This window comes from Xenopus laevis, chromosome 3L, assembly GCF_017654675.1.
Source record: "Xenopus laevis strain J_2021 chromosome 3L, Xenopus_laevis_v10.1, whole genome shotgun sequence".
Classification (NCBI taxonomy): domain Eukaryota; kingdom Metazoa; phylum Chordata; class Amphibia; order Anura; family Pipidae; genus Xenopus; species Xenopus laevis.
The window spans coordinates 122,354,361-122,491,686 of NC_054375.1; the positions used below are offsets into that span (position 1 = coordinate 122,354,361).

General features: G+C 39.2%; 3 protein-coding genes across 3 annotated transcripts; all 3 read right to left on the reverse strand.

Annotated features, from left to right (window-relative positions):
* Positions 1-1,707: 1,707 nt before the first annotated feature.
* Positions 1,708-8,971, reverse strand: selenos.L (selenoprotein S L homeolog). Its single transcript, NM_001093656.2, has 6 exons — positions 8,837-8,971; positions 6,823-6,948; positions 6,586-6,692; positions 4,745-4,834; positions 2,594-2,687; positions 1,708-2,192 (listed from the first exon to the last, which is right to left on the reverse strand). Exons 1-6 carry the CDS (start codon positions 8,913-8,915, stop codon positions 2,107-2,109), a joined length of 582 nt encoding a protein of 193 aa, NP_001087125.2. The 5' UTR covers positions 8,916-8,971; the 3' UTR covers positions 1,708-2,106.
* Positions 8,972-12,757: 3,786 nt separating this feature from the next.
* On the reverse strand, positions 12,758-22,846 carry snrpa1.L (U2 small nuclear ribonucleoprotein A'-like). The gene is made up of 9 exons (XM_018253274.2): positions 22,637-22,846; positions 20,375-20,522; positions 17,555-17,633; positions 16,556-16,602; positions 16,204-16,306; positions 15,788-15,867; positions 14,408-14,483; positions 13,350-13,443; positions 12,758-12,919 (listed from the first exon to the last, which is right to left on the reverse strand). Exons 1-9 carry the CDS (start codon positions 22,716-22,718, stop codon positions 12,861-12,863), a joined length of 768 nt encoding a protein of 255 aa, XP_018108763.1. The 5' UTR covers positions 22,719-22,846; the 3' UTR covers positions 12,758-12,860.
* Positions 22,847-33,598: 10,752 nt separating this feature from the next.
* pcsk6.L (proprotein convertase subtilisin/kexin type 6 L homeolog) lies at positions 33,599-119,078 on the reverse strand (the record flags this gene model as incomplete). The annotated part of the gene is given in 21 exon segments (NM_001092998.1): positions 33,599-34,991; positions 35,397-35,509; positions 37,267-37,396; positions 38,028-38,131; positions 42,128-42,215; positions 46,923-47,119; positions 48,138-48,240; positions 48,981-49,160; positions 56,766-56,902; positions 60,676-60,864; positions 64,896-65,013; positions 67,396-67,499; positions 68,349-68,449; positions 71,623-71,835; positions 74,733-74,905; positions 80,179-80,267; positions 81,322-81,398; positions 81,605-81,748; positions 84,996-85,106; positions 89,785-89,889; positions 118,822-119,078. Coding segments are annotated over 21 exon segments (2,736 nt in total).
* Positions 119,079-137,326: the final 18,248 nt, after the last annotated feature.

The following is a 137,326-nucleotide window of genomic DNA, read 5'->3' on the forward strand; positions in this document are numbered from 1 at the left end:
TTTTTTATGTTTATTTTATACCTGACGTATGAAATATCTCAATTCTAATATGCATGGGAAAATGTCATTTATATGATGGGGCTGATTTATTTCCATAAGTGCTCTATTGGTGTTGACTGTAGCACCACATATGCACTTAGATAATGAAGAACAGCACAAATACAATTCAAAGTAAAATGCTCAGTTGGGCGTTGTTAAAGGAAATGTAACCCCCCCCCCCAAAAAAAAATTTGATTAAAGGAAATGTCTTTTTGAAGAACTTTCTACATTGATTACACATTTCCAGCGATTTTAAAATTATTTGTAAATATAACTAACTGTAAAGCAGACCGGTCTGTCCCTTTCTTTTCCTTGCACTGGTGGCTCTGACTTTTGAAACAATGTAGCAGAAGGCAGCTGATTAAGACCTATGGCGATGCCTACGAGACTGATGTGCTCTATGCTTTTTCAAGAGACCAGGGCAGAGAATAGTATGGGACGGACAAAACAAATACAGGTATGGGACCTGTTATCCAGAATGTTCGGGACCTGGGACTTTCCAGATAATGGATTTTTATGTCATTTGGATTTTCGTACCTTAAGTCTACTTGAAAATCATGTAAACATTAAATAAACCCAATAGGCTGGTTTTGCTTCCAATAAGGATTAATTATATCTTAGTTTGGATCAAGTACAAACTACAGTTTTATTGTTATCATTAATTTAAATGCAGGACATTTCAGAAGTAGAGAGTGAGCGAGTGGGGATAGAAATCGCAGCATCTGACATTTTGTGGCATGACAGGTGCTACTTTGCCCATGTTCTTGTTATGATAAATGTACATCCGTTAATTATATCATTTTGAAGGTTATTTATGATGACATATTAAAGGACCAGCATACCCTCACCTATTTTTGTACAATGGTGCTTAAAGGAGAAGGAAAGGCTAAAATTAAGTAAGCTTTATCAGAAAGGTCTATATAAATACACCAGTAAACCCTCAGTAATGCTGTGTCCTCTGTCAAAAGAAACACCACATTTCTTTCCTTCTATTGTGTACACATGGGCTTCTGTATCAGAATTTCAGCTCAAACCTCCAGGGCTAGGGCTTGAGCATGCTCAGTTTGCTCCTCTCTCCCCTCCCTCTCTGCTGTTATCTGAGCAGAAAGATATGAGTGAGCAGAAAGAGACTCAAGCAGGAAGTGATGTCACACCAAGCTAATATGGCAGCTGCTATCCTAAACAACCAGATAGTTTACTCAGGTATGGTAAAGCATTCTGCAGAATAAATAAAGTGTTATAGCTTGCACTATTGTGGCTAATCTATTGGCAATTCTGCTTCGGTAGCTTTCCTTCTCCATTATAGCAAGGATATGCCTGTGCTGTTATAAACATAGTCCATAGTCGCCATGTCCAAATCAAATGGCTCCCTGCTTCCAAATTCTCACTTGATTCTGCAATTCAACTGGTTTGGATATGATGAATTGTGTGTTTGCTTGTGTGCAAGAAAGACAACTTTGCGAGGGTGATAAGGAACACCCATTGGTATCAAGGAGCTGTCAAATATTTTTGCACACCTGCTAGCTAGCCTGGCTCACGCAGTTGTGACTACTACTGATATTCTGGGCAAATAAACACTTGGAAGCATAAAGTGAAAATCACCATATTGATACAATTAGCTCTGAGAATATTTCCCATTCCTTAGAAAATAAATATAGACACAAGAGCAGTGGTGCAAAGCATCTATTAAAGCAGCAGACACAAAGAAAAAAAAACAAACAAAGTGCATACCACCAAACAACATCAGTCATCCCTATTGGCTACTGTGCCATTTGTAAGGATGACATCATGTAAAGTGCCAGATTGCAGTGACAAAATTCCCCAGCCCGATCTGATCTGACAGAATTCCAGCTTCTTCTTCCCAAGAGTTCCTTCACAGTCATCAAGTGATGACTTCCCCCATAAAAATCAGAGACAGTGTGAGCAGACAGACAGTACATGGTATATCCAAGCTCTAGTTCTAAATAATCACGGACGGAGGGCCTTTGGAATCGACACTATTACTGCAGGTGGTGCATTATTTTCATCTTGCTGATATTCCCAGGGGGTAATATACCAGCAAGAGGCTTAACCTCATCCTCCTGAAGAAGGACCCCTTCGGCCTGGTCGCCAAGCACATGTACTGCCTCCATCTCCTGTCAGAGGATTGTATCCTGTCAGGACAAAGCAGTTTTAAAGATAGAATCGTATTAGGAAACGTAAGCATCTGATCAGTGGGTTGAGGCGACACTTACATATTTAAATAAATATATATGCAATGATTAAATCAAGAAAAATGGTGTATATGAATAAAACAGGCATGTATCAAATCCACCATGATTGGATATAACTCAAATTCTGAATAGTCCATAAAATATCGAGCCAAATACCATCTGAATTGCAACAGTTTTTTCTATGACTCTCTATATGAGTATTATGCTATGATGAATTAAAGCTAAAAGGCATTAAATATTGGTGGAGAGATGGTTATTGCTCAGATTGAATAGCAGCTGCAAGGCTGGAAATGTAGAGAGTTTAAACCTGTCATTGGCTTACAGGCTGACATTATACCTACCACTGCCACGCAATGGTTTCCTCTCTGGCTTGGGCTTTGGGGCAGATGATGAAGTGGAGGGGGATGATGAAGCGGAGGTGCTAGGAGATGCATCCTAAGGAGAAGAAAACAGCATTGCATTGATAAGTAGCCTTTGATCTTTGCTGCGTGCCTCAAAAAGTTGAATGAGAATTATGCTGGCTATCTTTGTAAAGATTTTTAAAAGATCTTTTCATTATCGTGAGACCACGATTATCTCGAAATGATCGTTTAAATGTTCGATTTGTCCATCAACTAAAAAGACCATTTCAAGCGATATTGCCAGGAAAACTGAGGGTAGCGGCCTGCTTGGCCCTGCAAACATAGATAGATTGCACTGTGGCCGATAACATTTTTTAAACCTGGCCGATCAATTTTCTGACAGATTGTAAAATGTACGATCGTTCAATTCCCACTAACTTCACGATTTGACGGATTGGTCAGACTTCGCTAAAATCAGTCGTTCACCAAAGAAAAATCTTTGCATCTATGGGGACCTTTACTCTATGTTAGCCCCATTGTATCCAGTTAGAGCTCAGTAAGCCTGCTCACTAATTATCCAAATAATTGGCTACATTTGTTGCTGGAAATCCTCAGCCACTAACTCAGCATGCTCACAGCAACTACAGTGTCTGTATCTAATTGTATCATGCGCCCTGTAGCTTAAAAGAAAAGTAACACTAAATAATTAAGTAAAAACCAGTTCTACCCTGCATCAATACAAGCTCTATCCTACACAAAGTTTGTTCTTTTTAATACTTTATTAAAAATACCATGTTAAAACTCTGCTTCCAGTCAACTCGGAAAGGCAAAAGGGCGACATTCATTGAGCAGGATCCAACACACGGCGCTCAACTTCTCCTCCTAGCCCGAGCAAGTAGAGAAAAACCAGAAGTCAGCTGTTGCGGCTGAACGGAGGATCTTTCATCCTGCCAGACTTATCTATGATTTATCTATGTAAGAGTTGTGAGCAGTAAAGGCAGCATGCAGATCAGCTATAAATTTAAGGACTAAAGAAGAAGACTTCATAAAGTCAGCGCGTTCTTTACTGCTCACAGCTCTTACATAGTCGCAACAGTCGACTTCCGGGTTTTTCTTTACTCGCTCAGACTAGGAGAAGTTAAGGATCCTGCACAGTGAATGTTGCCCTTGTGCCTTTCTGAGTAGACCGAAAGCAGGGTTTTATCAAGGTATTAAATAATAAAGTATTTAAAATAATACACTTTGTGCAGGATAGAGCTAGTATTAGTGCAGGGTAGAACTTGTTTTTACTTAAATTTTTTAGTGTTACTTTCCTTTAAGAAAAATGAAAACTATTGTATCAAATCGATTCAGACGTCAACAAACTTGTGTCTCAAAACCTCAACATGTGTTCAAATGAGATGCTGATCAGTATAACTTAAAGGGGTTGTTCAGCTTTAAGATAACTTTTCATATGTTATAGAATGGCCAATTCTAAGCAACTTTTCAATTGGTCTTCATTATCTAGTTTTTATAGTTTTTTCACTATTTGCCTTCTTCTTCTGATTCTTTCCAGCTTTTACATGGGGGGGGCACTGACCCAATTTAAAAACAAATGCTCTGTAAAGCTACAAATTTTTTTTTATTGCTAGTTTTTATCACTCATCTTTCTATTCGGGCCTCTCCTATTTGTATTCCAGTCTCTTATTCAAATCAATGCATGGTTGCTATGGTAATGTGGACCCTAGCAACCAGATTGCCGAAACTGCAAACTGGAGACATGCTGAATAAAAAGCTAAATAACTCAAAAACCACAAATAGTTAAAAATTAAAGCCAATTGCAAATTGTCTCAGAAAATCGCTCTCTACTTCATGCTAAAAGTTAACTCAAAGGTGAACAACCCTTTTAAGGGAAGATTAATATTATGTGAGGTTTAAAAAAAGACACACATCCATCAAGTTCAACCTTTTATGTTTAAATATAACCTGTCTAACTGCTAGTTGGGTACTGTATTGTATTGTGGTTGCATTAAACAGTCAGCAGGGTAAGGAAATGGATTCAGTCATAATATGAGATACACGTTATACAAGGTGATTGCAGTTTTGGGAGCCAGCAACTGGACAGGCTGTAGTTGGGGAGATTATATAAATCTCATTCCATTTTATTCTCACCTGGCCAAGACGGCAGGCCACCTTGGAACTCTTCCCTTCTTGCATACGATCCCAGGTCTCTATGTTCCGCCGCCGCTTTTCTTCTTGCAACTGAGACAAAAACAATTAGGAAAACATGTAGTGAGCAATAGGCCAGCCTCATTAGATACATTAGGTTTTTTTTTTTTGTACTAATATAGGGGCACTTTCACTATTCTGACTGCACCAGGTACAACTATCACCCCAAAGATGCATTTCCCATAGATTATTATGGAAAGGGATTTGAAACCATTTCTGCAATTCACCTGAGAAAATGAAACAATGCTACAAAATGCAAAAGAATGGAAAGGCGGCACTGGTTAAAAAGAAAAAGGTGGTTTAATACAACAGGTCACAGACTGACATCACCTGGCGTGTTTCGGGAGCAACTTCCTGCTTTTCAGATCAGAGTTAGTCGGCGATTTGAAGGGGGGGCCACATGGGACATAACTGTTCAGTGAGTTTGCAATTGATCCTCAGCATTCAGCTCAGATTCAAAAGCAACAGTTATGACCCATATGGCCCCCCCCATCAAGTCACTGATTGGTTACTGCCTGGTAACCAATCAGTGGAAACCAAGAGAGTTGAAAAGCAGGAAGTGGTGTTCTGACTATTATGTTAGACATCCAGTCACTCCAGCCTTTATACATTACATTTTTGGCTAACTAACTATATTAGAATTTTTTTTTTATTTTGCGCAGCCTATTTACCCAGTTTCTATTTTTATACTGAACAATTCCTTTAACCTTGATATGAAATCAGATTATAAATAAGAATGGAGAATAGACTTGAATGTCTGGGAGACATTGAGGCAGATTATAACACAACTTGTACTTGTTGCTTTTGAGTTATCGACTCCTATTTAGAGAGAGAGAGTAATAACAGGAACATGCTTTACATGAGGTTCTTCATTTTCAGATTGAGGGAACATGTTGCACTTTTCCCATTACATAAAAAGAACTGGATCAGGCAAAGTGGATACAAGCCTAACAGTAGCACAGTCTGTCTGAAATCGCTGATTAATATGGTGTATAGAAACAGATTTTGGGGCAAAATGTTACTTTACTGCTGGAAATGATTGCCACTTTCCATGTTTACATGAGGAATCCATTTACTGGTGATTATTACAAGTTCCTTTCTGGCAAATAACAGATGACTTGTCTTGCAGGATCCTTTTATCTAATTAACTCATATTTATGCAGTAAATACACATTTACTGCAGTACTGCTTCTTGGAAGGCCTGTGAAACAAACCATTTACCAAGGCTTACAGTTCACTTGCTTTGAAGCTATTCATTTTTGCAATGCAGTTGGATATCTATATAAGAGAATTTGTCAGCAAAAATTAACATTTTGTAGGGAACATTTTATAAAACATTAAGCAACAGTAGTGGTTTTTTTTTGTAAACTAAACCCAAGTCAGGACAATTAACAAACAATTCCGTTCCAGGTTTTACTGCCTTAAGGTGGCAATACATGGACAGATTTTATCGAAATCGCCTACTTATTGTTACTTTGATAGGGTGCAAACAATCACATAATTTACAATCTTTGTCGGACAGGTTTAAATTTTTTTTTTTGTGAATGAAAATCGATCAAAGGATTGGACAGTCAGATAATCATCGTTAAAAGATCGTTCACTGTGAACCCGAAAGAAAACAAAGGAACAGACAGTCATTAATATATGCCAGATCTTGCAGCCTACATATAGTTAACCGCTGATGGATGAATAGTTTGTGAAAGCGATTCTTTAGCGATAAGATCATTCAATAAAATCTGCCTGTGTATGGCCAGCTTTATTGATTATCAGCTGTAGATCCCTACCTGAACCTGCTTCTGTTTGTATAATTCAGCCTGAGCGTTTAACTCCTCCTGCATTCGCATCCGGGCGGCTGTCACTGCTTCTTGTCTTCTGACAATCTCATCAGGGTCTGTACAGTACAAACAACTGGATTCAAATACAAGGACAGAACAGGACACTTTCTTTTTTTAAGACCATCTTAAAGACTACAGGTTCATGTCCGGAGACATCCCCAAGATGGAGTCAGTCGATGTATTTACCTGTCACAGTGGTGTGAGTAGACGCGCCAGCTCGTGTGAAGTTTGCAGACAACTTCTGAATCAAGAAATATAGAATGATGCAGCCAAATAAAATGTACCAGCCATAGCTTGCAAGAGCCCAGCCAACTAGAAACAGAAAAGCACAATATTAGAAATGTCTTTTGTCTGGATAATTAGTAATGATGGCCAATGGCAGCCAGGGAAATGTCACCAGGGAAACTCTGAATCTAGTGTATTGATGGTGAGACATAATTAATAAAAATTTTGAAGTGCCCTTGAGGCCCTCCAAGATGTACTTTAATGTTAAATGTTGCCTTCTAGCCTAAATCCCCACGTGGCAATTGCACATAGGCTAATGCACACATAAACACATTATTTCACACTCTGAGTGTTGTTATATCATAGCAACTCCCCTGTTGCCCATTGAGACCACTGAGCACACTGTTTAATTCCTTTTTTTTTTTTTATTTGTTTTTGCTGAAAAATGTTCATTGTACAGCAAGACTAGTGGAACTGAGATTTTGACCACAGATCTCTCTTTTTTTATTTTATTGTTGGATTATAAGCCAACATGCACAACTCTCTAAAGGAGACATTAGACAGTTTCAGGCTGTTTTATTGAATATTTCTGCAAAAACCCTATTAATCCCTCCCTTCTCTTCCTGCTTCCTGAATTCCCAGGCTGTGCAGGGGAGCCGGTGGCTCTCAGCTCACTGCACTGTAGGACAGGAACCAATCAGCCAGTGGCGGAACTACTGGGGGAGCAAAGGGTGCAGTCAGGGCAGCCATCGGGGGGGGGGGACAGGGGGGAGAGTTGTAGGGGGCCCGGCCACGCCACACTTACTTGATTAGCCGGGCCCCCTATCTTTCTGAGAGCTGCTGACTTCGGGAAGGCATGAACGTTTAAGGGGCCCTGGCCACCAATTTTCTTCTAATGTGGGGGGGGGGCCCTAGCCACCAATTTTATTTCTCATGTGGGGTCCTAGCCACCAATATTTTTTAATGGGGGGGGGCCTGGCCACAAATGTTTTTTTATGGGGGGCCCTGACCACTAATATCTTTTTATTAACATGTGGGAACTCTAGCCACCAATATTTTTTTTGTTTTTTTACTGTGTGGTGGGGAGGGCGGACCTGTAGGTGGGGCTTGCAGTGGGCACAGCCCAGGGGGCCCAGGAAATGTTGTCGTATGGGGCCCTGTGATTTCTGATGTTGGTCCTGGGTGCAGTTGCACCATGGGCCGCACCCCCTGTGAGTCCACCGGCAGTCTGCGCGAGCGTGAAAAGGCTGAAAAAACTGCTTCCAGAGGGGGTGGGCGGACGGTTTGCACCCAGGCCTGCCTCCCCATAGTTCCGTTACTGCAATCAGCAGCTAGCAGGACCTGATAGGGAACTGAAGCCCTGTTTGTGCTTGTTTCACTGCAGGGCTGTGATTGGCTGTCCCTCTCCTACTGTGCTTCTGGCAGGGACCGTTAGGCCACGCCCACCCCTCATTGTGATTGGCTGTCCCCCTCCTACTGTGCTTCTGGCAGGGACTGTTAGGCTACGCCCACCCCTCATTTAAACTACAGACAGGGACCAGAGAACATCTATAGGGAGCTCAAATATCTATTTTTAAAGATAAAATTAATTATTAGCACCATGTAAAAGCAACACTTTATATATTACTTATAATTTCCTACAAAATGTTCCACTTAGTCTCCTTTAAAACAGAACACACTGCATAGCAGCTTAGAAACCAGTGCAGTCGAGCATATTAATTGCCAGGGGCGTTTGGGACACTTTTGTGACAATAAGGTTTATTATTATTATTATTATTATTATTATTTCTGCATGGGCTACTGAATAGCTATGCACCTCAGTGACACACACACACACACTGCTTCTAGCCCTGTATTTCAGTACAGATAGTTGTTGTGTGCCAGGGATAATGGCTACAGATGAATACGCAGCAATAAGAGAGAAATAGTGATGAGACAATGCGCAGTTGTACTGCAATACGAGCCCTGGCATTACCTGTGTTCTGAACATACTGGTACCACTCCAGTTCTATTTCGGGACGATTCCCCGGCCCCGGTTGGTTTCCCAGCTCCATGTTGAGGATCCCCACAAGACAAGATCCGGTTTCTATGTTTATTCTCGGACCGACCAATCCTAACACAAGATGACGTGTCAAACCATCGAGCCAGCGGCTGGAAACGGAAGCGGCCAATCAGTAGCCGAAATGACTTTGCGTTCCAAGCCTCTAAATGGCCTGCAGCAACCAATGCTGTGTAGTGGGTCTGGAGCTGGGAGAGATAGTGCGCGTTGTTAGAGTAATAAAACACATAGCTCAGGCACGCGACCGTTATGGGATTTGCACACATGGACTAGAATCTCTGTTTCCGTCAAATTGTTTTTTTATCTTTTGTTTCTTTAGTATAATGGAAGTCCTCCCCCCACCCAATTAACATTATGGGGACTATTTATTATTCTTTGTAAAAAGCAGAATATCAGCAATTCGATTAGATTTAGATTTCAGCAGTTACAAAATAAAAGCAAAGATCTGATTCTACTTTTTAAACAGCATGATAAATAAATAGACCCAGGGAGTAACTAGAGGAAGCAGACCCTGCGACCCAGGGGGTATAGGATCCCCATACGGTTGCCACCTTTTCTGGAACAAAATACCAGCATTCCTATATATTTATATGTTTTCCCTATTAATAACATTGGAATCAACCATCATTTTTATCAGCCAGGCCTGTAAAATATCAGTCAGGTGGCAACTCTAGCCCCATGAGGCCTTAATTATATTGGTAAAACAACTCAACCACTAAACATTTGGGGGGCCTGAAAAATAATATGCTATGGGGCCCAGTAATATCCAGTTACACCACTGAATAGCCCCCTAAAAGTGCTTACATTTAAAGATGTGGAGCTTTCCGGAGCTCTGTCTACTGGGGGATCACTGAAGGACTGCCTCTTAACTCCCACAGTTTAATTATGCCTCCTACAACTCCATTTTGCTAAAAAAAGGCCATGCAAAGTGACATCCAAAAGGGACCCTATCTTCTCTACTTTAGCACTACCTTCAGGACTCTCCCAAAACACTGACTCCTGATTTCTTTTTCTCTTCCTCAGTTTCATTATTTGATCATTTATCATTCATATTAATCATTGGAGCACCTCATGGTAAGGAAGAGAGAAAGTTGCAGGCAAGGCACATGAGCGCAATCAGTAGGGCTTGTGTTGATCATGCTTTTTCCCTATTGTTTTAATCACAAAACATCAAAATCACAAATTATTTTTTATGGTTAGTTTACCAGCACACAAACAGGAGTCCATTATGCAGGGGGATTAGCTGTGGTCTGGTAATCTAATCACAAGGAACAAACGTGAAGTAGCTTCAATTTCCTGTTTTACTCAGAAATAACTAGGGTTGCCACATGGCTGGTATTTTACCTGCCTGGCTGGTAAAAATTATGGTTGATCCCAATGTTATTAATAGGGAAAAAAGAAAAATATATAGGAAGGCCAGTATTTTTTTTCAGAAAAGGTGGCAACCCTAGAAATAACAGAAAACATAAATAGTCCCTTGACATACTACTATATCTAATTAGGGATAGATAACCATAAAGTAATTATTTGGATGCACTTGATTAATACAGTAGCTTCCATTAGCCACAGATTCCTACAGGTATTCCTCATTTCAGGGCTTAAAGGACCAGTAACATGAAAATTTTTTTTAAAAAAATTAGTTTCTACTTAATGAAAAAAAAACCCACCAAGGAAGTTTTAACTTTCAATTTGCAAAGTCTTTATTAAGAAATTAACTACCGATTCTCTGCTTGCGCTTCTCTTCAGAAACGGCAACAGGGCAATGTTCCATTGTGTGGCTCTCGCAGGGAGGAGAAATCGAGCACCGCACAATAGATCATCACCCTGTCACCGTTTCTAAAGAGGAGTGCAAGCAAAGAATCATTAAGTAATTTCTTAATAAAGACTTTGTGAATTTTTTATTAGTTAAGCAGAAACAATTTAAAAAAAAAAAAAAATATTATGTTACTGGTCTTTTAATTCTTCCTCTAGTGTGGGGGTCCCTAACACTTTTTCCATGTGAGATTCAAAATTCAGAAGTAAAAAGAATTGGGGAGTAACACAAGCATGCATAAAGTTCCTGGGGGAGGGGTACCGAATAAGTGCTGTGATTGGCTATTTGGTAGTCCCTAAGAGGACTCGTGTCCTATAGGAGAGTCTGTTTGGCAGTACACCTGTTTTTTATACAACCAAAATTAACCTCCAAGGAATAAGGAATTCTAAAATAAGCACCTGCTTTGTGGCCAGGAGGAGCAACATCCAAGGGGTTGGTAACATGTTGCTCATGAGTCACTGGTTGGGAATGACTGCTCTAGTAGGTATGCCAACAGTATAAAAAGTGGGCTTAAATACGTGTGATAAGGGTGTTTTACAAACAAAAATAAATCTATCTGGGGAGGGTTGCGATGCACGTATACGTTCCTTGACAGATAAATTGAATGCGATTACATTTTTCCGATCACCCCCATAGCTGTTTGCATCATCTCCTCCATGTCCCTTCTCCAAACCCGTTTCTATAGCCAAGAATGTCCATGTCCAGTACCGGTCTCCTACCGAGCTGCCTTTAAAGTGATACTGACACTAAAAAACTACTTTTTAAAATATGAATGCACATTAAAAGTTACCTATAGGTCATGTTGATCGTTTTTTTGCAGAAGTTTGTTTTTGTAAGTTATTGTTAGTTGAAGTTTCTAAATCTGACTTGTCAACAGCCCCATCTCAGCCTGTCAGTCAAAGTTTCTAATGCTAATGGACTCCTGCTGCACAAATATGGCAGCCCCCTCATATAGGAACATGGGCCATCAGACAGGTAATGTAAAAGCATTGTGCTAATACTTTATGGCAAAGTTATATGTTGTTTTCAAAGGCAATATTAGGATAGATATACAAAAAGTGTACATTTCTGGTGTCAGTATCACTAAGATTTTAGATGGCGTCTTTCCCGGATTCTTTTCTGCATCAGGAACTTATTTACCAGCAGCACAGAAGGCTTGAAGGATTACCCAGTAAAAAAAGTTTTGTATGCATTTAAGGAGGGAGTATACAGGGTTTCTGAAAATCACTCATCATGAAAGTAGTGAGGAATTATATCTACATTTTAATCTGGATTAAAAATGTTTCCTTGAAATTGAGCCTTTACTGGAGCTCCTCATAGACCCTCTCTGGTGTCAGAACGGTTTGTGGAGCCTGGTTGAAAGCTTGGTAGTTGAATGTAAGATTAACCTGTAATGGTGGTGTGTAGCATTTTTAAGCCAGAATAAACCTAATAAAGATGAGACTGCATATGAGGGAATCTCTTCTTACTAGGTATGCATAGAATCCACTATTTTGGATTCAGCCGAATCCCCAAATCCTAATTTGCATATGCAAATTAGAGGTGGGAAGCGAAAACATTTTTTACTTCATTGTTTTGTGACAAAGTCACACAATTTACCTCCCAGCCCCCAATATGCATATGCAAATTAGGATTTGGTTTGGCCGGGCAGAAGGATTTAGACGAATCCTGCTGAAAAAACCCAAATCCTGGATTCGGCGCATCCCTACTTCTTACAGATCTCTTCTGTCACTCTCTCATGTTACACAGCAGTATGTGCCAATCACTTATTGCACTAGTAGCTTAAAGGGGTTTCCTTACATTTAGGAGAATGGAAAACAACTGCTAGGCTTGTTAATCAAAAGGGTTCCAGCTCCACCAGCCCCTGAAAACCCAGTAGAAGTGTGTGATCTAAACAGACCAGCTGCAACGTAACTAAAGATGCAGCAGATTTCCTAATATTTGTAAATCTAATTCATAAAGAGCACAGACACACATCCAGTTTAAAGCAAAAATATACATATTTAAACATATCTCCAGTAAAATTAAAATACAAAACAGACTTTTATTGGATTTACATTTACAGGAGAACATTTACAATGAAAATCTCAAAAGAACAAAATCAACATTAGCAACTCAAACTTAAGCTCAGGATCCATTTGTAACAACATCTTCATCCATTTCCTCTTCAGCTTCTTCGGATGTCGCTGTAAGAAAATGTGAAAATAGTTGAATGAATAAGTCTCCTTGGAAAATTGGAGAGCACCTGTGACTAATGTAGCAATAAGCCTTAAAGGGCTACTAAAGCCTGGCAATATATTAAGAACTAGTAACTGTGTGGGAGGTACATTATCCATAGGAATGAACTTTACCAGTTGGAACAAATCGTACCATTGGGCAGTCACTACATTGTGATCTAAGTTTTCTCCCTGTTGCTGACAACACAGCAGACATTCAGTGTGCACATACCGGAAAGGCAGTGATATTGTTCAGCATACTCTTTACCTACAGGTTGGCTGTAGTGGCATTCAACTATACCAAAATAAGTTAGTGTGGGTAACGCTGGAGTAGTAGAGCGTATGGACAATGAACAGCAGTCTGCAAATTTGTAAGGCACCACTCTAGACACAAACTTACCCAACATATGATCTTTGCCAGGTATCTGACCAGACTGCAGCAAACCTTTGAGTCTCTCCACCTCTGCTAGAGTAGTTGCATTAGCAATGGCATTCTGCAGAACACATGGAATTTGGTTATTATTATCTTTAGGATGAAGACAGAGTATTAGTGGAATAACCTTATGAAAGGAGCTTGAAACTTTTAAAATACAGTAGCACACACAAGTTCTCCATGCTAGGAGATGTGTAATGTCCCAGAATTATATATAATTATAATACAGACATAGGTGGGTGTGTGTGTGTGTGTGTGTGTGTGTGTGTGTGTTCTTAACATTGCTTTGTTTTTTGTAGGTAATAGAAAAACTGGCAGGCAGAAATGGCCAAAAACCACCATTATACACCATGGTTATTAATTGGCAAGCCTAAATAAATCTGTCACCGGTGTAAATGGCCAACATATCGCTCTCAAGATGGAGCTAAACAACTGCCAGCACCATTAAAGGACAAGGAAAGTCTAAAATAGAATAAGGCTATAAATGATGTATTTTGTATACTAAACAAACTTACTGCACCACAAAGCCTAATCAAACAAATGATTTATGCTTTCAAAGTTGGCCACAGGGGGGTTGTCATCTTGTAACTTTGTTAAACATCTTTGCCTGACCCTGCACATGCTCAGTGTGGTCTGGGCTGCTTAGGGATCGTCATAAACAAAGCTGCTTGAGTTCTGCATGGCTGGGAAGTAAGGCGGGGGCTCCCCCTGCTGTTCATAAGTATGATTGTTTCCCTGATCAGCAGTTAGGGACCATCTGACAATTCCTATCCACAGCAGTAAATGAAGGGAGAATTTCACTGCATTCAGTCAGGTTTCTTATAAAAATGGTACATATTTTTTTAATTAAAAGTATATTGGAGATAGGTTTCTTTTTCATTAGAGAAAGTAAAAAAAGGATTTTATTTTTTTGCCTTTCCTTGTCCTTTAACAACCAAAGAGCTGGTTCAATTGTAGCTTAGTAGCAAATTGGCTGCAGGTTGGATATACAAAAACACTTACTGAACAGCAGAAATTTACTGTACCTTAATGGCTTCAACATCCCCTGGCGAGGGACCAGCTTTCTTCTTTTCTGTCGGCAAACCAGCACCTGGAACAAATCTGAAGTACAGAGTGGGATTACATTAGTGCTTCCATTCCCAGCTAATCGCTATGTGCTTCTCTATTCTTTCATATGAAAGAGAATTAAGACCAGTGTAGTATCTCATCTTAGTTAACAACTGATACAGAGAAATTCACCTTCACAAATACTTTGTTTTAGCTATTTTGCACCAATCATGTTCTTTGCTGATTGCACCAATGGTAATAAATAAAAAGGCAAGACTTTAGATTTTTTTTCCCTTTAAGTGTTGCACACAAGTCTGTCAGTTAAGGGATAAGATCATCAAGTAAAGTTCCCATTTACTAAAAAATACAAAGTATAAATTGCAGAAAATTCTAAAGAAAATATGTTTGTTTAAAGACACGTGCCATATGGTCACCCTATAAAATGCATCAGCACCAATCACTGCACATACTTCCCTTTAGATAACTAAATCAGCTGCATTGATAGTGTATTGGTGCCACAATACAAAACTCAAAGAAGTTCACATTCCTGGTTGATAGCTAAGGCTTAAAGGAGAAGGAAAGCTACGGAGGCATTTTATTGCCAATAGATTAGCTGCAATAGTGCAAGCTAGAATGCTAAATTTATTTTGTAGAATGATTTACCATACTGGAGTAAAAAGCTCTAGAAGCTCTGTTTGTTTAGGATAGCAGCTGCAGTATTAGCTTGGTGTGACATCACTTCCTGCCTGAGTCTTTCCCTGCTCACTTATAGCTCTGAGCTCAGATTACAGCAGAGAAGGGGGGGAAGCAAACTGAGCATGCTCAGGCCCGGGGCAAGGAGATTTAAGCTGAAGGCAGGAAGTCTGATACAGAAGCCCATATGTACACAATAGAAGGAAAGAAATGCTGTGTTTCTTTTGACAGGGGTCTCAGAGCAGCATTACTTTGAGGGTTTACTGGTATATTTAGGTGGATCTTTCTGAGAAGGCTTACTTAGTTTTAACCTTTCCTTCTCCTTTAATCAGCCCCAGCAATAATGATGTACGCAAAATATTCTCAGTTTTAGTGCCGTTACAAAACAACGTGTAATGTTACCATTGTGGTAGAACAAACCATGGCAAATTTTGCTGTTTCTGAAGAAGAGCATCACACAATACTAATTATTCTATTTTTATACAGGACACGTATATAGGAAGACTTTATTTTGATGATAATGTCCCTTTAAAAAGCAGACACTCATGTGCATATTGACCGATACTCTGCTTCTGAGAGATTCCTTGCCATATTAATACACCCCCCACCCACCCGAGTGCTTGTGAAGGAGAATTCCATTTTACAGATGAAAATTCGTATCTTACGTTTTTGATCTCTTGGCAATATCCTTTGCAAGCTGTGCACCCCGCTTGCCCTTGAACATATTCGCTGCCTCCTCTCGCTCCTGAAGTGATACCACATACAGAGTTAAGGGAGAACAAGAGCAAATGCAATGGGACTGAGCGCACAGTAGTCTTCTTAGTTCAGGGGAACAGTGTTTACACTTTAAACCCCTGAACTGAAATACCTCACAGCAGCTACCATAGGATCTGAGGCCTCAACAGCCCAGGGACTTGTGATAAAAGACATGCTCAGTTGTAAGAAAACTTGTGAGTCTATCATTATCAGATAAAAACTAAAGAACTATTAGACTCGTTTTCCTCCAGAGATGAATTTAACAAAACCCAAATCCAACAGATAAAAAAAAAACCAAACTAAGTGCAATTCCCCATTAACGTACCGTCTGCTTTACTTTCTGGAAATCCAGGACCCGAATCTGTGGGATTTTGTAAATGACGTACATTCTGTAATGTCGCTTGCTTGTTACTGGGTTCCTCAGAAGGCTGTAGGGAAAAATACATTCCTAAATGAGCCAGACATATGCAACTACAATGAGCTCTGATGTACATAGCTTCATCTATAAGCAATATTATTTTGCGTTTCTTTATCCATGCAAAGCTAACCCTCCTTATATTGAACTAAAAACACATAGGACCGCATCAAAACCTACCAAAAAGAATCTGCACTTTATATATTAACATATATGTGAGTGTGAAAAGAAAATAGAAACGAGAAGCACGCAGGTCACTTACCTGACGTATGTGAGTTGTTTACAAGGTGCTAGATTGTCCAGGTCACCCTAAAGAAATACAATTGTATAATCAATAAAAGCTCAGTTCTTGCAGCTATTGCATTCCAGGGGGACAAACATATGACACTGCAACTGTACCTAGACAAGAGCACATTCTAGATTCTTCCACCGTGAGACTGGCAAAGAATTACTGAAGAACCACGAAACAGAAAATGGAACTGGCTTTATGGAGATGTGAGTTAAAGGAATTGTTCAGTATAAAAATAAAACTTGGTAAATAGATAGGCTGTGCAAAATAAAAACATGTTTCTAATATAGTTAGCCAAAAATGTAATGTATAAAGGCTGGAGTGACTGGATGTCTAACATAACAGAACACTACTTCCTGCTTTGTAGCTCTCTTGGTTTCCACTGATTGGTTACCAGGCAGTAACCAATCAGTGACTTCAGGGATCACATGGGTCATAACTGTTGCTTTTTAATCTGAGCTGCAGCTAAGGATCAATTGCAAACTCACTGAACAGTTATGTCCCATGTGGCCCCCCTTAAAGTCAGGAAGTAGTATTCTTTTCTGTTCCGACATCTGCACACTCCAGCCTTTATAGATTACATTTTTGGCTGACTAATTATATTAGAAACATTTATTATTTTGCACAGCCCCAGTTTTTATTTTTACACTGAACTGTTCCTTTAAGGCCTATGGCACACAGCCACTCTCAAAACTGTGGCAGTAAAGTCAACTTTCCCTACTTTCAGTCCCTTGCCCTTTAAATGATGAATGGGAAATATTCTGCTGACAGATGGCAGCAATGGAAGGTGGAGGGATTGCTTGAGATTCTACGTGCCCAAAAGTGCAAAGAGACTTTCACACTTAAATAAAAGGAGTCATAAACAGGCTGGAGAAGATCATTTTGCAATATAAATATTAATATTTGAAAAAACCTCTAGATAAAGAGTAAGGTGCTTGTGTAAAATGGCCCAAATGCACATGTAGTACTTACCAGTTCTGTAATACTGTTGTTTGTGAGAATCAGTTCTGTTAAATTAGGTAAAACATGTTCTACACCTTCCCCAATGCGGCTGTGGGAAAAAAAAAAAAATCTAAGATCAAACATTTTAAAAAAAACTTTCTATCATTTATTTTTGTAATAAACATTTTCTTTCACTGGTATTTACATAAAGGGTAGGGATATATTCAATACAACCAACATTGATGTAAATCTGTATGTTTTGTTTAAACATTTACGCTGCACAATGAGGTCGCACTAAAATTTTAATAATGTAATATTTGGAGCTAATGGATGCCACACAGTAAATGCAGATAAAGATTGTGCTAGTATGACCCAAAAATATGAATTGTTTCAGTGAGCAGGCTGTCCCCAAGGGCCACAATGGGAACATAGAGAAATGTTATACAGATATGGACAAGTTATCCAGAAACCAGTTATCCAGAAAGCTCAGAATTATGGAAAAGCTGTCTCCCATAGACTCCCAATTTTTAAAAATGATTTCCTTTGTCTCTAATAATAAAACAGTACCTTGTACTTGATCCAAACCAAGATATAATTATAAAAATTGGCCAAACAGTCAAGAGAACTCTGCGTGAGCATAAGGAGCTATATGATTCAGCTCATGATAAATAAATGTTTATAGAGATACGCTTCATTACTAATTTCGTTGATACTGATGTTAAAATTCACCCAACGCCTCGAGAAAGTACAGTGCTAAACGGAGTACAAGCCAAGCCATGCTGTGGACTTAATGCAGGACTCGTAGTACCTTTACTTGTCATTAGCAGGTTATGTGTGCAGTGGGAATAAAAATGCTTTTTTCAACCAGAGCATAAGGCACCTCTGTCAGTTTTATTTTTAAAAAAACCCAATGAATCAATCAACTTTGCAGCTCACTGAGATACTTATTTTGCTTCTAGAAAGGCCCTCGATCATTCAATTCAACCCTTTATAAAACACTGTCCTAAGGGAGCCACTCCATACTGAGAAGGACTTGCACTGCCTGTTTCTACATGTGGTTTGGCTGCATTTAAATGTGAATGGAATTTTGTTTTTCAGGTTGATGTTATTGCTCTTTATTGCGGTCTCTCCAGATGTGCACTAGCTATAAATAAGATACGCTGATGATTCCAAACAGTATGCAGCATATGTTTTGTTAGGTGATTGAGATTCAATTTCATCCGCCGCTCAAGAAATCTGTTGCTTTCTTTCTTCTCATTAGGATTATAAGGAATCTATGCCCGAAGCGGGAAGATTAAAGGAGACATTGCACACTCTTAACATGCTCCGTTTTGTTTAGATTGTAATCACAGGAGTTGGGTGATCTCTTTAACTTGAAGTACAGTTTATCTGAGCACAAGTCACATGACTGGTGGCTCTGGGTAAATTGACAATATGTCTAACCGCATATCAGATTTCTAAATTAAATATAAAAAAAAATCTGTTTGCTCTTTTGAAAAATGGATTTTAGTGCAGGAATCTGCTGGAGATGCACTATTAACTGATGTGCTTTGAAAAAAACATGTTTTCCCATGACAGAATCCCATTAAAAATATAGAAGAATTGTATTGCGCTTTCACCATTAAGCGACAAGTCTGGATGACTGTGTTGCACATGCAGCTATAAAACCGAAGGAGAAACAATACGAATATTGTAATGGATTAACAGATATAAGCAAGATATTAGATTCATAGAATTTGGCGATTTTGATGCCATTTCACTTTAAGATGCCCGAATACTAAGCGCTCATACTACTGACTTATCTACTGACCCTATCATTTTCACTGCAACATATTTCAGGAATAACGTGAAAAGCAAAATGATGTGGCCTCCGGTATGCACGAGGACCCTTGCCCTCTCCTAAATCCTACTTATTATTAGTATGATTATTATATATTAGTATTGAGTAGCACTGTGATGCACTAGGTAGCACTGCTGAGGTCCTGGGTATGATTTTAATCGAGTGTGTTCTCCTTGTATCTGCATGATTTTTATTCAAGTAATCTGGTGTCTTCTCACACAAAAATACATATACTGGTTTCTGATGAAAGTCACCATAGTGGACTGTAAGCTCCACTGGAGCAGAACATGAATTGACGAATGAACAATTTCTAAAACTCCCTGTGAAAAGTCTATGCTATAGAACCAAAGGATTATAATAAACACTGGCCACAAAATGGCATTTAAATTTAAGCAAAACCCCACATAAAATACTTTAGCTGGAAACACTTTCTTGCCTTAAGAATGTCTGGAGCTTTTAAATGACAAGATTTAGGGGGTTATTTAGTAAACCTCGATTTTTTTTCTGGTCTAAGTATTTTGGGCAAAAACTAATTTTTAGAGGAATTTTTTTCCCCGCTATTTATTATACCACGGAGCTGCTTAAAGTCCGAATCTTAAAATCCTGACGAGGTCATGTAGAAGTCAATGGCAGATGTCCCTTTTACAATTTAAAGATATTGTGATCTGCAGTGGGTTTCATCAGATAACCCAAAAAAAAGTTGAGCAATTTGGGCGTCAAACCTGAAAAACTCATATGATTTGAGTTGCTAGATTTTATAGAGTTTTTTCCGACCCTACTTTTTCCAGTTGTTTTATTGATAAATAAGATAAAATCATGGATGGGAGTTTGCCTGAGCTTGGTTTAATAAAAATAGGAGATAAATTTGAGTTTTAGTAAATAACACCTAAGACTTCTGATTTGTGTGGGCTGATACGGAGGATTCCAAATCGCTGTCAAATAAGTTATATGTACAGATAATCACAGCATAAGAACCAATAGTGGATAGCTAGAATAAAAGCAAAACTCACCATATTCGGTTATTGTTTACTAGGAGGGTTTTGAGTCTTTTCAATAGGGGAAATCCATCCAGTTTCCTAATCTCATTATCTGAACAATCAATTGTATCAAACTGGTCCAGGGTTGCCCCAAGATTCTCAATCACTGGGATTTTGTAGCCTGTGTGAGAGAACAGACAAGGGCATTATGTATGACATATGATGACACTTAATTCTACATTACATTTGAATCTGGAGCCATTGACACTATTAGCAGCAAAGCCTGACAGTGGCTGTAAAGTTTGTATCATAAACTGCCTTGCTCTGTAGCCAGAATACTTTCAGCTTGCGACTGTAATGAGTTCCTGAATATGGTTCCTAAATAAACAAAAAACTGTAATCTCCAAGTAGGTTTGCGCAACTAGGCTGCATTTAGCACTACATTCCAAATTCTATCACGTTATATTCAGTGATGTCCCAGAGACGAGTAAACAAAAAATAAAAAGCCCAGCAAATACTACACCTGGTATAGTTGCGTGGCCGGGAGGCAAAGAAGTATACACGGATATGTTCAAATATCCTCTAAGTTTACACTTATGCTTAAAGGTATAGTGACAAATTCCAGGTTTTAACAGGAACATGTCACTATGTCTTTACCATCAATATACAATATCAAAAGCTTTCCTAGGGCAACCCCCAACACAATTCTTTTGTGTCAACTTCAAATACAGACCAGAATTTCTTTACTTCTTGGGCCAAGGAACGGTGCCTTTAAGTCCTCCTATCTTGACCCCTGCCCAGGGGTTAGCAAATTAAGTCACTTTGATTTTTGTCTAAGCACCAAATTTACACAAAAACTACTGTAAATGTGTCAAGGCCCCATGCGCGGACAGATATAAAATGCCAGATTAAGTCGGGCAGTGTATGGGGGCCCTACAATGGGCTTTCCTGATCAAAAGTCAGGCAGATGTTGATTGGACGGGTTTAAAATTCTTCATCGAGGGCTGCATTGGTTTGTTGATGGGGTCCTTGATCCAACCGCCCGTATTATTCTTGTTGTTATCTGATCATTGGGCCCTAGGACCCACGATCAGACCAATGTCGCCAAACGTGCGGATCCCCCTATGTATAACCAGCTTTAGCCTTACAGACAACCCAGGGAAATGTCCACTTTACAGAGAACTGCTTAAAGGGGTGCTTGAATTTGAATTAACTTTTAGTAAGTTATAGAATTGCTAATTAAAGCATTTTTGTAGTTATTTGCCTTTCTCTTCGACTCTTTCCAGCTTTCAAATGGAGGTCACTACCCCCATCTAAAAAACAAATGCTCTGTAAGGCTGTATGTGTATTGTTATTGCTACTTTTTATTACGCCTCTTTCTATTCAGGCCTCCCCTATTCATATCCCAACCTAGACTGGGGTTGGCCTGAACCTGTGAGGGTATCGGACACATCACTATGAAGAACCCCTTTAAACGGCATTACTATGATTTCCTAACAATGATATTCTATGCATTGATCAGGTATAGGAAGCATTCAGCCTAGCTGTAATAAAACTACCCCTCCTAAAAAACAAATGCTCAGGGCACACGTGCAGATTCAGGGAGATTAGTCGCCCGGGGACAAATCTCTTCTTCGGAGTTTCTAATCTCCCCGAACTACCTCCCCGACGGCTAAAATGTAAATCGCCGGCAGGATGGCACTCTGAGCGATTCGTTTTCGAAGTCGCCTGATGAGATAACTTTGGACGACTTCGGAAAACAAATCGCTCTGAGTGCCATTCTGCTGGCGATTTACATTTTAGCCGACGGAGAGGCAGTTTGGGGAGATTAGTTGCCCAGAAGAAGCAATTTGTCGCCGGGGCCTGACCCCAAGGCAACAAATATATTGTTATTGCTACTTTTTATTACTGATCCTTCTATTCAGGCTTCTCCTATTCCAGTCTCTTATTCAAATCAATGCATGGTTGCTAGGGTAATTTGGACCCTAGCAACCAAATTGCAAACTGGAGAGCTGCTGAATAAAAAGCTAAATAACTCAAAAACCACAAATAACAAAAAATGAAAACCAATTGCAAATTGTCTCTGAATATCAGTCTCTACATCATATTAAAAGTTATCTCAAAGGTGAACAACCCCTTTAAGCCGTAATAACCAGTTTTCAGAAATGATTACAAACAAAATAAAACACATTTAAAAAGGAGAAAAAAAATAAAGCTCTCTGGAAACGAGAACAATTGGCAGCTGTGCGTCTCCCAAGCAGATCAACAAAAGCCGCCATTCTCTTCTCTCCTCACCCCTGAGGTCCAGCTCCCGGTCTCGCACCGCGTTCGTGTACTGCGCAGCCTGCTCGATTAAATCAGCCGTGAGTTTCACCATGATGCCCGCGAAATCTACAAACTAGATCCGAAGACAACGCGCGGCTCCACACGACAGGAAGTCCGGTGGAAATTCACTTCCGCCGAGGCTGGGCGTTCTAGTAAGGCCAATCGACGATAAAAACTTTGAAAAGGGGCGGGGCGCATGCGTAGCGCTTCGGCGAGTGACCACGACGCTCTATAAGAGGCAGGAGAAAGTAGATGATTACAGAGAAGGATGGATAATCGAGCGCAAAGAATTTCAGCGAACCATAGAATCGCTGAAATAGGTTCTGTACCAAACGGGCCGGAAGAAGCAGTTTCCCCGTCTAATTATCTACCCTGGCATATTGGCTGTTTTTAAACCATGTTTTGAAAATGTAGTTTATTATGCACAGTTTTCTTGGTCTCTTTGACCATAAGGCGATTCAGAGAAATGTGAGCCAGTGTAGGACAGAGTAATAGCTATTGTAGGTTCAACTAATAAGAAATGGTAATTCAGGCCCTGCTCTGTCTCTGTAGTTATGGCGAAAGTTACTATCTAAAGGTGGCCGTACACTATAAAGGCCCCATACACTGGCCTATAAAAGCTGCTGACAGACCAAGTCGGCAGTTTATTGACCCATGTGGCTTCCAAAATGGTTTCCATCCTGTATGCATTTATAAATGTTCACCAGTCCAAATTCTCCTCAGCCTTAACATTATGGAGAAGAGATATTCCTGCCCTTAGCAATTTCTGATCTGTGCTAGAGACAAGCTGATCCAACACAAATTTATACTGAGGACTTACCTCACCTGTAATAGACTACACTTACTGTATGGGCAAAATTCCCTCCCCAACATGCAAAATATGTGGAGATCATGACAGGTCCTATTGGCACATGATATGGACTTGTCCATCATTCATTGCTACTCACCCAACCACTATCTACACTCCTCTACTGACCTGCTCCTCAACTCTTTTCTCATTACCTCCTCACATTCAAGACATTGCAAGGGCTGTGCCCCTCCTCTGGAATTCTCTCCCACAGTCAGTCCAACTGTCTCCCAACCATTCTGCTTTCAAAAGATCTCTTAAAAAACACTTAAGCTCCCCATAGATGCGACGATTCTTCTTGCCGAACGACCGATTTTAGGGAAGTCCGACCAATCCTTCTAAATTATCGTGCGGTTAGTGGGATTGGAACGATCGTACATCTTACAGTTTTTCGTCCGACATTTGTCAGGAAATTGATCGGCCAGGTCAAAAAATCTTTGTCGGCCCCAGTGCAATCTATCTATGTTTGCAGGGCCAAGCAGGCAGATCCCCTTTGTTTTCCTGGCAAATTGGTCTTTTTAGTTGATGGTCAATTCGTATGATCGTTCCGAGAAAATCGTGGTTTCACGATGAGGATTGGATCTTTTAAAAATCTCAACATCTATGGCCAGCTCTATTTAGAGAAGCCTACCCTCACTCTGTTTAGATAAGATTTACATCTCTTACCAGCTTATTTCTGATCTTGCCACTCCCACACCTTGTGTCTCATTCCCTTCCCTTTAGATTGTAAGCTCTTTTGCACAGGACCATCCTCATCTATTGTACCTGTACTGGTTGTTATGTATGGTACTCTGTATGTTCTATGTATGTAATTCGTCTGATTTCTTTGTATAGGCACATTCATTTTATATGTTGGTGCTCTAAAAATACATGTTAATAATAATAATCGGTACTGGTCGGCTGTTACCAAACATATTGTGGAAATGTTAGCCCTTCCCCCGATCCTCTCTCATAAAAATATGCTTACTGAGCCTGGTAGCCTCATTCCCACAAATAGAGTAAAATCATTAGTAAGATCCCTCCTTTATTACTCCAGGAGAATAATAATCATGAGATGGATGGCCTCTCTCCCTCCAAAGAAAGGCAAATATGTTGATTATGTAAATGGAATTCTTCCATTGATAAAGTCAACATATGAAGCTCAGGGTTGCCCTGACAAATTTGGTACCATATGGAACCCCTGGCTAGATGTGCAGTACTGTAGTAACCAATCAGGAGAAAGCATTTACCGGTTACCTATTTAAAAGAAACCATCTTATTGGTTGCTATGGGTTGGGCAAGCTTTGTGTCTTTTATTACATATGGGGGAAAGTGTAAGTAAAATAGTCACAGAAGGAGTAAATGTTGCACAAATTAGTGGGTTGGGCATAAGACTCTGTCACAGATTTTACTGCATATTTTCAAAGAAAATCCTTTGATTAATCAAGTAAATGTATGACTGTGCAGCTAGCAGTCTATACATCTCAGGTCTGGTGTATGAGAGCTCATTTGGTATTAAGTCTTTATAAAGAGGCTACATTGGATCATACCGTGTGTAGCATTGTTTGGCCAAATATATGCATTAAAATGGAACAAGGAGCCCAGATATGCTTCACTTTGTGCCCATATCACAGGGAAAGTCCACTGGGCCCAGGCTAGGATTGTGTGACTGACAACACTTCCAATCCCCAAACTGGGGATAACTTTGGTTATTTGTGAGTATTTGATGGGCTGAATATTACCAAAAGCTGGCTGTTTCGGCATTAGCTGAATGATTAAAGATTCTATATACTGCAAAGTTTATTCTTTTCCTTTTTTTAAATTGAATTTCTGGAAATTATACATTAATGAACTCCATGTAAAGCAGTTTAAAGGACATGCAACCCCCCCACACACAAAAATGTAATCAGTGAACAGCCTCTTTGAAATCTTTAGATAACTACCACTCTGGTTGTTAAATGGTTAACAGTAAGGCTGCAGCATCCACAAATTCCTTCTCTAATTCACTCCGCCCCCCCTTCAGGAATTTGCTTTGGCTGTTGGTTTATGAGCATGCTCAGTTCTTCTCAGCGCAGATTACTAAACATACCCTCCAGTTTAACAGCCAATGAAGAGATGGCATTGCTGGCCCCCATAGAAACTCTGATCCAGCTGTCTGATCCTATTTTTTTTCTCCTAACCACGTCCCCTGAGCTCAGTTTAAACATTGCACTGTTCAACCCCAGCAGAACGTTTTATCATAGTATGTTGTGCCTGAGTAAATCTGCATTACATGAACTTTACATCATACATGTCCTCTTTGCAGATGCCAATCTTACTGATGATGTGACAGAGGGAAAATGGCCGCTGGGTGAAAGCTGCTATTTGTTATAGAAAAATGTGATTGCGCTGGCAAATGGATGGGTTATATCCAGTACAAATGATGTGGCATAGGTGTGGAAGATATGTCCAATTTATATACATGGTAGGAAAATGTAGGCTTCACATGTTCTTGAATTTAAATATCCAGAAGTGGTTAGATTGTCTCTTCCAAGGAGGAAATCTTTGAGTCTAAGTAAGAGTGAGACTGAAACAATTGTGATGGGGTGAGATGTGCACACTGCAGATTCTTGATGCACACTTAAATTGTGAGCAAAGCCTAAAATAAATATGACTTTCACAATGATGTATAATTTCAACATAACAGTTTATTTCTTTATTCTTTGACTTTGCAGGGTTCTGTTGGCAAGACTCAATTGGTAATTTAAATATACATATATGTAGATGTGATGAAGGACCATCATTTCATTACTTGATTAGGGGTTGTCCACCTTTAAATTAACTTTTAGTATGATGTAGAGAGTGATATTTGCAAATTTGCAATTGGTTTTCATTTTGTATTATTTGTGTTTTGTGAGTTATTTAGCTTTTTATTCAGCAGCTCTCTAGTTTGTAATTTTGGCAATCTGGTTGCTATGGTCCAAATTACCCTAGCAACCACGCACTTATTTTTTATAAGAGACTGGAGTATGAATAGGACAGGGCCAGAATAGAAAGATGAGTAATAAAAAGTAGCCATAACAATACATTTGTAGCCTTACAGAGCATTTGTTTTTAGATGGGGGTCGGTGAGTCCAGCTAAAAGTTAACCACCCCCTTTAAAGGGCATCTGTCACCTAGACATAAAAAGCTGTATAATAAAAGCCCATTTCAAATTAAACATGAATAAAACACCCATAACTATAAACCATAGTTATAAACTGGTTTAAAAGTCTGAGCTGTCAATCATATATTGTCTGTCCCACCTCTATGCCTTAAAGGTGTTCTTCACCTTCTTACAACTAGTTGTTTTGAGATAGATCACCAGAAATAACGACTTTTTTCAATTACTTTCTTTTTTCTACGTGTCAACGTTTTTCTAATATTGAAGTTTAATTTTTCGCCTTCTAAAGCAGCTCGGGGGGGGTCGTCGACCCTGTAAACTGTTCTAAATTGATACATCTAGTTGAAACATTTACAGTATCTTTGTCCCTTCTGAGTAGAATCTATAGGTTTTATTACAGACAGCTGTTAGAATTGATACAATAGTTGCTAATACTCCAGAGATGCTGCTGAGAAATGTATCAATTAATGTAGCAAAATTGTAACAGTTCAGAATCTGCACCTGAATTACTGAGCTGCCAGACTCAAACACCAGAGATAGGAACATTCAACTTTAAACTAAGATTTTGGGAAAACAGTAAAAAATAAATAATGGAAAGTAATTGAAAAAAGTCTTTAATTCTGGGGAACAATCTGAAAACAACTGAATTGAAAAAAGTGTTTGGAAGGTGAACAACCCCTTTTCACTTTTCAGTCTGCACTTCCTAGATGTTACTGCCATCCCCACATTCCCCCTTTCTCCTCATCATCTAATTGTGTAGCCAGCGCATGGACATCAGGTCCCTTATTTTGGCAAGATTTTGGGGAGATACAATGCTTGCCTCAATAACACCACAAAAATGGCTGCTACCTGCTTGCTATGATTGTGAATTCCAAGACTAAAAGAAACAAGATTTAAATCATTTATATAGTGTGAGTGAAGTTTATTTTACTTGACTAACACCATAAAATCAGATTTGGAATTATTTCTTAGGGTGACCGGCCATCATTTAAAATGAAAGCTATAGTCAAATGGAACCAGCAGAGGGCAGCAAACTCAATAGTATTTGTATTTTTAACCAGTTTCTGCAATCTAAATTAACTTTCTAACTCATTCCTAGAGAGTGTGTGTGTGTATATATATATATACAATTTGACGTAGTTGGCCAGCTTAAATATATTGCAATATATGGACAAACAATCCCTGTTTTGTTTAAAGGGTAAGGCATTTTTCAGTAGCAGTATGCACAAAATGTCTCTGTCTTAAATATATTGATAATGGGTTGAGTGCAGAGGAATCTTGTATTTGTCTATGTATATATATATATATATTTATTTATTTATTCGTATTGCTGGGTCTTAGATAAGCCTACAGACATATTATGTAAATACAGGGCAGTGCTCTATGGACATAGTGTCTATACATCTACGATATGGGAACAAGGCATGGGATGCAATATCTAAGCAACGATGTTTCTGTCATCGGCCTCGTGTTTTTATATGGTCATGAAACGGCTTGGTAACTTATAATATCCTTATATTTTACAATAGGGGGTACTTTATTCACTATATATGCCCGTAGGCTTATCTGAGACCCAGCAATGATCAGTTCAATACCCGGCCCGTAAAGAGCATACCACAAATTACTGTGCTAATGGAGTGACGAATAACTATTTAACCAATGTTATTTAAGTATTTTAATACAGGTTAAATATAGAGGGCTCTTAATTAAGTGGTATGGTGAACGGGGTAATATAGAACTATCCGATAATAATAAACTAGCTATGGATCTGAGCACCCATTAAAGTAAGCTAGGGATACATTGTGATATTTACTTTCTAGTTCATTCTAAGGTCTGAGTAACTAAACATAGAGAATACAAGGTTACAAATTGTCTTGTTTTTAATGTGTGTGTGCGGGATGCATTGTCAATAGTTTGTGACATGAACTATGGGATATATTGTACGTTTTTAACTTGTGTTTAAATAGAAAATTGTGGATTATGAAAGTATTTAATGTGCCATTAGTGATTGATAATAATGCTGATCATGTGACACTCTTCAGCTGTTTTTTCCCGCCTACATGTTTATTTAAGGCGGTTTTGTGATCAGTTTGTTACTTTGAGAAAGGCCTTGGGGAGGCCGAAACATTAGTCCCATGCAATATGTTATTTTATTATTTATAAGTCCTGAGAATGCGAATCTTCGTGCAGTGGATATTGATATTTATTGACTCTGCACCCATGCATATTGAACAACTTAATCGAGAGTGCCAGCAACGTTCGGATCTATCTATCTATATATAAATGAATATATTATACATCTGTGTATACTTTATAAACCACAACCAGATACTATGGGGTTGTTTTATCATTTTGCCATTTGAATTTTTTGCAGCAATTCAAGTTTTTTTTGTGCCCACAAACTTGATTTGTTTTTGTTTGCAAAGGAGTAGTAAATCCTACTACACTGCACTTCCCAACCAAATTTTACTCAGTTGTTACTGGACTAAAATCCCAGAATAATGTAATTTATAAGGATGCCTTATTTGAATTGCCTCCATTGCAACACAGCAGCTAGTTTATATAAACTATAGTAGTGTTTCTGAAGCAATTACTCTAAAACACTTTTTTTTGTTACTGTTCCTGTGAGCTCAAAACACTCAAATGTAAAAATTTAGCATCTAAAAGCTGGTGAATTCACATAGTAGTCAATAGAAGCTGTCTTATGTCCTAGGCAAAATTCAAATTTTGATAAATAAGCCTCCCCAACTAAAATCATGGCAATTTTTAATTATAACTCCCCCGCCCCCCTGAATCCCAGAAATGCTTTTTTTACATCTTTGCCAAAGCCAGATAGGTTTCAGCAAATACATTCACATGGGAAAGTTGTTGTTTCCATTGAGATCCCTCACACCCTTTTTTGGGAACAGCAATTCTTGATGTCCATCGTGAGACACTGAACACATTGCTATGTGACAGCGCTGCAGACATTGGTGGGCAACCTACCTGTGAAGCCTATGATTAAGTGTCCGCACAGGCAGCATAGGGCAGGCAGAGTATGGCACATACAGGCAGCATAGGGCAGGTACAGGTCTGCAAGATTTATGTGTGGTAAAAACTCCAAAAAAGTGCAGTGATCCCTGAAAACCATATATGTTTTTCTGCTTCAAAGTATCAAACTGCAAAATTCTCCTAAAGTTTTTATGAAATCTCTAAAAACAAAAATAAATAATTACCTGAAAATGTAGCAATTTGCCACATTTATCTCTCAGAATTTTTTTATATGCAAAGGCAAATCACCTTAAAGGAGAATTCTTCCTGGGGCAAATTCCCCTAACACTTTACTTACCCCTCGGTGCAGATTCTGTCCAGCGGAGTTAACGGCAGCCAACTTCTTCTCTTAAGTAATCTTCAAAAAGTGCCGTATCGGCGCAAGCACAGTTGGATCAATTTTCTGTTGCGCAACAACTGCACATGCGCAGAGTGTCACGGACATTGTAGCATCACCGCTCTCATTACTGAAGAGTCAGAAGATGGCTGCCGCGGTGAACTCCGCTGGAAGGGGTAAGTACAGTGGCGTAACTACCGGGGGAGCAGAGGGTGCAACTGGGCCAGGACCTGCACCCCCCCCAGCAGATCGCTGCAGTCACAAAGAAAATGCGCACAGGCGGGGGGCCCGGCCCACCCCCACCTAGTTCCGTTACTGGGTAAGTAAAGAGTTAGAGGGGTAACACTTGGGCTGGGGGGTCTATGTAGGGTAGGGTTTTTTTACTTTAAGGTTGAATTTATATACCAGGGGTCTGCCGAACAGTTTGATGCCCAATGTACATAGATTTACCAAAGTATGTAGTATGTATGGACCCCAGGTACATATGAATTTTCTCGCCTGCCAACTCAGCTCTCTGACTGCATATCATATGTTCTAACACTCCCTAACTGTACAAAGACCCCCCAGAAAACCATATATTTTTGGAAAGTACACATTCTGGCGAATCCAACATGGGAATATGTCTTTCTACACCAAATTAACGAACTGCAACGTTTTCTTAAACTCAGTGGGGCTCATTTATAAACACCCATAGCAACCAATCAGTGATTAGCTTTTTTCAACCAGCTGCAGGTTGAACTGTGAAAGCAATCTTCTGATTGGTTGCCATGGGTAACTGCCCAGGTGCAAATTTGCCCAGTCTTTATAAATGAACCTCACTGAAACTTTGCAATTTGTCACCTTTATCTCACACAAATCACCCAAATATGAACACCAGAGGTCTACCGGACACTTCAAGGTCCAATATGCATAGATTTACCAAAGTATGTGGTTATGTACAGACCCCAAATGGAAATATACGAGTATATGAATTTTTGAACCTGCCAACTCAGCTGCTGCAAATAGAGCCCCTGGCTGTGTATTATGTGTTACAAGACCCCCTAATGCACAAACACCCCCAGAAACCCATATATTTTTGGAAAGTAAACATTCTGACTAATCAAAAATAGGTAAAATATTGTTCACACCTGTCAGACCCTGCACAAATCACACCTCAGACTGTCAGTGCCCACACTGTTCACATGTTCAGACACAATGAAAACAAAGCTTTGGGTTTGGTATTTGGAGTAGAAATACATATTTACCCATTTTTGGATTCATCAGAATTGTTTCCTTGCAAAAATGTATGGTTTGCTAGTGTAAGCCTACTATTAGTGACATTTTTGTACTTGAAATTTGAAGTATGCAGTTTTTTGGAGAAGCACTTTGGAATTTTGGTAGAGTACTGCTGGGAGTTTTTGAACTATACAAGTCAGAAATCTCCATAAAATTACACAGATTTAGTATTGGCACATTCAGGAGATATATGACCTTTTAAACCAGTTGTATTTTCATAAAATAAAGTAGGTGCCTACTATATATATATATGTTTATATTAAGGAAAAACTTTTTTTTATTCATTTTTTGGCATTTAGAAGCCTATATCTTGTTACAGAAGTAGCATTACATCAAAATTCTAGCATATTTTGAAAGCTTAGGTTGTCCTGAAAAACACACAATATATTGATCTGTTCTGGCAATACAAGTTTGACCAAAATGGCCGGCAGCGAAAGGGTTAATGTACAACTTTACCGCGCCTTTAGTAACAAAAAACACAAATTATACATGTTTACATGAAACGGACCTTGTAAAAGAAGGTCATGAATCTCTACACACAGCTCTCTTTCAGACAAAACTTTTTTTCCCCACCATGCCTTGCACACACTATTGTGATCAGGGTTGGAGTGGGCGGCATCTGCTCCCACCTGCCTGGCGATCTCTCCCCGCTCCGACCGATAGAAAAAAATCGCAGGTAAACACTGGTCTGGAAGCGGGGTAGAGGTAGAGGCGCTGAAGGGGGGCTGAAGTTGGCAGGGGAGTTGGGGGTCCAAAGTAGGTGCATGCAGGCCCGTGATAAGGCAGCCCCAGTGGGTCCAGACCCCCTAGTCTGACTGTGATTCTTCTTAATAACGCTTCACAAGGAAACTTGGGGCAACTTCGGAATTCAGAAGCAATACATATGCCATCCCGCTGGCAATTCCCATTTTTGCCAGCAGGAAGGCATTTTGGGGAGATTAGTCGTGCACATTAGAGAAGATTTGTTGCTGGGCGACTAATCTCCCCATCTGCCACTGCCCTAAGGGTAAGGGCAGCTGTGGCCCCCTGCTGATTGGAGATAGGAGTCAAAGAATAGGGTGTTGATTTTGGCCTTTTAGGGTCAGGGCACACAGGCAGATTAGTTTTCGGAGCGATTTGTTTTCTGAAGTCGCCCGAAGTTTCGGCAGGCAATTTCGGACAAAGAACCGCTCCGAGTGCCATCCCGTCGGCGATATACATTTTAGCCGATGTTGGAGGAGATTAGTCACCCCCGAAGAAGAGGAGATTTGTTGCCGGGCCACTAATCTCCCTGAACCTGCCTGTGTACTCTGACCCCAAAATGAACACCTTATTCTTTGACCAATCGGCTCCCCAATCAGCAGGGGACCACAGCTGCCCTAATATACAATTAACATGAAAATATCTACACTGCTTTTCACTGTGCTCTTTTCTCCATCCTGGCAGAAGATGGCCATTATAAACACAAGACAAAAAAATAAATGGTATACAAAATGGCATTTATGAAAAATAATAAAACACAATGATCTTATAAGTTAAGAAAAAAAAAAGTGCTGCGTAATTTAAATCATTACATTAAAACTGAAGTTTAACTTCTTTTTTACGGTCTCGGTGGGCTGCAAGATTGCAGGGAAATGGCTACTGGCAAATATGTTATACAAAACAAGAACCAGAGTTTCAATGTACAAAGGAAACAGGGATATTTAGGGTGAAATTACATAACAATTTGGTATTCATCTAAACCCAGCAGGACACCCCAGTACCCCGCAGATTACAGGCAAGACAGAAGACTCTAGCTTTAAAGTAAATCTGTACATATATTATACATATTTTCGCTAGCCCACATTTCTTAAAACCAAAAATTCTCAAACATACAGTGCCAATGTATTCATTGTAATGGAAATTATTATACTTTACACCCCTCAGATTCAGCCCCCATTTCCCACTGCAGGTTATTACAACTCTAAAAAAAAAAAAAAAAATCTGCCATGGCGGGTTAAAACTAATGTTTGAGAAATGCAGCTGTGTTCTCTCCCACTTCCAGCCTACGGATCATAACCTTGTGTACCACAGCAGATGTTGCATAAAAAGCCTTTCTTTTAGAGGAAAAAAAAGTTCAATTAACACAACATTTTATTCCAGAACGTGTAAGTGTATAATATATGTGTGTGTTGCACTTTCCAGTTGCTGCGGGTGCAATTAAACAAAATCCTTTTAAAGAATAAACTGATCACAGGCAACGGAGCATGGATCCTAGAGGGCTTCCCATTGGCCAAGGCTTGATAGGCATGATTGAAAGTAACAGCATTTTAAGTATCCAAACCAAAATGTGATTTCTTGTACTATTTTCTTTCATTGATTGAGAAGTGATATGCGTTTTAAAAACACCCTGACTTTAGAATTGACTACGTGTGATAGGCGACGTGTGCATTTTCTTAAATAAAAAGCAAGTGCTCTGAATAGATTAGGTCTGTTAGTGGCTACATTCTACACTGAAATAGTGAATGAAAATTAGCAATAATACATTTAAACTATGTACTGTATATAGGCGCTGCATTTGGGCTTTCTAATTTAATGTGATCAGCCCAAAGAATGGTTCCATGCATCGAGTAGTTTTTCGTGATTGGAAGCATTTGGCTACATGTTAATATGCCTATGATTGCCCCAAGCTCCCATATAGGAAAATATTCAAGGCTTTCCAAGTTACCAGTGACATGGGTCCCTTTCAGGTGTTCTTTGCCCACTAAAGTTGAAATTAAAGGATTGTTCATGGACATCCATCATGGGATGGCAGCAAGGTGGCCAATGCAGTGGAAAATATTCAAGCAAGTAAAGCTTAAACCCTAGAATGCTTTCCATTGGCCAAGGCTTTATAGACGTGATAGAAAGTGACGGCATTTAAGAATCCCAACCAAAATGTGATTTCTTTTACTCTTTTCTTTCCTTTGTGGAGAAGTGAAATCTGCTTTACAAACACCCTGAATTTACTATGTGTGATAGGTGATGCGTGCATTACTGTTTAAAGTTTAAACTATGTGTTGCATTCATGCTTTCTAACTGAATGTGATTGGCTTTTTTAAAAATAGATTGGTTCCATGTATGGAGTCGTTTTTGTGACTAACTCCTGGAAGCATTTGGCCACATGTTAATATGCCTATCTAGCATTGCCCCAAGCTCCCATATAGGAAAATATTCATGGCTTTCCAAGTTACCAGTGACATGGGTCCCTTTCAGGTGTCCTTTGCCCACTAAAGTTGAAATTAAAGGATTGCCCATGGACATCCATCATGTGATGGCAGCAAGGTGGCCAATGCAGTGGGTTCTAGAGGTAATAGGCGAGATGGTGTTATGTTATAATACTTTCTTTAGAATGAAATCACTCCAAGTCTGTCTTGACATATTTAGTCATAAGAGAGAATGGCGCTAATAAAAGCAAAGAGGTGACATACACAAACTTAAAATAAAGATGACGAGTTCTTTCATCACCAGAGATATGCCTGGCGCAGAAAATGTAGGTTTAGTCAAGCTTTGCACCATTTGTAAATAGAGTGGGTGTGTTGTACATTCTGGGCTAATCAAATGTTGAGAACAGCCACCCAACATAGTAAGCTGCAAGCAGTCTGTCGTGGTGCCAAGAGTCATCCCGCTAGGAGACAAGTTCTGCAGCAAAACTGGATGAACAGCTTCCGCTCGCAGAGTTTGCTCGACTTCACCATCTCACAGAACATCTCGTCAGCTGCTCCCAGGAGAGAAGGTGCCAAACAAAAACCAAGGGTTAGTAAAGTCCTGCTCTCATGTTGTATTTCAGAAAATGTACAGTATTAGGCTTTCTTCACATCTGCTTTACTTAGTCCCACTTGAATATATCCATTACATTTTCGCATTGGTGCAAATATAACGATAGGATGCCTTTGTAAATATCTAATCTGTAGAACTCGGTTCACAATGACAACAAGCTGAAATTTCTGGCTGCCTTTATAAATGCCGGATCACCTTTGCATTGGTAGAGAACACTTGATACTGCCCAATTTGTTGAATGTCTTATAGAAATCACATAAAATTGCTATTTCTGATCTTCTCTTTAAAGGGGACTTAAGGATTTTTATATTTTGTGTACTTTACCAAAGAGGCACAAACTTACCATTGTTGCAAGTGTTATTAGAGACGCAAGATCCACTGAGGAGGCTATAACCTTCTCTGCACCTCACACAGTTCCTTCCACTTGCCTCACAGCTTAGGCAGTTATCTTCACACCTAAAAGTCAGATCCAGTTATTACCACAGCAATTATAAAGTAGAAAAGTTAAACACAGAAACAGCTGTCCCCCTGAGTGATAAAACTTAAAGCACAATTATTAGCCCATAATATTGGCTATATTTATTGGAGGCAGGGCCGGAACTAGGGGTAGGCAGAAGAGACAGCTGCCTAGGGCGCAACGACTTGGGTGGAGCTGGGCAGCTACCCCTTCTACCAACCCCTAGACCGGACTTGGCACTGGATTTGCACCGGTAAATGGTGCTGTGTGGGTGGTTTTGAAAAGAGCCTTTGGGTGCGAGTGGATCAGTAGCCGGGGGGAGGGAGAGGAGCAGATTCAGTCGCCGAAGCAAGAGAGTGCGGACCTGGTGCTTCAGAGCCTACACGACATACATGGAGCTAACTGGACTTGCACCGGAGTGCTGCTGCACACAAGAACGCCACTGCGTGCACACACAAACGCCGCTGGCACCGCACATGCACAAGAGACTGGGATGAGGGGCGAGCTGAATGACTGGGCTACCTAGGGCGGCCGGCTGGCAAGGCCCGCCCCTGATTGGAGGCCTTCAGGGTTAGCTCACACGAGGAGATTCGGGTGAATGCCTTGAGAGGCAACTTTGGGTGACATCAGAAAACAAAGCTTTGCATGTGCTTTAGCACAGGCGACTTTTCATTATAGCGGATGGGAAGACATGGGGAGGTAGTTCAGGGAGATTGTCGCCCACAAGAAGAGGCGATTAGTAGCCAGGCGACAAAATCTCCCAGAATCTCCTCGTGTGAACTAACCCGTAGTTATATCAGTTCTATAATACTCATTATGTGACAGACATAATATCAAAGGCTATTGTGATACTAAACTCTATAGTTTGTATAAGTATGGATATATATAATTTATGAGAAGGTATGGAGGGGTGTGTGTATGGATGCTGGGTTTACATTTGGAGGAGTTGAACTTGATGGACTGTCTTTTTTTCAACCCAATTTAACCATGTAACTATGTAAATAATGGTGAGCTGTATTATAACCTTTCACAACATGCACCAGGTGTACCACTTAACTTACAGGTAATCACCCCTTAGCCAAGCACAATCCACTGCATATAAATACTGAAACACATTTCTAGGCAATCAAATCTTTTCACTCCTATTTCAGCAAATCCATTCCATATGGACCTAACTTTCGGCATGGGGGCATTACTGTGCTTAAACAGGAAAGGGCATTTCTCAAATGTTTGTATCAAAGTACAAAGCATGTAATGGTCAAGAATGGCATTGTACAGTGCAGTGTTAAGATTTGCTTTCACTGGAGCCAGGGGCCTTAGATCAAATGATGAAAAATATCCTTAGATCATTATTCATTCGACTATAAAGCTTGTATACTAATATGTGTATAATATGTGTTTGCATTGCACATTCCGGCAGGTAGGGTTTTCCTGACTTACCCTGAATTGTCTCAAACTGCAAGATGGAGAAGTGTGATTTATGATTCTATAGAATGTGTTTCCATTGATCCAGAATCCAGTAGCACCATCCAGCAGATGCTTGGCCTTATGCTTAGTGATGGTAGGACCTGTGTGCAGCTGCTTACCCATAAAATCAGCATGTTCCCGACATAGCCTTGACCGGACATTGCTTCCAGGCACCATTTGAAATATGCCATTTTATATGGAGTGTCTGGATACTTTTGTCCATATAGTGTAAACATGCAGTAAACATGCTTGCAGCTGATAATGCGATATTTGCATTAGGATAACTTACCGTCTGCACACCTTGTGGGAAAGCCCAGGAACATCCTCGGAATAGAAGCCTGGGCTGCAGGCAGGGACACATCGCCACTCATGTAGGTGAAAGTCTCTTGCACACTGTGTGCACTGCTCCTTTCCGGAACCTAAACAAGAGGATTAAAAATAAACCATGTTTGGTATGCATCAGATGATCTAGCACGGTTTACATACCAATCCCACCTGGAACCAACTCAATACATGTCCTGAGGAGTGCTAGCATTTTTATTATAGACCAAGCAACAGTTTCATTAGAGTATCTAATAATTAACCTCCTAGTACTGAATGTTCATATGTATTTGAGAGATTGCAACCGCAAGAAGACACCCATAAGCGGTCGTCTTGTCTTATAGTATCTGAATTCACAGGAATCACTCTGGTATTCCAGCACTAAATCATGCCACAGGCCCACCCAGCTATTTTCCCAACAGTGTGTGTGGCAAAGCCACAGAGCAGACAAGCTTCTTCAGCTACAAGGGATTCGTCACAGAATCATTCGCAAAGACCCATGTTGGGAAAACAAACCGGACAGAGCAAAATATTTATGTTCATTATGCAGCTTTCTGCCAAGTTACTCTTTTTCATCAGCAGCATCCCACTGCAAGTAGTACATCTTCATTTATGGACATAAAGAGGAGAACAGAAACCTGCATTCTTCCTATAATAAGATAATCACCAAGTTCAACGTGTACTAGTGTAAATATTTTCATCAACTCTAAAGATTAATATTGCTCTTACCCATGCATGTATGACACGACGAGTGGCACTTTTCACATTTCATTGGAACTGTATTGTAGAAGGTCCCTTGCTCACATTCTGGCACACACAGGGATCCTGTAAGACTAAAACAGTAACACATTTAAAAAAAAAAAAAAACACATTCAGGGGGCTGCCTTGTTCTAAATCATCTTGATTCCTCCTAGATGTTGTTCAGCTATAGCTCACAAAAGACTGATTGGAAAGTATGGAGGATATTGTAGTTGACAAACATTTCTCACAAGGTGTCCATATTTATCCCAAATGCATGGAAGGCAGAATTTACCATCTAACTACAACCCCCTCCCCCACAACAATTACATTTCTGACTCTGAATGAAAATGATGACCCTCAATTAATACAAGTTCTGATCCAGTTCTGCTGTCCTGGCTATGGGACTGTGAGTGTAGGCTTGTTTGTACATTAGAGGATGTCTGGCACCTGCTTACTTCTCAGTGCTCAATGTCATAATGGGAACTCATGAGTTACTTTGAATTATAAACAGATCTGCTTTTTTGACAGCCCTTACCAACTAACAGATTTCTTATTGTGTCCGTAAGAATAAATCAGATCCAGATGCCAGTGAGAATGGACAGAAGTGAAAATCTCATTACTTGTAGGGGAGGCAAGTTTAAGGGAAATACTGTGTAATTAGGGGAGGCAGTATAATGGAAATACCGTGTAATTAAAGAATGAACCCAGGTAAGAAATGTTATTCCAGGTGGACATAAGGGTTTAACAATAAATAGAATAAATATATAGATCCCAAACGGTCATGCCAGCTAAACAAGGTGGTTGTTTCATGTAGTTGGGCCAGAATAAAATAATGGGAATCTTAACAATTCCATCCCACATTCACCTGTCTGCACCTTAGGTAATCTCACTTAGACTGATGCATCTCTTCCAATTAGAAGTGCAACTAGTGCAAATGCTACAATCCAACTGGAAGGAAGCTGCATTAAATATATTTTATCTGGAAAGATTTTAAAATACACGTTATCATTTATCCAGAAACCCATTATCCAGAAAGCTCCGAATTACTGAAAGGCAGTCTCCATAGACTCCATTTTGTCCAAACCTTTCAAATTTTTAAAAATTTTCTTTTTCTTAATAATAATAAAAATAAAACAGTAGCTTGTACTTGATCCCAACTAAGATATAATTAATCCTTGGACTGGAAGCAAAACCAGCCTATTGGGTTTGTTTAATGTTTACAATTTGTAGCAGACGTAACGATCCAAATTATGGAAAGATCCATTAACCAAAAGCCCCAAGTCCCGAGCATTCTGGATAACAGGTCCCATACCTGTACATCTGCATTGTGGTGAATTTTAAGATTTTAGTAACCCTTAAAAGCATGGTTTCAATTATTATAGGAGAGTTTATAGGAGGGTTCCTTGATATGTTTCTGATGTTTTTGCTTGTACAGGTATGGGACCTATTATCCAGAATGCTCGGGACCTGGGTTTTTCCGGATAATGGGTCTTTCCGTAATTTGGATCTTCACACCTTACGTCTACTAGAAAATCATGTAAACATTAAATAAACCCAATAGGCTGGTATTGCTTCCAATAAGGATTAATTATATCTTACTTTCGATCAAGTACAAGGAACTGTTTTATTATTACAGAGAAAAGGGAAATCTTTTTTTTAATTTTGGATTATTTGATTATAATGGAGCCTATGGGAGATAGCCTTTCCGTAATTCAGAACTTTCTGGATAACTGGTTTCCGGATAATGAATCCCATACCTGAACTGCTACTATGACAGCCTTTTCATGCAGTGAAGGCTTTTTAATTAAGTGCAGTTTACCAAGTTATCCCTTGTTGGGTATTTTCCTTTTTCTAGATCAGACTCTTAAGAAATTTCTGTAAAGTAAATCCCAATATCCAAGATAAACAGAGGGCCAGAAAATCAAAGATGGCCCATGTGATCGCCATTTCTGGGAACACCATTATGCTGATCCACCACCTGACTGATATCTATAGCACATGTGTATCTGAGATATTGTTGGCCTGCCATACACGTAGTGAAAATTGTATATATATATATATATATATATATATATATATATATAATATATATATATATATATTATATATATATATATATATATATATATATATATATATATATATATATATATATATATATATTATATATGTGCATAGGAGGCCAACAATCCCAGCAGATATCTATGTGTAAAGGATATCATGCTCAGGCGTCATGTTTGAAAATCTACTCTTCTTCTGTATCATATTAGGAAGTACATGGTGCATCTGCAGATGAGGAAGTGGAGTTGCAGCTTCTAGTTACTTCCTGCTGTTTCTGTCGTTTGGGGTCTCACTGTAAACACAAGGAACAAATGCAAGATGTGGTCGTTAGGTGGCCATACAGTAGACACACAGATCCTATCGTACGAATCGAGGATTCGTACAATTTTCGGATCGTGTGTGGCGTGTGCCGGCATCTTTCGTCCGGCGGAGATCGGTCGTTTGGTCGATCGGTCAGGTTTGATTTTGACCCGACCGATCCCGCCGGAACCCAGGACACATCGTAATCGGATCGGATCATTCGCCATACGGCTGAACAATCAGATTAACCCCCATATAGCCATGTTTGTTAATGGCATATCGGGGAAAGATCCGCTCGTTTGGAGATGTTGCCAAACAAGCGGATCTTTGCATCTATGGCCACCTTTATTCTTGCAACTATTGTTGTATGTGCAGACAGTTTTTCTTTCTTTCTTCAGGCTATTGGAGGAGGCATGGGTAGTTACAGGTATATCTTGGTCAGTGTAAATTTGATTCTGCCTTTTTAAAAAGCTTCCTGTCCCTTTACACACCCTATTTGCATATCCTGCCCTTTTTTATCTGGCTTGACAAAGGGGCGTGACCCCGAAACGTTGCTTACTTCCGCAATAAACGTGAAAGGGGTTCCTTGCTTGCAGCAGCCTGTGTGCTGTGGATATTTTTCTAATTGACTTTTTTATCAGCAGCAATTAGTATATTTGCAATGATTACACAATAAATGTAATCAATGAAGATTCTTTTGCCACAGACCTGAAAGGGTCCCTGTGTCATTAAATGAAAAGATAAGCTGCCTCTTCATTTCTTCACACACAATAACCCTTTTAAACTGGCTACTCTGTCACCTATTTACACAGCTCCAAACAAATATTTGCACAAGCCAAGGTGAGAATTCAGTTCTTTGAAAGTAAGAGCTCTTCTCATTCATGGTGCCCAAAAATAACAGTGCCAAGAGATTTCTGAATAAAACGAATGGCTTAATGGTACCTTTACCAATCCCTCGGCACTCGCATTTACTCACTGCCCTTTGCACATTAAAACTATTTGAAAGCAGTAATTAAAATGGTATATGAATGGGAATGAAAGGCTGTCAAGTCCACTGGTGGCCGTTAAACTTTTTTTGGATATTAATCAGATGACACCAGTATATGCTCTGCTGTATATTAGTATTACCTAAATTACAGAGTACTCTTCGCTGAACTGATAATCACGTGTAGTACTGAACGCCTGAATTTAAACAAGAATTAAAGTAGCCCCTTTATAATTGTGCATATTGTATACCGTCCTACAGATGGCTTATTATAATGTTGTGGAGTCCTATATATCTTATTGTTAAAGCCATTACAACAGGGTCAAAATCACAGACCTTAAAGGGATACTGTCATGGGACACATTTCGTTACATTGAGTAGGAGAAACAACAGCCTGCCAAAAAGTAGTTCCATCCTAGTGCTGGCTCTTTCTGAAAGCACATGACCAGGCAAAATGACCCAAGATGGCGCCTACACACACCAATATTATAACTAAAAAAATACACTTGTTGGTTAAGGAATGAAATTTTATATTGTAGAGTGAATTATAATTCAGTGTAAACAATGTAATTTAGAAATAAAAACGACATCATAAAAATCATGACAGAATCCCTTTAACCATGGCTTACCAAAAACTGTGCAAAACACCGAGGAACCAGTATTTATTACACAATGTCCATTTCTGCCATTACTGCTAGTGCTCCTTAAATATTATTAAACATATTGGACACACAGGACTCACCTGAACCCATCCTTGCAAAATGTGCATTTTTCTGAGCTCCCAACACATTTCTTACAGTTTTGTTGACATCTGATGCATTTCTTTAGATCTTAAGTAAAGAAAATATATTAAGTAAAGAAAAGATATTTACAACCAAACAATAACAAGCAGAAAGATCGCAAGTGCCTCTTCCCAGCTTCTAGAAAATCATTAAAGCTTTGTTCTCATAAAAGATCAAAAAAGTAAAAATGAAGTACCAGTGAAAGTGAATAGCCAGAGTGGTTATGTGCGGGCTTCAGCACACCATTTATGGGCGGGTTCGGTTGAGCTCTTCACGCCCGGCAACCTTACACTGCCAGATTCCCGATTCTGGTTTTATAGGCACGTGTTCGCCCCACCCCTTTTGTGACATCATCAGCGGCAGTTGGCACGGGCCAATAAATAGAGGGGAGGAGGCGGGTGTTAGCAGGCTTGGGTCAGATTGGGGTTGAGAGGAACTTAACCTGTACAACACTAAGCCAGGGCATTCACTGCAATATTCTTATGAAATCAGAAACACCAATGAAACACTTTGTGGATAAAAATAATAACTCTAGGTAGTGTCATTCATGACTACTAAAGCAAATAAAGTTATGTCTTCAATAAAATGATGGCATTAACAGGAGGGTTGAAAATAAGCAATAGTTTTGCCTCTTTATAGGTCTCCTGTAAGACCTTGAGTATGCAGTGCAGTTTTGGGTTCGGGTCCTTAAGAGGGATATTAATCAGATGGAAGGAGTGCAGACGTGCAACTGAACTGGTGAATGGGATGGGGGATTTAAATTACAAGGAAAGGCCATCAAGGTTGAGGTTGTTTTCTCTGGAGAAATGGCACTTGCAAGTACATTACAGGGCATTATAGACAAATAGCGGGGGGATGTTTTTTCTATAAAAAGGATCAATACACCAGAATCCACCCCTGTAGATTAGAGGAACGGAACTTTCATTTGAAGCAACGTAGGGGGTTCTTCACAGTCAGGACAGTGAGGTTGTGGAATGCACTGCCGGGTGATGTTGTGATGGCTGATTCAGTTAATGCCTTTAAGAGTGGCTTGGATGATTTATTAAACAAGCATAATATCGAAGACTATTTGGATCTAAGATCTACAATTAGTTTAGTGTAGGTATTGTTATAGTTAGACACGTGAGGGTTAAGATAGGTCTGTATAAGTATTTGGAGGGGTTGAACTTGATGGACTTTGCTATTTATATCAGACATTACATAGTTTCATAGTTAATTTGAATGGAAAAAGACCAAAGAACTAGAAAGGTGATGGCAAAGTTAGGTTAAAAGCCCAGATGGGCTCCCCCTAGCTCATTGTAGTCGCACATTTCTAGTTGTGCTTGGTTACTCTATATTGGTTACTCTATAGTCCTACAGTGCTGTGTCGCAACTTGGTAAACTACACAGTCCAAGCTACAAAAACAGATGTTTAAACAAGAGTAACAAGATTCTGGTAGAATGTTAGGGACTACAAATATAGATGTGAGAAAAACATAAGGATGAAAATACACAACGGTACATAACGGAGTGAACAAGGGATGGCGTGAACTCTAGTTTACATGCTGTAAAGCACAGTACAGCAGGCCAATTAAGTGAATGTCAAAGGACAAGTAACGTTAACATCAAGGTTACCAGTTTGTTTTTTCCCTCTTTCCAGGTAAAAAACGATTTCCCTATTTTACATATATGGTAATAAAAAATGCAATGGAAGTAAAATAAGTGCAATATTAAAGGCAATATATACTGTTTGTAAGTAGACGACATCATGGGGGGGGTTATATACTAAAATCTGAATTTATCTCCTAATAATAAAAAAAAAAAGCTTGACCAAACTCCCATGCCCGATTTAAGGCTGTTTATTAATAAATAAAACTATTTAAAGGAACAGTAACACCAAAAAATAAAAAAGTTTTAAAACTAATTAAAATATAATGTACTGTTGCGCTGCACTGATAAAATTTGTGTATTTGCTTCAGAAACACTACTATAGTTTATATAAACAAGCTGCTGTGTATCTATGGGGGCAATGTGTTGTAGCCCACTCGCACATCCCTGGCCTTCAGCAATTCAGCGCCTGGTGCACGGTGTTGGGAGGGATCGGCACCCTCCTCAGCAAACTATCCAAGAAAACACTGGCACTCAAAGGCAAGTAACAGCAGGGTTATACCCTTGCGTATTTATTCTGCAAACGTGCAACGTTTCGGGGTCAGACCCCTTTGTCAAGCATAGAAAAAAATGTGCAAGTGCAAACAATTTAACACCCCTCACATGACTTGATTAGTTTATATAAACAAGCTGCTGTGTATCTATGGGGGCAGCCATTCAAAGCTTAAAAAAGAGAAAAGGCACAGGATACACAGCAAATAACAGATAAGAATAAAATGTATACAACCGGCTCCAATCAAACTATAAATTAATGATCAAGTAATAAATAGCACGGAACCATATATCTCCGAGCATTACAATTAGCTGCAAAGTTGAACTGCAGCTCACCCAATGGAGAAAGTGATCTGGTTGTTGAACCCCAGTTCCATCGCCTTCGGACTCAATCTATACACTGTGTAAAAAAAAATAATATCAGCTTCTATCGCACTCACCAAGGTACGGCAAATGGCTTGGGTGCCGCACCCTGAACCCGTAGCTTGAGGTGAGGATACAACTAGAAAAAAAAAAGTACACACTACTGGAGCCAGCCGATGAAGTAAAATCAAAGTTTGTAAGGCTGTGAACAAAATGTGTGTTCAGAATGATAAGTGTAATGTGGGTCCATGGCCACTAGATGGCAGTCAAGTGTAACAAAATTACAAGTGTCATTATTTCCCCTGCCACTAGAGGATTCTTCCTAGGGGTATAAAAGGGAGCCACACCCAGGGTTAAAGGAACAGTAACGTCAAAAAATAAAAGTGTTTTAAAGTAATGAAAATATAATGCAGTGTTGCCCTGCACTGGTCAAACTGATGTGTTTGCTTCAGAAACACTACTATTGTTTATATAAATAAGCTGCTGTGTAGCAATGGGGGCAGCCATTCAAAGGAGAAAAGGCTCAGGTTACACAGCAGATAGCAAATAAGTCCTGTCTGTCTAATGGTTTATCCATTCGTTAAGCTGTGCCATATAGCCGTTTTTCAATTTCCGCCATTGCTCCACAGCAGCTTGATTATATGAACTATAGTAGTGTTTCTGAAGCAAACACATCAGTTTTACCAATGCAGGGTAACACTACATGATATTTTCATTACTTTAAAACGCTTTAATTTTTTGGTGTTACTGTTCCTTTAAGGGTCTGATGATGGAAAAGAACTGTCAAGGGTGAAAGGTCCGGATAGAAGAGGCCCGGTAAGAACAAAAGACAGACCATAGTGATAGGCTAAGTTAGTAAGATTTAAGTTGAGCAGGCACTAGGTGCGTGAGACAGGTAATTAAGTAAGGGCCGCTCAATGCCCCCAAGGGATAGTGCCCCCGTGGATACCCCACGAGCTAGGAATCCTAGAGGTTAGAAAGGAGAAGAGAGGGTATGAGGGCCTTGGGCCAGGAAGCTGCCAGCAAAGGAACCCCCCGACTAGAATAGCAAAGGGGTGCTGAAGGAGCACCGGATTACTGAAGTGGGTGAGTCTGTGAGAGTGGCAAAGAGGTGCAGTGCAAGCACCGGATTGTCGAAGCAGGTAGGCTGGAGCGGTCTGTGAATGCCCTTCTCCAGTATTCCGGGTGGATCCCTTTGGGAAGTAGGAAACCCGTGATGTAAGTGGGATCCTCCTATGACAGAGTGAATGCCTGTTTGTATGTGAATTTGCCTGGGGTGTGAGGAATTGGGACAAATAAAAGTCAGAGTGTTTGCACCAAGTAACGTCTGGATTGTCTTTAATGTAAGGGGATCGACAGTTGGTAATTCCCCCTTACAAGTTTATTCCATGAAACTAAAAGTTACACTTCCTAACGTGTTTCGTATCCACCAATATATAATCATAGGCATATCATGGAATAAACTTAGATAACATAAGCTCTGTAGTATACAATGTGATTCTTTAGAACTTATCTGTTATCAATGAGTGTCCTGTGCTTGAATGGCTGCCCCCATGGCTAAACAGCAGCTTGTTTATTTAAACTATTGTAGCGTTTCTGAAGCAAACATGCCGGGGCAGCACTACAGTACATTATATTTTCATTACTTTAAACACTTTCTTTAGTTTCTTTAACTGGATTATGAAAAAATTTGAAAAACTGATTTGCGAAAACCGAACCACTTGTTTTTGTTTTTTTTAAATTTTTGCCAGAAAAGGTCGGATTTCCAGGCTTAACCCAGCACAGACCATGATAAATTTAAATTGGAATAGGTGCCTCTCCCATTTTCTTATACAGAACCTCGACAAGTCTGAGATGGCGGATTTTCAGATTCTGGCTTTTTGCAGCATCGGGGTATAATACAAAAAAGGTTTTTTTTTCCACAAAAAGTAAAAAAAAAAAAATAGTTTTTGCCACAAAAAAACCCAACTAGGTTTTGCACAAACAGCTTTATCTCCATATGATTATTTTTTTTTTAATGACTAGGAACTACCATGCTCACCCTGACAAGGTAGCTTCATTCAAAAATGGAACTGCTCAAACGAACTTAATAATTGGGTTGAAAATATAGTTTAATGAAGTAATCCGCTTTGTTGGGAGCATGGGACATGGACTCTTTAGCACAGGCCACAGAAAAGGAGCAGTGGGAAAGGTAAGAAGAGAACCTGAGTAAGATGAGAGAAGGCAATCCCATTCCAGGGCTGGCATCCTTACTTTCATCAGCATAAGTCCCTAGTGGGCAGGAGAAGGCACAGGAGCTACTATCCAGTTGGAGGTAGAAACCTCGCTTACAGGAGCTACACTGGTTGTGTCCTCGTCCGTAACATGCCTCACATCCTCTAAAACAGCGCCGGCATCTGCGGCCAGCCACATCTGCCATGAAGCCAGAGGGACAGGAACTGACACACCTCCTGCACCACAACAAAGAGAATGCTATTACATAATGAATGAGCAGGGTTCTCAATATCACATCCGCACCTACTGCTCTAACGGGCATGTAAAGGCAAAAATAACATCCCATTTTTATTTTCTTTACTTGAAAACTAAACCTATCCCCAAAATACTTCAATCAAAAAATCTACCGTTTTTATGAAAAAAATCGGATTGTATGCAATGATATTCCCCCTTAGCTTGACTTGCTCAGGCAGCTGTGGATACGAATCTCTACACGGTTGCCAACTGCTCTACAGGGAAACAAACTAGAGATGCACCAAATCCACTATTTTAGGATTCCCAAATCCTTTGTAAAAGATTCGTCCGAAAAACAAACCAAATACGAATATATAAATTAGGGAACCTAGGGGGAAAGAGAACCATAATCACCATGCAGTAAAAATTTTTTTGATTTCCTTGTTTGGGTGATGAAAAGTCACAATTTTTTGGATTTGGCTTGGCCAGGAAGGTAGATGGGGGGGGGGGGTCTTTTTCATTAAAGAAATTAAAAATTGAATTTTTTGCCTTTACATCCCCTTTAACAGTCTAAATGGTCTTACTTAAGGCAGAAGAACATAAGCCTAGTTTCCTATGCCGTTGAACGGTCTCGGACAGCAATATTTACAAAGTAATTCTAGAGTTGTGATGCTCCGATAACAATAGGAATGGAGACCATCATAAATTGGGATGTTTCACCCCTTTATTGCGTTAAAGTCTAGTAATTACAAGTATGCCAAAATAATTCATATTATTCTCCTTATGCTAATTTGTTTGCAAATTGATGCAGCATGCGTATGGAAATTTAAGTTATTTTGGTTTAAAAACATCATATGAAAGGTTAAATATCTCAATGCTTCTCCTGAGGTTTCAGTCATTCAATCTTTATGCTATAATATTGACCATTTTTGCACAAAATTATTTCTTTCCACCATTAAAACAAATCCAGTCTGTCTTATTAAACGAATGCTGAAGTGACATTTGACTTTAGCGCAATACCTGCCAGCTTTGACACTTCCGAGGCTATAGTGAACACAGTTAAGACACTGCTCAGCGGTCGGCCCGTCACACCCTCTGTCACCGCACTCCGGGTGGCAAGGACCTTCAAGACAATAAAAAGAGTACAGCAATGGTTTACACAAAGGTCACAGATAAGATGAGCACTGCAGTTTCTGAAAGGGTTTTTTTTTTTGAATATATATAAAATATATGTTAAAATGTCTTGCTCTCTGAAGCAGCAGTTTATATCTGAATAATGAACATTACAAAGAGAGAAATACTCAAATGAGTAGTTCACCTTTTAGTGTGTGTTATAGAACGGCCTAATCTTGGCAACATTTCATTTGGTCTTCATTTTTATAGTTGTTGAATCAATTACTTCCTCTTCTGCCTCTTTCCAGCTTTCAAATGGGGGTCTTTGCCCCAGATAGCAAAAATTGTATTCTTTCTACTAGGCATGAGCTGGCCCAGGGCCATTGAACACAATGAACACCTTATGGTGGTCACTCAAAAGTACCATTTTCTGCTAACAGGAGCACTGGCCTGGGGTATCAGGTAAGTGATTGATAATAGGTAGCACATTTGGCACCCCCAGTGATTTTACCTTTACTTGTCCTTTAACATTACTCAAATGACGTGTCCCTTCCAAACTGCTTACTATTTTTACAGTACTATAGACACTGGTTTCCAGACATTTAGTGCAAACCTCCCTCTAAGGTGCCATGTTCACAACAATTTTTAAAATGTGAAGCCATGCTGTATCAGACATTCCAGAATATCTAAAGCAAATAATTGTTGGGCCCAACCCAATCTGATCCTAAATGCCCTTCAAACTTCAGTTACCTGAATACTCTTCCTCCTCCTCTATGATTTCCAGGTGACTCTGGATCACAGTCGATTTAGATGGTTCCAAGTCAGTGGCAGAAATGTCCAATGTTCTTGTTCTTGAGTGTTGTGCACTAATTGGATTGTAGGGGTGTTCAGATGTCCCATAAAGTATCAAAGTCCATTCTTTCAACTTCCCTAAAAAACATTTACAAAAATATATAGAAAGTAGGAGCTTTACTGTCAATACTTACATATGCCCTCTCTAAATTGATGAAAATGGAAGAGCAGTATATTCTTATAACCTAGTTACTTCAAGCAAGACACAAAAAATAACAAGTAAGACCAGAACAGGATAATATTTTTCAAACCTGGGCACTGCCCCCCATTGCAGCTATTTGAGCTCAGATCATTCTAGGGGTTGTAATTGAATAATAAACAGCTGAAATGTCAATGCTTGTTACAGGAGAAGAAAGGGCATTTTTACTTACTCTCTTTAAAGGTTGGCCTTTCACTCTACTGCGCATGCACAGCCACAAAAAGAAAGAATAAGCAGGAAGAGGAGCGCTCCGTGGTGCTCCCTGGAATAACCCCTGGCCGATTCAGTTTTCTCCTGGTAGGAGAACCGGCCCGGGGTTTCAGGCAAGTAAATACAATCACCTGGGATGCCTAACTTTTGGCACCCCCAAGTATAACATGATTTTCCTTCTGTATTGTATCTAGTAACCTTTTGTTTTGAAAATGAAGTTTGAATGAGGATAATTTATAGTCACCCAAGACAACTAGTTCACTCAAAGGAGAATTCAACCGTTTTCCAAAAACCCTTCTCCCCACCCCACGTAGACCCCCTCCTCCCCATCTTAGCTGGCCCCTGGGGAAATGCCCCTAACTTTATACTTACCCCTTGGTGCAGATTCAGGCATCTAAGTTCACCGCAGCCATCTTCTATGTCTTCGGTAAGCTGAGTGGGAGACCGGTGAAGCGGCGCATGCGTAGTTGGAGCAATTCGCCGGTTTGAGACAACTGCACATGGGCCGAAAAGGACAGAAATTGCTGAACGCCGGAAGAAGACACGAAGACCCCGGAAGATGGCTGCAGTGAACTCAGATGCCTAAATCTGCGCAGAGGGGTAAGTATAACATTATGGGCATTTCCCCGGGGGGCAGCTAGGCTGGGGGGGAATGAAAGAGGGGGTCTTCGTGGGGTGGGGGTAGGGTTTTTTGGAAAACGGTTGAATTCTACTTTAATGGTTAATTCACCTTTAAGTTACATGGGGAGGCACATTTATCTAGGGTCAAATTTCGAATTCATGCAAGTTTTTTTCTTAACTCACATGAATTAGATTTTACTTGAAATTTGAATATTCATTAATAAAAATGAATATGTATAACTCTCGAAAATTAAAATCGAATTTGGCTAAACTTGATTCGATTCGAGGCTACAAACATCTCCAAATTGGTCACTGCACCTCTCCTATTGAATATCGATACAGTAATTCGGCAGGTTTTAGGTGGCGAATAGTCAAATTCTTAAAGGGCCAGAGTATGATAAATCTCAAAAATCAAATTTGGATCACGTTTGGATAATTCCCAAGTCAAATTTGACAGTTTTAACCATTAAAAAACAAAAAGGAAATTCGAATTTGACCCTTAATAAATCTGCCCCTTGATGTTTTAGAATTCTGTGTTCTCAGCAACTTAAATTGGTCTTCATTTTCTAAAGTTTATTTGCCTTCTTTCCAGCCTTCAAACTGTGATCACGGACCCTGGCAGCCAAAATACTATTGCCTATGAGGCTAAAATGTTGTAATTGTTACTTTTTATTTCATTTCTATTCAGGTCCCTCTCCTATTAATCCTCCAGTCTTGTTCAAAATGTTTTAGTGGGACAGCCCCGCTATATTTATGTAGATATATTTGTAACACACTTGCATTGTGTTCTAATTGTAAAGTGATGTTTTAAAGTCGTGCAGGGCAAGAATTTCCCACGTTACATTATATTATAAGCTCTACCCGGGGCAAAAGGGTGAAAATAATGGCTGTATGATGAAAACGCCAACATTTCTAAATATACCTGTGTGGCAGTTCATCTGTTAATTAAACTGTGGTCAGAATGGGAAACTACACATAAACGATTCATCTGTTTTCTCATTGCAAACACTATTTTGTTGCATTTGAAAAACGTATTTGTGACTTCCCAAGGGATAAAGTAAACGTGTGACTGAGTCGTGCGAGTGACAGACGTGCAAGTGATGCCAGGGTTCCTCTACAAGAAGCCCCTTTAAAATGGACTGAGCTTTATTAAAATGCCCCATGTCAATATTATCTGGGAGGGACTTCTTATACATATGGAATCAAAACAGACGAGCGGAAAGGGGAAAAAAAAAAAACCAACAGGGAGCAGAAAAACAAGTTTCCAACCTCATATAACCCAGAGATCAGGGATGATACAGGGAGTTGGAGGGAAATTAATAATTTCCAAGTATGGAATCTCTCAGCAATATAATCCAAGTCATCAGATAAAAAAAAAAACCCTTCTGTTGGAATGTGAAGAATATGCCTGTTATGAATGGAATCAGGAAACTGCAAATTCACAGTTACACAAACTATTTAGTCAGGCAGTGTGGCACAACAAATGTGGTATTTTAAAACTATGCAGTTCATGAGAATTTTAGTTCATATTTGTTTTGACAACGCCATACACGGAATGCCACAGATGTCCAACCTGCAGTCCTAGCGGTCAGGGATTTCTGGGAACAAGAAAGGTATGCAATTGTATGTAAAGCTTACTCTTCTTACACACTGGATTGGCCAACTCTTCCATGGCAATGTGTAGTGGCGTAACGACAAGAGACCAGCCCTCCTGCGACAAAAAACTTTGAAAGGCCTGAACTTGCCAAGTTGAGTTTTTGCGCCAGTGCCTCACTCCCACCCCTGCTGTTGGTTCCTCCACTAACACCACTTGTTTGTTTGTAGCAGCTGGAGAAGGCAGATCAACCAGAAGTAGAAAATTCCATACAGTGTCTGTGCCTCCTTGTTCCCCAGGTCTGTATGGTAGTTATGCTACTGCCAAAATATTTATATCTACTACAGCCAAATCTCAGTTTTTTATACGTTTCTTGTGGTCACAACAATTTAGAAAGCATTTCAACAGTTGCATTTCCCCGATTTTACATTATGTTTCCCCAGTTCTTTCACCAACATTTTGTCCTGATGTTCCCAAAAATGGCTGTTTGTCCGCTGTGAATGTTATTAGTGAACTTAAGAGGTTTAAAAGAACACACCGGCACACGAGACTTGTATCTGCAGGGCAAGCCCTTGCAAAAGTTTTTACTGCGGTGGTGCAACGTTTCAGGGCTCCGCCCCTTTGTCAAGCATACTACATAGTGCAGATGAACATTATAAAGGCAAACCAATTAGTGCATCATTATGCAAAATATGTGAAGAATCAATTTCCATACAAAAAATTTTTCAATATAAAAATTACCATATTATCAAAGATACATGAAATGCATTTATATTAGAAAAAAGATTATTATAAAATTACTTTGGTGCTTTTCACAATTATTACATAGGTGTGTTCTTTTGTTCCAGTTACCGGGAGGTTACCGTATCCTCCATCCATTGAGCACCGAGCTAATCTATATAGCTGCACAACGGGTGTGCGAGGGTCTACTCCAATTGAAGTAACTTAAGAGGTTTAAAACATTATTAAAAGTATTGACGGCCCGCCTCCCTTACATTATTCCCATTACAGCCAAAACCTGCCTTTCTACGATGGGAACAAATGGGCGCATAGGTGGATGGTGGCGAGATCAGCTCCTACTGTTCCCATTGTAGACAGGCAGGTTTTGGCTGTAAAGCTGGCCATAGATGTTGAGATTTTTAAAAGATCAGATCCTGATCGTGAGACCAAGATCTTCTCAGAACGATCGTACGAATTGACCATCAACTAAAAAGACCAATTTGCCAGGAAAACAAAGGGGAGCTGCCTGCTTGGCCCTGCAAACATAGATAGATTGCACTGGGACCGACAAAGATTTTTTGACCTGGCCGATCAATTTCCCAACAGATGTCACCTTTTTGTATTTTTTTTTTTTTTTAATATAAATGTTTTTATGGACATGGTCCAGCGCTGCACACGAGTTTGGTATGCAGTACATGGACTATTTTAGCAACTATTTTATATTTTCAGTATATATTATTATATAAAATTATATTTTTTCAGTAGTTTTTAAATGAAATTGGGATTGACAGCAGCTTTTGCCACCTCTGGTAAAATGTCACCAGGTTGGATAAACCTCCAAATCCCAGAAACATGAGGCAATGTATAATTGCATCTTGTGAAATAATTATTGCACTCATAAGAATAAAACCATCACAAATGTATTGTATTATAAAAAGCTTTGAAGCGCACCCATTTTCACATGTCCTTTCAATGCAAATCATCTTAGTGAAATTAATTTTGAAATCACAATCTGTTCCTTGAATTCCTTTATTTTGATTGAATACGTTCACAAAAATTGCCCTTCACTTGGACTTTAATGAGAATCTTAACTACTTGTTTTGCCTAGAATACCAAGCCAGGAAGAATGGTTTCCTCTGTAATGAAGGCCCCAGCTTTAATTTTAACAAATTTGCCAACTGTGTAAGCTTTGGTGCCTTCTTTTAGTAAAACTGAAGAAAAAAATAGTATCAAAGGGTAACAATGCATGGGGCCCACAACAATACCCCTAGACCCAATGGGGGAACACAGTATATATTTAGGGAAGTAGATCAATACACAGTAACACCGGAGATCTAAAAAGGTCAGAACATTTAACAATTTTATTAAAAAATACTCCTAGCTCCAGAGACCAATAGCTACGAACAACAACAACCTTTTGACACCTGCCTTCATCAGTTGCTTCAATGACTTAATATAGCATTTCTGCAAAGTGTTATACTTCAGCAATTGGAAGATTTAAGGTGGAGAGAGACAAACATTAACATATTATTGCTAAAATGCAGGAAAATCACTTACATTTATCTGCCTTAATTCTGAAGGGAGGGTTTTCCCTTCTTCACTTAAAGGGCAACTAAAGTCTAAAATAGAATAAGGTTAGAAATGCTGCCTTTTGTATACTGAATATAAACATGAACTGACTGCACCAGCAGCCTAATAAGACAAATTATTTATGCTTTCAAAGTTGGTGCAGGGGGCTGTCATCTTGTAACTTTGTTAGACATTTCTGCAATATCAAGACTCGCACATGCTCAGTGTGGTCTGGGCTTCAGTTGGGCGGTTAAGCTTAGGGATCGTCATAAATTATCAAAACAGCACAAGTCAAATAATATTTGCCATAGAAGCCAATACAGTAAGACTGATTAATAATCAGAATATAAAGACTGCACTGAGTCTCTGGATACAAATCTCTACAGGGAATCCAACTATGCTGCTCGAGTTCTGGAAAGTAAGGTGGGGGGGCTCCCCCTGCCATTTGAAAGTATGATCGTTTACCTGCACAGCAGTTGGGGACCGTCCTATCCACAGCAGTAAAAGAAGGGAGATTTTCACTGCTTACAGTAAGATTTATTATAAAAACACAGTAGATTTTTTTTAATTAAAGTATATTGGAGATAGATTTCTTTTTCATTAAAGAAAGTAAAAATGGGATTTTATATTTTTGCCTTTACATCCCCTTTAAAGACAAAGTGGAAAAAGATATACGAGCACTGTTGTCCAGCCAGAAACCAAGTGTATCAAGGCACCACGAAAATGGGAGTGACTATTAAGCTGGCCATAGATGCAAAGATCCGATCGTACGAATCATTGTACGATCGGACTTTCCCATCTCCCGACCCGCCACTAACCATTCAGATCAAAGTCTTACCAGTCAGATTAGTTAAAGAACAGATCAGCAATGTTCTGCCCCTGACAGCAATCGTACGATATCTATGTCCAACCAAAGCTAGTGACAGTCTCCCACTGAAAATCGTACGATCGGCAATACACGCAGAGATATTATCGGCAGCCGACAGAAATTTTCTAACCTGTCCGATCGACCAAACGACCGATCTCCGCCGGACGAAAAATGTCAGGACTCTCCACACACGTTCCGAAAATCGTACGAATCCTCGATTCGTACGATCAGATCTTTGCGTCTATGGCCAGCTTTATACACGAATATCATTGCTAGCCATGTTTTAGTCATCTTTGTTACCTTTATCGCTCATACATAAGTCTGGACTTTAGGTCAGCAAACGAGGAGCATCATTTTGGAGAAAATGATGAAGGTTGTGAGAAACAAAGATGAGAATATCATTGCTAGCCTCATTTTGTTCTGATCTTTGTCTTCAACTTTATCTACGCAGGGGTGTAACTAGAGGGGGCAGAAGTATATGGGGCCCCATGAGGCCCTAATTCATATACAGTTTCAATAAATGTTTGTAAAACAGTTCTAGACATTTTGAGGGCCTGAAAAATAATTTGCATTGGGGCCCAGTAATATCTAGTTATGCCACTGCATCAACGTCTCACCTTACACCCATTTATTTGATGAACCTATCTATAGATGTGTCAATGTGAAAGTGACATATTAATGAATATGTTATTATTGAGGGGATATGGATAGTTTGTGGTTTGCTTTCCACTAAACCAACCAAGATAAAAGAGCAAAGGATAAAAAGTTAAAATCGACCACAAGGCAACATTTTTGTGATACTTTCAAGATCTAAAAGAAGATATTACAAGGGATCATAAAGCACTGTCAGGTTAAAGAGAACTAAACCGATACAAGCATTTTGTCTGCACAAAGAATTCTTTGACTATAAAACAGTTCAATATACTGATGACAACTAAGGGTGGATTTCATGAAGGCCAAATTAAATCTTCTGCCAAGGAATGCAATACGCAGCTTCCAGTTATTTAATAATACACATATGCAGATAAAGAATGTTCTGTGCACACAACACTATGCTCCTACCTCCACATTCTAATTGAGGGCAGGGAATCAAACATAGGTTATATCCTATATTTTATGAAGACAGATATATTAAAATTGGGCAAGAGAAAAATGTGCCATGTATTTAGAATACAAGCGGTTGTCTGATTAAGTTACTTTACCTGTGACACTTAAGTTAGTCTGAAATGTCATTTTCCAAAAGGTCAATATAAAAGCATGCTAAGGTGTATGGCCAGTGACTCAATGTCCTTACCAGGTATCTATATATAACAAGATCAGTTTGGCAATGTATATTATAGCAATAGGGTAGGTATAGGAAATGGTTGCTTCGTGGGAAAACTTTTTTTTTTTCAATTTTGAAGTCTGACATGGGGCTAGACATGTTGTCAGTTTCCCACCTGCCGCCAGTCATGTGACTTGTGCTCTGATATAATTCAGTCACTCCTTACTGCTGCATTGCAAGTTGAAGTGATATCATGCCCCCTCACCCCCCCCCCCATCAGCCTGTCAACAGAACAATTGGAATGAAACAAGTTAACAGCTCCATTGTAGATATGAGAATAGCACTCAATAGTAAAAAGCCCCACTGCAGCTCCTTCAGTCACATTAAGTTGGAGTCACACATACATGTACATCTAAGCCTCATATGAAGCTTCAACATGCACTACATGCTGCTAAATGCAAAGCCACATCTCTCACTTTGATGACTCCTGATCATTCCCTCCCCCACACCTTGCATCTCAAGGCAGGACCCACTTTACCTCTTGTATCTGTTATTAGACGCTTTGTATGTAAATCTGTAAGTTCAATGGGTACACCCATGTATTGTAAAGCATTGCTTTATGTGATAATACTAATTACCTTGTATTTCTGGATTGCGCAGCTGCGATGATGAATCATGAATTTCCAAAGTCCATTCCCCTTCTGCCTTTTCACCCCAACAATGCACAGTCATGAACTCCCAGTTTTTGAAGCCTTCATTTGAAGAATCAAACGTTCTGTAATATACACTAGACATTCACTGCAGGCTCAATGTGTCAAGCAAATTGCATTATCTAGTTAATAAATGTTTCAAGCCCTTTCCTCATGCAACAATTCTTATTCAACAACACAATTGGATCAGTCCTAGATCCATCCATTATTTATCTACGAAATATACAATGCAGGTGGCGCAGAATGACAGGTTTGAGTACCCATGGTCTACATTAAACCTTTTTCATTTTGGGGCCATAAATATTGGCCGTTGTGTTAAGCATTTTTTGCTTTTTCAAACACAGCATGCACAGTTTCATAGCACTTGCGTTTATTACGTTTGAAAAAATAAAAAGAACAGATTTTAGTACTAGTGCTCACTAGTATGACTTTTATATATTTGATGAAGGCTATAATTAAATTCTTCTATTTACTTTCATGATCGTGATGGCTGTACAGGATGACTGAAACTCTTATTAGGCTGTTGATTGGAGCAAGTACAGTATATTCAATCTCAATATGAATATACATAACCAAACTGCACTAATACACTTTATTAAGCTCAAATCAGTGGATTAAAATGGAAGAGTGGTGGAGATGTGGCCATGGTTATTTCCAGGCCACTGTTTAGACCACAAAAGCACCAGCTTTGTTAAAAAAGCCTGCTGAGATAATGGGTTTATAAAATAATCTGTTCAAACAGATAGAAACATACTATTACTACAGACAAATGGAATGGTGTGTGATTAAAAGTTCCATTGGCAAAATATCTAGGAAAAATGGCTAGCTAATGATTATTTTCTGTAAACTGGTTCAACCAGTTTGTATAGTTTATATAAATGATGACAGTATCTGCAGTACTGCATTAAAACTGGGGATTCTGACCAAATATAATAAAGGAAGATACAACTATCCTTTAGTACAGAGTGCTGTTGCTATGGTAATACTTGATAATATAGATTTTTACAGCCATAAAAAGTTAACACATTTAAGAAAAGCCAAAATAAGAAAGGTGATACAAGTATCTTTGGACACTGTTGAAGCTAAAAATGGCTTTTTGGGGAAGGATTACATTTGCAATGTGGAACATTTATCTACACTACCATCATGACAATAACAGTGGGACTCAAATCAGATTTTAAGACAGATGTGACTATCTAGTAAACAAACTGGTCTCGTTACAGTGAGAGGAGAAAGCCCCCGGCTCAGTGTCCATAGCGTAAAGTGCATCTCCATCAACCATACCAAGCACCACTTTCCTTTCTTTGTGATTTTAAACCAATTTGTAGACATGTTCTAACTAGCTCGATCTTGTTCATGCAATGGGTTGGCATCTGTTATGCTGGGGTTATACATCAGTTATTAGTTCTCTATGTGCATTTGTTTCCATGGCTATGAGGAGATCAGTCTCTGTAACAGGCAGCATTACTATCTCAGGGGATTATGGATTTAGAAACACTTGCTTCCAAGAAAAATCCATCTTTAATGAAGGGATACCTTCAGTAAAATATATTATCTGCACTGTTTAATAAAGAAAACGAGTGTTGTAAAAAGTGAATAAATGATGTGCTTGAACCTGGCTGGGTTATTTGTGGTTATTCACGGCTGTCTAATTTCAGGCTTTATATTCTGGCTTTCTTTATAAAAGCATTCTGTTATGGTTTTCACTGCAGACTTAAAAGCCACCAGGAACTGTAGGGCACTGGGGCTAGTCATTAACAGTGATGCTCATTAAAACAGGACTGTCCCAGAGCAGTCCAGAAAGTTCAGTGGAGGTTGTACAGGGTAGCTCTAATATAAAACATGGCTATAATTACTCTGGGCTTTAGTTGCTGTCTCAAAGTAAATAATGGCACACAGCACAACATGTCTGCACAAAAATATAGACGTTGTTGGGACCAGTCACAATATTATTTTTTTAAAAGAGCACTTCAGTATATAAATAAAACTGTGTAAATAGGCTGTGTGAAATTAAAAAATGTTTCTATAATAGTTCTATAATCTATAAAGGCTGGAGTGAACGGATATCTAATGCCATATCCAGAGCACGACTTCCTCCTTTGCAGCTCTCTAACCTCTTCGTTAGCAAGTGACTTGAGGGGGGCCACATGGGACACAACAGTTAGTTTGCTTCTGATCTTTAGTATGCAGGTCAGATGTCCAAAGTGGCCCCCCTTTAAGTCACTGATTGGCTACGGACTGGTAATGGTAAAGAGCTGAAAGGAGGAAGTTGTGTTCTGGATATTACAATATCCAATCACTCCAGCCTCTAGATCACATTTTTGGCTAACTATATTGAAAAGGTTTTTTTTATTATTATTATTTTTTACAAGCTATTTGCCCAGTTTCATTATTACACTGAACAATTCATTAAATAAATAAATCCTGCACAGCAAAGTTAGCAGACATTATAACCCTTGCCAACAATTGCTTTACACTGGCTTCTATAACTCGAAATTGGGGTTCATTTATCAACACTTTGCTAATCACTTATTGATTGCTATGAGTTACTGAGGCAGTTTGTCCCTCTCTTTTTCCAAAAAAGAGATAATATATACGAGCCAATCAGTTCTAATTAGCATTCATTATGCAAACATCCAATTGCTTGCAGAGGGATACTGCCCTAATCTTAGATTTCTTCAACTTGGATACATGGAAATACCTTTTAGCCAGTAGTTGTGACTTTGTTCCTGAGGGAGAAATGAGGTAGATCTGCAGGTCTAGTGTTTAGAGGACAGAAAAGAATGACCCACAATTTGCACCATCCCATTAGTCATTCAGTGAATCCCATGACAGGAAGTGAAACATAAAACGTAACCTTTATTGAATTACTTAAAAGTGACCAAGGTGAAAAATTCACAAACAATTAAAAATACAAAAAGGAGGAGCCCATCAAAAGCTTCATGTAGTCTCATACCCCCAAAGCTCTAATAATCGATCGTGTTCAATCTATCACAGTGTCGGACTGGGAAACCAGGGGCCCACCCAAAAATCTTAGACCAGGGGCCCACCAAAAGACCTTAGATCAGGGGCCCACTATTATAATTCCTTTCCTCATGCAACCTCTATTCTGCCAGTCTCTTTTCTTTACATGGTATAATATATTATTCAATCTATTTAGTCTCTTTGTTCTCATAGAAATAGGGAATGGCCATGAAATAGGCCAAATGTTTTGAAGCAGAAGGGCCCACTTACACCTGGGCCCACCGGGAGTTTTCCTGGTATCCCTGTGGGCCAGTCCGACACTGATCTATCAGGATCACATAGAGCACATCCTTCATGGGGTAGACTGTTTTAAGTCCTGTGCATGATAGCTAAAGGCAACTTCAGTGGTATTAGGTACCCAAAGGGTTACTACACTTGTATGTGCAGATGTATATAAAAGAGCCGATAGCTGTGGGCAATGCTACTATTGCACCCACATCGTAACCGCAACCCCTCTATGTGACAGATATGTAGTGGCAAAAGATCTGTCTTCGAGGGTTACGTGCTCGGCATTGACCCAGTCTGATCACTGTATTGTCTTAAGCCTGTCCTTTCACCGTACACCCCCAGCGTTCCTGGCGGGTCTTGTGAAAACATATATATATATTTATTGCGGCGCTAGTATCATTAAACTATCCCTTCTCGGTATGCCCCCAGCGTTCCTGGCGGGTCCGAGGTAAGGTAAATTACGGCGCAAAAAGACTTTTAATAGAGCTGATGTTCTACCTGCCTAATTGAGCTAAAATAATTGAGAGGCGCCTAGAGGGATACTGCCCTAATCTTAGATTTCTTCAACTTGGATACATGGAAATACCTTTTAGCCAGTAGTTGTGACTTTGTTCCTGAGGGAGAAATGAGGTAGATCTGCAGGTCCCCTCTCCGTGGATGAGATATGGTGACCCTGACAACCACATGTTCTAGATTGGTCACATAGTGCCCAGCATTATCTACACAAGCGTTGGTTTGAGTGGTAGTACGGATCAGCTGGTCAGCTCGGATAAACCTTGAATAAGAAAGACAACATTAAATATGTATCAGCTTTTCTGCCCTGTGAATTGCCTGGTGTGCAAGATACAGTCCTGTCGCATTTGAGTACCTAAAAAAAAAAAAACTGCAGATAAAGGGTGGTTAGTAGTAGGTAAATTCAGATATGAGTTGTGCTGTGGGTTGGCAGGTCACAAAAAAAACCTTATTCATGTCCAGGCCATCCTCAAATTACATTACTTCTGGTTTTAGGCGGACATAACTTAAAGCAGGTAGTAGATCAAGAAGTTGGTCCAAACAAACAAAAATGTAATTTGCCATGGGTTACTTCTTCAAGTATAAAATTAACTTTTAACCACTTTTCAACCACACCTGGCCCTGTATCTATTATTATTATTATTATTATAAAACAATGGTGACATTCCCATCACCACACAATTCAGCAACATTTAGGGTCAGATTTACTAAGCTCGAGTGAATGGTTTGAATTTCAAAAAGTTCGAATTTCGAAGTAAATTTTTGGGTTCTTCGACCATTGAATAGGCTGTATTCGACTTCGATTTGAACGATTCGAAGTAAAAATCGTTTGACTATTCGATAATCGAACTTAGACTTCATACTTCGCCAAATTAAAGCTACCGAAGTGCAATGTTAGCCTATGGGACCTTCCAGAGTACTTTTCTAAGTTTTTTTTTTTTTTTTTTTTGGTCGAATAGAAATCCTTCGATCAATCGATAAAAATTGGTCGAATCGGTCGATCGATCAAATATGCTAAAAATCCCTCGACTTCGATATTCGAAGTCGAGGGATTTCAATTCGATGGTTGAATTTCGAGGGTTTTAACCCTTGATAAATACCCCCCGTACTGTATGTCCTGCTGGGTGTACCTCCATAGATGTTGTGAAAATTATGAGAGCATAGGATAACATTCTGGGAACGAAGCATAAAAACGGACAATAGTAAATTTAGAGATTAGACTAGAAGAATGCCAGAAAGTTACAGAATTGTTTATTTTCATCACTATATTGATGAGCACAGTTTTCTTACATAGCAAGGCTAGTGCATCTCTATATGAAGTTTTGAGCAGTGAAACTCTGTATATGGCAATCAATCCTACTCTTTTAAACATTTCTGATGTTGTTGTGAGAAAACATTTAACCAATAGAGAATGGTCATTTTACTACAATGTACTGTAATTCTCACATCTGTTTTTAAATGTTTTTTTTTTTTGTTTTTTTTTTAATATTTGATCCTTGTTTTATCTGTGAGCTCCTCAACCTTTCCTGATCTAATGTGTTGATTCCAGTGTAAGCCTGTATTACATTTAGCTATGCACATAATATACACAATAAGACTGATTTACATGGCAGAGAAAAAGTGTGAAAAAGAAGTAGGACCATAAAACAGTCGGGAAAGTTATACATTAAAGATTGTAAAGAAGCACTCTAAATTCTTCCAGAAATGAGGCAAAACTCTGCACTCCCAGATGTTTGGTGACCAGTGCATTTAGCAATAAGTCAGAACCTTTAAATAAAATAAAAAAATTAAAAAAAAAAAAATCTACGTATGACATGACTGCATATTCTTCGCTGCTAGGCCAGAATATACATTGCTATCTATTTCATAGAGCTGCTTCTCTGTATGCAGGATTAGAAAATGACTTTGCATGCATATTCAAGCAATTGATCAGCACTGCAATCCTATAGGAAAGAACTGATTTGCTGCTCAGCCATGACTGTGCCACTTGTTATAAAACAATTTCCTTATGGTCAGGATAAATAGGTTAGTGCTGATAGTTGGGATAACATTCAAACAACTGGAAATCCACGAGAAATCCCCCAGTTCAAAATGCATTAACTGCCCCTATGTTTGGCACTGGAAAATGAATCACCTAATGAACACAATCTTACAATAACGAATAAAATACAATAATTTTCTACAGTACCTGACATGTTGCCATAAAATTCTATACAGTATAACAGAGGTGCACACAAAGCAATGAGACATGCACAGCTTTCATAAGAGCCTATCTCACCAATCCCTAAACCTACAGAACTGTAACTGTTGAACACTCCAGATGTAAAATGAAGCAATAATGCAGATGGTTTTAAATTCGGTTTAGAAAACCACCAGTAAAGAAAAGTGCCATGAGGTGCAGAAGATGGCAGGAGAAGGAGATGAAAGTTCATTATTTTCCAGTTAAACTTCAAATGAGATATAGAGCTCAGTCATAAAATAATCCACATTAAAATATAAATATTTCATTAATTTCCTATAAGAAATTACCACAGAACTAGAGCTGATTGCCCCTTCACATACACCCTCCAAAAAGAAATGAAAACCTCTAGGCAGCTAAATTCTACATCTCCACTGACAGAAGCTCAGATCTATCTGCTTCCCCCATGGTCATAATAAATATCAGCTGGCCTCACGTAGCAGGCAGCAACCATGGAACTAAGATGGATAAATAACATCCCCCAAGCTTTTATACAACAAACTCCTAATTTTGAAAGAATGATCTGAATCTCTGCCTGAGAAAAGGTGCATTTAGGGTATTTGGAGCCTGCACAGAGGAATATGAGATCAAACCACAAACGACAATTGTGTGTATCTGTGCATTTGTATAGAAATGCCAGTACTAAAAATTGTATGTGGCATTACCCATTGAAATCAACGACACTTATGCAATCTCCACCTGGATGAATCGACACCAACAAAAACTAAACTGATCACCCTTCCACCTAGACCTGGTCCTTCTCCCCTTTTACCATTTCTACTGATGGCATGCTCATTAACCCTGTCAACTCGGCACATTTTCTGGGGGTAATCTCTCCTTCTCTGACCATATCACCATTGTCAAAACAGATTTTGTAGTAGTACTTAGGCAATAGTGCCAAAATCTGCACTTTTCTTTCTCAAGCAGCAGTGAAGAACCATCTAGACTACTGCAATCTTCTAATAACTAGCCTGCCTAACTCCCATCTATCCCCACTATAGTCTGTATTTAATAGTGCTGCCAGAATTCTCCTTTTGTCCAGGTCCCTCCCATGCTGCAGTCCTTGTTATGGCTTCCTCACAGCCCTTCATTCCTCTGCACCTCACTACATCTCTTCTCATGTCTCCATATGTTCCTGGCTACGCCTCTGCTCTTCTCAGAATAACTGCTTGGTCACTTCACCCACTACTGATGCCATTTCCTAGATTAAACCTTTCCACTAGCTCCTCCATAAATTTAGACCTCTTGGGCAAACATGCAAAACATTTGACTAGTTCTGGTTCTTATAGTGCAGTGTCGGTGTAACCTGCAGCACTTATCCTTTGTGTCTGTACATTACCCACACACTTACTGTAAGCTGAGCTCTATGGGGAAGGGACCTCCTTCATCTCATGTCTAACTTTACTTCCTATTTATTATTGCAATGTTTGTTCTTTTAACGGATACATACAAACGTAGCTTTATATAAATGCATACATGCCCTTGATAAATATGCCCCTAAGTGCCAGTTTTAAGTTGCACACTGGGTGTAATTGTACAGTGACTGGCAGAGGTTATTCCTGTCACTATGAGACATAGGGCAGCATCGGGCAATATCAATGTTTTCTCTGTTGGTATTTTTCCGCTTATAGTCTGTCTTTAGCCTTAATTCTTGCTCGGATGTCCTAAAGGCAGGATAAACCCCCTCCAAATTTAGTTTTAGTTTCTCATAGTTCACATGAAGCAGGGTTACCTACCCTAGTCTATTTAGCATGATAGTTCCCCTTTAATAGTTGAACTTTTAATAGTAAAAGTTAATAAAACATAACGGGAGATAACTCAATCCATTTCTTAACTAGCTCATGGAAATCTGTTTTCACATATTTTCGCGCACATTTATATAAAATACAGATGACAATGGTTAGCTTTCCTATTTGTCAAATCACCCTGTTCCTCAGGTCAGCGTATACAACATTGTCAAACAATATAAATTAAGCGGTAAACCCTATATAAAACTAGCATGTGAGCAATTAACCTCTTAATTTCTATTTTTTGTATACAAACAGTTCACTCACCTGGGCCGCCTGTCAGACGCGCCTATACAGACATGTTGAGGAGGGACTGTTCTCCACCTTTTGGCTTCCACCACCATAGCATCGGCATCAACCAAACCAAAGCCATACAGATGGCTGACTGCAAAAAATAGAGAGCTGACAATTCTGGAAAGATTTATATATGATCACACAGAGAACTGAAGTACACAGATTCATGTTTACATCAGGCATTTTTTCATTCATGTGAAGGGAGGCGGCATGAGTACAGTACTTTAGATGAAACCATTTGGGAGGAGAATGATATTTTGCTCTGGGTTTGATGGGAAATAATACCAGACATAGGAGAAATGGCATATCCAGTTCTACACACTAAAGTAAGCCTAGCACTGCAATGCCAAATGTAGCCTCCCATGTTTATTGTCTAGAGCACCTGTAACAGTGCCAGGAATGTGTGTGTTCTAAGCTTTAAGTAATCAAAGTTGAAATCATCAGCACTTGACCTGTTCCAAGGCCACACACTGTGCTCCGGAAATGCTTATGTTTAATCAGCTGAAGCCCAGGGACAAAAGAAACATTAAATGATGCACTTTATGTAAATGTATTCTTCTTACAGTGAAAATATGCATCATGTCCATGGCATTTTATTTTTATGATGGAAAGCATTACAGATCAGGGGCTCTCAGGAATAATGTTCCTGTGGCTTCAATTGTGGCCATAGCCAAAATTTGCTGGGGGACACTGCTGAGCAAAGCTCTGATGGCTCCATGATCAGTTGAAAAATACAGTACATCATTTCAAGCTATTAATATGAAATGTATGTTTCTTCAGTCACATAGCTTATGACAACACATTGCCTGCACCTTATCGTTGTCCGAAATCCCACAGCCCTAACACAGTGCACAACACAGCCAGGTTGGTCACCAAACCTGCATGAAAGCACAGATTAGTTGAACTACACGTGTACTGTGAAAGTGTGCCGAGATATAGTTCAACAGGTGCTAGAGGTTGCAGTTGGGAAATCACAGGTTCAAATTTAACACCACTGGCTTTGTATCAAATTTACACACTGGTGGCGGTGCCACAGGTTAAACAATTCTTGAAAGAATCCAATTAGAATTGATCAGTGTGTGGTGGGTTAGGAGGAGTTATAGGGGCAAATTCACTAAAATCCGAAGTTGCACACAGGGGTGGCATAAGGTTGCGGAGTTGCGCTAGCGTTGATTCGCTATATAAAGCGAAGTTACGCTAGCGAAGGCTAATTTGCATACGGCGCGAAATTCAAATTTCAATGGAGGAACACGTATCTGCACTACAAATGCCTAGAAAACCTTCAAATCAGCAAATGAAAATTTTTACACATGTTCCCACTGTCTAGGTAAGTTGCCATGAGTCAGGAAATGTAGGGGGGAGGAAGGGGAGCCCCAAAATTTTTTCGATCTTTTTCAGCCTATCAGCCATCATGTAGAAAACACGCCAGCGTTTTTTGCGACTTAAAAAAAAAATTTACTTTTTTTTTTAAACAATCCCTATCTACTCTATTGCGCTTCGCCAGGTCTGAGGTGGCGAAGGAAGTCTAGCGTAAAAGGTAGCGTTCAGTACACTGCGCAAGTTAGTGAATTTGCGTAGTTTCGTCGCTAGCGAAAATTCGCCTGGCGTAAGGTTGCGAAGTAACACTAGCGAAACTACGCCAGCGTTCGTTAGTGAATTTGCGCAGTAGCGAAAATGCCAAATGCTAGCGAATTAACACTAGCGTTCGGCGCTTCGCGGCTTAGTGAATTTGCCCCATAGAGTGAAGGGCATTAAGGCTGATGGCACAAATGGGGGCTTTTCAGCCTTGCCAGCTGTTAAGGGCAGCTATTTACTTGAATGGGAACTGCCTGAAACCTTCTGACAAAATAAAACTTACAAACTAAAAGAAAAAAAAAATAACCTACAGCTACATTTTATTACTTTGAAATTGTGTGACCTGTTTGAAATAGATCATTGGAAAGCAGTGTTCTCAAACCACACTGATGTGTCTGGTAGAGTCTTGCGTGGAACCAATTTATAAGACCCGGACCTGTCCCGAACCCACAGCCAGAACCATGACCCGCATATTTACTCAATTTGAACAGCTACCCGACCAGGACTTGCAACTGCCTTATCCGCAACCCGACCCCCAACCTGCCGACCACCATAAAACTGGAAGTGATGTCCCATCATCAAACGTGGGACAGAAGTGCGCTGTGTGATGTAAGAGAGCTGTACCTGAAGTCAAATGGGAGGGCGGGGGCGAGTGGAGGGAAAGCTGCAGCAGGAAGAGACCCGCATCTATACCCGCACCTGAAAAGTCTACCCTTGTTCCGCAGGGTACCCGCTTTTTTTGTGGGTAACCCGCGGGTACCCCACCCGCTGCAGGTGTCTGGCATGCACAGGTATGTGGCCAGTATATGGAAGCTGCTATATGGTCTGATTGGCCTTATCTGAATGTTTTTTCTTTTATATATTTTACTTATATACATACACCACATTATTTTCTGACCTTTGCGCCCAGCTCCATTTGTTCTCCAGTCAGGGGCACGGAGATGGACAGAGCGTGAGGTTTTCACAAGCAAATGCTGAACATCCCGCCAGTTGAGCATTGGGCTGAGAAAGAGGAGATAAAACCACTGAAAGAGTACATGCAGGCATATTTTTTTTTCAGAGAAGTGCCCAAAAAGACTGCTGTCCAAAGACAAGTATTTTCAAGTCTAAAACTAAGCAGTTTGGAGGGGGGCTGTGGTGCACTGCAATGGTGTTTTAATATAATGCACTACAAGATTGAGCACTGTTCACACTCCATGCTACAGACACAGGAAACTGGACTTTAGCAAGCAATGGGTGAAGTCAGCTCAAGTACAAGAGTCTTTAATAGAACTATAATATTAAAGGAACAGTAACACCAAAAAATGCAAACAATGCAGTGTTGCCCTGCATTGTTAAAACTGGTGTATTTGCTACAGAAACTCTACTATAGTTTATATAAACAAGCTGCTTTGCCGCCATGGGGGCAGCCATTCAAGCAAAGGGGACACAGTAGATACAGATAAGTTCTGAAGAATCCCATTGTATACTACAGGGCTTTTATGCTATCTACTGTATATCTGGTGCCCTTTCTCATTTTCCAGCTTTGAATGGCTGCCCACATGGCTACACAGCAGCTTGTTTATAAAAAAAAATATTGTATCTGAACCAAACTCAGTTTTACTTGTGCTTGCCAAAAGTACTTTAAAACACAATTTTTTTGGTGTTATTGTTCCTTTAATGCTGCTGTAGAGGAATAGGGAAAAATGCACACTATGTATTAGGATTGGGCGGAGTTATACAAAATATATTTGTTGATGGCCAGATACCTTTTAAGATTTACCTGCAGGCAAATTGGCTCTTGACAGAATCTCACCTTGGTGCCTAAACAAGCCTTAGACTCAAATAATCCAGCAAAATATTTTAACTCACTTGGCTTCCAGTGCTAAAGCAATGACACCAGCTACCATGGGTGCTGAAACAGAAGTGCCAGTGTGGTCGTCTGTACAGCCCTGTCTGAGGTCCGTGGTGACCTGCAAATAGTGAATGCTACAGTTTATAAACCAGAATCAGAATATCAAGAATCGCAACTGCTATCAAAGACTTTTGCATCCTTTCCACTTGCCATTCCAAAGTACATAGAATCCTTCTTAGCAGAAACCCCAATCATTTGGCTTCAGTAAAATGACAACCATTAACGTTCCAGTTTATTTCCGATGGATTACTATTCCTTTTTAATGAGGTTTCAAGCTCTTAAATAGGGCTACGTAGTTTTGTTATAATAAAAAATTAGTATGTACTTTTTAACAGTACAACTATGGCTTATCTGGATACCCAATATCCGAGTTATGGGAAGGCCATCTCCCACAGGGACAATTTTAAGCAAATAATTAAATTGTTTTTTAATTATTTCCTTTTTCTGTGCAATACAACAGTACCTTGTATTTGACCCTAACTAAGATGCATGAATCAATATTGTTGGCAAAATAATCCAATAGGGTTTATTTAATGTTTAAATGTTTTTTAGTAAACTTAAATTATGGGGATTTAAATTACGGAAAAAACTCCAGGTCCCAAACATTCTAGGTAACAGATCACATACATGTAAAGAGATTTGTATGCTGCATGGATTTAGCTCATGAGGCTACTTTATCCTATTGTGTACACTGATCAGCAATACAAGTAATAAGGCCTAATAAGAGTAAAGTACCATTAATGTTTAGTAATTCAAATTCATAACAACCAATCCCAATGTAGTTTTTATGGATTGACACGATTAATGGAATAATGCTTTTCTTCACTTTTTGTAAGTGGACATAACAATGGCGGACATCATTTACAGAACGGAGAATATTATAAACAACTACTTTTCTTAGCAAAGTGACCTTTAGGTACCATTAATGCATAGTTTAAGACACAAGACAAATTAAAAAAGGTAATTTCTGACTGCAGGTGCAATTTCAGACAACTCGCCAGGTTTTCACTTTTGATGCAGTTTCCCCCCCCCAGAATTTCAGCATAAAAACTGTGCATGTGCTGGGAGATGTACCTGTCGCAGCTGAACGCTGAAATTAACACAATTTTACATGGTGGCAAATCTAGACTGGGATCGAGTCACTTCTGGGGCTTTTGCACCTATTCACACAATGTTGTGTGGGACCCTGGAATTACTGCTGGGTGGCAAAGCATTTTTACATCAGTGCATTCTTAAGATGGGACAAAATTCGTATTTGCTCCGCCAGCATAACAAATGCACAGGGTCGAACTGGGTTTGCAGGACACTGGGGAAAAACCCCTTGGGCCCCATCAACCCAGACCCACTCCCTGCACTGCTCCGTGACCTCCCCTAATGGCCCATTTGATGCTGTTGGGGGTCCTGACCTGGCAACCCTGGTGGGCCCAGAACCCCTTGTATGATAATGTGAATGTGTGATACTAGCCTTAGAGACATACTTATCAAAAAGTGAAAGTTGGTTCATCCTTTGGGTCTTATAGCAGGACAATGGCCAGAAGCACACTTCAAAAATCACCCAGGAATGGTTAAAAACATGAAATCTCCTAAAGTGACCAGTAATGGGTCCAGATCTAAATCCCATTGAACCATTGTGGAAAGACCTGTAAGCAACAATTGATAGAAGGAATCGGTCTAATCTTGAGAACTGGAGCAGTTTGCAAATGAAGAGTAGTCCAAACTGTCATTACACTGTCATTCATGGCTATAGGAAGTGCTTGCTTTCAGCTTATGCTTTGCAAAGGGTGCAATACCAAATATTTGTTAAAATAGGTTAAATTTGTAGTTCTGAGTAACAAAGTTCTGTAACCAATATTTCCAGCCACACTTGTAAATTCAACATTCACAAAACCATTATCCAAATGTGAAAAGCCTGCAGTATTGAAGAAAGTATTAAATGGCTGAATGCTTTAATTTTATTAGCTCTGAAGTGTATGCTACACATTTAAGGACAAAACATTTTGGGCAATTTATCTTTACACATAAATAGATCTCATGCTGTGCCATTGCTTGATCCTAAAATATCAGGTACATTAATTAGCACAAGCATTAAGCATCCTTTCAGTCAATTAGTGAGGCAGAGAGTCAGGGGAAGTAGAGGTTTAGTATTTAAATGACGTTCTCAAGCAATGCTGTGAAAATAGGCTCCAGAAATAGGAGGTTTAGTAATTGGATGCTAGATCTATTGTTTGGGCTTAGCAGACTGTAGGGGATAGATGGGAGGTTTCTGAAACAGTGAGACGAAAATAAATAAAATAGGTAAAGGTTTATTCTTTGTTGGATAATGCTACATTAGGAACTGCCCTGATTTATGCTTATTATCACAGTGGGATTTTGAACAGTGAAACTTTTCTCCTTTTTAATATTTCAGTCATGCAATAGGCAGAACTACAAAACCTCCATGTTAATCATAAATGCATTATTACATATCACCAGCATTATAAATACTGGCCATGAACAATGGGGAATTGGCCTTACAATTATGCAATCTGCAGGCATGTGAGTATATCGGCACACACACACACACACACACACGTATGAGACCTGTTACCCAGAAGGCTCTGGATCTTTCCATGATATGGATCTTCATACCTTATCTATACTAGAAAAAAAATAATCACGTAAATATTAAATAAACCCAATAGGCTGGTTTTAATTCCAATAAGGATTAATTATATCCTAGTTTGGATGAAATACAAGGTGCTGTTTGATTACAGAGAAATTTTTATTAAAAAATTTGGATTTTGATAAAATGTCTACAGGAGACAGCCTTTCTGTAATTCTGAGTTTTCTGGATAATTGGTTCCAGATAACAGATCCCATACCTGTATATAAAAATAAAAGCAACAGGATTAATGCAATGCTATTGTCAAGCTATTTTGATTGATCACAACACAGAGGGAGTAGAAAATATGAATATGTTGATTAAGGAGGAAGAAGTAAAAACAGAAAAAAAGGGGTTAGGAAAAAGACAAGGAACTAGGTAATTATGTATTACTACCTTAAGACTTAAAGCCACAGAACAATTGCAGATTGTAAGAAGGGAACATTTGCCTCTGCTGCAAATCATGTACAAAATTAAACTGTAAACTACAAGTTACCTTCATATAACTCCACCTTCTGAATAGATTTCTAAACTCATCGCAGTACTTATATAAGAGGAAATCCGTAATGCACCACCATAATATAACTTACAATTTTCCTCTCGTAGAATGCTCCACTGCTGTAAGTTGTTGCTAGGGTAGATGCACATTCCTCCAAGTACCAGGGTTTATACCCATTTTCTGTTGTACTACTAATGGAAATAGTATATATGCTGTTGGTATATCCATCGCAGGAACAGTAATCTCCTTCTCTACCACCATTGCCAGATGCCCAAACAAAGATGGAGCCCAATCCTTTTCTGCCCTGTAAGGCACAAAATACAGAAGAAAATTAGCATAGTTATACTGGCAAATGCTTAGACTTTAGTCATCTTAGTTTTCTTCCCATGGTAAGATTTATGGAGATTTTACACAAAACAAATAAATCTGCAAGAACTGGTGCAGTTAATTTATTTATAATGGGAGGCTACGTGCATTAGTAGCTACCGTACCTGCTTATTGGCTGGTAAAGCTTACCAGACTGACGCATGTTTTAGCTCATGTTACTACACTATGCACACATAAGGTTATTTACAAACAGGGGACACATGAGTATTAGTGCAGTAGCCATCCGCAACCAGCTCTTGGACTCTGCTAACTTTGGTGCTTTTTACAGAACAGTCACTACAAAACTGAATGTAGTACCACTATGTAGTGATCCTTGTAAAAAGTGGGTGGTGAGAGCAAATTTCAGAAAGCAGTATTGGTACATATACATTCTGAGAAATAATGAAACAATGCTAGTCCCATATGGGGAACAAGAAGGACCATAAGACCCCTCTTATCCTTGTCCAGGTATGGTAGCAACCTTCATAACCCATTGCCATCTTTAAAGAAGAACTAAAGCCTAACAAAGAAGTAGATAGAAATGTTGAACATTATGTTTTGGGTTTTTGTACCAGCCCAAGGCAACCACAACCCTTTAACGAGGAAGATTTGTGTCTCCAAAGATGCCACAGTAGCTCCCCATCGTCTTTTCTGCTGATTCACTGCACATGCTCTGTGCTGCTGTCACTTACTGAGCTTATACAATACACAAAGAATATAAAAGTCACAATATAAGGCTGATTAGTAATTAATACAGATAATTACTACATGGCAACACAGAAGCCAGTGCAATTAGCATCAGAATTTAATAATCAGCCATGTAGCATCAACTTATATTACAGGACAACCTCATTTTCTGATGACTAATTTGCTAATACCCCTAAACTCAGCTTCTCAACAGCGCTCAGATTAGACACTTTACAAGATGGTGACCCCCTGTGACAAGGTTGAAGTCCTGGATCTTTGCCGCTATTGATAATCTGAAACTTTAGTCTGGTGCAACAAGTTTATTATATAAAATATGGCATTTTAAACCATTTACTTTTAGGGTTTAGTTCTCCTTTAAAGTCTATAAAGGCACTAACTGTTTTACACATCTAACAGTTTTGTTATTTTCTTACATACATACAAGTAGTTTAGTGACTCTTAAGGTGATGTAGAGTGAAATTCTGAGACAATTTGCAATTGCTTTTAATTTTTTATCTGTGGTTTCTGAGTTTAGCTTTTTATTTGGGAACTCTCCAATTTCCATAATCTGGTTGCTAGGGTCCACAATACCCTAGCAAGCATGCATTGATTGAAATAAGAGACTGGAATATGAATAGGAGAGGGCAAGCATGGGTAGATGAGTAATAAAAAGTAGCAATGACAATACATTTGTAGCCTGACAGAGCATTTGTTTTAGATGGGGTCAGTGACCCCCATTTGAAAGCAAGTAAGAGTCAGAAGAAGGCAAATTATTCAAAAACTATAAAGAATAAATAATGAAGACCAATTGAAAGGCTGCTTAGAATTTGTCATTCTATTACATACTAAAAGGCGACAAAAAGGTGACCCACCCCTTTCAATGTGCTGAAGGGAATCCATCAAACCGTTTGCTTACAAAATAATTTGATGCCAGACAGATAGAAGACATGTTGGAAACTCTACTTTGACAGAAATGCAGAGGAGACAAAACGCTTGCTAATGCATTGACGACATTTTATAATAAACCAAAAGAGCGATAACATGCAAGGAGCACTTTACACATGTAACTCACGCTGTATTCGGCTTTAGCCAATCAAAGAACTTTCGTTTTTATCCCCCAAGCCATCCCAAAGTTTTAATTTTAATGTCCCCAAGAATAAGAGCAAAAGGAGGGGAAGGAGTAGGAAAGTCAATGCCTTGTGGCTCCAGGCCAGGACATCACTGACAGCTCTGGAAGAATACCAGCCTTTCACAGCTGCATCTGTTTGTTTTCCTTTGAGAATGGACGGCTTGGGAATATTCAAGTGGTTCCTCCAGTACTTTGACTCATAACTGGAGAGGGCAGCTCCCTCCATGCCTTATCACATTGCAGCATGTGACAAATGTGTCAGCTGTATTCACACCCCAACCATATGGATGCATGTAATGGAAAATAGGTTATATTACATCAGAATATCTCTGTGGCAAAGAACAAATTAAACAAACCTTTTCTACAAGAAAAACAGACCTTGCAATGGATAATTTTGAATATTTTCTTGGTTTTGACTTAAGCAGAACATGATATCATAACAGTAGGCGGTGAAAGTGCTTTAAGTAAAGCAACGTAAAGGTCATGTATTTAACGTCTTCTTTTATGCAAATATTTAAATGCTTTACATTGTCAGTTTGTACTCCTCTGGTAATTACTCTTATACGGTATTAGTAGATCATATGACTGAATTTTGGTAAAGCAGTCAGCACATCAATTTTCTCTCCTTTGGAGAATTGGTGCACGTTCCTCAGTGGCCACTTACCACGGATATCACAAAGGCAATTTTTTGTAGAACAGCACCAAACTGAAAGTCTTCTTATTTAAAAAGCCTTTATTTCAGCTAAGGGCATCACAACAACGTTTCAGGCCATGCAGCCTTTTATCAAGCATTGATAAAAGCTTGATAAAAGGCTGCATGGCCTGAAACGTTGCTGTGATGCGCTTAGCTGAAATAAAGGCTTTTTAAATAAGAAGACTTTCAGTTTGGTGCTGTTCTAAAACAATTGGTCATATTACTGAATACATGACTCACACATAAGGAAGATGGTACCATCAACAAGGGTTAAATGAAGTTGAATTCATGCAGAGGAAGTGTTAAAGATGCAGAATTCTGTTACCTTCTTAATGCCATCCTCAAAAGCTTTTCTGGCCAGCGGTCCAGGGCCATCCACAGTCTTTCCATCATCGTCAGGGCCCCAGCTTGAACTATAAATGTCAATGTAGTCTGGTCGGACGCCCAGAGACTTTGCCTCTACAACATCTGTTACATCACCGTCAAGCATGCGGATTCCTTAAAAAAAAAATAAAAAAAAATTAAGCAACAAGCCAATAATGTTTATTTTTTTATTGTTAAGAATCTAGAAAGCCAAAGGGAATCTGGGCATTGGCTTCACCAACAACAGTATTATTATTAAGCTGTGGGCCAGATGTGTTTGATTGTTCCCACATGATAAAATTATTGTGAATATTATGTTAAAATATTAAAACAATTAAAGGGTATTTGTATGTAGGGCCCTGTATGGGAGCCTCCACTGTTAACAGCAACGATCATATACATTTTATTAGCACTTCTGAAGCAAACATACTATTTTTAGTTCTGGGATACATATTTAAATGTATATGCAGCCCTTTTATGTTTCGGGGTTACTGGCAGACCATCACAGGGACGCATCTGACTCTGATGACCGGGCCAAATTATAATTCAGATTATGTGCGAAGCCAGAAATTTACTTTTTCTACAGAAGGCTAAGAAAGAAGAGATTAATTCAATAAATTGTTTTAGGAATAAGGCTAGCTTGTTAAAGTAAGGTCTAAACAAGTATGTTGTTCTACTTATCAGAACATATATGGAATATATAAGTGACTTTTTATATAATGAACATTAAAAAAAAATCCTTTAACCATCCTTAAATGTGCACACATGAAAACACTTCTGCAGGGAAATATAATGTTGTGTATAAATGGCCCTCTACCATTAATACATTGTTCCACAACTAGTTACATGCAGGTACATATAGACGCATATTGTTCAGGTCTTGCTTTGGCTATGACCTCTACAAGTAACAAGACCAGGCAAGGTGAGATCAGAAGAGGATTAAAAAGGGGGACAAAAGCAATGTTAAACCAAAATATAGAAAATTGGAAATGGAAAACAAGAACGTACTGTAGCAGGTTTACAAGGGGAGAAAGAGAAATGAAACTAAGGTCAATTTAACAAACAAGTCACAATTTGAAAGAAAAACCAATGCATATAGATGTTGTGTATAGTAACAAAAATTTTCCCCCCCCCCAGGTGCCACCTTGCTTTCTGCAATACTACCATATCAACCAGAAACAAAAAGATTATAAAGTATTTGATCCTTATGTCTCACCTTAGACATTAGGTTTGTTCATCTGTAAAATACGAGCCACGTTTATGGCTTCTGGAGAGTTCATTCCCAGTCTAGCATTAAATTGAGTGTATCGTTGTGTGACCCAGCAGTAAGAACACATTCAGACTGAAATTTGGTGCAGTGCATTCCACTGACATTTAATGCTCCAAAAATATGTGAAGCGGCCTTAAAGGGGACATAAACCTTTCAGATTTAAAATATATTTTAACTCTATGTAAAATTTTTGTGATACAGGTATGGTATCCATTATCCAAAAATCCATTATCCTTAAAGCTACAAATTAAGGCAAGGCCATCTCCCATATAGTCCAATTTAATCAAACAAGTCTAATTTTTAAAAAGGATCTCCTCTGGAATTAAAAAAAAAAAACAAACATAGTAGCTTGTACTTGATGGTAACTAAGTTGCATATATCCATATTGGTGGCAAAGAAAACAGGATAAATGGAAAAAGCCTAATTTTGTAGGCAATTCTGAATAATATGTGGGGGCCCATTTACTTAGTTCGAGTGAAGGAATAGAATAAAAAAAAAAACTTAGAATTTCGAATGGTTTTTTGGCTACTTCGACCATCGACTACGACTTCGAATCGGAGGTTTGAACTAAAAATCGTTCGACTATTCGAAAATTCGATAGTCAAAGTACTGTTTCTTTAAAAAAAAAACTTCGACCCCCTAGTTCGCCACCTAAAACCTACCGAAGTCAATGTTAGCCTATGAGGAAGGTCCCCATAGGCTTTGGAACAATTTTTAGGTTGAAGAAAAATCGTTTGATCGATGGATTAAAATCCTTCGAATCGATTTTTCGTTCGATCGAACTATTTGCGGTAAATCCTTCGACTTCGATATTCGAAGTCGAAGGATTTCAATTCAGCAGTCGAATATCGATGGTTAATTAACCCTCGATGTTCGACCATAAGTAAATTTGCCCTGTGTTGTTGGTCTCAGATTGTGCTACAAAGTAATTTTATCTTTAAAATTAGCCCCTTTATTTGAGCTCCCTATAGATGTTCTCTGGTCCTCGTCTGTGTTTCAAATGAGGGGTGGGCGGGTCATAACAGTCCCTGCCAGAAGCACAGAAGAAGGGGAACAGCCAATCACAGCCGTGCAGTCACACAAGCACAGATAGGCTTCAGTTCCCTATCAGGTCCTGTTAGCTGATGATTGGTTCCTGTCATACAGTGCAGTGAGCTGAGTGTCAACTGCTCCCCTGCACAACCTGGGAATTCAGGGAGTAGAAGTGGAACAGATGGGTGAGTAACCAGAAATACTTCTTTATAAAGCACATTCCTTCTATATACAAGAGTTTAATGGACTTGGTACCTTGTTTTTTTACATAAAATGTCTCCTTTAAGGTGTGGTTTTCCCTTGAAGAAAACCGGAGGTCCCAAGCACTCCGGATAATAGATTGTGTGGGATGTTTCGTTCAGAAAATGTTCATGGATAAACTTCTGTCTGTGGGTCCTTGTATGGCTCATATTTCCTTGATGTGATTGTCTGAGCCCTGCTTGATGCATATTCATGAGCTGGTTTCTTTTTGTGCTCAAGAAAATCCTACTTGTACACTTTTTTTTTTACTACCGCATACCTTGTGTGTGAAAAAAATATATATTTCTCTGTAGAACTATCAATGCAGTGAATAATTTCACACTTATTTCACAGGTGTGCTGCTTGTTTCAGCTGCAGTCATTGCAGTTCTACCATAAAATGTGTTTACTAAAAATTTATTTTAAAAAAGCAAAAATATTCTGCAGTGCTGTACAATAGAAGGATGCCATCATACATACATTTTTTTTTTTTTTTTACAAGCTGTGCTCATTAGAGCCTAGTCACAGATGCTTTTTGTGAATTATAATTGTATCCAAAGTTTGTATAATCACTATTATAATTATGCCTGTTTTTACAAACCATTTTGGCAACTGATGCAGTAGCACCCAGTAGCATAACTATAGTGCACCGGGCCCCATTGCAAAAAAATCAGAGGGGCCTGGTGTACTTCCCTTTTACTTCCCGTCTCTCCCAACTTGCGTCCCCCCTTACTTGCTGCAGGTAAGAGAGCGGCTAGGGGGAGGGTTTTTTTTTTATTTTTATTAGCTATAGAGGAAGCAGACCCCATAGTCTGGGCCCCCATGCAACTGTGGGGTCAGCTTCCTCTATAGTTACGCCACTGGAAGCACCTTATTTTGAATGGATTATCAATGGGCATTGTTGGGATTACTACAGGTGTAGTTTCTAATGGTTCTATTTATAATGCACTATTCCTAATCAAATATACATGTATATATTTGGTTAGTTTAACATATGACCAGGCCCCTAAAAGGGGCTTGTAATGCATTGTGTGTGAAAGTATAGGGGCGATAAATAGGACCTCAACAACATCATATGCAATTTGTAATGCAAATATGTTATACAGCACAATTCCACTCTCTGACCTAGCACTGCTTTTGTGGTTTTTCAAGTTCAAGCCCATGGACTTCTGCTTCCATAGCAATGATACGCATCCTTACTTTGCCTATCTAGGACAACTGAAATTCTGGTAACTGTCCTTTCACTAGTCTAAAATAAGTGATATTGTCAAGATTATAGATGATCTTGTTTTTTTTTTTTTTTCAACCAACTATTGGCAAATAATTTTGCCCTGCTACCTGGCTGCTATACTATTTGCCAATGCCATTTACTACATTACAACATTAAAGGGGTGAAGAAATTATGTCAGTGGGCAGGGGTCATGATGTTTGGGGCGGCCTGATGACATCAAAAGGTTGGATTAGTGACATGATTGCTGCTGGGGCTTGCCAAATCCTATGGAGTCAGACAGCTAGTTTTGAACTGAACAGCCCAAGTTCTAACCTTCCTGCTTAAAACAAGGTTAAACTAAGTATGGAAAACACAGTGAAATAGCTCTAGTATTACAAAAGTATCCAGGGAAGCAGGTATACTTTTGCCTAAAATAAATGCCCTGCTATCAAGGCTGGACCCAACATGTTTTTTTTTTTAACAAACTTTTGGATCTCACTGTTATGCCTTAAGTGCTGCATTTGAAAAATGTTATCTTACTCATGTATTTCTTTGTATTGTAAAGACAGCTGACCACCAATGACATTTATTTTTTGAAAAATTCTACAGAAAAATGAATATAATTTCCCTTAGGTCATATGAAACGGTGCTGTGCAGATTTTTCTAAACCAGTCTTCTGCACATCTATCAACTTCCAGCTGAAATATGTTTGCACAGGCTGCATATCTGGGTTGACAACGCTGATGAACTATACGAGAAATCTTGGTTGCTGCTCAGCATGTAACAAAGCAAAATCATGTAGCTGTGAGAAATTGTATCTGGCCCCCAGCTACCCAGAATGATCCAGGATGTACTGAGAATACTGCAGCCTGAGAGTGACTAACGAGAACTTTCCCCTGTTACACGTTCCAGCTCATTGCCCAGGAGCAGGCAACGCACAATAGACATTCCCAGCTGCATGTCCTTATACTCAGGGACTTACTGTTTTTGTGAATACACGCGCTATGAATATATGAAAAGGCCAGAAAAGTAAACGTGCCAAGTCATACTCAAACTAGAAACTGAAGCCAGTCTTGTAAAAAGTTGTTCTGATAGATAAAGGCTGATAACTGCGTTTCTAAGCTATTCTTTATAACTGGTCACACACATATGGTTCTTGGGGGCTTGACTCTGTCCATATCCAGCTTACTTAATTAAGGGCTGTATAGTAGGAATGGTAAAGCCAGGTTAGCGACTTGCAGAAACTTGTAAAAGCACTATCATAAAGGTCCAAGCAGGGGACCGAAACGCTGGCCTGTTTTCTTTTAATGCTTTATTAAATAAAAGTGAAGATTTTCCCTACTAAAATCCCAATGTGCATTCCTACTCTCAGATATATATAATTTTATTTTTTCCAGTGAGTGCCTTGCTTTACATGATATTATATATATATATATATATATATATATATATATATATATATATATATATATATATATATATATATATATATATATATATATATTATAAGGCCCTCTGAAGTGTAAGGTTTGTGTATACATGATGCAATATGTCTATCATTTATCTAGGTAATGATATAGTCGGTAACTAGTAGAATTTAGTCAAATGCCAATCTCAGGTGGTATTAGGCCTCATGTATAGATAGACTAAAACGTACCTCCTATCCTGGCATTGTATGCAATGCCAACAATGCAGTGTGAGTTATTGGCTGAGGCGGCTACTTCCCCAGCACATCGAGTACCATGTCTAGAAAGAGAAGAAAAGCAGAGAATAAAAGTTACTGCATTTACTCATGTACATATACACTAATTGCATCCTTCATCTGAAAACTTATTACACAGAAAGCTACAAAATATGGTAACATCGTTCCCCATCATGGTGTCCCATTTAATGATTTTCCTCTAACCAATTAGCCATTTCCCTGTAATATGACAGTACCCTATTTTTATAAATATAAATTCAAGTTCAGGGTATAATAATCCTACAGAATTTTTCATGTTAGCTTTTAGTAGCCTTAGGGTATGGTATTTCACAAAATTGTTTCTAAAATCCTAGTGTCTCAATTGTACCCTAACCTTTAGTTTGTAAACTTTAAGCTGTAGGGCCCTCTAATCATATTGTATTCTGTAAACCCTTGTTTGTTATCCACCATTTATTCCCTGTTTGTTATAACCAAGCTAAAGAACTGCATTTCTTGTCTGCGCTGTATAAATGATGATGATGATTTACCTCCATTTATCTTATGTGCAGTCAGGGGCGATCTGCTCGCCACCTGAGGCAGCAGCAGTTGCTGCTGCCCCCCCCTCCCCTGGAATTTCACTCTTAAAGTACCAGGAGCAGCATTTTTGCTGCCCCTGGTACCTAGTGGGGCACTGCCGCCTGAGGCCTCAACTCGCCTCATTGGCGAAACACCCCTGTGTGCAGTCATGCACTGCTAATGCACTAGTGCAAATCCAACAGTTCATGTGGGTAATGTAACAAGAGGTGCCAAACTTACTGTAGGTCTAATCCCCTACAACAACCCATACATTTACCGCCCATGTTTGAAAGCCATGGGTTACTACATCTGGGCAAAAGTTACACCGTTTTATCACTTTACCATAACCATACATGTGTTGAATTTTCTGCATATTAAAGTTCATATTGTTCAGAGGGCTGGAATATAAATACTGTAGACAGTTACCAATCTTGTTGGGCTAAGTGCATTGCTTTAAAAGTTGGATTTGTCCGCATCCTGCTGAAAAAGGCTTGGATTTGGTGCATCTCTAGCAAAAACTATAAAAATCAAGGCAAAACATACTTGTTTTCGTTGCTGGAATCATATCGGGGACTTGGGTCCTGATCATTTCCGTTAACATCGTGGCTCGCATGAGGATCCTAAAGAGAAATGGTCAGTGAGATTCATGCTCTGTGTATTTTATTAAAAAAGTCATTGCTAGAATAAAATATACTGTATTCAGGTGGAAAATCAATGTCATATTATATAATATGCAAAAACTGGAGAAAGTCAAAGGTAGGTGAAAATACACCCATTATGCAACATTTAATATTACCCCAATAGACAGTGAACCAAACATACTCACATAATTCTGTACAAGATCTGGGTGGTTCTTCTCCACCCCATCATCCAAGATGCTAACAACAACATTTTTGCCTGTGTAGCCTCTTTGCCAGGCAGCCATGACATTCATTTCTGACCTGCACCGGCTGCTTTCATCACTACAGTGCTGAAAGAAAAACATTCAATAAATGACCAATGGGCTAAAGGCTATATTAAATGCAGTTCCCCAAAATTGAATGCTATTTTACTCCTCAAAGCAAGTTTTTCCACACTAAATGTAGACAGGACATCCCAGGGTTTTCCTAGAGAGATGTAACATTAAAGGAGAACTAAAGCCGAACTAAAGAGGTAGGCTAGAAATGTTGTACATTATGTCTTGGGCTTCTGTGCCAGTCTAAGGCCGCCATAGCAGTAAAGATGTGTCTCCAAAGTTCCCCTAGCAACCCATCTTCTTTTCTGCTGATTCACTGCACATGCTCTGTGCTGCTGTCACTCACCGAGTTAAGGGACCCACTCACAATATACAGTACACATAGAATATAAATGTCACAATATAAGGTTGATTAGTAATTAATATAGATAACCACATGGCAGCACAGAAACAGTGCAACGACAATCAGAATCTAATAATCAGGCTTGTAGCAACAGTTTATAGGACAGGCCATCCTCATTTTTTGCTTGATAATTTGTGACAACCCCTAAGCTTAGCTTCTCAACAGCTGCTCAGAGCCCACTGAGCATGTGAGTGTTGCAGACACTTTCCAATATGGTGACCCCCTGTGACAAGTTTGAGGTCCTGGATCATTGCTGCTATTGAGAAGTTTAAACTTTAGGCTGGTATAGTTCAGTATATAAAATATTGCATTTTTAGCCATTCATTTTTAGGGTTTCCTTCTCCTTTAAGGGCCCACTGCCACAAAATGTAAATGTAGTGCAAATCGTCATAGGTTTTTTATAGGCCTATGGTGGGTTAAGAAAAGTTAGCTGGTAGTGGTCTGTGGCCCACTGGCAGATCCCCTAGTATTCTGGTTAATACAGTTGATCCTTGTGGTCCAAAGTGGAACACTGCATATGAAAAATGACCCAGATTGATAGAAAACATTAAATATATTAAAGAGGTTTTAATGCTCATCCGTATTTCCTCACAAACCAAGCAGCACAGGGGACAGTGTTCTTCCCCTATGGGAGGCAGGATGACAACGTTTTCCAAACATAACACCTCTATCCATTTTGAAATTCAGGTTGTTAAAAAATGTATTTATGTTACTAAATTTGAACATCTGAAATATATTTCAGAACTCTCTCTCTTTGTGGGAGCTACTGTGATGATTGATTTGTAGGCAAGGATATATGACTGCTTTTCTCAAGGCAGTTGTGTCTGAAAAAAAAAATACCTAATTAGGAACGTAGCTTGGTGAGGACATGAAGAATTCTGCATAGTAAGTTGGTACCAATGTCTTTAAAGGAGAACTAAACCCCATACCAAAAAGCTCCCCTTAACTGCCTGGCATTGGCTCCCCTCTCCCTTCCCGCACAGTAACATAGTAACATAGTAAGTAAGGTTGAAAAAAAGACACACGTCCATCAAGTTCAACCTTTATTTTTTTTTATCTCTGCCTAACTGCCAGTTGATCCAGAGGAAGGCAAAAAACCCATCTGAAGCCTCACCAATTTGCCTCAGAGGGGGAAAAAATTCCTTCCCGACTCCAAAATGGCAATCTGACTAGTGCCTGAATCAACTTGTACTATGAGCTATCTCCCATAACCCTGTATTCACTCACTTGCTATAAAGCTATCCAACCCCTTCTTAAAGCTATCTAATGTATCAGCCTGTACCAACTGATTCAGGGAGAGAATTCCACATCTTCACAGCACTCACTGTAAAAAATCCCTTCCCAATATTTAGGCGGAACCTCTATTCTTCTAATCGGAATGGGTGACCTCATGTCAGCTGGAAAGACCTGTGCATTCGTTAAACTAAAAAAATAAAAAATAAATTTTTTGAACTGCTAATTGCAGACTTTTAGCTCAACTGAGACAGCAACCTGATGTTGAATCAAGGATGCGCATAGATAGTACAGACATTTAGGGTCACTGGGCCTTCAAAACGACCTGCCTAGCAGTATAAAAAAGGTCTAAAACTGCCAATATCTCAGAAACCACTTCAAACATAATATTAACGTAAATTATAACGGTGCTTAGAGGAACACTATGAATATGTTTACACAAATTAATATTTCTTGGTTTTGATTTCCTCTTAGAGTAAGAGGCAATCTTCTCCCAGTCTATGATAACTAGTAAGATAGTGATAAGTAGTGATCAAAATTTAAATTAGGTCTAAATTAAAAAAAAAAAAAAAAAGCAGGATGGAAAGAATGGTGTAGTAATGTTAGGAAGAGGGTTGCATGGGTGGAGCATCATTCCATTGTTTTTGCTATGCTGTCTCCTAAAGAGATTAACCCAGCTGTCCCCTTTGCTGCCTAGGGATGCATCATATAATAGGAACCAAAATCAGTGTTTAGTGTTGGTGCCAAATAAAAATTAAATGCATAATATAAAGGGAAACACTAAACTTGCCATTAAACATCATGCGAGACCCACATGGTGATGGGATTTCAGTCCATCACCATGTAGCATATTAGCTAAACAAGGAGAGTGCTAGCAACCAGTAGTAAATCAGTAGTTAGGTACCTTAAGACCTCTACTAACTTTGTACCATCCTGCTAAATGTATAAAATCCCAGTGCACAATGAAGAGTGAAAGCAATTTTAAAAAAACTGGATAAAAACAGTGTACAGGTAAATAAAAACAGGTGGTCTACTAAAGACTCAACTAAATTATTTGCCGTACTAAAATCAATAGAAGCAGTCTGTAGAAGACTAATAATTGAACTGGTTTGAAGAGGACAACTGTGTGGACAGAATGTACTTACCAACTAGGTACAAATGCTGAGCAGCAGATCTACCAAATCAAGAATGAAGAATCCCGTATACCCTTTACCATTTTACAGATGAGTCCCAGACACGCTCAAAACAGCTGTCTAAGATATGGCTTTCCTAAATCTGTCTCAAACCAGTCTGAATGTCTACAGAATCCATATTAATAAAAGGATGGCAACAAACAGTCAAGAAAGCCTTTATATGCGATTCCTCATGCACTGAGCAGTGGATGGTTTCAGTCAACACAACACATTTGTGTAACGACACAGGTTTCAACAGCTTTTAATTCAGGCCAACTGGCTGCTAAAGTCACCCAATGTCTTTGCAGTTATTTTCTTTGTGGCTGCCACTGTTTTAGGGCCAATTACTTATTTCAAGGTACACTGCACACTTGGGACTCCGCCAATCAGTCATTACAGGGATTTTGGCAGGTTTATCCTGCTATTCCTTCATAGCAAACAGGTCAGTACTTACCAGATACCACATGTTTGGCCATATGGGGTCATTAAAGTTTACAGGGTTTGGATCTGTTCGCACATGCCTCTTAACCCTTCTCTTTACTTCCTGCTGCTGCATCCACTCAACCTGCAGGGAAAGGAATCAATAAACACCTCTCGTTTCTAAACATGAATATGCTGTATAACATGTGTCTACAACCTGGAGATCTCCAGCGAAAGCTACACTAATGAATGACCCTTGGCTGTTGGTGGACACTAATCTCTGTAGCTCAGGAACAGCTAGAGGGTCATACACTTAGTAGATTGTCGCATAGACCTGCAGTGCCTATATAACATGAAATATAAAGACTACATTTTCATGAATACAAATGTTCGTCTAATATATGTAAAGGTTATTATAAAACAAGAAAGCACCTCTATTCAAACATAACAGATACAAAGCAGAAATATCAGACATGGTAAGCATAGGGATTGTACCCACCAATGCAGAACCCGCTTAGGAGGATTAGCAGGGACATCAGATAGAACATAAGTGTAGTCAATGTTTAGGTAGAAAATGGTCATTCGAGTGTTATACTAGACAGGGGTGCAGAGGTCAGCAATAATTCCTGGTACGTAATATCAAAATATAAATGTTCTAAAAGGCACTGAAAACCGGCAGCACTTGAGGAGCAAAATACTGAAAAGGTACTCGTACATCAGACACTGTACCCATTAGTCCGATAGGACCATCGGTGGACCAAAAGACGCTTCAAGCAAGTATTTAGACTGCCACTTAGGTCACAAATGAATACACCAGGAAACAAAACAAGAACTGAATAAGGCATGTGTAACAAGCAGCACTTTAGATGTCAATCCATAATTTAAATGGAACAGCTGAAGGCTGTTGGAGGGTTCTGGGCGTTGTAGTTCAATAGCTGTATATAAACAAGTTGAAGAAGCCAGATTTAAGCAGTTATGTTTGTAGCTCTGGTATATTACATTGCCCTAGGCCTAACTTTCTATTAAAGGGGTTGTTCACCTTTGAGTTAGCCATTGGTGTGATGTACTGAGTAATATTCTGAGACAATTTGCAACCGGTTTTAATTTTTCATTCTTTGAGTTATTTAGCTTTTTATTCAGCAGCTCTCCAGTTTGCTATTTCAGCAATCTGGTTGCTAGGGTCCAAAGTACCCTAGCAACCATGCATTGATTTCAATAAGAGACTGGAATATGAATAGGAGAAGGCTCGATACAAATGAGCGCAATAAAAAGTAGCGGTTACAATACATGTATAGCCTTACAGAGCATTTGTGTTTTTAGATGGGGTAAGCGACCTCCATTTGAAAGCTGAAAAGTCAGAAGAAAGGCAAATAATTCAAAACTATAAATAAAAATAGATAATGAAGACCAAAAACAAGTTGCTTGGAATTGGCCATTCTATGACATACTAAAAGTTAACTTAAAGGTGAATCACCCCTTTAATCCATATCTTAGAACATTCAAAAGGTTGTGGCTGTTAGAACTGTATTAATGTATAGTGCTGCAAGATAAGAAAAAAAAGCAAAGTTAACTGAATTTATTAAATATAGCAAATGCAGAATAATATGTATTTGTGCAAAACAAGATATATGCTTTTATATTTGCATAGCAAAAATGATCTTAAACTACATCCTCACTTGTCAAGTTAATCAACCTTAGAAGGAACAGTACCCTTTGAGCTTGCTACATGCCGTGAGCTAGGCTCCCACTTGAATTTTCAGGCACATGGGACAATTAGCAACCATCAGACTGTGTCCCTCCCCACAGCTAAGCTTGTTGTAACACGCAGGGATGAGAAGAAAGTGACATATGGCCCAGAGGTTTTTTATTATTGAATCTTAACACCTGACAGTACATGCCATGTATATACAGTAGCACTGGAAAAGGAAGGCTGCATCCCAACTCAAAGTAAAGGCATGCAGCTTTAAATTATTGAAGACTATATTTAGGCTTATGACACATAGGGCATTTTGTCTACAACAGGTAGACAGAGACACTTTGTCTGTTACTTGCGCTGCTCCTGATTTAATTAAATGGAAATTAATATCATTAGATGGAAATTTCTGTGCTGCTAATATTTCCTGGATAGCCAACATTGTCAAGAAAAAAAAAAAAAACTGGGTGCAGTTCCTGACACTGTTTTGAGACACCAGAATGACTGACATCTAAGTTCACTACTGATGAAATGCACTTTATTAATCCTTTCTTCCGAATCATATGAATCTATTCATCACCTATGTTTGCAGCCATCATGCAATCCAGAACTGCATGAGCTTGCACTTCTATGTAGTGAAGCACAACAGTTAAATAATCAGATATCTTCAAGGTCAATAAAGTGTGTTTCTGGATTCCAAGAAGGTTCTTCTCGAGTAAGAGAATATTATACATTGTTTTAATGGTCTGATCATCAAGGCTTCTCTAAAGTGGATGATTCATTTAATCCTAGCTGACCTGCAGAGGCACACACAAACTCACACTTTCAATTTCCCGAAAAGCAAATTAGTTTTTAATGCTTAAAATACAAGATCTGTTTTCACTGGTGTATATGAAATGTTTATTTTTTTATAGAAGTAACAATGGGACCACACCCAATCTATACGTTTTATATACATCGAATAAAGTAAAGTTTAGATCTATCATATGTATATCTAAAAGTGTTAAAATAATTATCTGAATGATTCTATTGCAAGCAAAATTCCGGAGGACACTGGACTTTGTGTTTAGGTACAAACAAAAATCAATCCTATTACACCTCATACGTTCTGAGGGGCCGGAACAATGTTTCCAGGAGTAGGATGAGAGGCAGATGAGGAAATTAGTAAACGTAAAAAAATGAGGCAATACAGCCTGCATTAGTTTTGGAAAGGGGACTACAAAAAAAAAAAGTGTGTTATGGCAATAACAAACAAAATGATACTTTCAGTAAACACTTAATTTTATGGTTTCATCTTGGCAAGTCTAAATGCCAGAGCTTAATCATTTGTCAAGTATTTTGCTCTCGGCCTCTGGCAGAAGAGATTATCGTTTTAATTACCTCTTTTTCTGGAAAGCAGGTTGTACTTCAGGCCACTCCAGTGATGCAGAGGTTCTCAAGTGCAAGATTTTTCTGTGTAATTCCAAATAATCATGCCTGTATATGTGCATTATGTCCATTGATCAATCCAGTCTCTTTTGTTTGCTTTTAGCTAATTTGGCCAGATCAGATTATCTGATTACTTAGTAATACTTAGCCCCACTTTTTGTATTTTTTTTTGTAATTATTCTGTTGGAAATTTAGCAGTTATTCTGCAGGCCAGGCTTCCATGTGGTTGTAGCACCCCCATGCCCTTCCCTTTAAATGGTGGTCTCATGTCTTTAAAAAATTGGATTTGAAAATTGGTTTTGCCAATCTTTCTTTCAAAAGCTGCAAACAGGGGAGGATTACGCTTGTGGGACCAAAGTTGTGGTGTTTGCATTCCTCTAAAAGCTAATAGCAGGGGAGAATCAAGACTGCTGACTGAAACCAATGCCTAGTTCAGGAGACACTTATCTCAACAATGCTATGATGCAGGGAGGTGCCAGCCTTTGAATACTATGACCAGAGGTAAATAGTCAGGGAACACGATATGCGGTTTCATGCAATATATTTTTTATAGAGACCTACACATTGTTCGGGGGTATAGTTTTCCTTAAGTCTACACACAGTAGGAAGGAAGGAAGGAAGGAAGGAAGAGTCACACGTAACTTCTGGTAAAATTGGATAATAGAATGCACAGGTTAGCTTGCCGTATTACTGCAACTTTAAATGCAGTTACATTATGCAGAATTGTTTAATGCACTACAATAAGACCTCTGAGTTTACCCATCAAAAAACTTTGTGATGTTGTCAATTAGGTGACTGTTCATGAAAAGTTCCCTAGGCTCAATTTCCTAATGGATCAGAGTAACGGTAGCAAGATTAGTGGTTGATATAAAATGTGTATATCTACTCCATTATATACAGCCAAAATGGTATGCCATTTACAATTCAGAAGTTAACTTGGGTTCGCTAATGCATCTGCCCAAGGGACTTCAACCTACACTGAAGTATTTGAACAATTTGTAATGGTCCAAAAATAACTACTAAGAAATTGCACATTTCCAAACTTGCAGATTTGTTTCGGAGCCATGTTAATGTAACTATTTCAAGTCTGTTACCACTACAGGAATGGCATAATACCACATAACATGGACAACCTTTCATCCAAAACCAGCCACCTCACTGTAGAACTCACTTTGAAAGAGGAGCCCCAAATTCAACAACACATTGCCAATTGAAATACTAACTTTAGCTGCACATGTATAAAGCCATGTTTTAACCAAACCACATCTAAAAGTTCACACACCGTGCAAATTAGATTTAAAAAACTTTGGCTGTTACTTGACAGTTTACTCCTGGATGGCATTGAAGACCAAAATTCCATCCTCTTTGAGTTATAAATAGTTTAAGCTCAATCAAGGAAACCTATACTTCCTGAAAGTAATAAGAAGATCATATAAGAGAGGTCATGAAATATTGCATGAAAGTTAGTGCAATATAAGTAAAAATATATATGTTTCGATACATACACACCATACATATATAGTATATACCTAAATACATAATATATCAAATGCATTTGTGTAGCCTGATGGGCTCTCTAGAAGCGGATGGGTCTGCTGCTTCTATACTTTATACACCAGGTTCTGAATTATTCTGATTATACTGATGTTTCTGCAGATACAAATTTCCTTTGCCCTGTTGGTATATATACAGATACACTTGCCTTTGGATCCATCCTGAGGAAGTTGTGCGTGCCACGACTGGCGTATGTGGAGCGTTTTATGGTCTTGCTGTGATAAAAATGGTAGTAATTCTCCAGATTTCCAATCTATGAAAAGATCAACAGGAAAACAATGATAAATAAAAATAAAAAATAAACATAGCTTTTCTGAACCTGGGCAGATGAAGTGTTATACCAGTGCAGCAGACAAGTGCAGGGTGTATACAGGTAGCAAAAAATGTTATAGACCACAAATATGAATCAAAATATTAATGTAATAAACTTGTAAACCACCATGAGCCGTGCTTATTAGAAGGCAAAAGTTAGATAAGTGATAAATTCGTAGGTTTACATATGCCCAGAGAAGAAACCTGGTAAATGCATTGGCAAAGTTCCCCTCTGAAAATCCTAAGCATGTCCCAGAATTTATAAGATGCTAGCAGATAAGGACACTAAGATGTGTTTTATGTTGGAAGGCACATTCTACTGTCCAGCAATAGCTGTGACATAACTGTCTGGAAATAATCTAGAGACTTTTTGGTACCCATGGATACAAGCTTCTACAGAGTCCTAAGAAAGCACACTGATAATTGTACCAATGGCTGAACAATAACATTAAAACGAACAGACATTAAGGGCAGAATTTATTCATTATCACACATTGCTGAAAAATATTTTTCCACCACAAATGGTTCCATCTTGGCAGGGCTTCTCTACGGCAGTTGTGAAACATTAAAACACACACCATATGCCCCATTTATCTATAGCTTGTGCTTCTACCTAATTATCTCCATAAAGTTACAATATTACTTGTGCTTCTACCTAATTATCTCCATAAAGTTACAATATCAATGCACAGCTTGTTGTTATTTCTACTTACATTTATAAAGCCACAATGATCTTCTGGGACCAAAATAGTGTCAACAAATGTCACGCAAGAACTACCCTTCTGTACGCAACTAGAACACACAAAGTCAAGGCTTCACAAAAAAAAAAAAAAAAAAAAAAAAGCCCAATTGAACTCACAGCCTGGCCAACTAAATGCCTGCTACATAAACATTAAGTACAATTTGTATATCATCCTGATTCTATCAATCAACATTCCACTCCACTGCATTACTATCATTACACAAATTTTAAAGGGGGAGTAAAGCCCACAAAACGTTTGCCTACTGAAAGAATGGTAGAAAGTTAGTGGTTGGGGACCCATATAACTGCACCTACCCATCACAAATACAAAACTCCAGTGAAGCAAATTATTAAAACTTAACCTTTAATAAATCGTTTAAAAACCAAGTCTAGAAAGCACACTTAAAAATGAGGTTAGGTATAGGAGGCTGATTGACACGGCAACAACGGGTTTTAGGGGAAATGTGCCAATCGCACTTGAGTCGGTTCAAGGTTGCGGTTGGGATCCCAATGGTAGTAATTTGGCACATGGGCCACGTTATGCTTCTATCAGGTACAGCCAAGGATTACCCTGCACCAAAACAACCCCTTCACCCACTTGAGGATCCCTCCCTTGTGGTATTTGGTTGAAGGAGTGAGAACCAAGCTAGCAACAACGCTGAGGCACTTAAATTAATTAGAAGCAACAATGTAACAGTATCCGACCCACGGATCACTGGTTTCCCCACACCAAACCAACCCCTTCACCCACTTGAAGATCCCTCCCTTGTGGTATTAAGTTGGTTGAGTGAGAACCAGGTTAACAGCAGCACCGAGGCGCTTAATTACTTCAGAACCTAAATGGTATCAGAAAGTATCAGACCCGCGGATCATTCCATTGTTCAACCCCTTCGCCCACAAAGATCCCCTCCCGATCCGTTCACCCAGTTCAGCCGATTCTATGTCCCTCAGACGCCTGCCTACGGAACGGATCGGGAGGGGATCTTTGTGGGCGAAGGGGTTGGACAACCTGGTGCTGCTGTTAACCTGGTTCTCACTCAACCAACTTGATACCACAAGGGAGGGATCTTCATGTGGGTGAAGGGGTTGGTTTGGTGTGGGGAAACCAGTGATCCGTGGGTCGGATACTATCTGTTACATTGTTGCTTCTAATTAATTTAAGTGCCTCAGCGTTGTTGCTACCTTGGCTCTCACTCCTTCAACCAAATACCACAAGGGAGGGATCCTCAAGTGGGTGAAGGGGTTGTTTTTGTGCAGGGTAATCCTTGGCATAACGTGGCCCATGTGCCAAATTACTACCATTGGGATCCCAACCGCAACCTTGAACCGACTCAAGTGCGATTGGCACATTTCCCAAACCCGTTGTTCCCGTGTCAATCAGCCTCCTATACCTAACCTCATTTTTAAGTGTGCTTTCTAGACTTGGTTTTTAAACGATTTATTAAAGGTTAAGTTTTAATAATTTGCTTCACTGGAGTTTTGTATTTGTGATGGGTAGGTGCAGTTATATGGGTCAGCTCTTTTTTCTCTCTTTTTCACTACTGAAAGAATGTCATTCAAAGCATCTCTCCAATATATACTATATGGCCAAAATTCAGAATACGCTATTGAGGCAACACCAATCATTGAAGCCACAGGTGCCAAAACTTACAATGACATTATTGACATTTTCATGCTTCCAAATTTGTGGCAAGACTTTCATGTTGCAGCAGGATAATAACCATATGCACATAGTAAGGTCCATACAGATGTGGTTTGCCAGGATGGGTGTAAATAATTTGATTGGCCTGCCCTGATTTCAACCCAACACCTGGGACAAATTGGAATGTGGATGCAAGTTAGACCTGATTGCCCAGCATCAGTGCCCAACAATTTCATAGCATCTAGATCAATGATCCCCAACCAGTGGCTCGTGAACAACATGTTGCTCACCAACCTCTTGGATGTTGCTCCCAGTGGCCTCAAAGAAGGTGCTTATTTTTTAATTCCTGGCTTGGTGGCATGTATTGTTGCATATAAAACAAGTTTAGAGACCCCTGTAGGCTGCCAGTCCACATAGAGCAACTAAATAGCCAATCTTATGCTTTATTTGGCACCCCCTGATGAATTTCTTTGCTGATCTTGCCTCAAAGCAAAGTAGAAGCTAGGTCTCCTCCAGCCAAGACACCATATATCACAATGCCTTGCTTCTTCACAGGTCTGTTAATCATCTGGTTTCTGCTATACAGATGCTGCTTTTCTGCATCGGGTCAAGTACCCACGGAATACCCGCACAGTGGTCGGGCAGAAAGAACCCCGTTCCCGGACTATGCGGCTGTTTGCGGGTACCCTACTTGGGTACCCAGGCCAATTGCAGACTTGCATTCCCCCACCTCCTCAAGTTAAAACTAGTGTTTCCCCATGACCTAGTTGATCCGCCTCCAGAGTGATGTCACATCCGCCCACAAGTGATGTCACTTCTGGTTTGCATGGGTCCTGGAATGGCCTGAACTTTGGAGCAGTTGCAGGTAGGTTCCAGCAGAGGAGACTGGGCACATAAGAGTGCCAACGGGTCAAAGTTGGGAACAATTGCATTTTTAAACAACTTTAAAAAAAAAATTTAATTAACGTATATTGGAAAGTTTTTTATTTTTGCTTTTACAAACCCCTTCAAAGAAAGTTTCAGACCAACAGTGCCTTTACTGTGATGCATAAATAAGTGCATTATTTAATGGCCACAGTTCAAGGATTGTGTGGTCATTTTGATAGGTGCCAGAGGCATCTGAATGTGTGTGATGGGTTACAAGATGGGGTGCACTCTGTAAGTCACATCACCATGAAGGATAAGGTTATTTCACTAATAAATAAAATTCATCATCTTTTAGTGACTCAATATCCTGTGGTGCAGCTCACAATATTCTGAATAATCAGCTGCTTATTTTGTGTAAGCAATAGCTCTGGGGTTTTATTATACACAATAATCTCATTCTTATTAAGAATGCAGGTACAGAGCTTCCTCACAGCCTTCAACTCACTATATTTTTTAGCTCCACTTTTACACTCAAGAATTATGAAGCTCTTTGATCACGTTCCTATCATTTCTCTCTGCTGCATCGGTGAGCTAAATAGCATAGTCCATCTTATACTCTGACACCCACATTTCCACATACTAATAGAAATAAATAGAACACCTGCCTAATTTCATTCCCCCATCTACTGATCTATTACATTTTCCTGTTAAACCCAACTACCATAATAAAATAAATACACATGGCACAGTAACCCCTGGCTGGACCTTGCATACTAGTAATAAAATACAAGATCAAAGAATTATAACCAAAGAACAAAATGTTTCCCAAACAACCATGCATCCCATCAAACTTCAAAAAAAAAGAACAAAAAACAAGCTTACTTTATTCTAAATATGGAAAACAGGATAACACAATATTACTGGTGATTTAGGCATATAGCACACAAGGCTGATTTCAAATGCCTGGATAAGTCGCAGCCCCAGACACCACCTAGAAAACCATGACCATTGTTTCAGATATATTAATACAAATTAAAGGGGAATGATCGCAAATATGAACATTTAATACAAACTTATATAAGTAAGAAACTTTCTAAATACAATTAACTATTTTGCATCATTTCAGAAATAATCAAGTTTATCTTCACTATCCCTCTCTCAGCATGTTTCTCTTCATTCTGTCTACATGCAGCAGTTGGGTGTCCAATGAATGATCCAATATATATTATGGGGGGCTCCCTTTACTAGCAGATGTATTAGAGCTCACTCAAATAACGGATTGGAGTACAAAAAATCTAACAAAATAACTGCCTTTTGCACAATTTCTGCATGTAGAGAGAGAGGATTTCTGGTGATTTTAATCGAGTGAGCCCTACACACCCAACTCCTGAATGAAGACAGAATGAGGAGAAACAAATGCTGAGAGAAGAATAGTGAAGGTAAACTTGATTATTTCAGAAACGGTGCAGGATTTTTAATTGAGTGTATTTAGAAAGTTTCTTATTTCAGTATGATGAAGCTAATATTACATTTTCAGTTTTGCAATAGTTACCTTTAAAATTTTAAAATGCTACATGTATTGAAAAACGTTTACTTACTATACCCAGAAAAATGCCTTGTTATGCTTCTTGTGCTGTATACAGGTATGGATCTATTATGCAGAATGCTTGAGACCAAGGGTTTTCTGGATATTGGGTGCTCAGTAATTAGGATCACTGTAGTGTACTATTCCTCAAAACGCTCATTAGCACAGCCTGCATGCCATCATTGTGTTTATTTTTTGGATAAGATTATCTTCCCATTGCAATCATGGCTGTACACGGCGCAGAACTCGTTCAGACATATTGCACAATAAAAATCTAATAAGATAAAGTGACTATAAAGCATATTTATAAATAGTTAATTTCCCTTGAAGCAACAATCCATCTTTAAAGATGTCCTCACATGCACACAGGTGACTCAAGCAGTGAATCACTCTTACTGAATCATCTTGGCCAATTATTTGCTTAAGAAAGGAGTTTCAGTGCCAGTGAAAAACTACTGATTAGAAATGCATGGGTATATGTATGGGCAACCTTGAATCCTGTAGATTTGTTGCAAGCTAAGTCCTGGCATCAGGCACTAAAATCTCAAGTGTTCACCTGAAAGCATATTACACTGAATTTTGTCCAAGGTTATTGTTCCAAATGCTGGTTAATTGCAGGATGCAACCATAACAGGCTTTTTATTAGTAATAAAATGGATCCTTGATTGTGTCTGCGCTCTAAGGATTCAGGTCTACACTGCATTTCACATTTTCATGTTCAGCACAACACATTTGCCGGAAAAAAAAAAACATCTTAAAAAGTATCTACACCAAAAATTATTTTAACATACTCAAAAGTTTTCCTCTGAGCACTTTTGAGGTATTCAATCATTTTCTATTTTTGTGGTTTCAGATATTAGCAGTTTTAGACTGCTAACACAAGGCTTTCTCCTCAACAGCTCAGAGCGCCCACAAGTAGCTGAATATGCAGGCAGCTCAGAGTCAGTTGGGGGTTACTTTCACGGACTTTCGAGGAGAGCCAAAAAATAAAAATATTTTTAGTGAAACAGCCAACCCAAATGCCTAGAAAACAAAGAATTTTTGAAAAAGAAAAGATATGGTTCTGGGATGGTATTAATATACATTCAAAGACTGACATTAATAGTTAAGAGAGAACAAAAACTTCCCTAAAGTGAATGCCCACCCACTTCCATCCATTGGCCCCCCTTGCTGTATAGTACACTACCATGTGCCTGAATGTGACAGACTTATCTATGCAGAGTAGCGCAGCAGGGCTCATGGATATCATCTTGCGTATCTTCGGATTTCTTCACTAACGGACCGCCAACACCGAGCTTTTATTTGATTCACATGCAGCTGTAGCCCATCCCTAAAGGAGGAGAAAGCCCATCCATTACCATTTCTTTGGCCCCACTCGCTGCATAGTCCACTACTTGAAAAAGGTGTCCCTGACTTATCTATGCAGAATAGCGCAGCAGAGCTTATGAGAGCCATCTTCTGTATCTTCGGATTTCTTCGCCAACGGACCACAGACACTGCTTTTTGGTACAAGCGCACTTGGAGCCCATACACTACCATCCCTTGGGCCAGCCCCCCGCATCCAATGTCAGTGGATGTAAGACTATGCAGGGTAGCACAGCAGAGCTCATGGGCGCCATCTTCCTTATCTTCATATTTCTTTGCTAAGGGAATGAGCTTTTTGGGGCATGTTCAGTTGGAGAGAGTCTGGTAATTGTGCCAACTGTGCATGTGTCGGAAAGGGCTATAAATTGCATTTCTTGGTTTAAGAATACCATTTTAAATGAATTACTTGCTCACAGTGTAATTTAGTAATAAAAACTCTACCTTAAAAATCACGACAGAATACCTTTAATAACTACATTGGTGTTCAAATATTTTTAGCCTTTTTAGGTGGAACGGACTAATTGACTAAAGTTTTCCTCAACAACGTCCAAAGAGTACAGGATGTGAAAGACAATGAGGATGCCTTTTTATCAGCACATTAAATGCCATTATCATTTTACTAAAATGCACTGCTGGTCCTGTTTCCACGGAAACGCGCACCAGCCAATTTACTCCTGCACAGAGTGATCATCAAAACAGCTGCTAAGTCCATTTTGCATGACCATTTACTACTGTATATGTGGAAAAAAGGACTAGGGTTTGCGTTTCATACAGCTCACCACAATTTCACAATGAAAAGTTGGGGAGATTTTGCATGGGACATCACTTATCAGTCCCATCAGTTAGTTCTGTATAGCGACACCCACTCACTACCCAACAATCTCAGACACAGCCAAGAATGGGCCCACAGCCCGAAATAGTAATAGTATAGCCAGTAGCTACAAAAGGATAAAAGAAGTCCACATTCTTGTGCTGAGTCAAATACAAGAAGATCTTGTGTTGTAATTTGGTACCAGACTGGTACCGCTGAGCATATGACTATTGGCATTGCCAACATGAATGTTTACTTTAAGCCTGGCACCGAAAGCTATAATTTCCTAAAAACAAATAACTCAAATTACCATACGGTGTCTACACCTCTGTGGCTCAGATCCCAACGTGATAGCCTGGACTTGAAAAAGATATTTACCGGACTGCTATCTGCAAACCACATCTATAAAGTCAAACATGCAAAAAAAAAACAACAAAAAAAACATACAGTAACTGGTTAGGTGCCATGAGCAAAAATATCCTGGGAGAATGTTATACATCTGTAAACCACATCTATAAAGGCAAACATGCAAAAAAAAAATTATATATATATATATATATATATATATATATATATATATATATATATATATATATATATATATATATATATATATATATATATATATATATATATATATATATATATATATATATATATATATATATATATATATATATATATATATAGTTAGGTGCCATGCGCAAATAATCCTGAAAGAATGTTATCTTTTTTTTACTAGATGGACTTTTAAAACTGCCTATTCTGTAATTGTACCATGCATCTCACAAATCTGACTCATTGAAACCCATAAGATAGCTACCCATCATACTTCCAAAAGGGGTTGTATGCTCTTTTGTTCAAAATGAGTTCAGCAAATAAAGCTCGTGCTGAAGTTTTTGCAGATTGTTTAAATCTAAAAAAAAAATCTATACTTTTTTTTTTTAAATTACAAAATAAGGGACAAATAGAGGATGCTTAATAGCTACCACGAGCACCCTTATCACTAGGCGTTTTAACTGAAACATTATGTAAAGTCATGAAACGAAGTTTAGAGAGCAGAATGGCCCTTTCTTCAAATTGATCTGTTAATGGGGGAATGTAATAAAAGTCTAAAACGGAAAAATATTCGCAATGCGAAAAGTTATGCCTGTGTGCGAACAAATTTTGCTTTGCGCAAATTTAATATCTTTTGCGGACCCGGAAACTGTTTAGCGACCACTTCCGACAGTGGAAGGTTTCCGAATTTTATAGTTTGGGCCTATGCGCAGTGATTACGACACCTTCAAGCATTCTTAAATATGGGCAATGCAAATTTGCAATTGGCGATGAAAATTCGCAAAGCAAGAACAGTTTAAGGAAGAATATTACATTGCAAATTGCACATTTTTTGTGCAAATTGTTTTGCTCTTTGCGACTTTTGTTACATTCCCCCATTAGTCTACTAAGACAGAGGGTGCCCACAACACTTGCTAGTGTTATATGGCTTGCAATTCCATAATATTGGCCACACTGGACCATGCACAGAAATAACTTCTTGTCAAAAGGCTACAGCCTAAAAGCGAGCGGTTCCCTAAAGTAACTAACACCAAAACATGTAAGTTTTTAAAAGTAATGAAAATATATTACCCTGTTGCTCTGCACTGGTAAAATGGATGTGTTTTCTACAGGAACACTACTATAGTTTAGATAAAACAGTGGCTGTGTAGACATGGGCAGCCATTCAGTTGAAAAAGGAGAAAAGGCACAGGATAATACTTCAATACCAGATAAGCTGTGTAGTATACAATGGGATTTTTCAAACGTATCTTATCTACGGTGTATCCTGTGCTTGAATGGCTGCCTCCTTGGCTACACAGCAGCTTGTTTATAATAAACTATAGTAGTGTTTTTGAAGCAAATACCAGTACAGGGCAACAGTACACACAATACAGTATATTGTCATTCCTTAAAAACACAATTTTTTGGTGTCACCGTTCCTTTAAAGCAGAGCAGTGTAACAAAAATTAACATACCGGCAGTGAATTATATAAAGTTAATATCTAAAGATTTCTAGAAACAATAAATTAAGCAGCAGGTGTGTATTTGACAGATTTGTGCTCCATATGGTACAGAATGGCATACTCTGGTTAAAAGTGTATATCTGTCTGCCTGCTGCTATATTAAGTGGCATTAGAGAGCGATAAAGAGTGCGTGTGTCAGACTCATACATATACTTATAAAGCTTATATTCTTTGCACAGTACTTTGTCTTAAAGGAAATGAGGCAATTTTATAACTTTCTTTCAACTGTTGCTCAGAATTATACTACATTGTATTTCCCAGTTTATGGGGTTAATAAACAGGGTTTCATTAAAAAATTATCACATACACTTTCATTAAAGATTAGGTGCGGTGCACTGCTGCTGACTATGTGATACTATTTAGGAGCTGTAATTAGGTATAAAGTAGTTAAAAGGATCATGCAAAGAAGCTTACAGCAACACCAAGTGATCCATTAATTAGAGTCAGCATCAAATGTATGATTCATTTAGGGATAGCAGAGCTTGTTTGTTCTAGGAATGTTGCTGGCCACTGGGAATCATGATTTTTTTTTTTTAGTGTGTGACCTACAAAAGGTGTCATTGAGCAGAAAGGAGGATCTGAAGAAAAGCCAAACAGTAAAGGACCTTTAGTTAGCTCCTTGAAACAAAAATCACCAGACATTTCTTTTCCAATAACACTTTGCTACACACAACCTCATTTTGAATGTTTGAGCTCTAAACTCGTGTGCATAAAGGAAAACAGCCATAATTAAGGAAGCAAAAATGTATCTACATTGGCACTGGAACCATCATGCATATTGGTATAAATTCAATTTTGTTGGAGGAACTCTAGGGAAGCACTGGACTCTGCACTGGCCCTAATAGAGGAATTTGTTTCTACTCAGGTCTACATGTGAACCAAACCAAATGACATATGCCCACTGGTGGCTGGTTCTCCACTTAGATAATACCTCCATAATTCTTGAGTCCAATATACCGGATTCTTTAGAAGCACTGGCTAACCTCTTATACAGAGGCCCCTCTATATTTTATACCATAACAACTCCAATGCTGACATCAGTCATCCAGGTATTCCAAAAGGCTCTTAATTATGTACAGGGATCACAACCAGTGTGGTTGAGGTGGACACTTATGGGACAAAATATCCCTCCCACAATTTACCTCTCTTCCTGACATTGCCAATGGGCCTCATGGGGTATTAAACAACTGCAAGACACTGTGTTGAGCGATTATATTAAACAATTCAAGCTTTTTCAAGTGCCTTAAGCTCCGACATGCCTTTCGTACCCAATTCCCCAATAGAAATGGCAGACTACTCTCTTGAAAAGTATCTGCGTAGAGAGGACCTTAACCAACCTGTTCTGGTTTTATACCATACTTTGGCAAGCCACCCCGAACCCGCTTATCAGAGTCCTAGGGAGTTGGTAAAAGGACATAGCTGACCTCACTGATGACTTGTGGGAACAGTTACCAGACATAATATCTATTAGGGACAGATGCATACGAATGACGTTTCTGAATCGGGTCTATCTTACACAATATAGAGTATCCAAAATATATGCCGTGTGATTTGTAGTCAATAATAAAATATTTTAGCAGTATCTGCTTCTATGAGTGCTCTCCTCTAACTACTATTTTATGGACTAATGTGGGATTGCGGTAAGCCTTAATGGAGTATTGAGGCACCGGCAAACTTATTCTAGCATCGGCAGAGCGAAGGAACAATCTCCCTGTTGTATCCAAAATATATCCTCAAGCTTCTGACGTGTATAAAATGTGAATGAGAAATTGGCTCATACAGTATTCATGTCTTCTGGAACTGTCCACCTGTTGAGCAGATTTTGTATATTATATTTCTGATGTTCAAAGTTTCCTTCAGATACAGTCACCCTTGGTTTGCCTGCTTGGAGAGGCAGAATATTTGGGACTTAACCAACATGTCAAACTGTGCGATCTACAGCTTCTTTATTATGCAAAAAAAGCCTTCCTTGTACAATGGAAATCTACCACTCCTCCATAAATCCCCTTCTGGAGAAACTTGGTTCTTAACTCCCATACTAACCAGAAACTGACATAAGTCACAAGATGCTGCCCACAAAGATTCAAAGCAATATGGGGCCCATGGGTGACCTTCCATTAAACCTCTGTGAATCCCATTGTGAATATGTAATTGTAAAATGGCCCATCTGCTTTTAGAAATACTCACATCCCTCTCCTCTACAGCACTTTTATTTATCTTCTTTACTCCTCTTTTCTTCTATTCACCACTGTTATAAATATTTAAAATGCAAAAATAAAAACTTTTAATAAAATACAATTTTTTTCCTGCAAGAAATTCAGTTCATGGTTCGTTGTTGATGGAAAACACTGTTCCAGAAGCTACTCCATAGCATGTGGGTTACACAGAGTGAAACGTTCTTCCTGAAATATTACTCGATTTCTACAGGTTAATACGATTGGTTCTTGCGTAGGTGTATAACTGCTGGTTTAAAATTGAAGGTCACTAAAGTTTCTGGTCATGATATGCAGTGTCACCTCTACATGCGCCTGCAAAACAGTTGCTAATATTCCAGAGATGCTGCTGAGAAATGTATCAACTAATGTGTAACCGTTCAGAATCTGCACCTGGATTACAGGGCTGCCAAACAAACACTACAGACAGGAACAATAAACTTTTGGAATAACTGTCAAAAATAAAACATGGACAGCAATTGTAATAAGTCTTTAATTCTGGTGAACAATTTAAAAACAACTGAACAAAAGTGTGAACCCATTTAGACAAATCCTGCCTCTTAAAGGATACGCAAACCTTTAAAATAAGTAAATGTAAAAATGAACGTACAATTCTAAGCACTCTTGCCATACATTTTTGTAAGATTCCAAGATATTAAAGGGGACCCGTCACCCAAACAAAATTATTCCAAATCCTATTTTATCATGTTAGTCAAGCAAAATGAACTTTAATTACACTGTATAAATTATTTGAATATTGTTTCCATCAGTCTGGGAACTCATAATTATAGCAAGCAGCAGGAGCCATTTTGTGGAACTTGTTATTAAGAGAAGCCTTGTATCATCTCAGAATCTTGTTTGTGCACCAGGGGACAGGGACCCAATGTCCATCCCCATGCCCTGGTTACACAATTAAATCGTTAAGAGAAGCTGGGGGAATGCAGGGAGAGCAGTGACATCTAGTAAGTGCTGAATGGAAAGTGAAAGTAATTGTCTGCCCCGCCTCTATGCCACTGGCATAGAGGAGGGGCAGACAATATTTGATTGACAGCTGATATTTTTAAATGCGTTTACAACAGCTATGAATGCTTTAATAAAAAAAGAAATGGGATTTCATATTTAATTTAAAAAGGACTTTTATTATACAGAATTTTATGTCTGGGTGACGGGTCCACTTTAAGGGAAATATGTACTGTTAATATGAATAGACTTTGTTACAACAGCGCCAACTGCTGGTGAGTTTCTGATCCAGTCAAGAAACTTGTCAGATGAAAAAAATAAATAAAGAAGGCTGGTCTAACGTTAATCTGTTTGGGGCTGAACTGAAGCAAATACAAAAAACATTCCAACATCTAGTAGACAATCATTCCAGCAGAGACTGTTTTAACAGACCAAATTCATACTAAAACCTGGGTTTTGTAATGGTTTGTTGGACACAAAGGTGTTCTGAAACTTTCATCTACATAGTGTAGATAAGTTATCCCAAACCAGTGGCTTAGTTGCATAAAACCCATGTGTATGGTCAGTCCACATAGGGGCTACAAAATACCCAATCACAACCTTTATTTGGTATCCCAGGGACTTTTTTTAATGCTTGTGTTTCTCTAGTGATTAATGCTATGTATATAAAATCATAAAGAATACCTTTGCGGACAAAGGCAAACAAGGAGATTTTCACCGACATTCAGCTGCCCAAACTACACAGGACCAAAATACCCAAACCAGTTTCCACTGGTCCAAATCATAATGGTCTGAAAGTTTACCCACCATCATTTGTGATTCTTGAACACATGCACCTCCCTAAAATGTTAGTACAAGGCTATAAAGAACAGGGCTTACCATGTTTTGATTATTAAATATCCCACGATAAAAACTGCCCTCTTAGACTACAGACCTTTGGCAAGAAAACTATTTAAAATTATATTTCCTTCTGTAGGACATGACATTTGATATCGAATACTAGTGCTGCATCACATTTATATCTGATTTGTTCCATTTGATAGTGGATGTCTTCTTAATCTTTTCAGGAAATGTAAAAATAAAACTTCACTTTGCTCCTTAGCCGAAATCCAGTGAAGGGTTTCTGAAAAAACAACTGAATCATTAGGCTATTGTTCCCAGCAACAAACCTCTAGTAGGCTATTGTTCCTAGCGAAAAAAACTCTAGTACCGTAGGTCTTTTTCTTCAGAAAGTTCTCATCAAGCCATAGCTAGCGAAAAAGAAGCTCAAGAAGATTCTTAAAAAGCAACAGATTACATTTGCAACTAATACAGACCAACATAACTGCACACCATTTGAGCAAGTAAACCTGTGTCATGGGTTGGGACTTCTTCAAATGCATTGAGTTCCTCCTAATCAGTCAAAAGAGACACTGCTCTATTCTAGATGACTATACTTAAGACCAGATGGTCTTATATTTTAAACTGCAAATCGATTGTATAAACTGTAATCCTAAAGTTGCAATATCCATTAAATAATGTTAACAATGCAAGAATAAGGATTGCAGAAATGGACAGATAAACAACACTCAAAAAATATTGGACAAGCTATTTAGAATTACAAGAGCAGTTCTAAAACCATGCCTGTGAATGGAATATAAAAGATCGGTCTAGGTCCTAGGACACAGATGGCGAACCAAATGTTGCGGGAAAAGTGGGGCAACAAGGTTAGCCAAAATAATATTTATATGTTTTTATTTTTATACCAAAATTAATGTATGATATTGCCTTGCTATTTTATTTTTCCTTTACCCCCTTTTCATGTTGAAAAATGCAAAAATTAAAATCTATGCTAAAAGAATATATAAAAAAAAAAATATGAGCATTTCCAAACAACTTGTATGCAGGATGTTTCCCAATAGAAAGCCACAACAAATTATTGCGTAAGTAACTTTCTAAGAATTACTTTCCTTGGTTTCGGGATAATTACAGATACTGGTGTATGAATATTCAAAATATCAATGCTATCAAATGCCCATGGAAAATGTCTAGTTTGTAAGTTAAAATTGAAATGCACAAGGTCAACTACAACTATGGAAGACTGGAAAAAATACTCCACATAACAAAACATCCCAAAATAAAGAGCTTGTATGATATATTAAAGTTGTAATGTAATTTTACAACAACCCTTACAGATGTGAGTTGGCTAGTACTTTAATTCACCAAAACAAATGTAAACTAATTAATGAAATATCCGATCATGGTATTTGTCAAGTAATGAACCAATTTCATGCACATGATACAATCAGGATGCAAGGGTTAGGAGATGCAACATACAGCACTTAGTAAGAAAGTGTCTATGGAGTAAAGTTGGTCACCTGCTATGTGAGTTAAATGTGGCCAGATGTGTATATCCTAATTTGCATATTTATACTTAATGCAAATAAGCTTTTAGCTGTCCGACACTATGAAGGGGTGGTTGACTTTTCAAACACTTTTCAGCAGAGTTGTTTTCACTATAAACAATTGCTTTTTTCAGTTACTTTCTATATTTTTTTTTACTGTTTTCCCACAATTGAAGTTTAAAATGTAATGTTCCTGTCTCTGGTGTCTCAGTGTGGCAGCTCAGTGATCCAGGAGCAGATTCTGAACTGTTACAATTTGCTACATTTAGTTACTATTGTATCAATTCTAGCTGCCTTTAATGAAACTCAGGGATTTTGCTCAGCTGGGACAAACATAAATGTATTGACTAAATGTATCAATTTAAACTGATAAAGGGTCTGCGATCCCCCTTGCCCAGAGCTGGTTGAGAAGGTGAAAAATGAAAAACTTTACACTTCAATATCAGAAAAACTTTCACAAAATGGAAAGTAATTGGAAAAAGTCTTTATTTTTGGTGATCTATCTGAAACCAACTGAACTGAAAAAAAGTGCTTGAAGGTGAAAAAGCCCTTTAAGGGATCTGTCAAACTAAATCTGAACCCTAAAGATTTGGCTTAATTTAAAACTGCTGGGAAATCTTGCATACACAGCATCTCTAATTAGGACAAAAGTAATATGTACTTGGTCTGATATAAGCAAATCATTTTTATGCATTTTTTCTGTACTGCAGAAGTAACTCATTCTTTAATTCCATAATTCCACTTTAATTTTCCATAAAACCTTATGGCACTAGATTAAGCAGAGAACACTTTAGGTTTAGTTCTCTGAAAATAAAAAAAAATAATTTTGCAACAAATTAACCCTTCATAACTTTTTCGCTCAATCAATTAAAAAGAGATTAATTTGATGTATACAATAGAATTCGAAAGTCTTTTACTTTTTTTATTTAAAAGCATAAACGTTAGTTTAAACTAGTTTTAAAACACTCGGTTTGGAATTGAAAGTAGCAGTTATTTGGTTGGTAGAAGAGGGTCTGAATAGGGAAAAGAGAAAAAGAAACAATTTAGCCTCAGAATTAATCACAGTCGTGTAATCGGGGAAAACACAGAACCAGGGAGCAAAAAAGGCAAAATAGAAAGCCAAATAGTTCAAAACCACTCAAAATATGAAGTCACTCTATGGCTGATGACACTAATTGCCAAAATTTCTCTCCCATACAAAGAAATAGAAGTTGTCACGTGTAAAATGCATTGTGCTATTCTGGAATTGCTGTTGCTCCAAATCGTAATCTGAATGTACAAAGCGCCAGCAATAGCATTATACAGGTATGGGATCAGTTATCCGGAAACCCGTTATCCAGAAAGCTCAGAATCATGGAAAGGCTGTTTCCCATAGACTCCATTTTATCCAAACTGATTTCCTTTTTCTCTGTAATAATAAAACAGTAGTTTGTACTTGATCCAAACGAAGATTGATAATTAATACATTTATTTATAATAAAATGTATTTATTAATATTTAATAATTGCCCCTTGTAAGAAGAGCGACTGAAACAATTAACTTTAATATAATATACAAGATTCTTTCCAGATTTAAATCTTTTCAAATTTCAGCATGCGTCAAAAACACCCAGAACCACTTCAAACATCTACCAAAAAAGGCAGACCTAGAGAAATAGTGCCCGAAGAACTTATCTTGGTTTGGAAAGATTAATGCCAGTTCTATCAAGGCTGATGTATATGCCTACCTGGGTAGGCATATACATCAGTAATAACCACCTTGCTAAACACTCTACCTTTGCTCACACTATCTCACATGTTATCAATTAAAGGGGTTGTTCACCTTTAAATTAACTTTTAGTATGATGTAGAGAGGGATATTCTGAGAATTTGCAATTGGTTTTAATTTTTTATTATTTGTGATTTTTGAGTTTAGCTTTTTGTTCAGCAGCTCTCCAGTTTGCAATTTCAGCAATCTAGTTGCTAGGATCCAAATTCTCTTAGCAACCATGCATTGATTTGATAAGAGACTGGTATATGAATAGGAGAAACGAATAGAGATAGGAGTAATAAAAAGTAGCAATAATAATAATAATAAATGTTTAGCCTTACAGAGCATTTGTTTTTTTGATGGGGTCAGTGCCCCCCCATTTGAAAGCTGTAAAGAGTATGAAGGAAAATAATTCAAAAACAATAAAAAGTAATAATGAAGACCAATTAAAAAGTTGCTTAACATTGGCCATTCTATAAGATACTACGGTACTTTAAGATACCCCATTAACTCACTACCTAATATAGTGTAATCAGTAATCAAACTATGTGAGAAACTAGCTCAATTATGCCAACAATGGACAGCATCTCTCTGGAATAGGGACATTTTCTTTTCAGAGTTCAAGTACATACCACAGCCTTAGGTTCCATTCAGTCTAGGGGTAAGAGGAACTCAAACAAAATCATTCATCATAGGAATGGGGCTAAACAATCTACAGTATATACTCGAGTATAAGCCGAGTTTTTCAGCACCCAAAATGTGCTGAAAAAATCTACCTCGGCTTATACTCGAGTCAAATGGGGATTGGTGCACCGATGCGCTCAGAATTGGAAAGGTTATTGCCACAAAACTGCAATCTCACATATCAAAAAATACATAATCACGTGAAGTAGTTCGTACAGGATTACGGTACTTAGACTGACTCAGCTCTGCTCCTCCTCGGCCGCAACAGACCTTGTGCACCAACAAACAGGATCTGCCGGAACAGCAGACTCGAGAAGGATCGTTCCCAGGGGCGTAACTACAGAGGAAGCAGACCCTGCGGCTGCAGGGGGGCCCAGGAGGTATAGGGGGCCTATGAGGCCCTAATTAATGAGAAATGTCAATATATATTGGTAAAACAGGACAACCTCTGGAAATGTTGGGGGCCCTAAAATGAATTTGCTGTGGGGCCCAGTAGCATCTAGTTACTCCACTGATCATTCCGTTTCTCTTTCCCCTAAACATCATAGGGAAAGGGCACAGGAAAACAGGATGCTCTGCACTTTGCACTCTATTCTTGACAGACGCAGCCATCCCGCCTCTACAGTCCCCTGGAGCTGCTTGCTCGGCACATTGTACGTCACATGGAACTTCCTGCTGGTCCGTCCAGGTTTCTCTGTCCTTCCCCCAGTGAAAAGGAAAGCGGAACATGTAGCGGAACATGCAGCCACCCCGCCTCTACAGTCCCCTGGAGAATGAGCTGCTTCCTCGGCACAGTGTACGTCACATGGAACTTCCTGCTGGTCAGTCTGGGTTTCTCTGTCCCTTCCCCCAGTGAAAAGGACTTACAACATGTAAGTTGCTGTGTAACTTGTGATGTGGAGGTGTATGATTACTTTAATTTTTCTATTACCGTACTAGAGAAAAATAAAAACCTGTTTGTATCCATCTCATCTGCTTTCTCCTGTGTTGCACATTGCTGTAAGTGCATGCACGTATCAGAGGGTTCCAAAAATAATATTTCTATATGCAGGGAAGCCCTCAGCCTGTAAGACATCCTTTGGCAATTAGCTTTTCCTTTATGTGACTCTTACTGTGGCAGGTGGCAGTTATCAGAACAGGTGTACCTGAACTGTAGCCACACATTGCCATTCTCTGTCACCCTGCCTTCATTCTCCACTCTAAGTAACCCTATAGCTTACCCTAACACTAACCTTATGATTACAATAAGATCCAATGTTTCATTTACCCCTGTACCCCTATATTTTGTTATCTTTTATTTAGGTACCAGCAATTAACTTTTTCAAACGTGAGCGCACCAATCTTGATAACTTTCTGTTTTACTTATATAGCAAGTATATAGTATAGGCTTATACTCGAGTCAATAAGGTTTCCCAGTTTTCGTAGGTAAAATTAGGTACCTCGGCTTATACTCGGGTCGGCTTATACTCGAGTATATAAGGTACTCTGTCGCCACCTATCTCTCAAGCCACCAGTTACCTTACTAAATGTGTGTGTATGTAATCAATATTCAAAACATGGGACTGTGTGCAGAATTTTAATATCCCAGAATCCAATATAAGACCTAGTAAACAAATGATAAAAAGCATACAGATGCCCATCTTTGATAAAGTGTATCTAGTATTGCTGGACATACACAGAAGAGAAATTTACAGTACTCAATGGTGAGCCTGTAGAAAGAGTCAGGATTTCTGGGTGCAATTTTTAAACATATAAAATAGTGATGTGCAGGTCGGGTAAAACCTGACCCACATCCAACCCTAACCTGCCCTCCCTCCCCTTTTGTGATGATGTCACAAAAGGGGCGATAAAGCGTGCGTCTATAAAAAAAAAAATAAAGTCGGAAGTCGGTAGCGCAAGGTTGTACGAGATCGTCCCGAACACGCCCATCATTAATATGAAAGCACAGCAATAGCAGGTAGTCATAGTTCCTAGAGTCAGCAGAATATAAAAGCCACAGGATTCTTGTTTGAAATACCTGTTGATATATCCTTAAAATATTAAAATTAAGTAGGATGTTTGTTTGCATTATGGAGCGTCTCTTGTCCAATACTAAAAGCTTTACATGTTGTACAGGTATGAGATTATCCAGAATGCTCAGGACCTGGAATTTTCTGGATAATTCTGCAATTTGGAGCACTATACCGGTCTTAAGGGGCAGATTTATTAAAGATTAGAGCTTGATAAATAAAAAAAAAAACCCCGTATTTATCAAATGTTTGAGTTTTAACTTTCACCCACTGATAAATACAATTCTAAAAATCCCATAGAGGTGAATAGAATGTGTGCGAGTTTATTTATTAAGCTCTAAACTCACATTTTGATAAATCTGCCCCTACGTCTAATTTAAAAAAAAAAAAAAAAAAATTATATATTCTGTAATTTGGGTCTTCATGCCTTAAGTCTACTAGAAATTCATTTAAACATTAAATAAACCCAACTGGCTGGTTTTGCTTCAAATAAGGATTAATTATATCTTAGTTGGGATCAAGTACAAGCTACTGTTTTATTATTACAGAGAAAAAGGAAATCATTTTTAAAAATTTGGATTATTTGGATAAAATGGAGTCTATGGGAGCCAGCCATTCCGTAATTCGGAGCTTTGGATACCGGGTTTCTGGATAAGGGATCGCGTGTGTGCGTGTGTGCGTGTGTGCGTGCGCGCGCGTGTGTGTAATAAACCCCATAGTATTGTTTTGCCCCCAATAAGGATTCATTATTTCTTAGTTACTGTTTTATTACAGAGAAAATGGAAATAATTGTTAAAAATTAAAACAATTTAATTATTTGATTAAAATGGAATCTATGAGAGATGGCTATCCCGTATTTCAAGCTTTCTGGATAACTGGTTTCCTGATAACGGATCCCATACCTGTACTCTGATTCCCTCTGTTAGGACTTTGTTACTTTAAGATATTTAAAGCTTTTGGATCTAAGATGGGTGTAGGCGCAGTTTGTCACCAAGTGATATCATGTGTACACACCCAGGCTGCATCCTTAGAGGACTTGTGTGTCAAGCTCTACTCCAGGGGCACACTCTTGATTTAGAATTTTAGAAAATCATGCAAACGGCACAGCATAAACAACATGCTCCTCTTCTCTTGAGAAAGATTTTATCTTGTCTGTTTCAGTTCATTTTTATCAATTCTTCAAGATGTTCGATTAAATATAGGAATTACTTTTAGATTAAAAAAATAATGCTAAATAATGCTAAAGAATAATGATATATTTGATATAAGTAAACATCAGAAATACCATAAGAAACCAAAGTCTGTTTACTGTGGTGCAAGGAGGGGCTACGGGCATAATAAAGTAGATCTGAAAGTTTAATATTTTAGGAATGTGTTTCAATCCCCTGATCAGATAATCCTAAAAAAAAATGAACCAGACTATTGCAGCTCTTAACTACATCGTTTTTAATTACACTTTTAAATAATTTGGATCAAATCATAACTATGACCGTTAAATTGTAAAACTAAAAGATGTGCATGTTGGGAGCTTTGAGTACTGAGCTTGTCCCTGCTGGGTTTCATCAGTTTCTACATTCACTTATTGATTTGGCGCCTCACATTCAGAGCTGCAGGGCCCCCAAATATTAGGTTCTGTTACACCCCTAGGGGATTTGCAAGTTAGAAAATCCTATACTCAAGTTTCCACGTTTGTTTGAACCCACTCTAAACAACCCCGCCTCTTGCAAAATAAATCAGAATGCAATGGGAGTGAAAATGAACTTTTTTAAATTAAATATTGATTGAACTGAGGTTTCAGGGTTTTTTTTGGAGGTCCCAGATCTGACATTTCACATAATAAGATGGGAATCCAAATTAGAGTCTCAGCTCATGCACGGCCAGTTAAAATGCCATTCAGCTAGTGTGACAACTACAGAAATATAATGCCTCAAGGAATGGAGGAAATCGCATTACATTAATATTCCCTTGTGCAGAGCACATTTATTAACCATTAATATACAGTAAAGTAGGATCAGGGAAACTTCAGTAACATTCCACTTCCCCCTGTGAGTTTCCCCCTTCTCTGTAACATTTTACCTGAATCTAGCAGATTTATTTGGAAACAGTGGGCAGGCATTTACCAATATTAGCCAGTGGGGAGGAGGGGGAGCAGGGGAATCATGTAAATCACAAAGTGGCAATTTTGGAACAGTCTTTTTACCCTTACTGTTTACAGTGGCTGTACTTCATATCAGTACTATGGATAAGCTTTTCTTTAAAAGGGTTAGGAAGCACATGCATGGGAATATTTACTGCAATCATAGTATTGATATGAAGTACAGCCGCTGCAAACATTAAGGGTGAAAAAAAATGTGATTCACGTGATTCCCCTGCTCCCCACTGGCTAATATTGGTAAATGCCTCCCCAGCGTTTTCAAATAAATCTGCTCGATTCAGGTAAAATGTTACAGAGAAGGGGGAAACTCACAGGGGGAAGTGGAATATTACTGAAGTTTCCCTAATCCTGCTTTACTGTATATTAATGGTTAATAAATGTGCTCAGCACAAGGGAATATTAATGTAATACGAGTTCCTCTGTTCCTTGAGACATTATATTTATATATAAAAAAAAGTTATAACTTCTTTCTGGGTCTTTAGCTCTTTTATTTACCGTTACCATTTGTCCCTCTGTTTTGCCGTCCTGTTTTCTACATCACCTCATTTTCATATAGGTATCTCTTGTTCTTCTATTCTTTTATTTTCATGAACAATTCTTCTTTTCCATTCTGTCAGCTAATTTCTGTTGTTTCTTACATTGCCATTTTTTTTAAAGGGGTTGTTCACCTTCCAACACTTTTCATGTCAGTTGTCTTGAGATAGTTCACCAGAAATAAAGACTTTTTTCAAATCTATTTGTGAACGCTTTTCTAATATTGATGTGTAGAGTAGAGTCCTGCAGCGGGTCGGGTACCGTGGGTTACCCGCAAAAACCTGCGGTACCTTGCGGGTTGAGGGGAAAGGTTCTAGGTGCGGGTAAAGACGCGGGTCGGTGGTTCTGCGGGTCGCGGGTCTTCTCAATCGCGATATTTACTCCTTTTTTCTGGTCACAGCAACTTCCGATGATGTCACTTCCGGTTTACAATGACTGCACTTCCCGATTCTTGATGATCAGCGGGTCGCGGATAAGGTACTTGCGGGTAGTGCTTCCAATTGGTAAGAATGCGGGTTGCGGGTCTGGGCTGCGGATTGCAGGTTGCAGGTACGGGTCCCAAAAAATGGACCCGCGCAGGGTTTTTCACCTTTTTGACTTTCTGAAGCAGCTCTGGGAGGGGGTCGCTGACTCTGTAAACTGTTCTAAATTGATAAATAAGTTCTTATATTTGGCCCTGCTAAGCAGAACCCCCGAATTTCATTAAAGGCAGCTGTTAGAATAGATACCGGCAGTTGCAAAAATTCCACAGATGCTACTGAGAAATGTATCAACTAATGAAGTACATTGTAACAGTTCAAAATGTGCACCTGGAGTTACTGAGCTGCCAGACAAACACAGGAACATTAATTAAACTTTATACGTAAATTCTGGAAACCACAAAAAGCAACTGAAAAAGTCATTTTTGGTGCACCTTTCTTACCTTCTCCCTTTCACCTTATGTATTGTCTTTGACTTCTGGTTTCAGTACGGGAAGTTGTACTGTGTAAATTTGGGGGGGGGGAGCTAATGGCCAAAGTAGACAACAGAATCAAACCTTGGCCATTTACTTTGGTAATTAAGTAAAAACACACTGTTAAACATTGAATTCAGAAACATATGTCAGAAATATAGCACCTACACTGTCCCCAAATAATAAAACTATGAAACGATTTCTTAGCAGAAAGCAGAGTTCTTTTCTGTAAAGAAAATAAATAAGCTACTAATGGAATACTATTGTAAGGCTACTCTGCACTAATATCCATTATTTTAATTGGTTGTGCAGCAGTAAAGGCTCTTCTCACTGACTTAAACATCAGCACAGTCAAGTAACTTATGTTCCATATTCACTAATAACAGATCTATGTTAACACCTGCATTTCTTTCTTTTAAAGGAAAAGTAAACCCCCCTACAACTAAAAGCCCCCATTCACCACCCTCCACTGGCTCCCTGCCTGTATCCCCCCCCCCTGCATAGGTGGTCAAAAACTCTCAAATTTGAATTGTGAATTATCCAAACTCATTATTGTATAAGTCAATGGGAGTCGTCCAGGGATCAATTTGGTGATGTTTGTAGCCTTCCTGACAGAGCTTTTATATTGGAATCGAGTTTTTTCGAATTCTAATCCAGTTTTTAGAATTCGAACCAAGTTTTTCGAATTCTAATCAAATTTGATTCGAGTTTTTTAAATTCGTTAGAGTTTACAAAATTTGATGTTTATACAATTTGAATTTTGAAAAATTCAAAATGTATTAATATGAACTCACATGAATTTGAAATTCGACCCTTGATAAATGTGCCTCCCAGTGTACCATCCATTCAACACTGACCTATATGTACAGAGTAGCGAAGCGGAGCTCAGGGGCGCCATGTTCGGTAACTTCAGTATCTTCCAGATCTTCTTTCTTTTTGGTAATTATGGAGCTTTGCAGCTCTAACTGCGCATGCGCCAAAAGCTCAAGTTACCAAACATGGCACCCACGAGCTACACTGCACTATTCTGCACATACAGGTCAGTGTTGCTGGATGGGGCACTGTTTCTATTAGAACACTATACTGGGAAGAAGCAGCGAGGGGGGCTTTTAACTGTAAGGGATTTACTTTTCCTTTAATGCATATATATTGAATATTACTAAAAATTCATAGATCAAAGTGTTTCCAGCATCAAAAATATTAACAGAATGGAACACCACAGCACATAATATACATTTCCAGCTACAATGCCTGATAACATCTTTCTCAGATATTATATATATATATATGTAATGGCTTCTAAGCTGCTCCTTGTCCCTTTAACACTTATTTATACATCACACACTGTGGCATTTAACATCTATACTGATGAAGGCTCCACTGTAGTCTACAGAGCGTCTTTTGCAGAATATCTTGTAAGGCTCACATTAAAAAAAAAATGACCAACAAGCAAAGGATTTCTCTGGGTGGACTATAAATACACGGTTGTAAAAACAGAAAGATTACTCGAAAATATTTTCCATAGTAGCCACAGCCTTGATGAAAAATGGGTGGACCGAAATACTATGCATTACTACATTCACTGAGGCTGGCCCCAGTTAAATCAGCAGTTCAGGATTTCTCCTACAGATTACAGACCTTAGGATAGCGAGCCATGGAAACTGCAGATACCCATGATTATGAAAACACTGCAGAACTTCTCACCCAGTTATGCAATCTAATATCAAACAATTAAAAAAGGTACATGATGAACATGAGGCTCTGACAATTAAGAGGGCTCATTTACGAGCACCTGAAGCACAGATCTCTGCGTTACTGAATGGAGCACAAAGGGATTCTGCTATGAGTACAGTGCTGTCTGCATTATGCAGGGGTAATTTTCATGGCTTGATTATCTTGCACTCAGAACTATAATAAATAAGACCTTCATTCTACTCTAAGGAGGAATAATGGGAACCTTCAAGTGGCTAACTAACTACCAGGGCCGATAGCAAAACTTTTTTTTATGGCATCCATGCCCCCAAAACATTGATTATATTGTACATCATCTTAGGTCTCACTAAGGCCCCAGCAACATTCTGTGTCTAAATAAAAAAAAACTCTTTTTTCAACCCAACTTGCTATGTTGCAATTGTCCGGCATACCAAACCAGTGCTTATTGATATACAGCTCAAAGACAAGTTACAAATCAACAAGTTGCCTTTGTCCTGTATTTCCTGCAACATGAGGCAAAACAGAATATAATCTCTCCCATAGAGGAACCACAGAATGGGGCAGTTCTCATTTTAGCCATCATTTAGTATATTCTAGATATGGCCTGTTCTTAAGTTACTTCTCAATTTACCTCTTTGTTCTATAGTTTTTGAATTATGTGCCTGTTATTCTGGCTCTTTCCAGCTTTCAAATGGGGGTCGCTGACCCCAGCACTCAAAATGCTATTGCACTGGGAGGTTACAATTTTATTGTTACCGTTTTACCACTTGTCTTTGTATTCAGGCCCTCAAGTCTTTCATTCAAATGACTGCCAGGTTGCTTGGGTAAATTGGCTCCTAGCAACCAGATAACTCATTAAGATTACAAATGAGAGCGCTGCTGTACGCAAAGCTAAATAGTTCAAAAATCACAAAAAATCTGCAAACTTTTCAAATAGAATTTAAAGATGAACATTAAAGGAGAAGGAAACCCCCAGGGCGCTAAACCCCTCCCCCCCTCCCCTGTGCTGCCCCCCCTCCCTCCTCCCCCCTGGCCTACCTGTCCCCCTGGGCAAATGCCCCTAACTTTTTACTCACCCCTCTGCGCAGGTCCTGTCCCTGGAGTACGCAGTCGCCATCTTCTCCCACGCGCGTCTTCTTCCTGCTCTGATCGGCGTTTTCTGGCGCATGCGCAGTAGGAACAGGTACCGGTACGGCTCTACTGCGCATGCGCCGAATGTCACGAAGTGAAATCGGAAAACTTTGTGACATTCGGCGCATGCGCAGTAGAGCCGTACCGGTACCTGTTCCTACTGCGCATGCGCCAGAAAACGCCGATCAGAGCAGGAAGAAGACGCGCGTGGGAGAAGATGGCGACTGCGTACTCCGTGGACAGGAACTGCGCAGAGGGGTGAGTAAAAAGTTAGGGGCATTTGCCCAGGGGGACAGGTAGGCCAGGGGGGAGGAGGGAGGGGGGGCAGCACAGGGGAGGGGGGGAGGGGTTTAGCGCCCTGGGGGTTTCCTTCTCCTTTAAGTCCACCCACTTAATAAGCTGCTTGTAAGTTTTATTCTCACTTCCTTTGAATCTAGGGCTCACTTTATGTTCGACCCAGTAAATTCAAGTATAGGTATGAGATCTCTATTTAGAAATCAGTTATCCAGAAAGCTCAGAATAAAAAAAAAGGCCATCTCCCAATAAAACAGTTTGGTGTACAAATGGTAACTAATCTGTATGAATCCATATTGGTGGCAAAACAATCTTATTAGGTTTAATTAATGTTTAAATTATTTTTTAGCAGACCTACGGTATGGTGATCCAAATTACAGAAAGTCCCAAGTCCCGGGCATTCTGGATAATAGGTCCCATACCTATATTATTTAAATATCTTTATGAGCCCAGAAGAAGCTTCAACATTCTATTCTGCTCTCATTTTCTTCCTGCTAACAGTTATAATCACCACCACTGACTATAAAGGAAAGTATTGGCCAAACTGAACTGAATAGAATCTCCCCTTACTCTTGTTAATTATTATTATTGTTATTTCTATAGTGCTATCACCTCAGAGAGTACAGATTTATAGCAAGCACACAGAGATTACACATACAAAAACATCTGAAAATACATTAATAGTGAATATAAACAGGAAAAAAAATAGGACTGTTACTTTAATAATCCTGGAAATAAAATTCAATAATCGAAGACATCTTTCTCTCATTTACAGCAAAATTCCCCCAGTGAGAAGCTGCTAATTAATGACAAAACAAGAGATATTGCCGACATCTGTTCCACTGAGGCAATTTCACACCAATTCACACTGGATGCCCACATCTGCTGCTAACCCAGAGCTGCCCTATGGGGCATGTTACTGAAATCTCACTGAATAGAAAGGCATTCGCTTATGCCTGGCTGGACCAAGTGGCAACTTTGTACTCCTGTCACCTTTAAATTATCTTCTAGTATGATGTAGAGAGTGATATTCTGAGACAATTTGCAATTGGCTTTCATTTTTTATTATTTGTGGTTTTTGAGTTATTTAGCTTTTTATTCAGCAGCTCTCCAGTTTGCAATTTCAGCAATCTGGTTGCTAGGATCCAAATTACCCTAGCAACCATGCACTGATTTGAAGAAAAGACTGGAATATGAACAGGAGGGGCCTGAATAGAAAGATGAGTAATAAAAAGTAGCAATAACAATAAATGTGTAGATTTACAGAGCATTAGCTTTTTAGATAGGGTCAGTGACCCCATTTAAAAGCTGGAAAGAGTCAGAAGAAGTAAAGGAATTAAAAAAACGATAAAAAAAAGAAAGAATGACGACCTATTGAAAAGATGCTTAGAATTGGCTATTGTATAACATACTAAAAGATAACCTAAAGGTGACCACCCCTTTAATCTCAGCACTGCTTGGTCCATCCAGGAAAGAAACATCACATTACTGCAGTACTAATCATTATCATCGTCAGTATTGCAAGCAGAATGGACTTGTAAACACAACCAAAGGACAGGGCAAACTCTCATAAACGTGTCATTAAAAAGAACTCTGCATGCTACATGCAATAAAGGCATAACAGAACCCATAATCAAGTCGGATCACAAGTATCAACAGCCCCAAATAAGAATATTAGCAGAAAAGCTAGGAAATATCATGCACCTCATTCAGAAAATAAATACAAATTGCATCTGAAAATTCGGCAAACAAAGAAACGACGTATTAAGTGTATGGGGGGCGGTCTTAAAAGTAAATTTACTTTTTCATGAACTCTCCTGGGCTGTAAATTATGCAAAATGCCATTTGATGCCGGTTTATATCTTTTCACTTCCAAATTACTGGTCATTAACTTACTCCCGCCTGGAAGCTCAAGCGATAGGTTTCAGCATGCACAACGAATCTTCCTGACAGCAACCACAATACTTCATAATATACTGTGTATAGAGCTGCCACTTGAGATTGCCAAGAATGCTGGAGAGTTTTTTTTTTTTTTTTATTAAAAGCACTTTACAAACAGCCAGTAACACCGGCTGCTCCAAGAAGCAAACTGCTAAGGGTGGCAAAGAAGCCGCCCCACCGAGACCAGATAGAAGCATGAAATAAATGTCATATATAATAGTCAATGCTCTGTATTAAAGGGATGACCGTCTTATAAAAGTGAATTATAAAATGTAAGATTAGAGCAAACCGTATATGAAGCTTCACGTCATGGTAAACTATTAACTTAAGTTAAAAAAAACAAACTATTAGCCGCCTTCTCTAGTCGGAGGGAGGTGTTGTTTGAAAACAACTGGAAAAAGAGCACAGATTTATTTATTTATACTAAAAGGATCCAACACGTTGTTATATTTTGCTTTGCCCAACACGTTGGCGACTACTTTTTACATATAAATATACATTACACAGGCACTGAAAAGATAAATAAGATTTACAAAACAATAGGGAAAAGATAAATAAGATTTACAAAACAATAGGGAAAAGATAAATAAGATTTACAAAACAATAGGGAAGGCTAAACTGCAGCCTGGCGCTGTCTGGTACTGGATGATGTTGCAGTTGCTGCAGAGTTACAAGTTGCACATGTGCAAGAGGCAATGGGATCCTATTTCTCTCCCCCATTATCACCCACTTTTCCCTTTGGGGGACATAAAAGTGTAACACCCAGTTGCTAAATGTCTCTCAGAGACCCAACAAATACTGTGCAGTCTACAGCATGAGCCCCCATAATTGTACAGTTTACAACTCAGCCACATTGGGGTGTTTATGTGCAACTCTACTGACACGCAGAGGACATTGGGAGTTGTAGTCCAACATCTGGAAGGGGACAGCCTGCACTTTTGTATTGAATTAGCACTATTATTCCTATGTGAGCAAGGTTCCTTGTGCTGTGACCCTGGGAATCCCTGCAAAGAGAAGGGGTGTGCCTATACAATATATTGCTTTACAGGTGTGAGCTGAAGTGCCCTCGCTTTACTCACCTGGCCAAGGTTCAGGTAGCCGTACCGTACAGCCAGCTCCGCCGCCACCTCGGATCCCCCCGGGATTCTCACTGCCCAGTGGTTGGAGAAGACGGTGAGCGGATTGGCGGCCAGACAGGCGGGCAGTAAGAAGAGTAGGAGACGGCCGGTGGTGGGGAGCATGTTTGAAATGCTCAGAGGGAGCGAGGGGTATGTGCGGGATCCGCTGCCCGCTGACAGCACGCACGAGGCGGCCAAGCTGTACACAACTTCCCGGCTCTGGACATCTGCTAGAGGCGCCGCTCCACCCACTGTTATTTGTCAACTCCTGAGCCAATCAGAGAGGAAGCCCGCGCCCAACCTGCGCACGGTGAGATAAAAGGGGAGAGGTTTAGTGCGGAGTTTGGGCGGGAGCAAGGTTTAAAGGGAGTGGGATATGGTGCTAGTGGGGACAAACGATGTAGGGTAGGAGTTTAAAACCGAGTGAGTAAGGTTTATACGATTTGAATGGCATGTCAAATGCCCCACAAAGTTAATCCTATTTCTTATTGGCACATACTATGTCATGTACAGCCATTGCACCAGCACAAGATCCCTCCTGCCTATCCTGAAACACCCAGTGCTTTCCTTGTGTTTCTTCCAAGTTCAGGCTGTCACCTCAGGCGGCAGCCCCCCACTGGGTACCAGTGGCAGCAAAAATGCTGCTACTGGTACTTTAAGAGCAAATTTCCGGGGAGGGGGCAGCAGCAACTGCTGCTACCTCAGGCGGCAGAGGGGCCAGGATCGCCCCTGCAGTGACTAACTAGATATTACTGGGCTCAGGTCTGGACAGAGATTCAAAATAGGCCCTGGCATTTCAGCTACACAGAGGCCCAAAAAGCACCTCAATAGCCCAATAACTAGTGATTATCTATGGCAACTTACAACAGCCCCTCTGGCATTTGTCAGAACCCACAGATTGCCAGTCCGGGTCTGACTGGGCCCCCAGGTTGACCAGTTTTACCAATATTTATTTCAGTTGTATATGAATTAAAACCTCATGGGGCCCCTATACCTCCTGGGCCACCCGACAGCCGCATGGTCTGCTTCCTCTATAGTTACGCCCCTGCTCCTGATCATTCCTATTTAAGCGATTTTGCTTTGCTATGACCACTGATTTGGTGTAACTGCCACCAGTGCCGGGCCATGTTGGCTGGGCGCCCCAGGCAACCCAGCCAGCCGTGATGCCCCATCCGCTGCACATGCGCACTGACGTGCACATAGGACGTCCGCGCACGCATGCGCAGTGACCGCACGCATAGGAGGCGCGCTAACCTGCTGCGTCGACCTCTCTTTTCCAGGTACGCTCTCCCCTCATGTACGTGCATGCACACAAATAGCCTTACTCAGCCGGACTAGGGGTAGGTAGCAGTGAAAAGTTTTTACCAGTATATGTTGAAATTGCTCATTATTTAGAGTTTCGTGAGGCCCCTGTACTTCCTGGGTCCCCTGCAGCCGCTGGGTCTGCTTCCTCTGTAGTTACACCCCTGATGACAGTGATTTAGACAGCAGTACCTCCTTAAGCAGTAATGCACACTGTAAACAACTATACATTTCTATGTCTGTCTCCATATAATCTGTCTTTCAGCTACTTGCACTCTGGGAATCCTAGTCTTCATCTCTCCAGTATCATTCATTGGGGCTCATCCATGAGTGGGTTTCCCACTTTAGGAGACAAGAAAACATCTCTAGTAGTTCCCCACAATAGACAAAAATGGAATCCACATTACTAGCAGCCACAGAGTGTACTTTGCCACCTAATCTTGAAGGATGCCGTCCTACCTAGTTCCAGGGCAGGGTTTTCAGTCAAATTGGGCTACTAATTTAATTCCCAGGCGGGTTTTGAAAGTAGAAACTAGCCAAGGTACAGAATTGGGCTACTTTTTTGCCTTTGGCTGGTTTGTTATGTGGAAACCGTCCAAAGTTTTTTCTTGCCCTAATGTGCCAAGCCTGCATCTCCTAATGCAAGGTAATGTAGTTTTTGTTTAACAATTTGCCAACTGCCAAGTTTAATGTAAGACTACAATACCCAGCATGCAATGGGACTGACTTGTGTAGAAGATGGGAGTTACCAGATTTTGGGCTCTGTCTCCCATCCTTCTTTCTGGTGACTTTCCTCAATTTCAGACAGTTTTGAAAGCAAAAATCTGCTGGTCACCAAAATGTTTAGAATTTGACCTGTTTTAGCAATATTTGTTGAAATTGTATATGTATTATGGCCTTATTGGGCCCCTATGTAGTTACGTCCCTGGTGACGGGCGAATCTGTCCCATTCATGGGAGCATTTGTAAAACAGTGAAAAATTCAAAAAGGCGTATTTTCACATAAATTCATTAATTTCTTTAGAATTTTTATCACTCCACATTTTATGCTATTTTGGGCTACTTTTGAAGTGCCTCTTGGCTAGTTTTGGGCTGGTTTTGTAGCTGACTTTGGCTGGTTTTCAAAATTAGACCTGGGAACCAGGGAAACAGGGTGCATAGACCCAGGAAGAATAGTGCAATACATAAAACTAAAACTCATCCCATTTATGTTACATGTATTATGCACAAGAACATGTACACTGATAAGTAACCAAAGGTGGGCTGAGGAAATCAAACCAGTCTTGGATTTTTTGAATAATGTATCCCTTAACTTCTAGAACACTGCACAGCTCCTTTGAAAACAATTAAAGGTAATAGTACGTACCTACCTAGGGTCTAAGATTGTGAAAAATGAATCTCTTGAGTTCTAAAATGGAGTCCAGCTCACTGAAAGCAATTAAATGCCCTGGTGTAAGCTCTTGTGACCAGGGCCACCTAACCCTAACTCTATTCTTTAAACCTTGTTTGTTAAATTAACATAAGACTCCTGTTGGTTATAACTGAATGTAAAGTGCTATGTAACTTGCTGGTGCTATATAAATAAAAGATGAAAATTAGTTCCTTAGGGCCTAATTGTGTGAAAAATGGACCTCGTAAGTTACAGAACATTGCACAGCATAGTGTACACAATAAAAAGCTTCATGTAAGGATACATACCAGCACTCATGTGCCTGGGCATAATCAGAACTCTTTAACCTGGGATGACGCATCAGTTCGCATCCTGCTGCATGTTTATACCAACGTCATTACATTGCACTTGTGCCCATTTCTCTTCTGACTTTAAAATGACAACATTAACATAAACGTATTCCTAGGTTTTCTAGTTACCTTGTAATCCTGGCTTTTGCTATTTTGAAAAATTTCCTGTTTATCCCCCCAATCTTGGCCTTCTGAACCTTTGCTGCATGCCCCGATCTGTACCTGTTTTGACTGTGCTCACTGCTTGATCCTTTGCTATCTAGTTATTTTGGTTTTCTGGTCTCTCTCCATTGCTAAGCTTGTACTTACTCCCAGGTAAACCCCCAATTAGTGTTAGAGGCACCTATGAGACTACTGCTATGGTTGACTGTTCCCATCAGGCTTGACACCCTTGATGTACATGCCTTATGGTCTAAGTGGCATTTGGTTGAGCAGAAACTAACTTTTGCTAAAAGTTTGCTTTTACAGGGTGAATGAATACAATGTCACACGTGTGGTAGGCAAGATTGGGTACACGCATTCTTTCCAAAAGTTGATGGATCAGAAGAGGAGCTGGGCAGTAAGCCGTGCTGCTGCAATAAACAACTGACAAGATCTTATTTACCAGCAATGATCAAAGACATAAATCAGAAATACATAGAGTAATGGTTTTTCATTTCGGTAAAAAAAAATGGACGAATTGTCAGATCATATCTTGCAATGTATCTTTAGATTGCAATCTTTAATTCAAGGGCGCATACAGCGGATCATCCGCTTTCCTCCACTTGTCTAAAAAACATGCAGACCTGCTGTTATCTTAAGTTAAAGTCACACCAGATGGATTCTTTTGCATTTTCACACCAAAAATGCTATGCTCCGAACTGCTGTGTAATGTGTGGAGGTATGCAACAGCCCAAGTGCAGGCAAGGGGAGATAATATCTGCACCAAAGTGAATATTTGAGCCCTGTCACACTGAAATCCATTTCATGTGCCCGCACCTGGGCCGACACAATGGCTCTGGGCGCAGGCACATCACAAAGCAGCTAGGAGCTTAGGGGATGATTCTTTGCCTGCATTTACACAAACATATGCATCCTCACAGGCCAACATTGTGCTTGTTCATGGAGCTACAGGAAGAAGTACACATGACAGCAGATGCACTTTCCTCTGCCTGCGTATAAAATGTAGGAGGAGGAATATGGATGATCTGCTGTGTGTGCCCTTGGCCTTACAGGGCCAACCCTGGTTGTCTCTGAATAGATCTTTACATTCTATATATAGTACATTCTTATAGAAACAAATATAATATAGGTCATGAAATAATACCATTTAATTGCAATATTCGTCCATTATTACTAGTTTTTAAGTTATTTAGCTTTTAATTCAACAGCTCTCTAGACTGCTATTTCAGCAATCTGGTTGCTAGGGTCCAAATAACCCTCACAACCATGCATTGATCTGAATAAGAGACTGGAATATGAATAGGAGAGGCCTGAATAGAAGGATGAGTAATAACAATATGTTTGTGCTTAACAGAGCATTTGTTTTTTAGATGGGGTCAGCGACCCCCATGTGAAAGCTGAAAAGAAGAAAAAGTTAAAAAAACTATACAAAATAAACAATGAAGGCCAACTGAAGTTGCTTAGACTTGGCTATTCTGTAACATACTAAAAGTTAACATAAAGGTGAATCACCCCCTTTAAACAAAAATAAATATAGAACTAATATCATCTAAGCATGTTATAAGATAGTTTGATTTCTCACATGGAATTAACTAACTAGAATTTCTAAAACATTTCTTACAAGTAGCTATTTTAACAACCTTTTATAAATAAATTTTATAAAACACAGTGGTAAGAAGAGGAGTTAGATGCGTTGCTATAAGGCTTTTATGTGAACTGCAAATATTGTTATAATGAAATGCTCCTTTAACTTATTTGCACTTCCAGTGGCATTTTCAGTAATTCTGCAGTTTCTGGCACAGAATGTCTTTTTTTTAGCAGCTGCATTGAAAGCATTATGAATTATGTATAGATATTACACGTTTTATTTGATTTTCACATAAAACAGCTTAGTTGCCAGTTGCATTTATTGACTGGTAAGCATTATGTTTGAGAATAAACACACACACACACACACACAAGCATAAATATAGTAGCAGCCTTTGTTTGTGCATGAAATAAGAAATCTAAATAATGGCTCTGACAGCCAAAGCCCATGTCACACACCATTTACTTTGTGGGGTTTAACAGTTACCAGCCTAAACTGAAAAAAAGGTAAAAGCATGTAAAAAGCCATTGTTTGATTTGATATTTATTCATAATTGCAATGGGGCATTTATAGAAATGTTGCGCTCTGCATTAAACGTGCAAGGCAATCTTGCTTGCATCAATCCTATGTACCTTTGGATTTCTTTCTATGGAGCATTTATAGACCTTTATGGGAGCAGTTATTTCAAGCATTCAATTATCCAGAATTATTGGGATCCGCTGTTTCCAGAGATGAATATGTAGCAGTATTAATGGTAAATCCCTTCTCTATTTTGAGTTATACACTAATTTTGACATGCCATGTCTGAAGAAGGTAAAGGTGTTTGGCCAAGCAAAAACCAGGTATCAGCCTCTTGGGCCTCCATCTTAAAAAGAGAGGATGTTACCAGAAGACCTTAGTAAAGAAGAAAGGCAATGAGGTAAAAAGAACACCTCAGTTAGGCAGAGGGGCCCCTATTTACTCATGAGAGTTAACATAACTAAGCTGGCCACAGACGCAGATCCGATCTTACGTTGATTCGTACTTCCCCATCTCCCGACCTGCCACTAACCATTCAGATCAAAGTCTTACCATTCAGATCAAATAAAGTAGTTAAAAAACAGATCAGCCGATGTTCTGCCCCTGACAGCAATCGTACGAAAGTTATGTCTGGCAAAGCTATTGACACTCTCCCACTGAAAATCGTACGATCGGCAATACATGCAGAGATATTATCTGCAGCCGACCGACCAAACGACCGATCTCCGCTGGACGAAAAATGACGGGACTGGCACATTTATGTATTCCCAGATCCTTTACGGTCCGAAAATCGTATGAATTCTCGATTCGTACGATCGGATCTTTGCGTCTATGGCCAGCTATATTGTGCTGTCAAAATTTAGATTGTTACACCCCAGTGGTAGGTGATCCCAAGGACGTGCACCCAGCTGAGATTTGAGCTGACTTTGAGAAATGTTCTGTTCGTTTATTAGACTTGCTCATTCTGTGCGCACATTTATGTATTCCCAGATCCTTTGCTTATGGAATTTACACCAAAGGAGAATCTTGATGCTAGTCTAGATGCCACAACTTTTTTTTTAAAATATGTATTTACTTAGGAGTAAAATTACATTACTTTAACATCTAGAGGGTACAAAAATAACTATAGGTCACGTTAATCTTCCTTTTATTTAAAGAATAAACCCAATAATGGCTCTCTCAGTCCCAGTTAGTTCAGTAGGCCAAGTCAGGTTATGGTGTTGGAGTCTCTAATAAGAGGCATTTGGCCTCTCAAAGTGTTTGATCAAAATTCAATTGGCCACTGCCTTTTTCTTTTGTATGTTTATTACCATAGATCATTCTTGGCAAAACCAGTCTGCCCCAGGAGGGGCTTACCCAATTACTTCCTTGCTCATATATTTGCTATTGCTACCAGATGCACTTTTCCCAGTATGTGATAAGGAAAAGCAGTGCTTGCCTGTAGGGATGAGTTATATGGAGTTCTCTGGTAGCAGTAGTAATGGTATCAGCCAGGGCCAGAACTTGGCAGAAGAAGCACGTGCTTAGGGTGAAACCGTGGGGGTAGGCACTAGGCACATACCTCTTCTGCTTACCTGTTTCGGGTCCTTCTGTTACTCCGGCTAATCAAGTCAGCTGAAGGAGAGGCAGGATTTATAACGCTTAATAGTGATGAGCAGGGGGTTGAGGTTAAGGGCAGTGACTTGCCTTGGGAATCCTTGACATTTAGCATGGCACTGGTATCAGCAATTAGTTTCATATTTCCTTCTCTTGAGGCTGTACAAGTGGGTTTCACCAATGGCACTTGGGGCAATCTATATCCTGTTGTTAAACAGGGAAGCGGGGTCTGCTGTATGGAATTTCCTTCTTCTGGTCTCTTCTGCCTTCTAATTTTCACCACCACAAACAAACAAGTAGGCAGGTGCAAAGGCAGGCAGCAGCGGGGTGGGAGGGAGGTGCTGAATGTCCCAGACCCTCAGAACTTTTTCTCGTGGGGGGGGGGCTGTCCATAGTAGTTAGGCCAATGGGCTTGTTGATCCTGCCATTCTGTGTTCTATGGCAGTCAGTTACATACACACTTTTATAAAATTGTTTGTGCCACTAAAGATTCAGGCTAAAAATCAGCTAAATTCCAGACAACCTGGTGAATACTTTCTTCTCAAAGAAAACTTCTACAGTATTGTTTGAGATGTAAGATATCACCCACAAATTATTTTAATATTGATGAACCTATGAACATTTTTAGATATATTAGAGGGTGTTACTTTGAATTTACGTACGTATTGTTTACATCATATGCACACAATACTCTCAAACTTATGCATATTGTTAGATGTTTCACAGTGGGAAAATTTTGTATGTGTTTCCATATTATAAGCACAATGCATTCAGAAACATATTTATACTTTCTGTCAGCATGTAAATGTTTTTTGTATATTTTTGTTTAATGCAATGCACTGTTACTGTTTGTATTTAAGCACTATTGCACTATTACTATTAGGGATGCACTGAATCCTTCTACCCGGCCGAACCGAATCCAAATCCTAATTTGCATATACAAATTAGGAGTGGGAGAGAGATAGCGAGACTTTTTGCCACAAAACAAGGAAGTAAAAAATGTTTTCCATTTCCCCCCTTAATTTGCATATGCAAATTAGGATTCGGTATTCAGCTGAATCTTTAGTGAAGGATTCAGGGGTTCGGCCGAATCCAAAATAGTGGATTCGGTGCATCCCTAATTACTATTCTTGTGCACTAGTATAATGTTATTTAAACATGACACAGTCTTGCATTGATCAGGGTACATTTCACTACAGGTTGTACCTGTATAACTTTGTATGTGACAAATAAAGGGATATATCTATCTACGATGTGAAAATAACTAAGACCTTTGTGGTTAACACATAAAACTTCTTAGTAATCATGAAATAAAATCTAAAAATGTAAAAGTACATATTCTTTGGCATAAGATGACAGGTCACAGAGAAGAAGACCACAGAGAGCAGATGAGGGGAGCTGGATAGCAGCCATGCTGATGTTCTATATGCTGGCGCCACTTTTAATGCTTCTCATTCATGTTTAGTAGCCAGCAGTGCATCCACTAGACTTTAACCTAGAGACTCACAATTTCATTCAGCAAATACCATTCTACAAATACTCCAACATCCAGGTCTGTGTCCCCCTCAGGCACTGTCTACTCCGTCATTCCCAAGACAATGAAATATGCTTTCAATTTCTTCCCTGAACGGCACATTCGATCAAAACAAGACAGTCAAGATTCACCCATTCCGAACCAAAGGAGACAAGAACAAAGTTCATTAGATGTGTTGCTGGGGACAAATATATTTCTATTCCCTATAGTCTTATGTTTATCCCTGCAGCATCTAAAGGTGGCCCATACGCAGGCAATAAGAATGCACTTGAACGGACTTAAAACAGAGAAAAATAAAATATGGCTCAAACAATGGTAAATGCACCTCAGGCATTAATTGTGTCTCTGTAAATCTGAATGCAGTGTGTAAATACAATTCAATTATGTTGCAAGATTGAGGTGGTGGAATTTTGAAAAATGTTGGTTTCCCAACCTGCAACTCTAGGGGGCTTTTGATGCTGGATTAACTACCTTCCACTTTGTTTACATCCAAAGATTATTCCCTACATCCAGCTGTCTGTGGACTATTAACGGTTAACACACCTTCTATGCAATGCAGTAGAATGTAGAACGAAGTCTAATCTGGAACGTACATGGTTACAGCTCCCACCGCAGGCAGACAGTTATGGAGAAGGCAGCTGGATGATGGTTAATATCCTGCAGCACATCAGAAAGAGTTTTCTGTCTGGGTCTACACAGCCTGAAATGTATGGAATTTAATCAAATGTGCTATTATAAGAATGGATGCAAATAGGAATGAGGGATACACTGGGGATTACTATTGGATTTGATTCCATAACTCTTAGTAAATAAAAAAATACTCCAAAGTTACTTGGGTTAAAAATACTAGTAATTCTAATAAACGTGTATTATTGGAATAAAAATGTATTACTGGATTCTCAGCTGTCATGTTTGAAATAATTATGTTACAAAACTGCCTCTTTGTTTCTGTGACACTACCATATGCCAAGTTAATGTCCAGCAAACAAAAACCATAACATGAGTATTTTATACTGAAATATAAACACAAAGGATAAAATCTAATGAAATATGTTGTAAAATGTTCAAAAACATAACCAAAACAGAATCCCACAAGGCATTCATTGTAGAGTTTGTCCATGATGTGACTGTGTGGGTTTACTCCTGGTGTTCTGGTTTTCTCCCACAAAAAGAAGCCAAGCCCAGACTGGCAATCTGTGGGTTCTGCCAAATGCCAGAGGGGCTGCTATAAGATAGTCATAGACAGTCACTATTTATTGGACATGTATGGGACTGTTAGGGCTTCTGTGTACTGAAATGCCAGGGCCTATTTTGATTCCCAATCTAGACTAGCTGACTTAAACTAGTCATAAACAAAAAAGATCTGCTTATTTGTACATGTGGCCAAACGAGATAGGCCAGCTTGTGGTTGGCAATATCAGATTGTTTGGCCCTCTGTTCACAATGATGGCAAATGCAGGATCACATTAATATTGGTTGGACAGGCCCATTGGAGGTTCCCATACATGTAAGGGCCAAATCGCCAGCTTCTATGAGCTCATGTATGGCCACTTTACTGGCGGGGAAATTAGATTGTAAATTCCAATGAGACAGAACCATATATACCACCACTACATAAATGGGTTCATTTTTGTTTCCCTGAGGTATTTTCTATTTATCACTCCAGTGATAGGTACACTCTGCTCCTTGTTCTGGCTTGAAAATCTGGTGCAAGGGCAGAGTGCAGTGTCAGGGGGCCCAGACAAGCCCTGTCCTTATCATCTGCCTTAGGGCCCCATTGCAGCCTGCGCTTCCTGCTGCTCCTTGATTTGTATCTAAATGACAAGCAAATTAAGGGAAATATAGGGAGGAGCGAGAGGGGACAATTTATTTTGCACTTTAAACACTGCCCTACTATGCAAATAACCTAGAGGGCTCATTCACAACAACCACCTCAATTCTGGTAGCACACAAATGGATGCATTTGTGCATGTTGACGTCATTCGTTAAAAGTTCTTGCACCTAAAAATGGTTGCTGCACTATTAACGGGAACCTGGTAGCTGCTGTCACACATATAGATGTGAAGAAATTTTCACACACTGTGCATGTCTTGATGCATAGGGTGCAATTGCATCAGGCACATCTCTCCCTAGTGGCCACAATTACACTGGAACTGTGGGAGAAATGCTGCATGTAAAAACAAATATAAAAATGTGGTGAATTGCATTTAAAGGAGAAGTAAATTATTTTTGTGTTAGGGGGTGCCAAAAGTTAGGCACCCCCCAAGAAATTCTATTTACTTACCTGATACTCTCAGCTAGTACTCCTATCAGCAGAAAACTGCCCAGCAGAGCCGGGCCAACCCGGCCAGGCGCCCTAGGCAACCTGGCGGGCCACGGCGCCGGCTCTGTGCGCGCTTGACTGCGTATGCGCAAAATTTCGCGCCAGCGCGCATGCGGGAAATATCTGCGTGCATGCGCAGAAGAGCATTTATGCGCATGGCACCAGCAGCAGACGGGACCGGACACGGGGTAGGCGACAGAGCAGGTACGTGCCTGGCGCCCCCTCAGCTTTGTACCCTAGGCACGTGCCTACTCTGCCTACCCCTAGTTCTGGCCCTGCTGCCCAGAGTGCTCCTCTTTCTGTTCTTTCATACGCAGTAGAGCGGAAAGCAGAACTTAGCGGAAAAGCCAACTATTTTGTTCTATTTGTAAAAATAAAGAAGCAAAGAAGAGGATCACTCCATGGTACTCCATGGCATAATCCTGGGTCTGTGCAGTTTTCTGCTGATAGGAGCACCGGCACGGGGTGTCAGGTAAGTAAATATAACCACTTGGGGATGCCTAACTTTTGCCACCCCCAAGTTAAAATGACTTTCCTTCTCCTTTAAAATTGTACATTGCACTTCCATTCCTAAATGATTCCTTATGAATTCAATTATTCCCATGCTATCACTTTTTGCAGGATTTTGGATCTAGGTTATTCCATAATACCAAATCCAAATCCTTTATGTGACTGAATAAATGAATGCTCCAATATTTTGTTTTTCCAAAGAGTGCATTTTTGAGGATTTTTCTCCTGTATGAAAATGAAATGAAAGGATTTGGTTCAGTGTTTGGCTCAGTAACAAAGCCCTCACAAAAGATTCTCAAAAAATTGTACCTTCTGAAAAAACAAAATGGCTCAATCATTTGTCCTGCGATTTTAAGTTAAAAACAATTACAGATTAGTTAGTAATGATAAACATTAGAATGTTTTTAAAGATCATTGTTAAGGGAAAAAAATTTAATCTAAAGAAACCTAGTAACGTGCAGAAAGATAGAAATGATGAGGAGAGAACGGAAAGGCGTCATTGCCAATACAAAGTGTTAATATGATTCAGTGTGATATTCACTGGTCGGGAGTCCTGTTCATGTAGCACTAATGATTAAACAATTAAATTTAAATATTCAGCTTTGTTGTAAATGGTGAGATAATAACCTACAAGACACCCATCGGTTATCCTTCTTCTATGAAAAATGACCAAACGCAATAAGCTCTCATTCAATCTTTTCTTCCTGGCGTGCAATGAATACAGTTCTAACAGACGGATTGCTGCACTGTGAGATTAAGCCATTTATTACACAGATCGGTGGTTCCTTCTTCTATGTTACAAGTGCCTTAAACGATCGATAAAAAACTGTTTATCTTATCATATATTCCTCCGGCAAGGGAAGTTAAGTATTCTTAAATCTCTGTACTGGCTGTGCCACATTATTTTACTTAATAAATGCACTAAAGGCAGCTAAAACGCTAACATATTTATTCCTTGGCATGAAAAAGCTCAGTAGGGATTTTGCATAGTCAGATGATGATTAGCGAAGCAATAACTTCGGAAATCTGTGATTCAGGGTTGGAATTAGGTGTAGGCAGAAGAGACACATGCTTAGGGCACTGTACCAGGCACTTACCTCTTCTGTTGCCTACCCCTAGTACTGGCCCTTACCCTTGTTGTTTCTTTCCCCCTACCTGTCTTGAACGATCATGCCAATGCACTGTTATGAACTACAATCCTCCATCTGCTTTTGAACTACAACTATCAAGAGTCACAGCGAGACGCTGCAGAACCTTTAGCCTGGCATCAGTGCAAGATGTCTTCCCTTGGGGCTTAGTAACCATTTTTAAACTCCTTTTAAACAAGAAAACCTTTGCTTCTCTGATACCATGCCATAACATTGGCTAATAGGTGAGACTGAGCTGTTGTTCTACTTCCCTTCGTCATCTCCTAAACATAAACAAATCTTATTATTAACAAAAAATTTGCCCTTTTAGGCTACTGCTAGGTTCGGATTTCTGTAGATCCAGGCATGAGTGATCAACCAGTTTGCTGCATCATACAGGTGTGGCTAGGCCAGTACCAAAACCTTCACCCCAGCTTTTCATACTTTGCTACATATCAGGGTGCACCAGGACACTTAGCTCCTTAAACTGGGGGTAAAGATAGGATCAGCTTTCCAAAGGCTCCATAGTGGATTACATTTGTATTCACCACTACTTAAATAAGAGAGCTTGTCCAGAATTGGGGTATTTTTGTTATTTCTTTATTAAACTTTTTCAAGATAAAACATCATAAATATTAGCAAAAAAGGGGGGTTGTTCACCTTTATGTTAACTTTTAGTATGTTATAAAATAGCTAATTCCAAGTACCCTTTCAATTGACATACAATTCATTTATTCTTTTCATAGTTTTTAAATTATTTGCCTTCTCCTTTCCAGCTTTCAAATGGGGGTCACTGACCCCATCTAAAAACAAATGCTGTGTAAGGTTTTAAATGTACTGTTATTGCTACTTTGTATTACTCATCTATCTATTCATACTCTCTCCTATATTCCAGCCTCTTATTCAAATCTGTGCATGGTTGCTAGGGTAATTTGGACCTCAGCAACCAGATTGCTGAAATTGCAAACTGGAGAGCCGCTGGATAAAAAGATAAATAACTCAAAAGCCAGAAATAATAAAAAATAGAAACCAACTGCAAATAGTCTCAGACAATCACTCATTATGTAATACTTAAAGTTAATTCAAAGTTCAACATTTAAAGGACGAGAAAACCCTATTTCGTTAGGGGGTACCAAAATATTATGCACCCCCCCAGCCAAATAGATTGGGTTGGTGCTGCTTTTCAGAGAAAACTGCTCTGGCCTGTGGAAAATGTGTTGTGCTGGCATTTTCTTACCTTGAAATAATCAGTATTTTGGCACTGGCAATTGTGCATGTTTGCTGAGTTTATTTTACTGCACATGTGTAAATAAGACTTTGTCGCTGGGTTCTTCCAGCGAGCACTACAGATCGATCCTCCTCCTGCTTCTTCTTTCTCTGCGCAGGTTCACATGCGCAGTTAAGCAAAAAGCCAAGCTTTAACAAAAAAGCCAACCTTTTCACTCTACTGTGCATGTATTCGCCCCATAATTTTGAAGAAAGACGAAGTGGAAGAAGAGGATCATTCTGTGGAACTTACTGAGAACCCTGGGCCAGGGAAGCTTTCTGCCAACAGGAGCAATGGCCCAGGTAAACAATGACAATCACTTGGCACCTCAAGTGATTGTGACTTTCCTTCTCCTTTAAAGGCTCCTGGGGAGCTAAGTCTATGAAGGAACTTGGGTTCCGCTTAATAGTGTAATCATTTCATGTCCCATGACTTGGCATGAAAAGGAGTTAGTTCTATTGAGTGCGGACTCTCTAAACTATTACAATTTGCTACATTAGCTTATATACAGTATTTCTCAGCAGTATCTGATGAATATTAGCAACAAAAATATCAAGTGGAAAAAGTTGACGTTAATATCTTAGGGACCATGCTCAGTAGGGACTGTAGTTGAGAAATATGTCAACTAATGTATCACATAATAACAATGGTGACCCAGCCAATTAATGAGCTGCTAAAGGAAAACATGAACTTCAGTCTTAGTAAAATGTATTCTAAACAAATAAAGTAACCTAAAACATCATTATTTCTGGTGTACTATCTAAAAAAAGTGTTTGCTTAAATTTTGTAACTCAGATTATTGAAACTGTGCTCATACATAATAAAATGCACCGTACCATCTTTGGCTCTTGTCAGCAAACATGTCAATCATTCCTTAGTAAAGACCACATGCCTTTTAAATATATAACCAATATTCTCCTGTAAACAATGTTGAAATAACTGTGTGTTTTTCCTTGTTTCGGTTGATTAGTTAACCCAATCAAGATAACGGCAACATATATTGAAACCTTTACTGGACTGATAAAATGTTAGTTGATTTTCTGTGCAATCTCCTTGCAATCAAAATTCATGTATAAAACCCATTATTTTAGGGACCTTACATGAGTGTGTCTTCAGACTGCACCATGGTATGACCTTTTTGGTCTTGATATATTATGGTTGCACTCATGGGAATGAACTCATGATTCTTCTGTGAGAACTATTCACTTAGTTTATATTGTAATAAATGACTAGAAGACCAGATAAAGGTTAAGATTAAAGGACAAATGAGCAGCTGAGGTACAGATAGCAATTTTTCCATTGTTAATTTTGATTTATTTATTATGTTTTATGAATTATAAGGGGCAAATTTACTTACCTTCGAAGATGTGCCAGCGTTGACTTCGCCCCACTTCGCCGGGCGTAGATTCGTCAGGGCTTTGCCATATTCACGAAGATCCGAAGTTGCGCACAAGTTACCAATCGTTTCTGAAGTTGCGCTAGCGATGTTACGATAAGCGGTTCGAAGTTACGCTAGCGAAGGCTAATTTGCATACGGTGCGAAATTTAAGTTTAAATGGACATGTATGCTGCAGCAAATACAGAACACTACAGAAGCCCAGGGAAACTTAATAAAATTATATAGAGGTGATCTAATGCCCTACACATGTGGCCACAGTATAGTTAAGGTGCAATATGTTATCAAATGTAGGGGGGAAAGTGGGCGCCCTAAAAGATTTTTTCGATCTTTTTCAGCCTATCACCCTTTAAAAAGTAAAAAACTGCAGCGTTTTTTGGGGACAGAAAAATGTTCAACTTTTTTTTTTCAAACTCCTATCTACTCTATTGCACTTCGCCTGGTCTGATCTGGCGAGGTAAACTCTGGTGAAAGAGGTAACTTTCAGAAAAAAAAAAAACGTCGTAAATTTGCGTAGTTTCACCCCTTCGCCAGAGTGCAACTTCGCCAGGCATTAGGGTGCGAAGTTTCATGAGTCTACTTCACTTGCGAATTTTGGCCAGGGACACGCTAGCTTTAGCCACTTCACCCTTTAGTAAATTTGCCCCTTCACATTCTGCCAATTTCCAGTTGGCAAATGTTATATCATTGTTGGGGTTGCTGTCTCTGGTAACCGGAAAACAAATCAACTGAGGGTTACATTTTGATTGTTATTCTTATTTTTAATCATTATCTTTATAACTATATCTATTTAAAGCATATTGATCTTCCATTCTGACCTCCAGACTGCTGCCTGCTTGCTATGGTAATTAAGACACAAACGTTTTAGGTATAACAACAAATACCATTCTAGTGTTAGAAGGGCCTATGTGGTTCCTAAGCTACCCCAATGGGGTTTGAAACAGTTACAGACTCAGGCTAAATGCCAGTTCAGATAACCTTCCAGGAGAATGCCTATCTGCTCTCTTAGATATACCTGAAATCCCAGCTTGATCATCTGATTGTTAGGGTGAGATTTGGGGTTAAAATCTCCTAGATATTCTTGGAACTATAGCTGTATGACAGATACAACTTAGTTTACAATATCTGTAAATGTATTATGAGCTTACAGAGCTCTGACCAATGGCTGAACTTCCAGGCAGACCTGATCTGAAATAGTCTGACAACCACTCATCCATGGTCATCCAGAACATTAAATTCACCAGCAGAGAGAAATAACAGTAACACCAGAAGGAAGAAAGGATGACAAATAGTCTGCAGTCTGATCTGCATGTTAGTAATGTTCTTTCATCACTTTAAAGAGAAATCATGAATCTAAAAGCTAAATATTGTTTTTGACAAAAATCTGGAAGTTAACTAGTCAGAAGAGAAGAAAAATATTATGACTGAGATTGCTGGGGGTCCCAAGCAGCAGGGGGACAGACCTTCCTTGAGATAGTTGGACATTTAAGTATTCCTTAGGGCAGGGATCCCCAACCAGTAGCTTGTGAGCAACATGTTGCTTTCCAACCCCTTGGATGTTGCTCTCAGTGGCCTCAAAGCAAGTGCTTATTTTTGAATTCCAGGCTTGGAGGAAAGTTTTGGTTGTATAAAAACCAGGTGTACTGCCAAACAGACCCTCCTGTAGGCTGCCAGTCCACATAGGGGCTACCAAATAGCCAATCACAGCCCTTATTTGGCAACCCAGGAACCTTTTGCATGCTTGTGTTGCTCCCCAACTCTTTTTTATTTTTGAAAGTGGCTCATGGGTAAAAAAGGTTGGGGACCCCTGCCTTAGGGTAAGGGCACATGGGCAGATTCAGGGAGATTAGTCGCCCAGACGACAAATCACCTCTTCTTCGGGGCGACAATCTCCCCGATCTGCCTTCCCCTACTTTCCCGCTGACTATAATGAGAAATCGCCAGCGGGGTGTCATTCGCCACCATTCAGTCGCCTGAAGTTTCTTTGCGTCTAATTTCCCGAATCTGACCGCGTTCCCTAACCTTTAGTGACTTCAGAAAAGATAATGATCACTGTAGGACCAATGAACCTAGGGGCTCATAAATGAACATATATGTTACTTGGTAAAAACTTGTAAAGAACAGAACAGAAAGTTGTGCAGACTTTGTGCTTCACTGTTTACCACACAAGTAAGATACTGCCTGCTCCTTGTAGTGATAGCCTGCCTATGGGGTTAACATTCTGAAACACAGTGTAATGATACTTGGCGGTCTAGTGGGGTGGTGGGAACACCCATGTTCTTCTGCTTAGTTGCGTTCGCATTTTGGTGTGCGTGACGTCATTGTGCTTGGCGCAAAATTCAAATATTTAAAAGTGCCTTGCCTATTTTCTTCATTGCCCACTGTAGGTCGATTGTGAGATTATCTGGTTTCCTGTCCCTGGCCTCCGCTGATTTTATGCCTTTACTGACCTTAGCCTGTTAATGATTATTCTACCAGATCCTGACTTTGTCCTGCATTTACTGATTGGTTTGACCCGGTATTTAAAGTGATACTGACACTAAAAAATGAATTTTAGCATATGAATGTACATTAAATGTTACCTATAGGTCATGGTGATCATTTTTTGCGGAGAGGTTTGTTTTTGTATATAATTGTTAGTTGAAGTTCCTAAGCCTGACTCTCTGACACTCTGACACTCTGACTTTGCCAACCTGACTGTCCCATCTCAGCCTGTTAGTTACAGTTTCTAATGCTAAAGGACTCCTGCTGCACAAATATGGCAGCCCCCTCATACAGGAACATGGGGGATCAGACAGGTAATGTAAAAGCATCATGCAAATACTTTATGGCAAAGTTAGAAGTAGCTTGCAAAGCCAATATTATAAAAGATGTAAAAAAAAAAAGTTCAATTTCAGGTGTCAGTATCTCTTTAAGGCTGGTCATTTTCAGCATGCCCCAAGAATAATAAGCCCTTCTGTAAAACCTACATATAGGCAAATAATTTTTTGAAATACAGGAATGAGTAAAATTGACCACAAGATCAAGTCATTGCAGTGATGTACTCATAATTTACCAAACCAATAATGCCTTTCCATGAGGACTAGTTGCTTTGTAAACTAAAAGCCCCGAATTCTCCAGATTACTTTATGTTGGCCTCCCCTGACAAGGGAAAAGAAAACCCTAGCTGGGCTTTACCCATTTTTTTATTTGTATATTTCTAGAAATTTCTAAAACCTTACTCCTGGTCTGTAAATATTATGAGCAGCACAGCTTGTCTTGAAGGCTTAGGCTTCATAGCAGGCATCAAGAATAGTGTGCAGCTCCAGCGTTTTATAAAGTATTCTCCGACAATCTATATCTATATATCTGTAAATACCAAAAAGAGATCTGTAACAAACCACACACACACAATAGAGTCATA

Bases quoted from the DNA above. Each gene is read 5' to 3' on its own strand.
- snrpa1.L (XM_018253274.2), bottom strand. From the start codon at position 22,718: ATGGTGAAACTCACGGCTGATTTAATCGAGCAGGCTGCGCAGTACACG. The intron at 17,634-20,374 runs GTGAGTTTTGCT...TTTTTCCCACAG, and splicing joins GTAAACAATAACCGAATATG to CCGCATTGGGGAAGGTGTAG. The intron at 16,603-17,554 runs GTAAGTACTACA...GTATTTCTTTAG, and splicing joins ACAACAGTATTACAGAACTG to GGTGACCTGGACAATCTAGC.